Genomic DNA, 144,179 nt, shown 5'->3' with positions numbered 1-144,179 from the left:
TTTACATTTGTTATGATTTCCAACATATAATGTAGATTTAAATAAAATGTGATTTCTTAAAGAATGAGGTTAATTCTAACAACAGAAAAAGCTTTACATTTGAACTAACTGTTGAGGAATGAGAAAAGAAGAGATGTGAGAATTTTTTTAAGATAGAAGATAAATCATAAAAAAAAGACACCAAGGTAGATAATCCCATGGCAGAACTGAGGACTAATGAGTAATCTAGTAGACTGTGGAAATTACCATAAGAAATGAGACTGGAAATCTGGGTTAAGTTGCACAGTGGATATCAGATATTAGAAGACTTTATGTAGTACAGATTTTGAAACAGAATAGTGATGTGATTAAGTCTGTATTGTAGAAAAAAAATCGATGTTAGAATAAAAGCTAGATGTTTGAAAAGGTAAAGAATAGAGTTGAAAGGAAAGATACTGAAGTCACAAAGACTGATTAAGAACTGCATATACCAGTAGGCCAGATTGTAGGAAGTAAGAGTAATTAGGAGAACAGGAGAAATATGTGGGAGAAATGTGGAACCCTATGTAACAATTTTAAGTATGAGATAGAGAGCAAATGAGAAGACAAGGCTAAATATGACTATAATTTGGAGGTAGCAGCTGTAGCTGTAAACCAGATGAACTCTGAAAGAATATAGTAAACATATTTAAGGCTTTAAGCTTGTAGTCCTAAATTAAATGCTGGGAGGAGGGACACAGGAAGGGGAGAGGAAAGGATTTACTACAAGGGAGAAAGAAGAAGATCATTCTAAGAAGAGACAACAAATATTTGCTAAGCTTACCTGATTTTATCCCTTGTACTTTTTAGCTGAGAACCTCAATGAATGCTTTATCGTCCTTGCCCCCAAGGAGCCTGTGCCTCCACTGTGAAAATTATATTAAAATTAAAATAAACGTGACATATGTTAAAACTGAAAAATTAATCAAGTTTTCATGGAATAAAGAAGTTGTTTATACCTGCACAAAAGTGGAAAAGTTAAAAAAAAATTAGAAAGTAGTTAGTATTTAAATAAATCTGCATGAAAGTTTTCAAGCTTTATTACTCAGACTTTGCAATCATTAAACCATCATTTACATAAATTCTAATTATACAAATTTCTAGAGCTCTCGATAATGCAGTGACAACACACACATTTGTATGTGAAAAGTAGTAGTTTGGCTTATAGTCTATATTAATTGAAGATAATTAGAAGAAAAGAACTATATATATTATAGAAGCAATTCTATCTTAGGAATTTATAGACCAAATTCTGCCTCAGCTTATTTATACACACTCATTAAAGCATTAGTGTATTAACTGTGGCATGTAGATGAACTTGAATGAAAACTAATGAACCAAACAAGAACCACAGGACCAAATGAGATAAAATATTTCTTGCTTCTGTCTTGCTGACAGAAAGAGCAAATCGCTTAATGCCTTGGAAATCCCTCTCCATCCAAAAATCAATTTGCCATAGCTTCTGATTACATATTTTTATGCAATCAAACTAAAATGATTAAATTCATTTCATAAAATAATTTCTTGACTTTCATATGCAGCATAATATTCAACTTCAAATGCATGAAAAAATAAGTATGCATGATACCTGAATTCTAAAAGCCACTTTTATGAATTCCATTGAGCAAAAAAAAATTATTTGGCTTCTCATTATATCTCCTTATTCTAATTTTAATTTCTTTGGCTTGTCAGGAAAAATATAAGTATCTGAGAAGTAGCCTTGAACAAAATAAGCAGTTGTGCTATATTCAGGCTTTAGAATGCAGGCTTTGATCTTACTCTGAGTATCAGGAATGCATATAAATGATGCCAGATCTTCTATTTAGCTCTAGGAAATATAAAGTGGCATGGAATAAAGAAGGGATGAACTAACTTACTTCTAAGCATATTTTCCCCCCAGTATCTACATTCTATAATAGGAAAAAAAAAAAAGAGTTTCAGATGTAACATGCAGAGTCTGTTCAAGTCCAGGATTTCTGTGCCCTGTATGTGTTCCCCATTCTGAAGCATTGGAATCAGAGAGAGAGCTACACAGGGAATCCTAAGGAAGCACAGTCTCTGGGTCTCCTCACCTTTAGCCATACCAGATTTAGAGAACAGTTAAAGAGGTTCACAAACAATTATAAGGGCTTATATTTGTGAACCCAAACAGATCATGAAGTCCTACTCCCGGTTCCCAAGGCTCGAAATGTTATTAAAGAATACATGGAGGCTTCTACCACTTTAGGATCTAATCTTTAGCACATTGTGACCTAAAACATTCATTCACATGCTTGATAGTATTCTGGGCCCTGAAGAGCACTTTTTTCTCCTCAACTCCTGGCACCTTAAAGAAAACATTGCCTGCATCCAGATGCTGTGAAAGTTTGTGGTTTCTGAATCTACTGCCATTGAAGACTGACTCAGATAATCTGAACTGCATGGTGGATTTGAGTAATTAAACAGTAGAAAAGACAAGGTAACTGACAAATTCTTCCTCTCAGGGTGAATACAGTAGAATATTGCAAAGAAATGTATTGCTTCTTAGAGGGACCATATGTCATTTTTTTTTTCCTATTCTTTTTTTTTTCTTTGTAACCTAATTTGTGGCTCATCCTTAATAATGTGACAAAATTTAGTCCCATATTTTTTCTATTTTATTGTTATGAAGGTGTTTTGTCAAGCTGGATGTGTAAAGATTATTTAAGAATCTACTGCTATGATGTATAAGTTGTAATAGACATAGGATGTGGGCCTCTACTGTCTCAGATACAGATATTCATTATAGTGCCAAACCCAGTGTCATTTCCAGCCTCCTCTTATCATAAGGCAGACACATTCAACACAGTTGCTCATTCATTCTTCCTTCCTGGACATCAGGATTGCCTTTTTGCAGTGTTCTGACTCTCTGATCTGCTGAGCTTAGTGTCCTTAGGTTGTCAAGACTTATTTCCTGACTCACTCCTTATCATTTCAGCTCTTGTCACTGGGCTGTAAATATCAGTCTCATCAGTGATGTCCATATTTATAGCTGCATCACTGATGCCTCCCTTGAACTTCAGACACATAGCCCTCATCTTCTGATGGTTGTGTAACACATGTCACAGATTAAAACATTCAAAAATACAGTCTCGTCTTCCCTCCCCTAAAAATGCCCCTCCAACAGTCTTCTTCATTTCACCATGCTACTCCAATTCAAAATCCATAAGTTGAAGTTTCTTTCTCTCTCTCATTTTTACATCAATAGATATAACTATAAGATATATTTCAAATCCAGACACTTTTCACCATATCCTCTATCAATTTTAATCAAGCTAGAATCATTCCTCAAATGAAATGTTCTCCTAATTGGTTTCCCAGCATCTATCTCTGCCATCCTGTGGTCAGTTTTTCACACAGCTAACACATTACCTTGAGAGTCTGATCAGGTTACTCTACTCAGAATTACACAGTGAATTTTATGCATTTTTACTGAAGTACTTTTCAGAATAAAAGCATACAATTCCCTAATCAATTTTAGAATGTTTCTAATTTTTTTCTTGACATATTTTATTTGACTTTGTAAATTATTTTATTGTTAATTTCCCCCAGTTTTACTGAATAGAATTGACATACAAGTAAATTTATGTGTCATATGATGATTTGATACATGCGTCAACTTAAAAAATAGTCAGAGCCTGGAAGTTGAGAGTTGTTTTATTCGAAGCCAAAGCCTTTGACTGTGTAGATCACAATAAACTGGAAAATTCTTAGAGATGGGAATACCAGACCACCTGACCTTCCTCCTGAGAAATCTGTATACAGGTCAAGAAGCAACAGTTAGAACTGGACATGGAACAACAGACTGGTTCCAAATTGGGAAGGGAGTATGTCAAGGCTGTACATTGTCACCCTGCTTATTTAACTTATATGCAGAGGACACCAGGTGAAATGCCGGGCTGGATGAATGATTTCAAGCTTGGGAGACAGTATCTCAAGTAGCCCTGAGAAGCTGCTTTGAGGATGTAGGGGAAGGAGTCAGTCTATATATTAATAGATGTTTGCAACAAAGAGGGTAGAGAGTCTGAATACTAAAGATTATTGTCAATTAAGGAAAATTAGACACCTTAAACTACAGAATTTAGTGCTTTTCTATGTGTAAAGAGAAAGTGAAATCTCTCAATCGTGTCTGACTCTTTGTGACCCCGTGGACTGTAGCCTACCAGGCTCCTTCATCCATGGAATTCTCCAGGCAAGAATACTGGAGTGGGTTGCCATTTCCTTCTCCAGGGCAACCTAAGGATTTGAACCCAGGTCTCCTGCATTGCAGGCAGACTCTTTACCCTCTGAGCCACGAGGGAAGCTTCTATGTGTGGGAAGATGTAAATGGCTGGGCTCACTGAATTAATTCCCTTCATATGCATCTCAGCTATCTGGCACCACATCCTGCTTCTTGATTAATTACATCCTTAATTCCTCATTCACCATTCACCGGAGGAAGTGGAGGATGTTGTGGATGGCTGCCACTTGTGATTCCTTGCATCCCTCCCAGCTCCTAAGTGCTTACTGGGGGAGCTCTCATCACTTACCAAGGAAGTGGCTGATGGCTGCTGGATAGCCTAATGTTCTTCCTGGGCTCAGAAATTTACATTTGGAAGACTGGAATCCCTGATGGTTGTGACATCCTTGTTTACCTATAAGGCAGGAAGTATTCCATTTCACACAAATTCATATTGCAAAATGGTTACCACAATAAGTCCCTTAACACCTCCATTCCCTTACATAGTTAGTATTGATAAATTTCCTCAGCAGATCCAGAGTTAACAAACTCCTTTAGGAAAGTTTTTATTTTTCCTTCATTCCTGAAAGACAATTTTCTGGGCAAAGCGTTCTTGGTAAGCAGATTTTTCTTTTTTTAGCACTTTGTATCATTCCACGCTCACCCGAGGCTACTGGGAGCCCACTGCAGGCCTAGTGTTACAGGAGCCTCCTTGGGCCCCTGGAGCCAGTAGCTGCCTGGGTGAAACAATGGGCTCCATTCCCAGGAGCAACCAGGAAATTTGGTGTCACAGGAGCCTCCTGGAGTCACTGAAGCCAGCAGCCATGGAGTGAGATGAGGGTCTGGGTCCCGGGAGTCCAACCACAAAATTCCTTGAGGGGCTTGTGGGAGTAGCAGACTCAGCTGTGTCTTGAGTTTGTGGGAGCCCACCTAGAACTTAAACAAGATGCCATTTGGAGCACAGCTAGATTTCCTGGTGACTCAGACAGTAAAGAGTCTGTCTACAATGCAGAAGACCTGGGTTCGATGCCTGGGTCAGGATCCCCTGGAGAGGGAAATGGCAACACATTCCAGTATTCTTGTCTGGAAAATATCATGGATGGAAGAGGTTGGCAGGCTACAGTCCATGGAGTCACAAAGACTCTGAAACGACTGAGTGACTTCACTTTCATTTTCAGGTTCTTGGGGCCACAGGTGCAAACAGGTGTCTGCATCAGAGCTAGAGCTATGGAAGTCAGCCTTGTGCTGGGACAGGCCAACTTGGACAGGCCAACTCTGGGGTCTACAGTGACATCTGGGGCTCAGTTTACTCTCCTTTTCCCATAGGGAAGTTTTCTCTCTCTGAGCTGGGCTGCCTGGACTTATGGAAGGAGTGTGGGGTCAATACCTTCAAAGACTGAGCCAAATAATCTAAACTGAAGGGTGGTTTTAAGTATTTAAGCAGTACAAATATATTTGATACATGAAAAGATATTTTATAGGTATATATAATGAACAAAGACCTATAAACCACTCAATTTTATGAATTAAAATTTTAATATCATTACATCTATATATTCTTCTCCCATCTTGTCCCCTTAATTTTGTGCATTGTTCATCATTCTGTTTACTTTTCTGGTTTATCTTGGTCATATGCATACTTTTTGCTATCAATAAACTGTTTATTTTTTTTATAATGACATAACAATGCTATTAAACATGTGATCATCTAGGACTTGCTATTTTTACTCCACACTGATTCTAAGATCCATCTTTGTTGCTGTATATAAACCTAGCTCATTCATTTTTACTTCTGTGTAATAATCTATATATCATAACTTATTTATTCATTTTCCTGTCAATGAACATTTCAATTTTTTCCAGGTTTTTGCCTTTATGAATAGTGATGATAAGAAAATGCGTGTGCATGTAGCCAGATACACATGTTCAAGAGTACTATTAGGGTATATATCCAGGATGAGACTTGATGACTTATATAAATGTCCAACTTCAAACTAGAGTGTTACATTTCCTTCCAAAATGATTGAGCCCAAATAAGTACAACATTTTGAAGTACATATTTTTATTTTAAACATTTTTGTTTTCATTACTCAGTATGTATTTTACTTGAAAAGCAAAAGTGTTAGTCGCTTAGTTATGTCTGACTCTTTGCGACCTCATGGACTGTAGCCTACCAGGCTCCTCTGTCCATGGCATTCCCAGGCAAAAATACTGGAGTGGGTTGCTATTCCCCTCTCCAGAGGATCTTCCTGACCCAGAGATCAAATCTTGGTCTCCTGCATTACAGAAAGACTCTGTACTGTCTGGTCTGAGCCATACTTAGGCATCTATTTTACCAAGGTGCAGTAAATAAACAAAACATAGCATTGGCTATTGCAGTAAATGAACCTAAATGGATTTTATAACTTTAAATCTTCTACATTTATATTTTTTAGCTTAACATTCTCTCTCAACTTAGTTAAAATCAAATCTCTAATGAGGGATTGGAGTGAAGCTCAGAAACACCTAAGTAACTCTGCCCTTCTCCAGGTATCTTCCTTTAGGGATCCATATGCAAGTATCATTGTAGGACTCTATTATTTTTCTGATTTTAAATTTGGGGTTAGATTTATTCTGCAAGGAACAACTTAGTATCACCATAGCAATGAAATATTATTGAGATACACAGTTAAAATAAATATAAAATTGGGTGCAATTGTGGAAGTGCAATACTTTTGCCCTTTAATGTTTTTTTTTTTAACTCATATATATGTATATATATATTTATAACTAAGTAAGTGTTAGTCACTCAGTTATGTCTGACTCTTTGGGACCTCATGAACTGTAGCTGGCCTGGCTCTTCTGTCTGTGGAATTCTGCAGGCAAGAATACTGTAGTGGGTTGTCATTCCCTTCTCTAGCAGCCCTTCCCAAACCAGGGATAGAAGCCAGATCTCCTGTGTTAAGATGGATTCTTTACCACCTGAGTCACCAGGGAAGCCCATATATATTTATACATACACTCATAAACTGTTCATGGGGTTCTCAAGACAAGAAAACAAGTAGTTTGCAGTTCCCTTCTCCAGTGGACCACATTTGTCAGCCAAGAAATTAAAAGACACTTGCTCCTTAGAAAAAGGCTGTGACAAACCTGGACAGTGTATTATAAAAGCAGAGACATCACCTCATTGACCAAGGTCCATATAGTCAAAGCTATGGTTCTTCTAGTAGTCATGTACAGATTTGCAAATTGGACCATGAAGAAGGCTGAGTGCTGAAGAATTGATGATTTCAAATTGTGGTTCTGGAGAAGACTCTTGAGAGTCCCTGGGACAGCAAGGAGATCAAGCCAGTCTATCTTAAAGGAAATCAACCCTGAATATTCACTGGAAAGACTGATGCTTAAGCTCTAATAATTTGGCCACCTGATGTGAAGACTGAGTCTGAGTGAACTCCGGGAGTTGGTGATGGACAGGGAGGTCTGGCGTGCTATGATTCACGGGGTCAAAGAGTCGGACACGACTGAGCGACTGAACTGAACTGAACTCAACTGATGTGAAGACTCATTGGAAAAGACCCTGATGCTATGAAAGAATGAGGGCAGGAGAAGAAAGAGGCCAACAGGGGATGAGATAGTTGGATGGCATCATTGACTCAATGGACATGAGTTTGAGCAGACTCCGGGAGATGGTGAAGGACTGGGAAGCCTGGCTGTTGCAGTCCGTGAGGTCATAAAGAGCTGGACACAACTTAGCAACTACAAAACAACAACAACATAAACTTGGTTATAATCTTCAAATAACATGGAAAAACATTTTTTCTTTAAATCTAAAAAAAGATTGTCCCTTCTCTCTCTGTTAAAATATTTGTATAGACATTTGGTTAAATGTTTTATAGAATGTTAATGCTTTCAGTGAAAATCCATCACACATCAGATTAGTAACACTAATTGGCCATCCTGTAGTCAGACTCAGCAAAATGATCAGTTATTAAATAAACATAGTAATTTAGCCTACTGCTAAGTCTCAGAGGAAGCTGTTTATAGTTGAGTCACTGTCCATTTATGGATACAGTGAATACATTTATACGAATTGTGTACACTATTCTACTATAATAGAACTATCCTGAGCTCACAATTTAAAATCTTTTATGATGATGTGATTTCATGTGATCAAATGTTATTATGTCTAACAAAGTACTGTATTCCTATTATTTTATATTTATAGTACTTATTATAAGAATCTGTGTGTGACTTAATACATCTAAAATAAAATTAAGGAACAAACTAACATTTAATATAAACATTACTAATATGTATAAAACCCACATACATTTTCTCTCCAGATATAAAAGTTCATTAAAATAGAAAAATTATAGAGGCAATGGTACAAAGGAATATACGACACAAAAAGATTATCATGCATTTTTTTGTTAGAATTATGATTGCATGTTTACTTTCTTTATTTTCAAACCATAAGGACCTTTTAAACTGGCAATTCATTTTTTTCTTTTAATTCTGGAAGTAGGATATTTAACTTAAATAATTTTATTTATATTTTATTGTTACAAAAAGACAGGCAATAAAGAGCCAAGTATTTCTTTGGGATAAAAGACAGAAAATGTTGAGAATATATCCAATCCCAGTAAAATTTTTGCAAGTTATTTTTGCTTTGAGAATAGTTCTTTACTTGATTAGCATAAAATATAATACTTAAGAAAACCATCAGGATTTTTTCCAACACAAGGAAGAAGCATTATTGAAACTGAAAAGAAATTAAAATTTGAAATGTCTTAAAAACAGAAACACTAAAGAAGAACTTTTGAAACCCTAATCACAGCATTATGTAATATTTTTTCCCAATAGACCAAATGGAATTATCCTCTTTAAAAGTGTTTTATTAGTACTACTGTTAGAAGCAAAAAAGCATGTTGTAAAGTTTGACCTTAACATAAAGCAAAAAGAAAATATTTCAATGGTTATCTCAAAAAATTCAGCAGTATGTTTCTAATACATATAATGATGGCATATTTAGAGAACATAGACTTTAAATCACTAAAAATCATCAAGAATAGAAAAGTAATTTCCATTGAAATTGTTAAATTGAAATTAAGGGACACGGGTAAGGTGCAAGGAAATCAAGTTGTTTTATTTTATTACATCTTTGTTTTTATTTTTATTGATATCAATAGCATTTGAAATAGAAATGATTCTGACACTTCATGAATTTGGTGTCTCTGCTGATTATTGTATTCAGGAGATACAGGCTTCACTGAATATAAAAAGAAACACTAACAATTTATTTGAGCACTCTGTATTTCTGTGTTGACACAATAATATTTCATTAAACAGAACAATTATCTTCTGCTGCCTTTTCCCTGACCCTCAAGTTTATCTTAATTTGTTTTAGATTTTGAAATGAAAGGAATGCAAATACAAAGATGTTAAAATGTGGGGTTGACTAGAGTGCATTACAATTTGCTTTCAGCTCCTCTATAAAGCTTTCCTTGGCCAGGCTAGGCTGGAGATTTGTCACTCCTCTGAACTCCTAAAGCACCTGATGTCTTTTTGTATTATTCATTCAGTTAATGTGTATATGTCTTACAATATTTTAATAATAGAGTCATACTAGTTCACACAAATGTTTCACAAATTAACCTGGGGTCTGCAAAATAACCGCTAGAGTCTAGAAAAGATAGGTATTATTTATCCCCACTGTGAGGATGAGAAAAGAGAAGTTTACATATTTTCTCAAGGTCAACTGACTATTTAGGTGGCTGAGGCTGGCCTGAAATCCAGAATTATTGTCCATGGTATTATAAAACATTGTAATATTATTTAATTATTATATTTAGGTAGAACTTTAGAATCTCCAACTGGGATTTTTAAGATCTACCACCTTCTTAATTTTTCCTACTTATTATTTTTTCTCATTTTTATTAATTATTAATACTACAAAAGACCTTGCATTAAAAGTGTCATTTATATGTAATACATGCAAAACTAGTTCTTAGAGAGATTGCATGACTAGCCCCAAGGTTATGGCACCAAGAGCACAGAGTCACTATTAAAATTTAGTTATTCTGACCATTTCCCTTTACTCTATATATCACCTTTTGGTGGGGAATGCATAGCACTATCAGTAAATCCCTCCTTGGACATCAACAATGGCTCAGCAGTAAAGAATCCACCTGCCAGTGCAGGAGACATGAGTTTGATCCCTGAGTCTGGAAGATCCCCTGGAGAAGGAAATGGCAACCCTCTCCAGTATTCTTGCCTGGGAAATCCCATGGGCTACAGTCCATAGTGTCGCAAAGAGTTGGACACGACTAAACAACAACAAAATCCTTCCTTATACTTTACAGAATATATGCATGAAGCAAGTATTCTGTAAGCTATGAGTAATTTTATTTAATTAACTTTCCCTATATACTTGTAAATACATAAATGTAAGTATATATATATGTTTATACATATATGCCTATTTAAATACATAGATATTTAAATAAATGGAAAGAGAAGCTGACCCATGCTATTTCAGAAAGATTCCTCTTTATTTCTAAAAAATAAATAAATAAGTAAATAGAAGCACCTAAGATGTGAATCATAAGAAAGTGAATCACAAGAAAGAAAGAACATGCGTAGAAGAGCATGTGGCACACATAAAAATAAATTTACTGAATTGAATTGAATGTCTGAATTTAAAGTACAGATTGTGCTGTGTGCATGCATATCTTAAGTCACTTCAGGTGTGTTTGACTTTTTGCAACCCTATAGACTGTAGCCCATCAGGCTCCTCTGTCCACGGGATTCACCAGGCAAGAATACTGGCAAGGGTTGCCATGCCCTCCTCCAGGGGATCTTCCCAACTCAGGGATCAAACCCCAGTCTCTTATATCTCCAGCATTGGCAGTCAGGTTCTTTACCACTAGCACCACCTGGGAAATACAGATACCAAAGTGTATAACTGCAAAAGTAATATGGTTTAACAGACAGAAAAGTATAAATTTTATTCACCATATAAGATATCCAAACACAGAAAAGGAAACTCATCTTGGGTAATCTGATAATATATTTGACTGAAAATTGACATCAGCTACTAAACTGATATGCAGATATGCAGATGACACCACCCTTATGGCAGAAAGTGAAGAGGAACTAAAAAGCCTCTTGATGAAGGTGAAAGAGGAGAGTGAAAAAGTTGGCTCAAAGCTCAACATTCAGAAAATGAAGATTATGGCATCTGGTTCCATCACTTCATGGGAAATAGATGGGGAAACAGCGGAAACAGTGGCTGACTTTCTTTTTTGGGGCTCCAAAATCACTGCAGATGGTGATTGCAGCCATGAAATTAAAAGACACTTACTCCTTGGAAAGAAAGTTATGATCAACCTAGATAGCATATTCAAAAGCAGAGACATTACTTTGCCAACAAAGGTCCGTCTAGTCAAGGCTATGGTTTTTCCGGTGGTCATGTATGGATGTGAGAGTTGGACTGTGAAGAAGGCTGAGCGCCAGAGAATTGAAGCTTTTGAACTGTGGTGTTGGAGAAGACTCTTGAGAGTCCCTTGGACTGCAAGGAGATTCAACCAGTCCATTCTGAAGGAGATCAGTCTTGGGTGTTCTTTGGAAGGAATGATGCTAAAGCTGAAACTCCAGTACTTTGGCCACCTCATGCGAAGAGCTGACTTATTGGAAAAGACTCTGATGCTGGGAGGAACTGGGGGAAGGAGGAGAAGGGGACGACAGAGGATGAGATGGCTGGAGGGCATCGCCGACTCAATGGACATGAGTTTGAGTGAACTCTGGGAGTTCATTATGGACAGGGAGGCCTGGTGTGCTGCAGTTCATGGAGTCGCAAAGAGTCGGACATAACTGAGCGACTGAAATAAACTGAACTGAACTAAACTGATATTCTCAGTAGATGTTCCTGTAAGTCTTAGTGTGTATACTGACAAATTAACCCTGGATAATTTCACAAGTATTCATGAAGTGCTTACTATATGCTGAGTATTTTAATATGCTACCCTTACATTGTTCTGTAGGGTAGATATGAACTCAATTTATGAATGATGAGCTGACATCAAGTTTTTTTGTTTTTTGTTTTTGTTTTTTTTTTGACATCAAGTTTTTAGATCTGGGCTCTACAACAAAGTGAACCCTAGCTGAATGTGGCTATATGAATTTAAATTTTTATTAACTAAATTAGAAACAATTAGAATTTCAGTTTATTCAGTCACATTAACAACATTGCAACATTACCATTGCTACATGTGGCTGGTGGCTGACATGCTGGACACTGCTGCTGCTGCTGCTAAGTGACTTCAGTCGTGTCCGACTCTGTGCAACCCTATAGAAGGCAGCCCACCAGGCTCCCCCGTGCCTGGGATTCTCCAGGCAAGAACACTGGAGTGGGTTGCCATTTCCTTCTCCAATGCATGAAAGTGAAAAGTGAAAGCAAAGTCGTTCAGTCGTGTCCAACTTTTAGCGACCCCATGGACTGTAGCCTACCAGGCTCCTCTCTCCATAGGATTTTCCAGGCAAGAGTACTGGAGTGGGTTGCCATTGCCTTTTCTAATGCTGGACACTATAGATAAAATAACTTCCAAGAATCACAGAAAATTTTATTGTACAGAACTGATCTAGATATCATAGTTCTTCAAGCATCAGGGACTCAGGAATGTAATTTTCTGTTAATGTACTGGTCTGCATCCTCACGTGAAATAACCCTATTAAACATTTCTTTCAGTTCAGTTCAGTTCAGTCGCTCAGTCGTTTCAGACTACTTGCGACCCCATGAATTGCAGCACGCCAGGCCTCCCTGTCCATCACCAAATCCCGGAGTTCACTCAAACTCATGTCCATCGAGTCAGTGATGTCATCCAGCCATCTCATCCTCCGTCATCCCCTTCTCCTCCTGCCCCCAATCCCTCCCAGCATCAGAGTCTTTTCCAATGAGTCAACTCTTCGCATGAAGTGGCCAAAGTACTGGAGTTTCAGCTTTAGCATCATTCCTTCCAAAGAACATCCAGGACCAACATTTCTTTAGGAAAGTGTTTTCTCTAGCACTCTCTGGTGGAAAGAATCAAGGATCATGTCAGGGGTGTAAGCACTCAAATTTTGGTCAAGAATAATCCTATAATAGGTATGAAAGCCTCAGGCTATCATAGCAGGAAGGCCCAGTAATTGATATATAATCTAATAACTCCCCTTGCACTAATGACATAATCATTAAGCAACTAGCTTTCCAACAGAGAGAGGATTTTGCTCAGTCATCAGGATCATTCAGATCTGCATAATAGTTACATAGACTATAATTCTGTAATTTAAATTTTTTAAAAAATTCTTTCAAGGCTAAGATGTTGTGGTACCCATAGATATAAAACAACTGCATAGAGTAAGTCTATGGTATCTGCTAATTCTGACATACAGAGAACAGAGTCTGATAGTCAGTTCAATACTGATTTCTTTCTGTTCCTCATAAAAGAAAGCATGGCTTCATGTACCTATAATTATGCTCTCAATCAGTTTTCCTATTAACACACAAGGTTTAGAACAAAACAATATTTACACAACTGTAAAGGAAACCCAGTTAACTCTCTAAAAATATGAATGAATAACCAAGATATTCAACATCTGAGGAATTACAGTCACTTGAAAGACAAAGGTCAAGATGAACTAAAAGAAAATGTGATGAGAGAGATTAGAAATGGAATAAAAAATAACTTTAAAAACTCTCTAATGTAATTAGATATAATTGAGAGGATATGATATCTACAAATAAGAAAGATGTGAACATACAGAAATTCTAAGATATTAAAATATTTTGTATATTTATTGCATATTATCCCTGCATTGAGTTTTTTGTTTTGTTTTTATGAACTACAGTTTATTACCCTTAAAATCATGTCAGTCTCCTCTGTTCATGGGATTCTCTAGGCAATAACACTGGAGTGGGTTCCCATTACCTTCTCCAAGGGATTTTCCCTACCCAAGGATTGAACCCTGGTCTCCTGCATTGCAGGCAGATTCTTTGCCATTTGAGCCACTAGAGAAGCCCACCCTTAAAGTCCTGAAATTTCAAAATAATTTGTTTATGATTTCTCTCTCTCCTCTTTCACTATTAAAACTGAACAATAAGCTGAAGAGTAGGAAATTTGAAGTGCATATATAATTAGGCAAAGCAATTATATCCAAAAAATAAAAAGAACTCTAAATCAATGAGTCTAAAACTGGATCTAATAATCCAAATAACCATTCATAAAAAAATGGATAAATAATGTACTATGAATTATATAAGGGAATAATACACAGCAATAAAATTTTCATATATTTTCAATAACATTGATGAATCTTTAAAACATTATATTCAGTGAAAGAGCCAAATAAGTATATTTTATGATATTTTACAAATTTTAAAGCAAAACTAATCAATGATGATATAAGTTAAAATTATAATAGAGAAATACTGATTAGAAAAGGACAAAAAGTTTAAATTCTGATGTAACTGAAATATGTGTGCTGTGTGTGTAGTAGCTGGGTACACAAATATTTGAAAATTGATCACACTGTAAGGTAAAGATTTTTTCATATACTACATGTAAATTATGCCTTATTAATGAAAAATGACACTTATGCTAAATACATTATTAATAATAAGACACCAGAGATTTTCTTTTTTATATATTTCTTTAATTTTTAATTTCTTTCTGTTCATATTTAATATTAGGAAAATGAAAAACTATAATTTTTTATTTTAACATTTTTATGAATGTTATCCACAAGAGACTCTCACATTTGTATTTTTCTATTTCACATTTAAAATTAATTTAGTACCTTCATAATCTAACTTAAGTAGATAGGTAATATTCTATTGAAGAGTTGAATTAGAAATTCACCTACTAATAATGGATATTTTGGTTATTAGTAATATTCAATACAATGAATGACAAGTGTACATTTTCCTGCCTTTAGCTTTCATAGTTTTCCTTTATTTCCTATTGTTAAATTCTAACATTACATTAAACAAATACAGATTATAAACATACTTTTGGCCCTCTACATCAATTACAGCAGGTATAGGAAACATATCATAAAGTTTGTTATATCCTTAGGATAGTATATGCCATATGGTGAACATATTTTTGGTGTGGTGTTCAGTTGTGTCAGACTCTTTGCAACCCTACAGACTGTAACCCACTGAATTCCAGACTCCTCTGTCCATGGAATTCTCCAGAAAGGAATACTGGAGTGGGTCACCATTTCCTTCTTCAGGGGAAACTTTCTGACCCAGGGATTGAACCCACATCTCCTTGTCTCCTGCATTGCAGGTGGATTCTTTACTGCCGAGCCACCATTAAAGAGAGAATGCTATCAAAATGTTTTCCACAGATGTGTGCTAATGAATATTGCATATTAATATCAGTTGATATTCATGACTTTCTATGCACAAATATCTGATTGATTGACTGTTTATATTTTGTTAGATAATATTCATACATGGACATTAGGACCCTGCCCTGAAACCTGTACTTCTGTGGGTATCATGTTTTTCAGTGACTTCAAATTTTTCCAGTTCAATTCTAGTTCCTGGGCCTGGAAGAGGCCAGTAGCGCCACTCATGCAGGATGCTTCAAGAGATCTCTGCACTTCACACCCCACATCTAATCTGTCAGCAAATCTTGTATTCTCTACCTTCAAAACAAATTCAAGTTGCTGAGACCAACCGTTCCTTCATCAACCTTCTTCTCACATTCTGCTTCACTAATTTTAAAAGTATGAATAAGATTATCAGGAACTACCAAGGCATGCTGAAGCATTCAGAGGCTACAAAATTACTGGAATCAATTATTAACATAGATATAAATGAGACAGGGTTTTTGTAAAAGCTGGCTGAGGAAAGCTGAAGCTTTAGGAGAGGGCTGTTGGAATAGATCTGTGCTCTTCATTAGGGAAACATAACCACTGGCAACCTATGGCATGAACGAAAAAAAGAAAAATACTCCAATATCGTTCTCTTCCAATTTGCTGACTTCCTGAAGGTGTTTCCCATTTTAGAAACTATTATTGTTGCTGTTCAATCACGCAGTTGTGTGTGATTCTTTGCTACTCCATGGACTGCATCATGCCAGGCTTCCCTGTCCCTCACCATCTTCTGGAGTGCCCAAGTTCATGTCCATCGAATTGGTGATTCCGTCCAACCATCTCATCCTCTATTGCCCCCTTGTCTTTCTGCCCTCAGTCTTTCCCAGCAGCAGGATCTTTTCCAACGAGTTGCCCCTTTGCATCAGGTGGCCGAAGTACTGAAGCTTCAGGTTCAGCATCAGTCCTTGCAAAGAGTATTCAGGATTGATGTCCTTTAAGATTGATTGGTTGATCTCCTTGCCTTCCAGGAGACTCTCAAGAGTCTTCTCCAGTACCACAGTTCAAAAGCATCAATTCTTTGACACTTCACCTTTGTTGTCTAGCTCTTAAAGCTGGACAATAGAAACTATAACAGCTCAAAAGGCAAAGAGGCTCATTTTAAATAACTTTCTAAGGAACAGATCAGGGCAGAAGATTAAGTCTGGAAGGCAACAAAAACTAACCACTCAATATACCTAATTTTATGTTACAACCATACATGAATCACAGAGTAGATAATTCTTTCATTCAACAGTTACATACTGGATGGCAACAATTGGGCACTCTGTTCACATTGGGGCATAGTGGTAAACAGGACAAACCATGTACCTTCTCTCACTGAAACTACATTCTGTTGTGGATAAAGCCATTCAGCAAATTATCAACAAACATATAGTATCATGTTTTATGTAATACTGATAAGAAGACAAGTGTTGAAACTCAAGAATATTTGAATGAAATGTGGCAAAGGAGTTGAACTTTGAAAATAGAGGGGAGAAATGTTCTAGGCATAGGCAACTGCAAGAGCTAAAGGCTCTTGAAATTTTGTAGAATCAATGACTAAATATTATTTTTATATTATACTGAGCTACTCTTTCACAAGTATTATTTCATAAAATCTTCACATTGGTAAAAGAAAATTATTATATTTACCTAATCCATAAAGAGTATGAGTGATGTTTAGTATGATGCCTGTTACAGTAAGAATTCAAGAAATATTACAGATATCTCTATTATTTATGCTTTTATTATTATTACTATTATATTTAATATTATTATTATATCTCAAGGTAAAGGCTAATTTTTGTTGGCATATAATTATCTCTGAAGGATTTAAACAGAAAAAAAAGGAGGGTAATAATATGAATTATTTTTGACTAAATATGTACATATAGTGAAACTATATTCTAAATAGCATTTCCTTTTAGGATTAAATTGAGTAGCTTTCATAAAAGTAAGTCAGATCACATATATTTAATAAAATTGTATGGCTTGAGTTGGTCACTAGTAGCTTTGTTACAAAACACAAACAATTCTAAGCAATTTAATCAATTCCAGGTGTCATCAAGCATTAAGTTAGCTGCCGACAGTTTAGACTATACAAATATTCTTGGAGTACAAAGACTACAAAGTCCAAAATTGTCTTTTCTAATAAAAACAATTACATTTTATATGATAAGACCACAAACAAGCTTCTGATTACCACTGAGTCATGCATTATTGAAAAGCAATTATTCTTAGTATTTTCCACGACATACACCCATAGCCTTCCTGACGCTTCGTATTTCCTCTCTTTTCTCTTAATGTCCTGACATTATTTTCATTCTTTTCTGTAACTGTCAAACTCTGTTGTATTCTCTCACAGTACTTTTAACAATTACTTTTAAGTCAAGTCTATTAATGCTTAGAGATTATGGACTAAATTTACTGTTATGACTTCCCAGGTGGCACAGTAGTAAAGAAAATTCACCTGCCAGTGCAGGAGATGCAAAAGACTTGTGTTGGATCCCTGGGTTGGGAAGATCTCTGGAGTAGGAAAGGGCATCCCACTCCACTATTCTTGCATGGAAAATCCCACGGACAGAAGAGACTGACAGGCTACAGTCCATGGGGTCACACAAAGTCTGACATGACTGAGCATACACACACACATATATGCACACACACACACACACACACATATATGCACACACACACACACACACACTACTATCTATTCATGGATATAAATTTATATGTGGCCTCTTACCCAATTGGCTTATGATCCATTGAAATAAACTGTGAAATATTTTTTCTGATTGCCAAATAATCATTTCTCTCATTCTATTTTTGCAGTATTTCAATTTGGAAAGACTCCTTTGAGTTGGTAAGAAATAGATATGGTGAAATAGCATGAACAATAACAATAACCTCTAAGGTCGATTTTCTATTTTATTGGCCACTAAGGCAATGGCACCCCACTCCAGTACTCTTGCCTGGAAAATCCTATGGACGGAGGAGCCCGGAAGGCTGCAGTCCATGGGGTGGCTGAGGGTTGGACACGACTGTACGGCTTCACTTTCACTTTTCACTTTCATGCATTGAAGAAGGAAATGGCAATCCACTCCAGTGTTCTTTCCTGGAGAATCCCAGGGACGACGGAGCCTGGTGGGCTGCCATTTATGGGGTCGCACAGAGTCGGACACAACTGAAGCAACTTAGCAGTAGCAGTAGCAAGCACTCCATTATGGCACCCCACTCCAGATTTTCTTGCCTGGAAAATCCCATGGACGGCGGAGCCTGGTGGGCTGCAGTCCATGGGGTCGCTAAGAGTCAGAAACGACTGAGCAACTTCCCTTTCATTTTTCACTTTCATGCATGGGAAAAGGAAATGGCAACCCACTCCAGTGTTCTTGCCTGGAGAATCCCAGGAACGATGGAGCCTGGTGGGCTGCTGTCTAGGGGGTCGAGTAGAGTCGGACAGGACTGAAGCAACTTAGCAGTAGCAAGCACTCCATTGGAGGAAGACATGCAACTTTCCCCAGTGTTCTTGCCTGGAGAACCCCATGGACAGAGGAGCCAGGTGGATTATAGTCCAAAGGGTTGCAAAGAGTTAGACATGCCTCAAGTGACTTAGCATGCACACACAAGCACTCCATAGTTATAATCATTTATAAATTAACCCTTTTGATAGCATCATGAAATAAATAATTTTGTCTACTTTAGAGATGAAAATACTGAGGGCCTGAAATATTAAGTGCCTTTACTGAATCACAATCCTAAATAGTAGAGGACGATAGATTTGTACTAGTGGTTTATCTGACACCAGAGCCCACGCATTTAAACAGAGGTGAACTAAGTAGAAATATCAAGAACAGAAATGGCAGCATATGCACACACTCATCCAACAGTTCAACAAATGTTTTATCTTTATTTTGATTTCTGAAGCATTAATTTCTTAAGTGCACTTTAGTGATGTAATTGATGCAATCTAAAATATTAATTACAGAGAGAAATCTCCAAAGTAATTACTCCATAATTTTTACTCTAGTGAAATGAAAGTAACCATGTGCTTAGTGCTTAGTTCCTCAGTCGTGTTCAAGTCTTTGAGATTCCATGAACTGTAGCCTGCCAGGCTTCTCTGTCCATGGGGATTCCCCAGGCAAGAATACTGGAGTAGGTTGCCATTCCCTCCTCCAGGGGATCTTCCCAACCCAGAGGTCAAACCCAGGTCTCCCATATTGCAGGCAGAGTCTTTATATATGAGCCACCATGAAGTCCAAAAGTAACCATATCTTTGTCTTAATGTTTTGTCTTATTTTTTTAATGGGCTAAAATAAAAACTGCTGCTATTTCTCAAGCCTGGAAAAGATGATAAAACCGTTTTGAAATTAATCACTTGCATACATTATATGTAAAATGGTCTTTCATTGTTCATTTTGACTTTTTCCTAAAGTACAAATTTTCTGTACATTGCCTTTGCGATTAGACTTCTTGTTTCCAGAAAGAAGTTTGTAAACATTATTTACATGCTTATTATTTCTGAATTTTCTCAGATTGTGTATATTATTTTTTATACTTAAGTGTATTTTTCAGTGCTTTTCAAGTATTTCTAATTTGAGGGTGAGAGGGATAAAATATGGATTTAAACAATGACAAGAAGTTGCTACTCATTTTGAGAATCTGTTAAAAATTAAAGAAATATGTCTTTTGGAGTGTATGGAAGAAAGAAAATTCAGAAAGAAAAAGAACAGCATTTAAGAGACCAATCTGGAAAATAACTTAGTTCTTCAGGATAGGCAAATTAGATACATTTTATTGAATATTAGTTTATGTCAGTCCTCTTTGAAGAGGGAGAAGCTATCCCACGTTGAGGTCAGGAAGGGCAGCGGTGAGGAGATACCCCTCATCCAAGGTAAGGAGCAGCGGCTGCACTTTGCAGCCATGAAAAGATACCCCAAGCCCAAGGTAAGAGAAACCCAAGTAAGATGGTAGGTGTTGCAAGAGGGCATCAGAGGGCAGACACACTGAAACCATACTCACAGAAAACTAACCAATCTAATCACACTAGGACCACAGCCTTGTCTAACTCAATGAAACTAAGCCATGCCCGTGGGGCAACCCAAGACAGGTGGGCCATGGTGGAGAGATCTGACAGAATGTGGTCCACTAGAGAAGGGAATGGCAAACCACTTCAGTATTCTTGCCTTGAGAACCCCATGAACAGTATGAAAAGGCAAAATTATAGGATACTGAAAGAGGAACTCCCCAGGTCAGTAGGTACCCAATATGCTACTGGAGATCAGTGGAGAAATAACTCCAGAAAGAATGAAGGAATGGAGCCAAAGCAAAAACAATACCCAGCTGTGGATGTGACTGGTGATAGAAGCAAGGTCCGATGCTGTAAAGAGCAATATTGCATAGGAACCTGGAATGTCAGGTCCATGAATCAAGGCAAATTGGAAGTGGTCAAGCAAGAGATGGCAAGAGTGAATGTCAACATTCTAGGAATCAGTGAACTCAAATGGACTGGAATGGGTGAATTTAACTCAGATGACCATTATATCTACTACTGCAGGCAGGAATCCCTCAAAAGAAATGGAGTAGCCATCATGGTCAACAAAAGAGTCTGAAATCCAGTATTTGGATGCAATCTCAAAAACGACAGAATGATCTCTGTTCGTTTCCAAGGCAAACCATTCAATATCAGAGTAATCCAAGTCTATGCCCCAACCAGTAACACTGAAGAAGCTGAAGTTGAATGGTTCTATGAAGACCTACACGACCTTTTAGAACTAACACCCGAAAAAGATGTCCTTTTCATTACAGGGGACTGGAATGCAAAAGTAGGAAGTCAAGAAACACCTGGAGTAACAGGCAAATTTGGCCTTGGAATATGGAATGAAGCAGGGCAAAGACTAACAGAGTTTTGCCAAGAAAATGCACTGATCATAACAAACACCCTCTTCCAACAAAACAAGAGAAGACTCTACACATGGACATCACCAAATGGTCAACACTGAAATCAGATTGATTACATTCTTTGCAACCAAAGATGGAGAAGCTCTAAACAGCCAGCAAAAACAAGACCGGGAGCTGACTGTGGCTCAGATCATGAACTCCTTATTACCAAATTCAGACTGAAAATGAAGAAAGTAGGGAAAACCACTACACCATTCAGGTAATACCTAAATCAAATCCCTTATAATTATACAGTGGAAGTGAGAAATAGATTTAAGGGCCTAGATCTGATAGAGTGAGTGCCTGATGATTTACAGAATGAGGTTCGTGACATTGTACAGGAGACAGGGATCAAGACCATCCCCATGGAAAAGAAATGCAAAAAAGCAAAATGGCTGTCCGGGGAGGCCTTACAAATAGCTGTGAAAAGAAGAGAAGTGAAAAGCAAAGGAGAAAAGGAAAGATATAAGCATCTGAATGCAGAGTTCCAAAGAATAGCAAGAAGAGATAAGAAAGCCTTCCCCAGCGATCAATGCAAAGAATTAGAGGAAAACAATAGAATGGGAAAGACTAGAGATCTCTTCAAGAAAATTAGAGATACCAAGGGAACATTTCATGCAAAGATGGGCTTGATAAAGGACAGAAATGGTATGGACCTAACAGAAGCAGAAGATATTCAGAAGAGGTGGTAAGAATACACAGAAGAACTGTACAAAAAAGATCTTCATGACCCAGATAATCACGATGGTGTGATCACTAACCTAGAGCCACACATCCTGGAATGTGAAGTCAAGTGGGCCTTAGAAAGCATCACTACGAACAAAGCTAGTGGAGGTGATGGAATTCCAGTGGAGCTATTCCAAATCCTGAAAGATGACGCTGTGAAAGTGCTGCGCTCAATATGCCAGCAAATTGGGAAAACTCAGCAGTGGCCACAGGACTGGAAAAGGTCAGTTTTCATTCCAATACCAAAGAAAGGCAATGCCAAAGAATGCTCAAACTACCACACAATTGCACTTATCTCACACGGTAGTAAAGTAATGCTCAAAATTCTCCAAGCCAGGCTTCAGCAATATGTGAACCGTGAACTTCCTGATGTTCAAGATGGTTTTAGAAATGGCAGAGGAACCAGAGATCAAAGTGCCAACATCCACTGGATCATGGAAAAAGCAAAAGAATTCCAGAAAAACATCTATTTCTGCTTTATTGACTATGCCAAAGCCTTTGACTGTGTGGATCACAATAAATTGTGGAAAATTCTGAAAGATACGGGAATACCAGACCACCTGACCTGCCTCTTGAGAAATCTGTATGCAGGTCAGGAAGCAACAGTTAGAACTGGACATAGAACAACAGACTGGTTCCAAATAGGAAAAGGAGTTCGTCAAGGCTGTATATTATCACCCTGCTTATTTAACTTATATGCAGAGTACATCATGAGAAACACTGGACTGGAAGAAACACAAGCTGGAATCAAGATTGCCGGGAGAAATGTCAATAACCTCAGATATGAAGATGACACCACCCTTATGGCAGAAAGTGAAGAGGAACTCAAAAGCCTCTTGATGAAAGTGAAAGAGGAGAGTGAAAAAGTTTGCTTAAACTCAACATGCAGTAAACAAAGATCATGGCATCTGGTCCCATCACTTCTTTGGAAATAGATGGGGAAACAGTGTCAGACTTTATTTTGGGGGGCTCCAAAATCACTGCAGATGCTGACTGCAGCCATGAAATTAAAAGACGCTTACTCCTTGGAAGGAAAGTTATGACCAACCTAGATAGCATATTCAAAAGCAGAGACATTACTTTGCCAACAAAGGTCCGGCTAGTCAAGGCTATGGTTTTTCTAGTGGTCATGTATGGATGTGAGAGTTGGACTGTGAAGAAAGCTGAGTGCCAAAGAATTGATGCTTTTGAACTGTGGTGTTGGAGAAGACTCTTGAGAGTCCCTTGGATTGCAAGGAGAACCAACCAGTCCATTCTGAAGGAGATCAGCCCTGGGATCTCTTAGGAAGGAAGGATGCTAAAGCTGAAACTCCAGTACTTTGGCCACCTCATGCGAAGAGTTGACTCATTGGAAAAGACTCTGATGCTGGGAGGGATTGGGGGCAGGAGGAGAAGGCGACGATAGAGGATGAGATGGCTGGATGGCATCACTGACTCGATGGATGTGAGTCTGAGTGAACTCCGGGAGTTGGTGATGGACAGGGAGGCCTGGCGTGCTGCGATTCATGGAGTCGCAAAGAGTCGGACATACTGAGCGACTGAACTGGACTGAACTAATGTGTCAGATATGGAAAGCATGGCTTGGTTGCAAAATAAGGAAATTTCCCATATAATAATTTGTAGACTTGAAGATATTGTTTACTATAGGATAAAGACAATTTTCCATAATTTTCGTGATAATGCAGGAATTCATAGGGCCTGGACTCCCATCTTAGGCTAGTTCATGCTGATCATGCTCCGCCACCTTTCCAATGGACTCTGAACTCTGTGTTTAGTGCCTATGAAAACAACAGGAGGATAAGACCCCCTCCAGATAGGGGAACCTTGAAGATCGTATCTAGGTTACTCATTGCCTAAGAGAAAACATACACCAATCACCCCTTCCTCCACACAGGCCATAAATTTTTCTGTATCTATCGGAGTGTAACCTCATGTTTATTGATTTTTGGCTAATTGTTTGACTGTTTTAGCACATAGCACATGAATGATGGGGTTATTGGGATTGTATTTTCCTTGGTTTATGTAAGTCTCAAGGAATTTGGAGTGGTAGATTCAGAAATGTACACGGAGATTTTCACAAAGGCCGGGGTCCTTGGCTAAGAGGAGACTGCCTTGGGCCCGCCGGTGTAATAAACTGCACTCCACTATCTGCATTGTCCTTCTGAGTGAGTTTGTTTCCCAAAACACATGGCTACAACAATAATAGCTTTTCAAAATTTCATTTATCAAGCTAGATTGTTTTTCAACTTCTCACCAGTCCTCTAACGTTTATTCCAATAGGCAATTTCATTTGTTTACCCAGAGAATGAGCAATATGCTTAGTCTCTATCACCTACTCCTGAACTTGGATACAGTTATAGCTATTCAGTTCAAGCACAATTATAATCATAATAATTCCAACATTGTTCTTACATGGATTTTATCATTGTAGGTAAAGCCTTGGTCACAGCAGGATTGAAATTAAGCCAAGCTATTCAAAAGTTCAAGATAAAAGTATAGGTACTTATGTGAATGGTATTTCTACTCCCCATAAAACTAATAAAGCTGTCAAGGAAAACTACTAATGTCCCCAAACACTGTAATCCCAGAAATACTATGAGGTCAGTAAGATACTAAAAGAAATATCTCTCCTAATCTTTTTGAATATTATTGGCATGGACAGTAATAGCCACGGCAGTTTTCTACCACGCAGGGCCCACCAGTCTCTCATTAACTCCACCCCTGCACAATTATTATATCTGGCTAGTTCTCAGCACCCATTAGCTACATCCATTTAGATATTTCCTAGCTATTTCTGCAAATCTACTGATCCAGAAATAGGAATGATAGGAGATAATATGTCATACTGGTACTGTAATGCTCAAAATCAAGCTTATGCAAGTTGCAGTATACACAAAAAGGATGCTGATAATAGTATATACTCCACTAATAAATTTTTATATATAAGGTGGTTCTGAGACTTAAAAAAAAATAATCAGGTTGCAGTTGTAGAGACTACACAAAGATCTCAACAGTGAAATATATGAGAATCTGTGCCCACTGACCTTCAATATAAAAGATTTACCAAGACCTTAGTTGACAGGTGTGAGGGATAAGGGCAATCCCTTATGATGCAAATATATGTCTGTTTACTTTCAGGTTAGTTGTAATTACCTTTTTTGTTCCTGCTGCCCAGGTCAAATTCTTGAGGCAGAACCTTCCTGAAATTGGAAGGAGATTGTTCACATTTAAATTTCTTGATAATAATGCAGTCCACATGACATCCTGATTGCTACCTGATCAGATTGAGCAGAGGACCTGGTTAAATCATGCTCTGAGTCCTAAGCAACAAATTATGAGATACTAAATGCTGTGTGTTTTAAGCCCCTACAGTTGAGGTAAACAATTATGCAGCAAAAAAATAACTAATTCAAGGGCCATCTTTATAAAAAATGATGCAGAATTTAGAACACAAAATTAGATTAAAAGGATTTCCACTTAGAATGAAGACAAAAATTGCAAAAATTACTAATTTTATTTTTATATATTTATTTATTTAATTTTACAATATGATATTGGTTTTGCCATACTTTGACATGAATCTGCCATGGGTGTACATGTGTTCCCATCCTGAAGCCCCCTCCCACTTCCCTCCACATCCCATCACTCAGGGTCATCCCAGTGCACCAGCTCCAAGCACCCTGTATCATGCATCAAACCTGGACTGGTGATTCATTTCACATATGATAATTTATATGTTTCAGTGCCATTCTCCCATATCATCCCACCCTCGCCCTCTCCCACAGAGTCCAAAAGACTGTTCTATAAACCTGTGTCTCTTTTGCTGTCTCACATACAGAGTTATCATTACCATCTTCTAAATTCCATATATATGCATTAGTATACTATATTGATGTTTTTCTTTCTGGCTTACTTCACTCTGCATAATAGGCTCCAGTTTCATCCACCTCATTAGAACTGATTCAAATGTATTCTTTTTAATGGCCGAGTAATACTCCATTGTGTATATGTACCACTGCTTTCTTATCCATTCATCTGCTGATGGACATCTAGGTTGCTTCCATGTCCTGGCTATTATAAACAGTGCTGTGATGAACATTGGGATACACGTTTCTCTTTCAATTCTGGTTTCCTTGGTGTGTATGCCCAGCAGTGGTTTTGCTGGGTCATATGGCAGTTCTATTTCCAGTTTTTTAAGGAATCTCCACACTGTTCTCCATAGTGGCTGTACTAGTTTGCATTCCCACCAACAGTGTAAGAGGGTTCCCTTTTCTCCACACCCTCTCCAGCATTTATTGCTTGTAGACTTTTGAATAGCAGCCATTCTGACTGGCGTGAAATGGTACCTCATTGTGGTTTTGATTTGCATTTCTCTGATAATGAGTGATGTTGAGCATCTTTTCATGTGTTTGTTAGCCATCTGTATGTCTTCTTTGGAGAAATGTCTGTTTAGTTCTTTGGCCCTCTTTTTGATTGGGTCGTTTTATTTTTCTGGAATTGAGCTGCAGGGGTTGCTTGTATATTTTTGAGATTAGTTGTTTGTCAGTTGCTTCACTTGCTATTATTTTCTCCCATTCTGAAGGCTGTCTTTTCACCTTGCTTATAATTTCCTTTGTTGTGCAGAAGCTTTTAATTTTAATTAGGCCCCATTTGTTTATTTTTGCTTTTATTTCCAATATTCTGGGAGGTGGGTCATAGAGGATCCTGCTGTGGTTTATGTCGGAGAGTGTTTTGCCTGTTTTCCTCTAGGAGTTTAATAGTTTCTGGTCTTACATTTAGATCTTTAATACATTTTGAGTTTTTCTTTTGTGTATGGTGTTAGAAAATGTTCTAGTTTTATTCTTTTACAAGTGGTTCACCAGTTTTCCCAGCACCACTTGTTAAAGAGATTGTCTTTACTCCATTGTATTTCTTGCTTTCTTTGTCAAAGATAAGGTGTCCATAAGTGTGTGGGTTTATCTCTGGGCTTTCTATTTTGTTCCATTGATCTATGTTTCTGTCTTCATACCAGTACCATACTGTCTCAATGACTGTTGCTTTGCAGTATGGCCTGAAGTCAGGCAGGTTGAGTCCTCTGGATCCATACTTCTTTCTCAAGATTGCTTTGGCTATTCGAGGTTTTTTCTATTTCTATACAAATTGTAAAATTATTTATTCTAGTACTCTGAAAAATACCATTGGTAGCTTGTTAGGGATTGCATTGAATCTATAGATTGCTTTGGGTAGTATACTCATTTTCACCATATGATTCTTCCGATCCATGAACACGGTATATTTCTTCATCTATTTGTGTCCTCTTTGATTTCTTTCACCAGTGTTTTATAGTTTTCTGTATATAGGTCTTTTGTTTATTTAGGTAGATATATTCTTAAGTATTTTATTATTTTTGTTGCAATGGGGAATGGAATTGTTTCCTTAATTTCTCTTTCTGTTTTCTCATTGTTAGTGTATAGGAATGCAAGGGACTTTTGTGTGTTAATTTTATATCCTGCAACTTTACTATATTCATTGATTAGCTCTAGTAATTTTCTGGTGGAGTCTTTAGGGTTTTCTATGTAGAGGATCATGTCATCTGCAAACAGTGAGAGTTTTACTTCTTCTTTTCCAATCTGGATTCATTTTATTTCTTTTTCTGCTTTGATTGCTGTGGCCAAAACTTCCAAAATTACGTTGAATAGTAGTGGTGAAAGTGGGCACCCTTGTCTTGTTCCTGACTTTAGGGGAAATGCTTTCAATTTTTAAAATGCTGAAAAGTAGCACAAATACCTCATTAGTTAGAAAGGTAACATAATTATTTTTATTAACTATTGGCCAAGTTATTACGACTCTTACATCTATACTTTTGGCCACAACCTCTTTTACAAATTCATGTCAGGATAGCTTGATAATATTTGTTCTCTGTACACTGAAAAGAAAAGTAATTCAAGTTTTTACTATGATTGATCAAAAAATTTTCCAACGTTACTTATATAAAAAGTTCATGCCAGCTTAATAACTTTTAATAGGTGATGTTGGCTTTCCCTGGTGGCTCAGATGATTAAGAATCTGCCTGCAATGCAGAAGACCTGGGTTCAATCCCTGGGTCAGGAAGGTCCCCTGGAGAAGGAAATGGCCACCCACTCCACTATTTTTGCCTGGAGAATCCCATGGACAGAGGAACCTGGCAGGCTATAAGTCCATGGGGTAGCAAAGAGGTGAACATGACTCAGTGGCCAACAACAACAAAATAGGTGATGTTATGTACAGGACTTACTTTTCATGCTAAAATCAGCATATGCTTTCGGAATTCTCTGGCTGTTTGGTGGTTAGGACTCTGTGCTTTCACTGCCCTGGGCTCAGGTTCAATGTCTGGTGTGGGAGCTAAGATGCCACAAGTGGTGGCTGCCCAACCAAAAAATGAAACAAAACAAAAAATCACCAATAGGTAACAATGAAAAAGAGCTCCTTTAATTACCATTAGAAGAAATGTTTATTTGTCAACTGTGTGAAAAATGATGAGTTACTTAAAAGATATAAAATATATTTAAGCTTATCTTCAGAGGAAAGCTCAATAGCTCACTATTTTTTTTTTTTTTTTAGTTTTAACAAAAAGTTTAAATTGTTTTCCAGTTTAAGACTTAGGCAAAAAGAAAAGTCAAACAAGGCATTATTTAATTTATGTTAAGTTTAGAAAAAAGATATGTGTCAAGGTTTTTCAAGAGGTTTTTAATGTTTCAAAGTTCATTAAATATGCTGTTTACTTGAAACATCTTTTTAAATAGAGAATCACTAGTATAGTTCATTACTAAAAAAGAAAAAATATTTTAAGATTAGAGATATGAAAGAGAATATAAAATCAAAATAAATGAGATCATTTTTTAGAAAATTTATTCTAAATCTATGTTAAAGTTTGAAAATAACTCTAATATTGGCAAGATGAATTTTTTCAAAGAATGAGGAGTTATATATCAACACATTTCTTAGAATATTTTTTTGCATTGATGGATTATAAATAAAAATAATAAAAGTTTTAGCAATTTTTAATATTCATTCTTCCCCCTTTCCTCAATTGAAAGAAACCCTTCATTTGGGAAAATATGCAAGTTTGACCTCTGTTCTTCCTCACAAAATACTTCTATATTTTCTGATGTATTTGGACATTTCACGCCCCCCACTCAGAAAAAAGTATGGAAGGGAAGAGAGACTGGGTGCAGAAAATTTCTAAAACAGCTGGAGTCCTTGCATGGTGGCATAATACCTTGGGACTGGTAGGCTCTGTGTACTTTTACAGGATCTTCAGACAGGGTCAATATGATTCTCTGATATTTTGTCCAGAAGGAGAGATGTTTTCATTAGTCTGTGCTTACGTTTTCTTCCTCAGTTGGGCAGAGAACAGCAGGGACACCCTTTGTAGACTCCAGTCAGTATCACCTTGGGCAACTCACTGGGGCTGCAGGATCTCCTTCAAGATTTTGTTTTGTTTTGTTTTGTTTTCCCCACAGCAGAAACACTGAACTGATTCTGAGTTAGGAACTCAGCTTGTTCTTTCAGAGATTTTGAGACCTTTTAGTGTGGATCATTCCATGGAGTTGTTTGGGCTTTCTCACAACATGGAAGCTGTGTTTTAAGAATAAGTTTGGCAAAAAAATTAATAATAGTTCTTCCTGTCCCATAGCCCTAGATCTGGTAATATACACACAATCACTTCCATCACATAGTGTTTGATCAGTCACAGAGCCTTCCCAGATACAAGTAAAGAGAAGATAAATCCTGTCTTTCAATGAGAGAAATTTCAAAGTACTAAAATGACCTTTAGTCTTTCCTAACAGATTTATTCGGAGAAGGCAATGGCAGCCCACTCCAGTACTCTTGCCTGGAAAATCCCATGGACAGAGGAACCTGGTAGGCTGCAGTCCATGCGGTCGCTAAGAGTCGGACACACTGAGCGACTTCACTTTCACTTTTCACTTTCATGCATTGGAGAAGGAAATGGCAACCCACTCCAAGATGCCTGGAGAATCCCAGGGATGGGGGAGCCTGGTGGGCTGCCGTCTATGGGGTCGCACAGAGTCAGACACGACTGAAGCAACTTAGCAGCAGCAGCAGCAACAGGTTTATTTCTCTTCAACATGTGGGATATCTATAAGGAAGAATTCATTGTCATTAAGGCAAACTTACAGTCATAAGTGACCAAGATTCCTTCCATTTTCTTACTCTTTCATCCTTTCCTTCTTGTTGTCCAAAAATGCTAGCAGGAAGGAAGAGGAATAAAGAGGAATGTATTTCTGCTCTTTAATCATAGTTACTAAAAATTCATAATGAGTCTTCTACTTATGTACATATAGCTATTCCTAATTACAAGGGAAATTGGAAGATTTTATTCTAGAAAGATTTCTACTTAGTTAAAATCAGGGGCTTCTGTTACATAAGAAAACAGAATAAGTAGGAGAAAATCAGTAGCTTCTACAAGATACATATTTACATCTATTCTGAGAAAAGAATAACATTTTATGAGATTTTGGGGTATTAATTGAAATGTATTTGCAGTCAGATTTAATTTAGATAATTAAAGTAGAAATGGATTTAGTCAAAATATTAGTTAGCTAATATAATTCTTTTTAGTGCTTAGTGAGCCATGTAATCAATCAGAAGAGATGTAGCTAGGAGAAATGTCCAATCCCCTCACAAGACAATTCTGGTAGAAATCCCACTTAGCCCCACTGTCAGACACTAGAGTCTTTGCCAAGCTATTGCAGAGAAAATCAAGTGACTACATGACTATCTTTGCCAGAAGACTCAGCCTTCACGTCCTCTTTCTTAATTCTGAGAAGGTGTAATGACTTAAAATTCTCTATACAACCTAGTTGCAAAAGCTGATGGGAAATGAAGTTTTTAGTCTCAGTTTGGAAAAAAGAGGATTCCAAATGAAGAGAGATACTAAAATGGGAAGGCTATATTCAAAATACCTTGTGTATACAAGCGACATCTCTCATTTTATAAGGTATCCATGACCCACTAAAATTGAAAAAAAAATAATAAAACTCTTTGCACTATTTCTTTGAAGACATAAAAGCTTGAGTAATCATACCAATAAACTAAAATAAATTAAAATCATCCCAAATAAACTAAAATAAATTAAGAGAAGATATATTTGCAATAAGTTAGACACTGAGAGTTTGTATTTTAAATTGTATATCTTTTTACAAATGAATAAAAATACAATACTTTAACAAAATAGATAAAAATGTATTAATTGCACACATCTAAGCATGAACAACAAATGTGAAAAAAATCCCATGAAAGCAAATTAAAATTGATTAAAACTGTCTTTGTACTCTCCAGTAACTAAAAAAATGCAAATTACAGAAAAAAAAAAAAAAACTAGGCATGATTTTATTTTTAATATTAAAATCTCTACTTCCTACAAAAATCAGAAATACTATGCTTGGTTTGGTGATTTATTTCATTATAATATAAAAACAGCTGAATTACATTGAGAAAAAACTATTGGGCTTAAAGCTAAAATATCTGAGTTCAAGTATCCTTAGTCAAAGTAAGTCAAATTAGTAAAAACTAATTTGTAAAAACTAATTTCTTACTTTGAGTTTTGTGATGTTCAATTACATGTCTAAGAAAATGTGGATAACAAAAACTTCCTTATAAATTTATTAAACTCAAAGAACAGACAGAACAGTTTATGAAGTTACTGATATATATTAAATGCTTCATTTTTTTTCCTTTTATTCTTTGTAACAAATGCACACTGCTTTCAGTTCACCTTCATTCCCACAACCAACCTCTTACAAAATCCTACTGACCCCAGATTTATTCATTCTTTCATTTCAGTTTCTTCTTCCATTATCCTAGCTTAGTTCCTTTCACTTCGTTGGTGATCTCCATTCCCAGAAGCTCTCTCCCCTTTAATATACATTGCATTTCATCTCAAGATCAATTTTATACAACATAGCCATGGCAACAAACTTTATTACTTAGAAGGTGAAGCTTGAAATATGTTGGCTGGCATGTCAAATCCACCCTTATTTGGTCCTGATTGAATAAATTATCTTCTGTCCCACTACGGTTCAAGATAAAACTCCCTTCCATTCCAATGAAGTTAGATCTTTCAACACTTCCCAAGTGCAACATGCTCATACCTATGCTTTATTTTATACACTCTTGAAGTAAATTAGCACTTGCACCTTCAACGAGTGTCATTTGCATTGAATTTGGCAAGCAATTAATAGTTTCCTACAAAAATTCAATGAATTTTTTCCTTGGAAGAAAAGCTATGACTGACCTAGATAGCATATTAAAAAGCAGAGACATTACTTTGCCGAAAAAGGTCCATCTAGTCAAAGTGATGGTTTTTCCAGTAGTCATGTATGGATGTGAGAGTTAGACTATAAAGTTGAATGTCAAAGTATTGATGCTTTTGAACTGTGGTGTTGGAGAAAACTCTTGAGAGTCCTTTGGACTGCAAGGAGATCAAACCAATCAATCCTAAAGGAAATCAGTCCTGAATCTTCATTGGAAGGCCTGATGCTGAAGCAGAAGCTTCAATACTTTGGCCACCTGATGTGAAGAACTGACTCCTTAGAAATGACCCTGATGTTGGGAAAGATTGAAGGCAGGAGGAGAAGAGGACGACAGAAGAGGATATGGTTGGACGGCATCATCAACAACTTGATAAGCATGAATTTGAGCAAGCACCAGGAGTTGGTGATGGACAGGGAAGCATGGCATGCTGCAGTCCATGGGATAGCAAAGAGTCATACACGACAGAGCAACTGAACTGAACTGAATGGAATAGTTTCCCAAATTGCATATTTGCATACTGGATAGAAGGGAGAGCACAATAATTATTCTGGAGGGGGTAATTGTTTTATGTGTGTAAATGTCTTATAATCTCCATATTAGAAACGTTCAAGACACATATGATTAAAAGTTAAAATAATATGCTACTAAAAATTAAGTGAAACATATTCAAAGATCAAGGGATAGCTGACAGTTCTATTTTGAGTCATAATTGATATCTTTGTGTTTTCATCGATTGTTTTCTATGGATAAATTTATTTGGTATCTAAAGCCTAGACAGATTTTGTTTAGACCTATTTAGGCAAATAGCCAGTACCTCCATTATCTATTAGCTCTAATATTTTTTAAAGAATTGGAGGAATTTGATAAAGATATTGGACTTCCCAGGTGTCACTAGTGGTAAAGAACCACCTGCCAATGCAGTGGATATAAGAGATGCACATTCATGTCCTGGATCAGGAAGATCTCCTGGAAGAGGGCATGGCAACTCACTCCAGTATTCTTGCCTGGAGAATCCCCATGGACAGAGGAGCCTGGCAGGCTACAGTCCATGGAATCACAAACAGTCTGACACTACTGAAACAACTGAGCACACTCACACAATAAAGATATTAGAAGGCAGAAGCCCCACCTCAGACTTTGCCAGTTAACTGGGAATTTCCTTAATGTTGAATATGAGGCCAAAAAGACTAAGTACTAAAATAGAACTAGTACCTTAGCAACTGCTATCAGATGAGATGATGGAAATGGGCATATTTAGCCAAGTGTGAAGAATGGCAAATTGTAACAAAGCAGAAAGAAAACAAAGATTTACATCACTGACATATGATCCCCAGTTTTCTAGTAAACAATGAGAAACTCTCTTAGGCATGAGAAATAGTGTCTCTTGAATCAAAACAGACTCTAAATATTGATTTTAAAATGATTATCTTCAATAAGCTGTCTTTCAAAAAATGAAGAACTGGGTTTAAATGGCATTACATATAATGACAAAGCCAAACAAATGAAAAAATATACATATTGTTTTCCATCTTTGAGGAGCTGACATGTTATTCTTGTTTGTTTCTTTATTTCTATTATTTTATTTTGTTTGGGTTCATGAGGGTATTTAGGCAATTTCCTCTGGTTCTCCATAGTATAGTTAGCAAATAAAACCTTTCTCTTCATTGGTCTCCCAGCAACAACCGTAATCATCTTACTTTGGACTGACACTATCTAGGAGAAAATATCGAGGGAAAAAAAGTAAATGAGATAACATAGCATCATGCATTTGACCATAATAATAAATGGAGAAAAAGACTTACTCTAAGGTACGCAGACTTGGGAAAATACACAGTTTCACTGATATTCCTATTTGTCCAACACTGGTATTAGTTTCCTGGAGATGAGCTAATAAAGTAGCACAAGCTGAGTGGTTTAAAAAAAAACACAGAAATTTATTATATGACAGTTCTGGTGGCTACAAATCCCAGGCTATAAAGTCATGCTACAATCAAGGCCACGCTCCCTTGGAGACTCCAGTTAAAATCCTTCCTTTCCTCACTAGATACTGTTGGTGGGCCATTGATGCGCTCTAATCTCTGACTCTGTCATCACATGGTATGATCCCTATGTGTCTTTAGTCTTTCTTTTTAAGCTCGTTAGTCATATTGGATTAGGGGCCACCCTAAAAATCTTATCTTAATTTGATTGCATCTACAAAGACCATGTTTCCATATTAGGTCATATTCTTGGGTACTGAGTTTAGGATTTCAACGTATCTTTTGTGAGGACACAGTTCAATCCATCCACAATAAGTACAATTTTGCCCCAGAAAAAATGATAAACTGATATAATGTTGATTTTTAAATGTCCCTTACTCTTTTAAGTTTTTTTTTTCCCAGTTAATTCTGGCTGATAGAATGAATCATTTATAAAATCTCCATATTACTGATGGTAAATGGGAAAATGAACATTACAAGAGTCAGAATATTCATGTTCTAGTCTCAGTTTCATTACACAAAAACTGTCTAAGGGGCTAATGTGAGGATATATGATGTGAGGGAAAATAAGATAATGCACTGTACTACAGTTAAGAATTCATGATTCCTTTTTGGAAAGTAACCCTCCCCTATATGGTAATAGGGCGATAGACGGCAAGGGTTACTTGTTCGTTTCATGCACCATAAAATAAAACTGAGCTGATGGGAAACATAAAAAAGAGATAAAGTTACTCTAACAAGATAATGACTTCACCAAAGACCAGAAGAAACAGGAAAGTTGAATTTATAAGTCAACTTATAAGATGTACATGTTTTTTTAACCAACAAAGTAATGAAATCAATGGATAAGACCTATAACTAGAAATTAGATACAGAAATTTGATAAATGCTGTGCCTGAGAGTTGTATGATAACTAAGATAATAGTATTATTTTAGATCAAAGATATTTTCAGTATAACAAAGAGGAAAAATATAACCCAGACCACTGCACACCATTGGAAGGGCTAAAATGCAAAATACTGATAATATCAAATGTAGAAGAGAATTAAGAGCTACAAAAATTCTCATTTGTTGCTCATGGGAAGGCATAATGGTATAGCCACTTTGGAAGACAGTCTGGAAGTTTCTTAATTTTTGCCATATGCTTACATAAGCTTACTATGTGATCCAACAATTTGACTCCTAAATATTTACCAAAATGAGGTGAAAACTATATCACACTAAAACCGTTATATGAATTTTGTAGCACCTTTATTCATAATCACCAAAATTTGGATAGAACCAAGATGACCTTAAATAGGTAAATGAATAAAACAACTGTGGTATATCCATTAATGAAATATTCCACAATAAAAAAGTGATCTATGAAGGCACATACAAAATAAAACCCAAAGCAAAGAAACAAAATACAGAGGAACTGTAAAAGTATGGTCAGTGAAAGACTCTACCAAGGCTACAGATTGTGTGATTCAATCTATATGATATTCTGGAAAAGGCAAAACTATTAGAAACAGTAGAAAGATCGATGGTTGCCAAAGGTACAGGGGAATATAAAGAAGAGGGATGACTGGGTAAATCATATAACAATTTTAAAGCAGCAAACCTATATCCTACATTCCTATAGTGATGGACACATGACATTACAGATTTGTCAAAGCTCATAGAACTGTACAACATGAAGAGTGAACTGTAATGTAAACTATGGACTTTAGTTAATAATAATGCTTTGTTATTGATTCATGAGTTATAACAAATGTTCCACAATTAGGCAAGATGTTAATAATAGGGGAAACTGTGTGCTTGGAGAGGGGTGGTATATAATAATTCTCTATGCTTTATGTAAACCTAAATAAATACTGTAAAAATTCTGTAAATACAGGCTATTAAAACACATATCTAACCAGGAAACCAACACATGCTCCTAAAGTTTGCAAACTAGCATAAGAAGATTAAAAAGCAGTAAACTTCTCTGAAGTCATTTTAACACATTTTTATTTCATCAGAGTATGTGTGGATCTAGAAAGGAAGATGAGATGCTATAAGTCTATCCTTAGAAAACGTCTTCTAAAAGCCTTGCTATGGTTTATAAATAAAATGTGTTCTTTGGTAATGTGGACTTATTAGCATGCAATATTTCCTATGAAGGAACAAATATCAACAGTATTTGCAGCATTACATCAACACAAGTACACTGAGAAAAACAAAACTGAATTATAGGCAAAGCACTTTATTATAATTGAACTCAAGTAATAATAATTCCATAACACTGTGACTTCTCTCCTAAACTTCAGAGATGGTCCTGAGTAAGGAGGTCTCACAAGAGGACTGAGCTTAATAACTAGCAAAATAGGGCCCTCTGATATACCAATGTTATTAAATTATAGTTTAAAAAAACAGTTATAAAGTCTCAATTATATCTACCAGGAAGTATCTGGCAACATTAATAGGGTAAGTTTTTGAGGGTTATTGAGTACAGTTTGTCTGTATTTCTGAGGAGTATTTAATCCTCATAGGAGATCTCAAGTAATACAATGATGACAGTCTTCTCTTACTGTGGGCTAGGATCTTGTCAGATAGCAGAAAATATGATAGAGCTTGCCATATCTGTTTAACTTCATCCACATCACTCTGAAACTCTAGTATAATTGCTTTATTAGATTAAAAGAACTGCCTAACAAGCCCTGCACCTGATCCTAATATCTGGGTTCTTGTTTTTCTTGCCATCATTTTTATTAACACTATAACACACTACCTCTATTAAGTCCCACAACTTCCTCAGCCTTGGATCTCTACTGATCTCTCTCCTGAATAACTGGGCTAGCTGGAACATATATCACACAGACAAATTTATTGGTGCCATTTCACATGACCTGCAAGCTGCATTAAATTCTCAGCAGACCTTATCCTTGGTCTTCTCTCTGTGCTCAAAAATATGTTCTCCAAACCTTCACCATAATAAGCCCAGTTGAAGGTGTGAAATCACTAACTCTTACAAATTGTGTCTAAAAAAAGATAATTTTTTTCTGAGTTATTCACACATTGTATAAGAATGTAACTGACAGACTTTGTCAAGACAGTATACCTCAGTCTATCTCCTCCATTTTGCAAATGGCAGTCAGTGGGTAGGAATCCACGCACTAGTGCATCCCCATGACCTCAAGAGTGGTCCTTACTGACATCGTCTTTGGCCCTATCAAATCAGCCTCATCCTCAGGTGCAGCGCATGTTTCCCTTGAACCCACTCTCTAACTTCTGCTTTCCCATGGATTCTACCCTGTCTTTCTGCAAGTGCCATTCCTCTTGTTGTTTCAGTAGCGATGGTTTGGCCAAAGAGTTCGTTTGAGTTCTTACCAGAATGATCATTTTGGCCAACCTAACAACTTTATGTTAATTTTAAAAAATTCTCTAAGTATAGAAAACTTGGAAGTACACAGCAGTATAGATAGCATTAAATCATCAAAATTTAACAACCTAAGAGGTATTAAGTCAATATTATGGAGGAAATTTTTGCTAATTTTTCTACTTAAATTATTTTCTTGTTACTCACAGAATTTATAGAAAATTTTCAAAGTCATTTTTTTTCCAAAATCATGTTTTAATGCCTAAAATTTCTTTAATTATATAATTGTAGCATAATTCACTATCTCCTAATATTGGATGTTTTCCCATTAGCTTTTCTCAGTAATGTTTCCTTAGAATAAAGAAACTCCAAATTCAAAGAGTTGTCTTGTTAGGTTAGACTAAGTGATTATACTCAATTCTAACTCAGAATATTCTGAGCATGGTTTGCTTTCTGGCTTTGAGCCATTGGAGGATATAGCAGAGCAGATATATTTTTAAAATTTATTCTGGGAAAATCAGGTAGAAGAATCCAGGAATCTTAGTCTTTGCAGTAGACACAAATTTGACATCTTTAATCACGGTCCCAGTGATTAAAAAAAAAAAAAAAAACACCCGAGTTTTTTAGTTCTATGTATATGCATACTAAGTCACTTCCATTGTGCACGACTCTGCAACACCATGGACTGTAGCCCACCAGGCTCCTCTGTCTGTGAGATTCTCTAGGAAAGAATACTGGAGCAGATTGCTGTGCTTTCCTCCAGGGGAATCTTCAGACCCATAGACTGAACCCGTGTATCTTACATCTCCTGAATTGGCAGGTGGGTTCTTTACCACTAGCACAGACCACCTGGAATGGCAATTTAAAAGTAAATAAATCAAGTAACATCCCTGCTGTCTGAAAACTCTGAGAACATAAATACATATCTCTGTCTCTATCTCTAACACTATCTCTATATTTACCATTTTTAATCAAAGAAAATACTCATATTACTGATTTAAAATTTTTTGAAAGACAAGGAAGGTCTTAAAATGTACTTAATTTTAAGAAATCAGTCGTAGCATTTTTTACTCCAAATTTCAGCAATAGTTTTAGAGAGGACCATTACTGTTGTCATTAGCAAAAAGCTCTCCTCCCTTTCTGTCAGGCAGTGGATTTTATCTAGTACCTAAGACACTGTTGTGGCTCATCTATCATGCTAATCTTCTATAATGTCGTAATGGCTTAATGGTCTACACACACAAGGGCAATGAAAACATTTTTGGAAGCAAATGAAAATGTATTCTATATGTCCCTAAATATTGATAACATATAATTTAATAATTATCTCCTGAGAACACAAAGTAAGTTTTTGAGCCTGGCAAATATTATATTCTAATATATTAATATTAGATATTAAATAATATTATATTCTAATATTCTAAATAGTCCTTAGAAATAAGTAATCAAACATCTCACGTAGATTATTACAGTATTTAGATAATGCATTCCCAAATCCACTGATTAGATTTACAAAAGTTTAAAATAGAGCAATAAATATAGCCTTGAGATTTGTTTTGCTAAATGGCTACTCCATTTCTTCTAAGGGATTCTTGCCCACAGTAGCAGATATAAGGTTCATCTGAATTAAATTCGCCCATTGCCACCCATTTTACTTCACTGATTCCAAAAAGGTCACTGTTCATTCTTGCTATCTGTTGTTTGACCACTTCCAATTTACTTGATTCATGGACCTAACATTCCAGGTTCCTATGCAATATTGTTCTTTACAACATCGGACTTTACTTCTACCACCAGTCTCATCCAAAACTGGGCATTGTTTTTTTTTCTTTAGCTCCATCTCTTCATTCTTTATGGAGTTATTTCTCCAATCTCCAGTAGCATATATTGCATTTATCCACCTGGGGAGTTCATCTTTCAGTGTCTTTTTTGCCTTTTCATACTGTTCATGGGGTTCTCAAGGCAAGAATACTGAACTGGTTTGCCATTCCCTTCTCCAGTGGACCACGTTTTGTCAGAACTCTCCACCATGACCCATCCATCTTCAGTTGCCCTACATGACATAGCTCATAGTGTCACTGAGTTCAACAAGGCTGTGATCCTTGTGATCAGTCTGACTAGTTTTCTGTCATTGAAGTTTTCATTCTTCCTGCCCTCTGATGGATAAGGATAAGAGGCTTGTGGAAGCTTCCTGATGGGAGAAACTGGCTATGGGGGAATACGGGTTTTGTTTTGATGGGCAGGGCCATGCTCAGTAAATCTTTAATCCAATTTTCTGTTGATGTGTTCCCTCTCTGTTGTTCCCTATGGCCAAGCTATGAATGGTAGGGGTAATGATGGTAATGGCAACCTCCTTCTAAAGGGCTTATGTCAGGACTGTTGTATTCAGTGCCCCTGACCCTGCAGCAGGCCACCGTCAACCCATGCTTCTGCCGGGGACTCTTGGACACTCACAGGAAAGTCTGGCTCAGTCACTTGTGGGGTCACAACTCCTTTCTCCTGGGCCTGGATGTGCACAAAGTTTTGTTTGTGCCCTCCAAGAGTCTGTTTCTCCAGTTCCATGGAAGTTCTGTAATCAAATCCCACTGTCTTCCAAAGTCAAATTTTCTAGGGGTTTTCAGTCCCTTTGCCAGATCCCCAGGTTGAGAAATCTGTTGTGGGTCCTTGAACTTTCATAACAGTAAGAGAACTTCTTTGGTATAATCTCAAGTTTGTGGGTTGTCTGCTTGGTGGCTGTATGGAACATTTCATTCAAAGATGGGCACAATAAAGGATAGAAATCATATGGACCTAACAGAAGAAGATATTATGAAGGGGTGGCAAAACTACACAAAAGAACTATACAAAAAAGATCTTTATGACCCAGATAACAATGATGGTGTGATCACTCATCTAGAGCCAGATGTCCTGGAATGTGAAGTCAAGTAGGCCTTAGGAACCATCACTACAAACAAAGTTAGTGGAGGTGATGGAATCCCAGTTGATCAATTTCAAATTCTAAATGATGAATCTGTGAAAGTGCTGCACTCATTATGCCAGCAAATTTGAAACACTCAGCAGTGGCCACAGGACTGGAAAAGGTCAGTTTTCATTCCAATCCCAAAGAAAGGCAATGCCAAAGAATGTTCAAACTACTGCACAATTGCACTCATCTCACACACTAGCAAAGTAAAGCTCAAAATCCTCAAAGCCAAGCTTCAACAGTATGTGAAAGGTGAATTTCCAGATGTTCAAGTTGGATTTAGAAAAGGCAGAAGAACCAGAGATCAAATTGCCAACATCTGTTGGATCATAAAAAAAGCAACAGAATTCCAGAAAAACATCTACTTCTGCTATATTGACTACGCCAAATCCTTTGACTGTGTGGATCACAACAAACTGTAGAAAATTCTGAAAGAGATGGGAACACCAGACCACCTTACCTGCCTCCTGAGAAATCTGTATGCACATCAACAAGCAACAGTTAGAACAGAACATGGAACAACTGGCTGGTTCTAAATAGGGAAAGGAGTAAGTCAAGGCTGTCTATTGTCATCCTGCTTATTTAACTTATATGCAGAGTACATCATGTGAATGCCACACAGGATGAAGCACAGGCTGCAATCAAGATTACCAGGAGATACATCAATGACCTCAGATATGCAGATGACATGACCCTCATGGCAGAAAGTGAAGAAGAACTAAAGAGCCTCTTGATGAAGGTGAAAGAGGAGAGTGAACAAGTTGACTTAAAACTCAACATTCAGAAAACTAAGATCATGGCATCTGGTCCCATTACTTTATTGCAAATAGATGGGGAACCAATGAAAACAGTGAGAGACTCTATTTTCTTGGGGTCCAGAATCACTGCAGATGGTGACTGCAGCCATGAAATTAAAAGATGCTTGCTCCTTGGAAGAAAAGCTATGACCAACCTAGACAGCATATTGAAAGGCAGAGACATTACTTTATCAACAAAGGTCCATCTAGTCAAAGCTGTGGTTTTTTTCAGTATCACATATGAATTTGAGAGTTGGACCATAAAGAGAGCTGAGTGCTGGAGTATTGATGCTTTTGAACTGTGGTGTTGAAGACTCTTGAGAGTCCCTTGGACTGCAAAGAGATCCAACAAGTCAATCCTAGAGGAAATCGGTCCTGAATTTTCAATGGAAGGACTGATGCTGAAGCTGAAACTCCAATACTTTTGCCATTTGATGTGAAGAACTGACTCATTGGAAAAGACCCTGATGCTGGAAAAAATTGAAGGCAGGAGGTGAAGGGGACAACAGAGAATGAGGTGGTTGGATGGCATCACTGTCTCGATGGACATGAGTTTGAGTAAGCTCTGGAGGTTGGTGATGGAAAGGGAAGCCTGGCATGCCACAGTCCATGGGGTCGTAAAGAGTCAGACATGACTGAGTGGCTGAACTGAACTGAACTGATCTATATTTTAATTGCATATACAAAAATTTATACAGTTTATTGTATACATTATATTATATATAAATTGTATACATGCCAGTATGTATGAAAAGCAATTATACTTTTATTTTCACCTCTTTCACTCTTTGAAAGTAAAGAGCAATCTTTTATTTCCAGACAGTATCTGTGGAAAATTATATATGTGGCTAAAAGTTTTAGTCCTCTCACATTTCCTTTTAATTTTCAGCCTGTCAAATTAGCGTCAGTTAAAAATCACCAATTGACAGTTTGCCACAACAAAATCTTTTATAGAGTTTCTATCACTAAAATCTTATTTAACCTCTATATGACCCTTTTAACAGAATTCCTAGCACTGAGATCTTCATGAGAAAATATAATCTAGAGTGAATAGAAAGGAGAAAATGGTACAGATGTCATTGGAAACAGATTTGAAATGACATAATGTCTGTTGTGAAACTATGATTTTCCTTGTCAAGTCTTTACTTTCTGAAGAAATATGGAGTTTACATGATGAGTCCAGAACTCATTCATAATTCTTGTTTTGACTTAGAAACACTAACAATTAATTAAATTGAAACTTCATATTTTGATTCAACCTTTACTGGTGCATTTCACAAAATAACATAAAATAAATATTTAGAGTGCTGTGACCTTCACTTTTCTTAGATTCAGTGCATGCTATGGTCAGATCAACTGAAAAAGAAGTTATTATTCATTACATAGTTCTTATATTTGGATATATTAAGCACTAAGAAATTCAGAGATATTTCAAGAAATAAAGTAATAAAGAGACTTCATAAATTCCTGCAGCCTGTCAACACAGCGTTGAACTAAATAGATAAATAGGTACAAATTATGTCACCAGAGTCAGCAGGTAAGAGTTTTAGAGTGTTATAGTTGGTCCTGTTACTTCTCCAGTGGAAGATGCATGAGAGTGGTGTAATAGATGTTTATTAACATCTAGGCACATGCCCACCATATCTGACCTCGTATTTCTTCAGCATCCTCTCTTGAAAGATAGTCTCAGGAGCTCAGGACAGGAAAAGATGGAAACATCTTCTGCTGTATTAGTTGGGTTTTCCTGGATTGGAGAAATTGTTTCAGACAAGTATTTAGCTTGATCTTCCCTTTACCACAACCATTGTTTGTGCCAATTGTTTGGTGGTCCAACAGTCAGTTATTCAAGATAAAATTAAATCATTAAAATATAATTTATAGACATTCATTATAAGGTATCGATTAAATTTTCCAAACCCATATCTACCTACTGCCCTGCTGCTGCTGCTAAGTCACTTCAGTCGTGTCCGACTCTATGTGAGCTTCATAGACGGCAGCCCACCAGGCTGCCCCGTCCCTGGGATTCTCCAGGCAAGAACACTAGAGTGGGTTGCCATTTCCTTCTACAATGCATGAAAGTGAAAAATGAAAGGAAAGTTGCTCAGTCATGTCCGACTCTTAGCATCCCCATGGACTGCAGCCTACCAGGCTCTTCGTCCATGGGATTTTCCAGGCAACAGTACTGGAGTGGGGTGCCATTGCCTTCTCCTGCCCTACAGAAGCCTTAAACATGAGCCATTCTAATGTGTCTCTTCTTCAAAGATCTTGTTTTCTCTTACTTCTGTAGCTTTCTTCATCTTCCTAGAAAACATTTTCTATCTTCTACATCTGGCTAATTCCTAGTCATTGTTGAAACTTACCTTAGACATCACTGTTTCTGAAATACCTTTCTTTTAAAAGTGACAGTTTCAATTTCCATGCTTGTGATGGGTCTGTTACGATTTTCTATTTCTTCCAGGTTCAGTTTTGGAAAGTTGTACTTTTCTAAGAATTTGTCCATTTCTTCCACGTTGTCCATTTTATTGGCATATAATTGTTGATAGTAGTCTCTTATGATCCTTTGTATTTCTGTGTTGTCTGTTGTGATCTCTCCATTTTCGTTTCTAATTTTGTTGATTTGATTTTTCTCCCTTTGTTTCTTGATGAGTCTGGCTAATGGTTTGTCAATTTTATTTATCCTTTCAAAGAACCAGCTTTTGGTTTTGTTGATTTTTGCTATGGTCTCTTTTGTTTCTTTTGCATTTATTTCTGCTCTAATTTTTAAGATTTCTTTCCTTCTACTAACCCTGGGGTTCTTCATTTCTTCCTTTTCTAGTTGCTTTAGGTGTAGAGTTAGGTTATTTATTTGACCTTTTTCTTGTTTCTTGAGGTGTGCCTGTATTGCTATGAACTTTCCCCTTAGGACTGCTTTTACCGTGTCCCACAGGTTTTGGGTTGTTGTGTTTTCATTTTCATTAGTTTCTATGCAAATTTTGATTTCTTTTTTGATTTCTTCTGTGATTTGTTGGTTATTCAGCAGTGTGTTGTTCAGCCTCCATATGTTGGAATTTTTAATAGTTTTTCTCCTGTAATTGAGATCTAATCTTACTGCATTGTGGTCAGAAAAAATGCTTGGAATGATTTCTATTTTTTTGAATGGAGTATTACTCAGCCATTAAAAAGAATACATTTGAATCGGTTCTAATGAGGTGGATGAAACTGGAGCCTATTATACAGAGTGAAGTAAGCCAGAAGGAAAAACATAAATACAGTATACTAATGCATATATATGGAATTTAGAAAGATGGTAACAATAACCCGGTGTACGAGACAGCAAAAGAGACACTGATGTATAGAACAGTCTTATGGACTCTGTGGGAGAGGGAGAGGGTGGGAAGATTTGGGAGAATGGCAATGAAACATGTAAAATATCATGTAGGAAACGAGTTGCCAGTCCAGGTTCGATGCACGATGCTGGATGCTTGGGGCTGGTGCACTGGGACGGCCCAGAGGGATGGTATGGGGAGGGAGGAGGGAGGAGGGTTCAGGATGGGGAACACATGTATACCTGTGGCGGATTCATTTTGATATTTGGCAAAACTAATACAATTATGTAAAGTTTAAAAATAAAATAAAATTAGAAAAAAAAAAAGAAAGATAAAAAATAAATAAATAAATAAAAGTGACAATGTGGGTTAGTGTGTAGTTCTCTTTTGATACATCTATACTGTGGCACTATATCATCTCCTCCATATTCACCATTGCATTCAGTGGTAGTTGAAAATGCAGAACTGATAGATCATAGAGAATATATATTGAAAAAGCATGATGTATAGGTCCAGGTTGAAGTAACTGTGTTCTGTTGAGTAAACTTTATATATTTTCTGTATGCCTAGTCACTCAGTCATGTCCAACTCTTTGTGACTTCATGAATTGCAGCCTGCCTGGCTCCTCTGTCCATGGGGGATTCTCCAGGCAAGAATACTGGAGTGGGTTGCCATGCCCGCCTCCTCCAGGGAAATTTCATATACATATATATAAAGAACCCTGGAGAAGGAAATAGCAGTCCATTCCAGAATTCTTGCCTGGAAAATCCATCCCATGAACAGAGGAGCCTGGTGAACTATAGTCCAAGGGGTCACAAATAGTTGGACACAACTGAGCAAGCACACACGTATGTAATGAAAAATATGTAAGTAGTGAAATATATATATGAAATGAAATATTTATATGTAATGAAATATATATCTGTAATGAAAAATATATGTATGCATTTGTATATGTATGTAAATATATATAGAGAGAGGGGGGTGCATAAAAAGATAAAGGGACTATTTTAAGATCTGGAAACAGAAAATGGTTTGATTTAAACAGTATGGAATTTTATCACCTAACCATTAAAGGAGAGTGAGACAAGAAAGTTATATCCTAAATTTGGAATGTTAAGATTTAAGAAATAAAAAGAATGGATGAAGATGCTATGTTTAAATTGTTGGAGTAAATCATCAAGGGACATGATGAGTAAACTGCTATTTTCAAAGAAATTTCTGAATTCCTTACATTTTCAGTCAATTCAGTTCAGTCGCTCAGTTGTGTCCAACTCTTTGCGACCCCATGAATTGCAGCACACCAGGCCTCCCTGTCCATCACCAGCTCCTGGAGTTCACTCAGACTCACATCCATCAAGTCAGTGATGCCATCCAGCCATCTCATCCTCTGTCGTCCCCTTCTCCTCCTGCCCCCAATCCCTCCCAGCATCAGGGTCTCTTCCAATGGGTCAACTCTTCGCACGAGGTGGCCAAAGTACTGGAGTTTCAGCTTTAGCATCATTCCTTCCAAAGAAATCCCAGGGCTGATCTCCTTCAGAATGGACTGGTTGGATCTCCTTGCAGTCCAAGGGACTCTCAAGAGTCTTCTCCAACACCACAGTTCTAAAGCGTTAATTCTTCGGTGCTCAGCCTTCTTCACAGTCCAACTCTCACATCCATACATGACCACAAGAAAAACCATAGCCTTGACTAGACAGACCTCTGTTGGCAAAGTAATGTCTCTGCTTTTCAATATGTTATCTAGGTTGGTCATAACTTTCCTTTCAAGGAGTAAGCGTCCTTTAATTTCATGGCTGCAATCACCATCTGCAGTGATTTTGGAGCCCAAAAAATAAAGTCTGACACTGTTTCCACTGTTTTCCCATCTATTTGCCATGAACTGGTGGGACCAGATGTCATGATCTTCGTTTTCTGAATGTTGAGCTTTAAGCCAACTTTTCCACTCTCCACTTTCACTTTCATCAAGAGGCTTTTGAGTTCCTCTTAACTTTCTGCCATAAGGGCGGTGTCATCTGCATATCTGAGGTTATTGATATTTCTCCTGGCAATTTTGATTCCAGCTTGTGTTTCTTCCAGTCCAGCATTTCTCATGATGTACTCTGCATATAAGTTAAATAAGCAGGGTGACAATATACAGCCTTGACGTACTCCTTTTCCTGTTTGGAACCAGTCTGCTGTTCCATGTCTGGTACTAACTGCTGCTTCCTGGGAATGGGAAAGACTAGAGATCTCTTGAAGAAAATTAGAGATACCAAGGGAACATTTCATGCAAAGATGGGCTCGATAAAGGACAGAAATGGTATGGACCTAACAGAAGCAGAAGATATCAAGAAGAGGTGGCAAGAACACAGAAGAACTGTACAAAAAAGATCTTCATGACCCAGATAATCACGATGATGTGATCACTGACCTAGAGCCAGACATCCTGGAATGTGAAGTCAAGTGGGCCTTAGGAAGCATCACTACGAACAAAGCTAGTGGAGGTAATGGCATTCCAGATGAGCTATTTCAAATCCTGAAAAATGATGCTGTGAAAGTGCTGCACTCAATATGCCAGCAAATTTGGAAAACTCAGCAGTGGCCACAGGACTAGAAAAGGTCAGTTTTCATTCCAATCCCAAAGAAAGGCAATGTCAAAGAATGCTCAAACTACCGCACAATTGCACTCATCTCACACACTAGTAAAGTAATGCTCAAATTTCTCCAAGCCAGGCTTCAGCAATATGTGAACTGTGAACTTCCTGATGATCAAGCTGGTTTTAGAAAAGGCAGAGGAACCAGAGATCAAATTGCCAACATCTGCTGGATCATCGAAAAAGCAAGAGAGTTCCAGAAAAACATCTATTTCTGCTTTATTGACTATGCCAAAGCCTTTGACTGTGTGGATCACATAAACTGTGGGAAATTCTTCAAGAGACAGGAATACCAGACCACCTGACCTGCCTCTTGAGAAACCTGTATGCAGGTCAGGAAGCAACATTTAGAACTGGACATGGAACAACAGACTGGTTCCAAATAGGAAAAGGAGTATGTCAAGGCTGTATATTGTCACCCTGCTTATTTAACTTATATGCAGAATACATCATGAGAAATGCTGGGCTGGAAGAAACACAAGCTGGAATCAGATTGCTGGGAGAAATATCAATCACCTCAGATATGCAGATGACACCGCCCTTATGGCAGAAAGTGAAGAGGAACTAAAAAGCCTCTTGATGAAAGTGAAAGAGAAGAGAGAAAAAGTTGGCTTAAAGCTCATTCAGAAAACGAAGATCATGGCATCTGGTCCCATCACTTCATGGGAAATACATGGAGAAACAGGGGAAACAGTGTCAGACTTTATTTTTTTGGGCTCCAAAATCACTGCAGATGGTGACTGCAGCCGTGAAATTAAAAGACGCTTACTCCTTGGAAAGAAAGTTATGACCAACCTAGATACCATATTGAAAAGCAGAGACATTACTTTGCCAACAGAGGTCCGTCTAATCAAGGCTATGGTTTTCCCTGTGGTCATGTATGGATGTGAGAGTTGGACTGTGAAGAAAGCTGAGCATTGACGAATTGATGCTTTAGAACTGTGGTGTTGGAGAAGACTCTTGAGAGTCCCTTGGACTGCAAGGAGATCCAACCAGTCCATTCTGAAGGAGATCAGCCCTGGGATTTCTTAGGAAGGAATGATGCTAAAGCTGAAACTCCAGTACTTTGGCCACCTCATGTGAAGAGTTGACTCATTGGAAAAGACCCTGATGCTGGGAGGGATTGGGGGCAGGAGGAGAAGGGGACGACAGAGGATGAGATGGCTGGATGGCATCACTGACTCGATGGATGTGAGTCTGAGTGAACTCCGGGAGCTGGTGATGGACAGGGAGGCCTGGCGTGCTGCAATTCATGGGGTCGCAGAGTCGGACACGACTGAGCGACTGAACTGTATAATGAAATTAATAGTGTTCTCTGAAAATTCACATGGTGACACTGTCACTCCCAGTGTGAACTATATTTGAAGACAGAGTTTGTAAGGGGGTAATTATGGGTAAGTCTTCACAGATAGCTCAGTGGTCTACAATCTGCCTGCCAAACAGTTTCAATCGTTACGTTGGGAAGATCCCAGGGAGAAGGAAATGATAAGCCAGTCCAGTATTTCCTGGGAAATCCCATGGACAAATGAGCCTGATGGAATACAGTCCATGGGGTCACCAAAGAGTCTGAAATGACTTAGGAACTAAAGAACAGCAATCTTTGTTTTATTTGAGTATAAATTAAATCTAACCTGTGGGCATGCCTTTCTGATGCTTTTGGGGTTTTTTTGTTTTTGTTTTTAAGGATATCATCCAGCTTCTTATTCTCTTTATCTCTTAAAATAGCTCTGAATGGAACTCTTGGTCATGATCATTTTCTATTGCTCATCGTTAGGTTAGATTTGTCTTTCTGAATGTTTTCACTTCTCTGGAAACCCCTCTCCTATTGTTTCTGTGAAGTGATCAAAAAGCTGTCTTGTTTCTTTCTGGTATCTCCTGGCTCTCTCCCGTGACTTTCTTTCTTTGCCATTATTGTACTTGTCCTGTTTAATTAGGGTAATATTCCTGGCAGTTTTTCCTTAATGTGAGGCTCTTTCCTGAATCATCTGTTGAGTTTTCAGTGTTCATGAAGCCCCATTGATCCCAAATCTTCAGGCATTATTTAGGATACCTTCTCAATAGAATTTTCTGTTCTTAAATTGTCCCATTGTGCTTCTCAGTGAAATGCCTGTATGGTGTTTGAGCCATTCGTCTCCTCTTGCATTCTTTACAATTTGCTTTAGTCTGTGTGTGCTTTTCTGTATTCTCCCAAGTCAGATTGTGGTATCTTTTCTTGTCTTTGATATTCTTTCTTGACTTTGTGCAGCTCTATATCATGGAACTGTTTCTCAGCCACAATCATCATTATTTTATTTTAGTTTCTGGAAAAGTATTTTGGCCTTTGTTTCCATTTTTCCCCTTGGCAAAACCTTTCCAGTGAATTTTCTTTGTATATGATTTGGTTTCCCTTTTCTCTAATGTGTGTAGATCCAGTCACATTTCTTCTGGAAAGTAGCTTTTCAAGTAGTTAAGACTCTGACTCCTTTTAAAAGTAATGTCATCTTAGTAGAGCATAGCCTAACTGGTAATTGGCTGCCTCTATTTCTATGCCTTAGGTCAACAGTGGAAAAGGATAGAACTCACATTTTCTGGGTGTACTTTTGAAAACAGCTTATTAAATTTTTAACTTTGCAAAAAGTTTATTTTCAAGGTCTTTAGGTATATTGCAAATGTTTATGTTTTCTCTCTTCAGAAGGATAGAAGATAACTTCTCTGGTTCTGTATTAAAAGAAATGGTTTTAGTAATTTTTTGTAAATTATATATTTGGGACAATTTTGTATCAGCTGAAAAAACATTTGTTGAGTACTCACTGTGTGCCTAGAGAGGACAGCAGAATAATATTGGATAAAATAAGTAACAGTACAAAAAATACCTGCACTCAAGGAGTTTATATAATATAGAGAAGAGATATATAGAGTCTGTTAAACAGAATGATAAAAGTCATAAAGCAAAAAATAAATATCATATATTAACACATATATATGAAATCTAGAAAACTAGTACTGAAGAACCTATTTTCAGGGAAAGAATAGAGACACAGACATAGAGAATGGACTTGTGGACACAGAGGGGGATGGGGTGAGTGGGACAAATTGAGTAGCATTGACATATATACACTATCATGTGTGAAATAGATAGTTAGAAGCTGCTGTATAGCACAGGGAATTTAACTGGGTGATCTGCGATGACCTAGAGGAGTGGGATGGTGGGGAAGGAGGCTCCATAGGGAGGGGATATACATATACACACATATAGCTGATTCACTTTATTGTACAGTAGAAATTAACACAACATTGTAAGGTAATTGTACTGCAATTAAAAAAAAAAGAAATAAGCAGATAATTAAGTTGTACTTCAGAGGGAAATGAAGCATAATAAGCATGGCATGAAAATTTTGAAAGTGGAGGAAGGAATTAGTCTTGTATAGGGTGAGGCAGGAAAAACCTCAGTAGTAATTGAAATTTGAGCAGAGACTAAGAAGAAATGAGGATGTGAACTACGAAATAACTGATGAGAGCCTACAGCCTAGGAGTCCAGCTGCATGTGCAGCTCTGTATCTTTACTGTCCTCTACTTGAAGGTATGTTTACTGGTATCCTCACCATAAATTTTATAAACTTGGTATTTTAGAGTTTGACTCTTTGCTTAATTGATCCTCTCAATAGCTTTTATTTTTCCACCTGTATGTTATTTTAAATTAATATCATATTGATCCTTTTTCAGTTACAAAATCATATAATTGATTATGGAAAGTCTTGATAAGCTATAAGTTCCTAAAATGCCATTAAGGCAAACTTGTGATAAATATTTATCACTTTACCTGTTTCACAGCTTTGAAAATATGTCTTCTTCCTCAGAGTCCTTTTTCTACAGATGCAAGGAGAAGACGTTGTAGGAGTTGGCCCATGGCCTTCACCTACAATTGAAGAATTTCCTGGCCAAATACATGAAAAATATTCTCTAATAATAAAACTCTGAAGCATTATTCAATCTGTACTCTAAAAGATGCTTCCCAGTTCATTATATTTAAATCTCCTGCTTATCTTTTTAAAGTGCAGATTATAATTGAGTATTCAGATTAAAACTTCTACATTTCTAATAAGCTCCCTGTCAGTGCTTATCCCTTCATTCTGAGGAACATGCTTTGAGAAGCAAAGCTCTAGAACTTGACCCAGTGACTCAAGTCATATACTCAACTTCTTCACTAATGACTATTTCTACCTAAGCAGCATTTTTCTGCACTTTAGAAAAAAAGGACTATCTGTAGAAGTTGGAACTTGAAAAAGGAAACCCATGGGTGGATGAATTGGAATAGATGACCCACTTAGACAGTTATTTTAAGAGATAACACACCCGTTGTAGTAATATATAGTTCTAACAAGACAAAGACTGGCAAGTTGAAGAAGAGCTGCATTTATGCCCTCACTTTCTCTGTGACCAGATCCCATTAGATGCCACAAACTGCATAAAAAGCAACTAGAATTTCTCCACCTTCCTGCTTACCATCAGCTAGCAAGTCATGTTGATTCTAATTCAGATATTATTAATCCATTTTCTCTCTCCAGTTGCATGCATTCAGACATTATTCACCTGTAATCTAATCAGTCACCTGTAATCTACCTCAGCCACTTTCCCAGAAAGTATTTTCTTTAATGCAGTCATATTCACCTTTCTGAAATAACAGCTCTGCTTACACTCCTTTTCCTTTTAAAATGTTCAAGAACCCACACTGTGTAGATTAACTGCAAATCCCTTAGCATGGCATGGAAAAGGTTTCAAAGTACTAATCCAAAGTGTGACTTCAGGCTGACTGCACTCTCTGGTTTCTATTTCAACCGTAGATTGCAGATAGTGTCACTAGTGTCGGTTTTGGTACCTTATATCTCACTGGTTTATTTACCTAGAATTTTGGCCCACTACCAAGGTGTACCTGGTGCATCTGGGGTGGAAAGCTATGAAGCTTAAAACTGGGCTGACAAACACAGTATAGTCCCTAAGACAAAATGATATTAGCATATTTTGTTACAGCTGAAAGCTTGAATGCAATGATAGAAATTCATGATAACCTTCAACACCATTTATCAGCTTTCCAACTTCCACTGAAGACTTAACACAGTTCACAAGGTGGAAAAAAAAAAAAAAGAACTACCTAGTGTGGCAGAGAATGTCTAATCTCCTTCTGGGTCATTAAAATGAATGAATTTTTGTCTTCCTGGCCCCAGAATTAGGCTTCATTTTTCCAATTTCACTTCTATAAAGATGTAGCCATGTATCAAAGTTATAACTGACATGCTGTAGATTGTTATATTAATAGCAATGCCCTAGCTCAACATTCAGAAAACTAAGATCATGGCATCCAGTCCCATCACTTCATGGCAAATAGATGGGGAAACACTGGAAACAGTGGCTGACTTTATTTTTCTAGGCTCCAAAATCACGGCAGATGGTGATTGCAGCCATGAAATTAAAAGACGCCTGCTCCTTGGAAGGAAAGTTATGACCAACCTAGACAACATATTAAAAAGCAGAGACATTACTTTGCCAACAAAGGTCCATCTAGTCAAGGCTATGGTTTTTCCAGTAGTCATGTATGGATGTGAGAGTTAGACTATAAAGAAAGCTGAGCCTTGAAGAATTGATACTTTTGAACTGTGGTGTTGGAGAAGACTCTTGAGAGTCCCTTGGACTGCAAGGAGATTGAACCAGTCCATCCTAAAGGAGATCAGTCCTGGGTGTTCATTGGAAGGACTGATGTTGAAGCTGAAACTCCAATACTTTGGCCACCTGATGCAAAGAGCTAACTCATTGGAAAAGACCCTGATGCTGGGAAAGATTGAGGGCAGGAGGAGAAGGGGACAACAGAGGATGAAATGTTTGGATGGCATCACCGACTCAATGGACATGGGTTTGGGTGGACTCTGGGAGTCGGTGATGGACAGGGAGGCCTGGCGTGCTATGGTTCATGGTGTTGCAAAGAGTCGGACATGACTGAGCGACTGAACTGAACTGAGTGAACCATGCCTCCCTATATCCCCATTCTTTTGCAGTATGACTTTGCTATTCCTCCAACCAAGCTCATTTCTGATCTCTTTGAATTCATGCTGACCTTGTGACTTGTTTTGACCAACAGAATGTAGCAAAAGCAATGTCATGTGACTGATAAAGTAGGTTTTAGGGATCTCACAACTTTTGTGTTCAACTTCTTGAAACACTGCCTGAAGTATCCATGCTTTGAAGAAAATATAAGACTGAAATGTGAGATTACCTGGGGTTAGAAGCCCATTTGACCCACCTGAGCTCAGCCCTCAACTGACCCATCAGCCGAATGTAGCCACATCTGAAAGCCAAAATAAGACCAGCTGAAAAAGCTGCTCAAGCAATCCTTAGAATTGTGGGGGGGAAATTAATTATTGTTGTTTGAGGGTATGGAGTTGGTGTTATTTTTTAGACCGAAATAAATAACAGACACAGTAAGTAATGCTCATAAAAGTGATTGTACCCTCTTTGAGCCCTGACCCATAAAACCCTCTGATGAGCAGAGGGAAGATGACTCAAGCAAAATCTTAGAAGGCATTTCATGAAAATGGCAAAGCCCTCTAAGCCTGGCTTCTAAATGACTGATTCTTGACATATCCCTCAGGTAAGTGCTGATACTTGAGCAAGAAATAAACTTCACATGTATTTTAGCTTTATATATTTTGAGTTCTATTTATTGCAAAGTTGCTGCTGCTGCTGCTAAGTCACTTCAGTCGTGTCCGACTCTGTGCGACCCCATAGACGGCAGCCCACCAGGCTCCCTTGTCATTGGGATTCTCCAGGCAAGAACACTGGAGTGGGTTGGCATTTCCTTCTCCAATGCATGAAAGTGAAAGTGAAGTCGCTCAGTCTGCCCGACCCTCAGCGACCCCATGGACTGTAGCCTTCCAGGCTCCTCCACCCGTGGGATTTTCTAGGCAAGAGTACTGGAGTGAGGTGCCATTGCCACAGTTAGTGTATACTAATTAATAGGTCAACAATCCTACCTTTTGACATTTCTTCAGATATTGGCTAGTTTCAGAAACATTTTATTTATAAGCAAAGAATTTTTTGTGAAACAATAAATTGGACTTCAGTTGTATGTAATTATGTTTGCAATATGTTTTTTCACACTGAAACACTGGAAAAATAGAGAAAATTTATGGGATTAAAGCATTTATACATAATGTCAACACTAGAATTTGGGCACATTTCATTATTTGCATATGTGTATTTTAACCTAAATTTACACATTTATTTCACCTAATATTATATAATAAACAATTTCTGTTTGTATTCATAACCACTTTCTAAAGTGATTGCATCATGCTCCATCTAGTGGACACAGTATAAGTTATCCCTTATGCCCTTTTATTGACAATTGAATTTGACCCAAATAGTCTGTGTTATAATGCTATAATAAGCATTATTTTTAAGTATTATTATTAAAATATCTTTTTCTATTTTCATGTCATTTGCTGAACTGTCATTCTTAATTATTTAAATTCAATATATTATTTGTGTTTTTATTAAAATTATTTAATTTTAGTTTGTTATTAATTCTGTAATAAGTTATTACAGAAATTGTTATTTGCTATATTTTTGCTTTGTTTATTTAAAGATAACAGCATTAATGCAATATTGGATTCTTTATCAAGTGTGACAATCTCCCCCAATCATCATGTTTAATTACTGAGTATTGTGTGAGATCTAGATGGTTATTACTTACTCCCCAAAATCTTTATGCTTTTTCTCATGGTTCACAACTTTTCTCAGTATCTTCTTTTTCCTGCATCTTCAACCAGTTACCTCACAAACACCAAGAATGTTTTTAATTTACTGAACCATCTTCTCTAGATTCTAACCCCTCAGAAAACAATTATTTAATGTAATACAAGTGAAAGACAACCACACCTACCACTCTGACATTGACTTCCCACATTCTCTTTTGTTGTCTAAAATAGCTCCACTTGAATATCTTGCTGACATCTGGGATATAAAATAAAAACCATGTAAGTTACATTCCCTTACAGCATATATTCTGCCCAAGCTTCTCATTACTTTAAAGATGTCATTCTCAGCAGTCCTCTTTTTCCCAAGCTTACACAGAACTTTCTCCTGTTATTCAGACTTCTATATTTTTCCTTTGCTGCCTTATAATTTTCTTTAAGTTATATACAGCTGAGTTAAACAGGAGGCTTCCATGGATGCTCAGTGGTAAAGAATCTGCCTGCCAGTGCAAGAGACGTGGGTTCAATCCCTGAGTTGGGAAGGCTGGAGAAGGAAATGGCAACCCACTCCAGTATTCTTACCTGGGAAATCCCATGGACTGAAACTATAGTCCATGGAGTCACAAAAGAATTAGACATGACTGAGCGACTAAACAACCACCACAAAATTAAACAAGCCAGCTTTTCCTTTAGATTTGCTGCAATTTCTGATTTGTCTGTCATGGTGAATTGTGGTATCAGTCACTCAAACAGTTTAATCAGAAGCCTGGGGGTCATTCGTGTCTCCTTATCCATTATACCAGTATCTTTTAATCTGTCACCAAGTCTCTTTATCACTTTTTTGATTTGGTGTTCTATTTTTCTTATTTTATGTTAACATTTTTATTTAAGTATATGTTAGCATTTTTATTGAAGTGTATACTGAAGATTGCCCAAATCTTAAATAGTTTTACAAATGTTCATGTGCTTAATTGTGTCTACATCTTTGTGATCCCATGGACTGAAGCCCACCAGGCTCCTGTGTCCATGGCAAGAATACTGGAGTGAATTGTCATTTCCTCCTCCAAAGGATCTTCAAATCCCAGGGATTGAACCTGCATCTCCTGCATTGCAGGCGGATTCTTTACCACTGAGCCACCAGGGGACCCTGAGGATGAGAATGGCAGGACAATTAAGAGAGGAGGCTACATCCTGCCCAGATCACATATTTCTCACTCTGGATGTCAGGAGAGCTCCCCAACCTCACATGAGCAAAACGGCTCCTTGAAGGTCAAAGTGGGCTGATGCTAAACTATGCTCCACCCATAGACCTCTTCAGTAGACTCCATCTTGGCTAAGGGATGCATGTGCACACATGGTGGGGATCCTAAGATATACCAAGTATGGACTCTGAACCAGGCAAATCAAAATGATTGGCCAAAGGAAACCAAGAAGAAATGCCCCATATAAGTAATTTAAACTGCTACAAAGGTGTGACTCAAGGATTCTCCCACTGAGTCTGTTCCTGTCTATCCACATGTACTTACTCATTTTTTCCTCTTAATAAATATTTTACTTGCTTCACTACTTTACCTCTTTGTGGAAACTCTTCTCTGAAAAGTTGAAGGGCCAGAGTCCTTTTCACTGACCACTGGTCTAGTGGCTAGGATTTGATGCTTTCACTACCATGACATGACCTCAATCTCTGGCTGGGAACCCAAGCCCCACTTCAAGCCATTGCATCCTGAGACTCCCTGAGATTAGGCCCATTTTAAGAAACATGATATTGCCAGCACCTGAGAAATCTCTGCTATGATCCGTTTCAGTTACTAAATTGTATCTAAATTTAACCATTATACTAATTTCCAACACCATAGACTTGTTTCTCCTGTTTTTGAAGTTTATAGAAGTCAAATAATATATTGTGTATCCTTTTGCATTTGGCTTTCTTCACTAAACAGCATGTTCTGGCCATCCATATTGATCACAGTCATTGTTCTTTCACTCTTGCTGCCATATAACATTGTATTCAGAGAATGCTACTGATTATATTTATCCATGTTGTGGATGACTAATCTTTGTGCCATTTGGGGAGTTTATTTTGAATAGTCTCGGTATAAATGTTTCTATACATGATTTATGGTGCACATACATAGGCATATGCTGGATATACACTTAAGAGAAGAATTACAGAGTCATAGAATACAAACTTAACTTTTTTATGGATACTTTTGTATTTTGGTATATAGGCCATCTAGGAGCTCCACATTAAGTGCCTTAGGAGCATTAACTTTTGTGATTAAAAGGGGCTCTTTATTAGTAACATAAAACACTCTCATCACTCAAGAAATTCCAAACATTTTAGCTCTATGTCAGGAATAGGGAAAAAGATCAAATATTTCTTATTATACAACAGCATGTATCAAAATTTCACTCTTTCTTAGGATGAATGATATTCTTTTATGGCTGAATAATATTTTGCTATGTATATGTAACAATAAATATATTTATTTTTCTTTTGATGGACATTGGACTACAACCATGAATATCTACTTACATGTACTTCTTTGAGTACTTGTTTTCAATTTTTTTAGATAGGCATGAAGAGTAGAATTCCAGCATCATATGGCAGTTCTAAGTTTAACTTTGTGAGGAAACACCAAACTGTTTTCCATCCTACTGAAACATTTTACATTTTCATTAGCAATGTATGAGAGTTTGAGTTTCTCTCCATACTCAGCAACACTAACACTTGTTTTCTATTTTTTTAAAATAATAACCATCCTGGTAGAAATAAAATGGTATCTCATTGTGTTTTTGATTTACATTTCTCTAATGAATAATAATGTTGAGAATCTTTTCATGTGCTTCTTAGCCCATTTGCATGTATTCTTTGTAAAAATTTCTAACTTTATTTTTATGTTATTATATATTATCTATAAATAGATCTCATTTGTAATTGTATGTAACATGTAATATATGCACATATAGATATGTTATATTAATTTTTGAATAGCAAAACTCTAACAATCTTGTGTGTATGCAATGTATTCAGAAAGATCAGACCTCTATAATTTATCTTACTGTCTAGCCACTTTTACACAGTTGTAGTAATTATAGAATAAGCTCCTCGAATTTGATAACACTTTGTTTTATCTTTAATTAAAGAACTCCAACTTTGTTTGTCTTTCTTATATAAGAAAATAATAACTGTATAGTTAAGAAAAAAATGCTGCTTCTTATTCAAAATTTTTTCAAGGCACCTTTAAGAATTTTGCCAGATATTGAAGGTAAGAGGTTGTTACCTCAACTGCTTATTTGGAAATCATCTAAGTGAAATAGTCACCTTTTAGCACAAAAGAAAATGCTAATGCTTTATGGAAATTGTCTTCTATATAACAAAGCAAACCCATCAGTTATTTCCTACTAGAAATCTTAAACTATATACTTGGGTATATAGGCGTTCACTTAGACTTTATTTTAAAGACATTGAAGTTTTTGGTATGTATAAAGTTACATAGCACACTTTTTCTATTGTATGGTGACTGTGATGTCAAGGCTACATTTAATACAAATTTGTCTTTCAGCATGAGTTTTGTATTTGGCAAATGTTCAACACGTTTTCTTTATAATATTTACCAGCGCATTTTGCAGTATGGGAATACATGTTCATTTATTCCATATTACCCTCAGAATTAACTCTTGTATTCTAATATAACTCTTACTGTGGATAAAATATGTGATTTAATTTAATTTTATAATGTATAATAATGGCATAATGTTTCAAATATATGACTTCATTCATTAAAGTAAGGATGTGTCCTGGAAGTCCCTCCCCTGGCTTCCCTCTTAACACCCATCATCCTGAAACATATTCAGCCCCAGAACTCTTAAGCACCAATCATTTCTAAACCTCAATATGTTCTTTCATTCTTTTTTTTATTTGCATTATAGAGTTTTATTTTTTAATATAAATTTATTTATTTTATTGGAGGCTAATTACTTTACAATATTGTATTGGTTTTGCCATACATTGACATGAAATTGGGTGTACATGTGTTCCCCATCCTGAACCCCCCTCCTACCTCCCTCCCCGTGCACACCGAGGAAACCAGAATTGAAAGAGACATGTGTACTCCAATGTTCTTTCATTCTTAAGTGCCTTTTCCTAGGCTTTTTACCAAGCCTGAACCTTTCCCCTGTAAACCTTCCCCGCCATGTGAGTCTGCCTGGGAAAGAACTACCCCATATCCAAAGTTCAAGATCCTGATGAACTGTCATTTCCATTCTGATTGAGTCCCCTGCCACTGTCAACACTACCTGTGCAGTTAGCTCTTTCTTCTTCTAAAATTCAGGACTTTGCATGGTCTTATTCACCTTTTCCAGCAAGCTGGTAGCATAAGAACTTAAACTTTGGAGACCAAAATACTGTTAGGAATATATTTTTTTTTCCTGAGGCAGGAAATGCAAAATCCATGTCTATCTCTAAATCAAGGTAGCAAAGAACATCCAGATTGAAAAAGATATGTGCAGTGAATTAATACAACCACCCACTATTCTAGGTTTCTCTCTACCTATCAAATGTTTTCTTAGCTCCTGCTCTAACATCTCTTGTTACTAGCTAGTTAATCTAATTTATTTGATGCAACAGACAAGTGCATTTCTTAACTTAATTTCACACTGGTACTAGATATTTTCTGCATATCATTTTAAAAAAGGCCCCATCTTCATTAGGGAAAGAAGTTCTTAATGTAAGAGTAGTTTAGGCTATCCAAATATACTTTCCATGTTACCAAAGAAATTTAATCAAAGGAGCAGCTCCAGTGGAGGAAAAATTCACTTTATTTTATATTCTTTTATTAGGAAATATTCCCATTAGCCATCATTATCAGCTGAGCTCTATTCTCTACTGCTGAAAAAATGTCTACAGTAGTCATCATCAATATGCAGAGCTTTCTAAAATAAATTGCTGTTAGATGTATTTGCCAGATAAACTCCCACAAGCTGTGACCGATTGTGAACTGTGTAGTATACCTTTCCTCCTTAATAATAAATCAAATAATAATACAAATTGGCAATACTTCTGTGGATTGATCTCACAATATTTCATGTGAACAAAGATTAACATGAAGAACACCTCTTGTTAGGGCTTAAAATACCAATACGTTCTAAGTCAAAATAAAACTTTTATTTTAGAGCCACAGTTATGCGTCTGGCTAAAATGTTTTAAAGAAGCTTATTATTAGGCATCATTCTAAAATGTAAACAATATGGGATGAAGAATCAAAATAAAGTTTGAATTTTTGTTCCTCACTTAGATACCCAAATAATAAAATTAGATATATATTTTGAAGCTGTTATTTCACTTATGAAAAGGAAACACCAGTATTTATCTGCACCAAATGTTGTGGGCACCAAGTAAAATAACAGATTTGTAAATCTTCCCATGAGTTTTTTTTTTAATCTTGCATAATAGTGCAAGCTCCCGAGCCCCAAAAATGTCATACCTCTCTCTCTCATGTGAAAACGTCTCTGCCTAAAACTTACAGTAAAGATATATTGTACTAATTCACACTTTGCCATTAACTGTGAAAAATATGTAGAGGTCTTCAAGTTTCTTTTTCCGTTCATGCCATTGGTTAGTCAGTTAAAATTATACAGAAGTTAACATATAAGAAAGTGTAAGTAAATTCTTAACATTAAATGTATCTTCCAGGTGGCAGTAGTGGTAAGAATTGGCCTGACAATACAGGAGACTCAAGAGATGGGGCTTTGATCCCTGAGTCGGGAAGATCCCCTGGAGAAGGAAATGGCAACACTCCAGTATTCTTGTCTGGAAAATTCCATGGACAGAGGAGCATGGCAGGTTATAGTCCATGGGTCACAAAGAATCGGACATGACAGCACACATAGACACATACACACACATACATGAAGATATATTATTTTTTTCTTTGTATTATCATTCATCCAATAACTGAGACTACTGAACATTTATGCTACTTTAAATATCTTCTGTCTTCTTCTTGTCTATTGCATAGTCCTTGATGCTTATGAGACTACCCCAATAGTATCTTAAACAATGTTTTGTTTTGCTTTTTTCCCAAGATTATGCGGGTTGCTGCAGAAGTTCCCTTTAAGAGTTCAACTGGGTTCACTCAGCACTGTAACTAAAAGTAATGTGTTGGAGCTGGTTCCCAGCAGCTATGAGAACTGATGCTTGTAAGAATTCTGTGAATCAGATGGCATCATATGGTTGGCTTGAAATTGACCATGGTGGGTGTCATCCCACAGAAAGTGCCAAATGCTAAAAATAAAACTTTTTAATTCCCTTAGAGCTGGGAAGATTCAAGATGGCTTCACTTAATGCCTGCGAGTTGGTGATGGCTATTGGCTGAGGTATTGGGTTTGGTCCAAATGATCTCTCATGCTCTAGAGGTTAAACAGACTTCATTATCTGGCAGTTTCAGCACAACATTCCAAAAACAGGGAAGCAGAAGTTAAAATCTGCCTTTAAAAATCACATAACATCACTTCCATCACATTCCATTTTTACTTCTATAGCCTAACATACAGTTCCCCTTACTTATAAAATTAATATAGCTTTTACAATCAGAATTAAGTAGTAAAGTCCATGTGAAATAATTATGACAATAACTGGTACATTAAAGATATTCAATAAATGTCAGTTACTATTACTACTATGTATTAATACTTTATATCCTTTAAAATCTCTCATATCAGTCATCTCTTTATCCTCACTGCCACCACCTTGGTGAAAGGAGCCTTGTTTAATTCCTCCCGCTTTACTTGGTCTGCAATAATTCTGTTTTAGCATCTGTTGCTGCTGCTAAGTCACTTTAGTCGTGTCCAACTCTGTGCGACCCCATAGACAGCAGCCCACCAGGCTCCCCTGTCCCTGGGATTCTCCAGGCAAGAACACTGGAGTGGGTTGCCATTTCCTTCTCCAATGCATGAAAGTGAAAGTGAAAGTGAAGTCACTCAGTCGTGTCCGACTCTTTGCAACCCCACGGATTGCAGCCCACCAGGCTCCTCCGCCCATGGGATTTTCCAGGCAAGAGTACTGGAGTGGGGTGCCATTGCCTTCTCCATTAGCATCTGTAATTATAAACAAATATTTGTTCATTGTCAGATTCCAACTTTCAGACAGTAAACTTTAAGGGCTTAAAATTCCTATTTTTCTTTTATAATTTTATCACAAATATTCAGCATAGCATCTGGAATAATCATCCAATAAATATTTGCTGAATCATTTTTTCTGCTAATAGCAATTAGAGTAATTAACCTGTTAAATATTATATTTTATTCGGAAGTACATAACCACATTATGAAATAACTCATGTATCTGGAGTGATAACTCTAGAGTATAGGTAAATTAAGAAATTATGTTTAATAAACTAATGTCCAAAATGTGAGATGTAGCCCTGTACAGTAGCTGAGTACACAGGCTCTTGACTGAAGGTTACCAGTAACCAAATCCAAACCCAACAGTTCTTGCTGTTTCTTTAGTCAAGTAGCTTAGTCTTTCTCTGTGTTAGTTTTTTGTAAAAAGGAAGATAAGACTTCTATTAGAGCATTATTATAAGCATTCAACAACTTTAGCAAAAGTAAATAGCAAAGTAATAGTAGACAAATTGACACATAACAAGTTCCATTTAAATATTCTCTTATTGTTGTAATATATTTTCTGATACTTTATCTTCAAAGATATACTTGCCCTAAAAAATAAACACTACAGATTCAAGTAAGTTTGTGTTGTTTCAGGCCATACTTTAGGAAAGGTTAATGTAACACAACTGTTGTATTTTTTATGTTTTCTTTTTAAAAATATAAAATAATGCTGAAAGTTTGTTATAATACATTTTAATAATATTTTAACTATAAACTGGATCCTGTAATGTAGTTTTGATATTCTTGAGTACCTATAAAATGTTAACATACGTGGTTTGCTTTATGTAAACATGAAAGGAAGACAGATGATAAGTCATTTTATCTCCTGACCCTTTTCATTGGTTATATTTTTTAAGAATTATTTCACATAATAATTCTTACATAATTGCAAATTATTACTTTCATTTAATCCTGCTATCTTAACTATGTATCACTTACATTTTCTACTTTAATCCAATTCTCTGTTCTTTTCCTGTGTCTTTTAAATTTTTAAAACCTGTCCACCCAAAATTAATTTAGCATTCAACTGGATAGCTTCTGTTATTCACTCTTATTCAAACACAAAAAGTTGCCTTATCACCTATGTTGTATCTAAACATTTTCTAATAATCCCCTCAAGCTTCACTTTTGTTTTGAATTGCCTTGTAGTCTACTACCTTTTGATCACCTTCTCATGTCTTTCATCTTATCTCTGATATGTTATTTTGCTTTATACTGGAGCCACGTTTCCTTGACTTTTATAGATAATATTTAAAATTTACCCTTCTTTCTTTGACTTGCTTAAAAATAATTTTTGTTGAAGTATATTTGATTCACAGTGTTATGTTAGTTTCTGCTGTACAGCAAAGTGAGTCATTAATACATATACATACATCTACTCTTTTCTAGACTATTTTCCCATATAAGCCATTGCAGAGTATTGGGTAGAGTTCCCTGTGCTATACATTAGGTCCTTATTTGTTATCTATTTTATATATAGTAGTGTATATATATCGATTCCAATCTCCCAATTTACTCCTTCCTTAACAAACCATAAGTTCGTTCTCCGTATTTGTGACTATTCCTGTTTTGTAAATAAGTTTATTTGTGCCACTTTTTTTTGGATTCCACTTCTCTACTAAAAACAATATTGGGTCTATTCATTGGATATGTTTATCCTTTTGTAAAATGCCTCCAAATAAAATTGGCCATGGCTACTTTGACAATATTTCTTGAGTAATATTCAAATTTAACTAGAATTCTCAAAATTGTGCTACTATTTTTCTGTAAGTAATTCAAATCCTGAATTCAGTGCACATAACGCTTATGTGGGAGTGGCAGTTGGGGCTCGAGAGACACTGAGCCACAGGAGATTGTTTCACACACGACTTAACTGTCAAGGTCAGTGAATCACCAAAAGGAAATAAATGTAGGATTTTTTTGTAAACTATCAAACATTGGCTTAGCCAAAATTTCACTCAGGTTTTTCCATAAGATGTTATAGAAAACAAACTATTTGGCCAACTCGTACTAACATTGCCATTCTTTTTCAGTCCTAACCAAACTACAATCAATTAAAGACACAATATCTTAATTTTTGTTTTATCTGTTTATATTATACTTCATTCTGTAGTGAGAAGAACACTCACTGACTTTGATTTCTAGATCCAGATTTGAAACTCAGCTTTAAAAATAAAATAAAATTAAAAAAAAAAAAGAAAATAAAATAAATCTCTTTCCTAAATGACTTTAGACAAATTTCTTAACCGCTCTGTTATCCAATTTCCAACCTGAGAAATAGAAGTTAATGTATCTATTTCTTGGAAATACTAGTGTCTAAAAAATAAAGAATATATAGAATGTTAGACATTGCCTGGCAATGTAAATTTACTTATTTAAAAAAAAAAAACACATCACTGGACATCTCATGATTTATATCTCTAATGTGAAAATTTACACAGATATTTCTTTGGAGGATTTTAAGTCATTTTTATATTGGTTGACATACATTTCATTTCACACTTAGTAATTAATTATGTTACCAATTTAAACTACAAAGCAAATGCTGTAATAGACTACAGTTTGCATAGGGCTATACCATCACAAAATTACACACATTTAGGATTAATCATTTCCTTTTTAGGTTAGCCTTTGTCAAGATTCCTGCCAATGAATTATTTTACAATTCTGTCACTAGAAAGAATAAACAGGGAAAGGACACAAAACAGAGTGGCAAGAACTCTCATTTGGATTTGTATGCTTACTTTAGGATGATTTTTCTGCTATTTATTAAATTGATGATACAGAGAAATCATTCTCTTTATGAACTCTTCGAGGGGTCCTTCAACAGTCTTTTGAGGGAGGCCATGGGAATCCTGTCTATTTATCATGTATTGATGTCTCTTTCATCTGTTAACATATGAACTTGGCTACTCTCATTAGGAAGTAAAATGGCAAGGCTTAAACTATTCCCTTCCCACGAGATGACTTATTACAAAGAAATAAACACAAAATATCTTATAGTCTTTATATATTGAACTATATTACAAGAATTTTTTTTGGTCCATTGTTCTATAAAATGCATGTTAGAGAAGTTCTACTTTTCAATGCTCCAGATGGAAAAGGAAAAATTATAATATTTTTTTTTTCACTGACAATCCTTTTGGAGGTAAAAAGGGAAGGCAGCTTCAATTTAAGATCAAGAAATACCGACAAGCTTTTATCCATGAAACTATGGGTGGACAGTATTATTATTATCCATGAAACTCTTAAAGTGGACAGTCTGCCACTGTTTCCAGACAAAGAGTCTCACGATTTGCCACAATCTTTGAAACAGTTCATGGATGGAACTTTCACCATCAAATAATTAAGAAACAAGGGTAGGGGATATTTATTGGAAAGTATTGTGTTAAATTTTAAAATTTTGGCCTCTATTCTCTTTGACTGATGCCCATCCATTAAAATTCCTCATGTGGTGGTGCCCAGTATTATCCAAGGTCTCTTCCCTAGAGTTTATGTGCTCAGTCACTCAGTGATGTCCAACTCTTTGAGACTCCATGGACTGTAGCCCACAAAGCTCCTCTTTCGATGGGATTCTCCAGTCAAGAATAATGGAGTGAGTCACCATTCCCTGCTATAGGAAATCTTCCAGACCCAAGGATAAAAATCTCATCTCTTGTGTCTCCTGCATTGACACTGTATTTTGCCACTGTATTGGGAGGTAGATTTTAAACCACTGTGTAAATTAAAATTCCATATGTTTTATTTATTGACCAAAAGTTTGTCTATTAAATACTTTATGGCCTGGAATGAAGACAGACATTTTCCCTTATTTTGGGAAGCATTTCCCTAAAATGTGAAAACTATAAAGATAAACCTACAAGACTTTCTAGAACTAACACCCAAAAAAGATATCCTTTTCATAATAGGGGACTGGAATGCAGAAGTAGGAAGTCAAGAGACACCTGGGGTAAAGGAAAATTCGGCCTTGGAGTACAAAGTGAAGCAGGGCAAAGACTAACAGAGTTTTGCCAAGAGAACCCAATAGGCATAGCAAATGCCCTCTTCCAACAACACAAGAGAAGACTCTACATATGGACATCACAAGATGTCAATACTGAAACCAGACTGATTATATTCTTTGCAGCCAAAGATGGAGAAGCTCTAAACAGTCAACAAAAACAAGACTAGGAGCTGACTGTGGCTCATATCATGAACTCCTTATTGCCAAATCCAGACTTAAATTGAAGAAAGCATGGAAAACCACTAGACCATTCAGATATAATCTAAATCAAGTCCCTTATGATTATACAGCATAAGTGACAAATAGATTCAAGGGATTAGATCTGATAGACAGAGTGCCTGAAGAACTATGGATGGAGGTTTGTGATATTGTACAGGAGGCAGGGATCAAGACCATCCCAAGAAAAAGAAATTCAAAAAGGCAAAATGGTTGTCTGAAGTCCTTATAAATAGCTGAAAAAAGAAAAGAAGCTAAAGGCAAAGGATAAAAGGAAAGATATATCTATTTGAATGCAGAGTTCCAAAGACTATCATGGAGAGATAAGAAAGCCTTCCTCAGTGATGAATGCAAAGAAAGAGGGAAACAATAGAATGGGAAAGACTAGAGATCTCTTCAGGACATTTAGAGATACCAAGGGAACATTTCATGCAAAGATGGGCTCCATAAAGGACAGAAATGGTATAGGCCTAACAGAAGCAGAAGATATTAAGAATAGGTGGCAAGAATAAACAGAAGAACTATACAGAAAAAGAACTTCATGACCCAGATATCCATAATGGTGTGATCAGTCATCTAGAGCCAGACATCCTGGAATATGAAGTCAAGTGGGCCTTAGAAAGCATCACTGTGAACAAAGCTAGTGGAGGTGATTGAATTCCAGTTGCGCTATTTTATTCCTAAAAGATGATGCTGTGAAAGTGCTGCACTTAATATGCCAGCAAATTTGGAAAACTCAGCAGTGGCCACAGGACTGGCAAAAGTCAGCTTTCACTCCAATCCAAAAGAAAAGCTATGCCAAAGAATGTTCAAACTACTGCACATTAGCACTCATCTCACATGCTAGCAAAGTAATGATCAAAATCCTCCAAGCCAGGCTTCAACAGTACATGAATGGTGAACTTTGAGATGTTCAGTTTGGTTTTAGAAAAGGCAGAAGAATCAGAGATCAAATCAAACTGAACACTGAAGAATTGATTCTTTTGAACTGTGGTGTTGGAGAAGATTTTGAGAGTCTCTTGGACTGCAAGGAGATCCAACCAGTCCCTCCTGAAGGAAATCAGTCCTGAATATTCATTGGAAGGACTGATGCTGAAGCTGAAACTCCAATTCTTTGGCCACCTGAAGTGAAGAAGTAACTCATTGGAAAAGACCCTGATGCTGGGAAAGATTGAAGGCAGGAGGAGAAGGGGATGACAGAGAATGAGATGATTGGATGGCATCACCAACTCTATGGACATGAGTCTGAGTAAACTTCAGGAGTTGGTGATGGACAGGGAAGCCTGGTATGCTACAGTCCATGGGGTCACAAAGAGTCAGACACAGTTGTGACTGCAATGAACTGACTGATAAAGATGATAAAAAATATTAACAGAAAAATACTTAACTAGAACCAAATCTTCCATAGGTTTTAATGCTATGCAAGAAAAAAGTTATCATTAATAATCCTGTAAATAGCCCCCAAATATACATGATTTTTTAATGTACAATTCTGAGTTAATTTTAAAATGTGTTATGTGTATGAGTTAATTTTATATGCTGTTTTCTATCTGTAACAGTCCATTGATATTATGTCCATTTTATCAACATGCCTCAGGTAGTTTAAGTAATCGGACAAAGTTCACCAAGTAGTAAGTTGCCTTTATTTTTCGCTCTGAGAAATTCTAAAATCTACAACCCTTCATGTATCAATATTGGTACATCAGTTTTAACAAATGTACCACACAAGCAATTGACTTTGTGGATCATAATAAACTGTGGAAAAATCTTAAAGCGATTAGAATACCAGGCCATCTTACCTATCTCTTGAGAAACCTTTATGCAGGTAAAGAAGCAACAGTTAGAATCCTGCATAAAACAACTGATTGGTTCAAGATTTTAAAAGAGTATGACAGGGCAGTCTGCTGTCACCCTGTTTATTTAATCTATAAGTGAGAACATCATGAAAAATACTGGGTTGGATGAGTTACTAACTGGAATCAAGATAGGCAGGAGAAACATCAACAACCTCACATATGTGGCTGATACCACTCTAATGGCGGAAAGCAAAGAGGAACTAAAGAGCCTCTTGATGAGGGTGGAGGAAGAGAGTGAAAGAACCAGCTTAAAACTAAATATTAAAGAAACTAAGATCGTGGCATCCAGCCCCATTACTTCATGGCAAGTAGAGGAGGAAAACGTGGAAGTAGTGACAGATTTCCTCTCCATGGGCTCTAAAATCACTGCAAATGATGACTGCAGCCATGAAATCAGAAGATCTTTGCTTCTTGGCAGGAAATCTATTACAAACCTAAACAGTGTGCTGAAAAACCGAGACATTACTCTGCCGACAAAGGTCAGTATAGTCAAGGCTATGGTCTTCCAGTGGTCAAGTACAGTTGTGAGAGCTGAATGGTAAAGAAGCACTGGCTAAAGCACTGGCTAAAGCACTTTAGCACTGGCTAAAGAATTGATGCCTTCAAACTATGGTGCTGCAGGAGGCTCCTGAGAGTCCCTTGGACAGCAAGGAGATCAAAACAGTCAATCTTAAGGGAAATCAATCCTGAATACTCGTTGGAAGGACTGATGCTGAAGTTGAAACAAGCATTTTGGTCATCTGATGTGAAAAGCTGGAAAAATATCTGTTGCTGGGAAAGATTGAGGGCAGGAGAAAGGGTATCAGAGGATGAGATGACTGGATCACATCACTGATGCAATGGACATGAACTTGGGCAAACCTCAGGAAATCGTGAGATAGAGAGGCCTTGTGTCCTGCAGCCCATGGGGTCACAAAGAGTTGGACACAACTGGGTGACTGAACAACAACCACACAAGATATTAGTAATAAGAGGAACTGCAGGGGAAGGTAGAGAAAATATATGACAACTCTGCTTTCTGCTTAATTTTTCTGTAAACATAAAACTTCTCTAAAAATTAGTCTATTAATTTTTTACTTCTTTAGAAAATCCACCTCTTTACACTCAATAAAGCAAATATAGCTGATTATACTCAAATACTCTGGGTCAGGATTCTAAGAGTCAATGAACCAGGTCATTTTCCTTCCCAAAAGACAAGAATACTGGGCTTGGGCTTGGGTTTTTGTGTAAAGGTTGTTAAGTGCCAAGTCATCTATTTGTGGTAATGCACTGAATTTTCCAAAGGACTATAGCAGATACATAAATTATGAGTTCTTTGAATCCTGGTTTCAAATTTGAAAGAAAAAGCTCTCTTTGCAACATAATTTTTAAATTAATATGGTTGATTTGTTTCATTATTTTGAACCAGTGTTTGTGTATTAGAGCTCGCAAATAAACAGAAAAGCCATCATTACATTAACTTTCACATGAAAAAACTGGCTCTAGAGATTTGGGTATGTGCTCCAAGGTATATGTAATGTAATTAGTTCTAACTTCAAGTGATGTTCTCATAAATAGGGAACAAATATTAGCAAAGTTATTAATTAGGCATACTTACACTTCTGTCATTTGTAATAATGTGTTTGTTTGAACCAAGATATCATATTTGTTAGAGTCATTAATGACTGTCAGTAAGAGATGGTGCTCCAGCATTTCACCAATACTTGAGAAATACACAGGGATTACATTTCTTAGAAAGGGACTTATCTCATTCTTTGTTTTTATAGAATGAAAACCAAACCAAAAAGTATGAAGTTGTCAAGTTTTTTCAACCACTTTCCTGTGTTTTACTCACCAGACTATGCTCCCTATGCCTTTTCAAACACTCTAATAACCCTTATTTCATAGTATTATAATGTTTGTTCACCTTTTTTCTCTCCCTTTATGCTTCTTATAAGCACCATGATTTGCTGCTTAATGAATTTGAAGACTCACTTATACAAAAATATTTTAAGAAAGTTTAAATTATTTTAACAAATGTTTTAATTAATTTAACAAATTAGATTATTTTGGCATTTTTTTATATATATATATATATATATGCAATCATTATTTTACATTTATTCATATGGTACATGTATTATTTTTCATATATATCTAAACACGTATAAACATAAAGATTATGACCATAAATGACAATGTTTCCGAAAGCTAATACAAATCTAAAAAGCCTTAAAGTTTTAAGAATGAAAAATAAAGCACATACTCTTTTTCATGTCAAGTTATCTGTAAGGTAATGTCTTATATATATGATGCTATTTCAACTTATTGATTCCAAGCACAGTATTTTTTAAGGATTTGCTACAAAAACATCAACAAATTAAAAGGGATTATATAATAATTTGCCACTGAATTTTTTTATTTTCTATATTCTTTGTAACAATTATTTGAAGGATTAAATGGTCTTCCACTCTAGTAACAAGGTATACCAAGAATATTTCTAAATTTTCATGATGAAGTAGGACAGCATTTTCCAAATAGAGTTCCAGAAAATATGTCTCTAAAAATGTTCATTCAAAAATAGGTTCATGATATATAGATTAAAAATAAGCACAGGAAAAGATGTTCAATATCCTATGTCATTATGGACTTGCAAATTAAATTAACAACTAGATATTACTGTACACTTATTAGAATAGATACTACCCAGAAAACTGACAGTTCCAATTGGTGGTAAATTGTTTGCAGAATAACTGGAATTCTGTTAAAGTCTGAGAAATATAGCTAATTTACAACCACTTCTTAGAGAATCAAAAGGCACGTTGGCATCTTAAGTGAAAGTGAAGTCGCTCAGTCGTGTCCGACTCTTTGCGACCCCATGGACTGTAGCCTACCAGCCTCCTCTGTCCATGGGATTTTCCAAGAAATAGTACTGGAGTGGATTGCCATTTCCTTCTCCAGGGGATCTTCCCAACCCAGGAATCAAACTCGGGTCTCCCACATTGTAGACAGACGCTTTACCATCTGAGCCACCAGGGAAGTCATCTTAAAGTCCCTGAGAATTACTACAGATAGATAATGTTCTAATTATTAAACTCAACAAATTTATTCCCTTATAATAATTTTAAATTTTTCTGTGGATCTAATATTCTAAAGTAAACATTTTATAAAATGATAGATTAGGGCCCTGATTAAGTCCATAACTAAGATTTGAACATAAAATATATCAGTTAATGTACACTGTCTTCCTCACCCTAAATATCAAACATAATAAAGATCTGATTTTATTGGGTTAGAAATTATGTGAGTAGAGTATACATCATAATATATCAATGCCAAGATTTCAGGAATGCACAGAATGCTTAGAAACTTTAGCTGGGTGGTGATGATGAGGACAAAAACAGAAATAAAATTGCAAAGTGAAATGAGTTGTTTGGACTCTATGCCCAAGAAAGAAGCTATTATAAAACTGGTGTCAGACATACATGATGAGTCAGATGAAGCAATCAGACTGAAGGCTGGAGGGGAATAGAGAAGTTTCCATTTATAGTGTGGTGGTTTTCTGTGAACTCCAGGGAGGAAAATAGCATCTACAAGTTAAAAGAGTGGTCCCTGCCATAACTCAGAATCCAAATGGCGTCACTAGGGGTTCTTTAAGAGACCACAGACAAGGGCATTTTGTTTCTTTACCTACCTGTGAGAAGAAAGATGAGCAGCAGTGTTCTGGGGAAGAGGGAAAGCAATGGGAAGTAAGGACCCAGCGATGCATGGTGTGGTAATAAGAAGAGTGCAGGAACCATGGCTGAAATAAAGCATTGAGTTGAGCTGTGATCTATGGAAGAGGGGCCATGAGGTGAGAAACATGCTAGGATGAGCACTTTTTAAGTGGCCCATTGTCGAACTACTGGAACCACAGAGGAGCACCAAATGTGGGCCTGGAGGAGACCTGAGCTTCAGGTGAGTGGTGGACTGAGAGATTCAAACCAGATGAGTCCCCTCACTTGAAATTCCCAGGAATGTCCTAAGTGAAAGAAATCATGAAAAGTCCATCAGAGGGGTATCGTCTATGCATGAGTGTGTAAAGGTGAGTGGATATCAAAACCGTAAAATCCAGTTAGATATTTATGATTTACATTTATAATGTCAGGATAGAGAGGTCTAGAGACATTTGTTTTATAATGCAATATTGATTTCCAATTAAAAATTAAATTATTATCTATATTAGAAAATGTCAAATAGCCAAACATTTAATGTTTTCTCAACTTCTTTATATAGCTCTTCTGCCTCTTTCATTTAGGAGCATTGTCTTACGTTCCAAATTTTTAAATAAGCTTATTAATTAGTATATTCTTCTACACATAATTGTTACTTATCAAACGCTACTTGAGTCTCTACAGATATTTCCAGACTTTCTACAGAGTAAAATATGCCAACTCTTAATACTACCAGGAGCTATTAATATTTACCCTTGCTTCTGACTTTGTGAATATGTTCTAGATGATTACAGTTCTAAAAGTAAGAGGTCTGTCATTACCATTAGTTAGCTGTAAGCCATTTTGATCAAGATAGTTACATGTACAAGTGTATAATCAAATAATTAAATTTCCCCAAAATTAAATTTTAATCATGTGCTTTCAGCTAGCCTGAGGGCAAGATATGTATCAAGTCCAGGGTTATATGCTGAAGAATTTGTGATGGAAAGGATACATTCCTATATTCTTGGGGAAAATATTTTAACAAAAATGACAGTTGTATAATATAGTCACACCTAAAATTACATTCAACAGACCTGGAATAATTTAAAATATGTAAAAATACTCTTTTATTTGATCTAGAGTGTTTGTGTCATCTATTAAATGAACAACTTTAAATTATTTAATTAAATCACACTACTAACTACTTATAGTTATACAAAATAATAATAGTAATTTCTTTTTTTATGTGGCATTCTTGTGGAAATTTGTTTACATTTTGCAATATTTGATTAGGCAATAATGTCTCCTTGTAAATTATGAGTCTGTTTTAAATGAGAACATTATTTTAATTATAGAAACTCTTAAATGGAATATAAAAGCTAGCAATGTAATTTTATTTTAATGATCTCAATTTAAAGAAATACAGCTATCATCTTAATGCTGGTAAAAATGCACAAGCCTCTTACTGTGCCTCCCAACACAAAAACATCCAAACCTAGAATGCCTGCTTCTTTCCCTGTAGACAAAACAAATTACTGAAGCAATGGTAAGAGAAACCAAACCCAACAACCCTTATGGAGAATGAACAATCTGCAGTCTCATTTCATCAGCCTCTCAAATTTAGACTTGCACATGATCACAAGATTAAGCATCTACGTGTGGCTTCAGTGAGAGACCCAACCTCTCTCCCCACCAGTGTAAGGTCCTAAGGTCCTATCCCTTATGTCACAATACCTAAAGTTACATAATTAGACATGTATTTCTTTGAGAAAACCAAAATCATCTCATTTACAAAGGACAGAGTCTCCTGAAATGTACACTGTGCTGTCACCAGCATTTTGATATTAATTACTCTGGTCTCTTAAACAAGTGCCGTGGAACAATATCAAGTTGCCTAGAACCCAGACAGAAAGGTAGAAATTTGAGAAGATATGCATCAGATAAGGTTTTTAAATTGCATGTGACAAAAATAAAAACAGAAAGTAGCCTAAAAAAAAAATAATTTATAAAGGCCATGGAGTGTCTCTAGACCATTAGGACAACAGTATAACTAAGCCTTGAGTGGGGGAAAAGGAATTCAGCAAAAATACTTGTTTGCCACCTTCCACCTCTGCTATTCTCTAACATTCCCTTTATTATTTTTTCTTGGAAGACTCATCATGCAGTTCACATGGCAGAAAGGTTGAGAGCAGAAAGCACCAAGTTTAACGTCTTATACAAACAGCTTATACAACATCAGCCTCCAGAATGACTACACCACCCTGCCTGTTTCAAGATCCAACATTGTTAGGGGAGAATTATGCTCTCCTCTTAAATGTGGTTATTGTTCAGTAGCCCAGTCGTGTCTGACTCTTGGTGATCCCATGAACTGCAGCATGCCTGGCCTCCCTGTCCCTCACCATCTCCTGAAGTCTGCCCAAGTTCAGGTCCATTGCATGTGGAGTCCCTCCAACTTTAATCAGCTAGTTGTACATATACTTAATTCTAGTACAAAATCAGTCCTTTTTCCAGTAGTGATAATTACAGAATCCTAGAAAATTAAAGCTAGAAGATTTATGTAAGATCCTTTAATCCAATCTCAGCACTAAAAAGAAATGTTATCAAGCCATGAAAAGATGGAATGATCTTAATTCATTCTACTAAGTGAAAAAAAAGCTGATCTGAAAGGCTGTATATTGTATAATTCCAATTATATGAAATTCTAGAAAAAGCAAAACTTTGGAGACAACAAAGAGATCAGTGGTTGCCGGTGGTTTGAAGAGAGGAATGGTAGCAGGTAGAGCACAGAGGTTTTTTGTTTTTTTTTTTTTTTAGGACAATGAAAACACCCTCTGCGTTTCTATAATGATGGATAACATGTCTGAATGATAAAATATCTAAAACCATAGAATGTCCAATGCTAAAAGTGAATTATAATATAAGCTATAAGCTATAGGTAATCAAGAAGTGTCAATGCAGATTCATGAGTTGTACCAAGTATATTCCCTGGTGGGGGATGTTGATAATGGAGGAAGCTATGCAATATGTAAGTGCAGAGAGTATATATGAACTCAATACCTTCCACTCAAACTTTCTGTGAACTTAAAACTGATGTAAAAATTTCAGTAAAGCTAAAATTGATATAAAATATAAAAATCTTAAAATACGAAATAAAATATATTTTGAAAAGGGAAAATGTAGTAACATTTCCACCAAAAATTATCAGACTATATTTTTCCACATACATACTCAGCAACACTGAATACAATCATTATTTCTACTTTGTGCCAAGTAAACATGTAGTTTTATTTATTTGAATTTGTGTTTATTCAAATACAAGGTAAATGGAAAATTTCTTGTTCCTGGATCTGTGGTCACCAAGATCAACCTCAGGTTCAATGACTCCCGTTAAGGACTCCCAGACCTCAGGAAAATTGTTATACTCATGGTTATGGTTTACCACAGAAAAAGCACATAGATTAGAACCAGCTAATGTAAAAGATGTACGGGAGAGTCCAGGAGAAAGTAGGCACAATCTCCAATTGTCCTCTCGTAGTAGAGTTGTATGGACAGCTCTCAACTCTTCCAGAAATTAAATGTAACAATAACTAAAAATTACTACCAGCCAGGGGAGCTCATCCTGGCATTGATCTTTAGCTTTTTTTTTTTTTTTTCCCCTGGGAGAAGCGTGGCCATGTAGGCATGGAGGACTCACTTTTCTGACTTTAGTTACTCTTTCTTCAGCCTCTCGCAAGGCCAAACTGGTCAAGCATGATACCAGGATCCCCTCAGAAATCACATTTTTATCATAAATTATCTGAAAGGGCCTAAGGCCCCAGGATTACAAATACATTCTTAACAAGCAAGGTATTCCAAAGGTTTAGAGATTATCTCCAAGGTACTAAGTGCCAGGGTTTGAACATCCCTCCCAATTTACTGAGTGAACTCTTTACTGCCCAAGCCACCCCTTGGGTCTTTGACCTCCACAGATAGCAAACTTTCATGTAATTCAATCTTAATATTGAAATATTTACATAGAATCAATTTAGATCTTTCACAATCTATTTTGTGCAAATTGTCAGCATTAACCAGCAAATTAACACTAAATGTGTTAAATAAATGTCAATGTGTAAAATAAAATATTGAATGACTTAAAACTAGTAAAAGTTATGTTTGGGAGAAAATTGAACCTAAAATCTCTAGTCATAAAACCTATATTCTTTCACCTGCCTAAAAGTTGCCTGTATTAATGAGCTTCGGACAATTTCGTCCTTGAAAAATGGCTGCCCAGCCATGACTTCAGAGCTTTGATTTCCCAACACAGTCCAGTTCAGTTTAGTCGCTCAGTCGTGTCCGACTCTTCACGACCCCATGAATTGCAGCACGCCAGGCCTCCCTGTCCATCACCAACTCCCAGGGTTCACTCAGACTCACGTCCATCAAGTCAGTGATGCCATCCAGCCATCTCACCCTCTGTCGTCCCCTTCTCCTCCTGCCCCCAATCCCTCCCAGCATCAGAGTCTTTTCCAAAGAGTCAACTCTTCCCATGAGGTGGCCAAAGTACTGGAATTTCAGCTTCAGCATCATTCCCTTCAAAGAAATCCCAGGGCTGATCTCCTTCAGAATGGACTGGTTGGATCTCCTTGCAGTCCAAGGGACTCTCAAGAGTCTTCTCCAACACCACAGTTCAAAAGCATCAATTCTTCGGCGCTCAACCTTCTTCACAGTCCAACTCTCACATCCATACATGACCACTGGAAAAACCATAGCCTTGACTAGACGGACCTTTGTTGGCAAAGTAATGTCTCTGCTTTTCAATATGCTATCTAGGTTGGTCATAACTTTCCTTCCAAGGAGTAGTATGCCAAATGAACAGTCAGGGCAGTTATGGGCACCAGCAGGTGAGTGGTTGGAAGCTTGTGCAAAGTCAGATCTGACAGTGATCTTGCCTTTCCCAGAATGCACCTAGGTTATTGTAAACCATGAGGAAATACCAATGCCCAAACCCATTCAGGTCACTTAGGAGCCAGAGAACCAGGTCAGAAACACTCTCTTCAGGGGATATCAGGCCCTGCAGGTCCAGACTGTTCTCCCTGAAGGGTACCCCACCAAAGAGAAAAGATGAGAATGAGTTCTAGCCTATACCTTATTTGTTAATCTTGTGGTGGCATATGAAGTACTATGTGGAAAAAGGGCCATCTTTTTTTTCTAATCCTCATAAGGGCACCATTTAAACTGGTGGAAAAGGGCATCCTCTTAGTCTCTTCAAGCTGGCCAGATGAGATGAAGCCAATCACCGTGTTCTTCTTAAAAATTCTTGTCAAAATTTTTTTAAATTTTAGTTTATTTAACTTTACGATATTGTATTGGTTTTGCCATGTATCAAAATGAATCTGCCACAGGTATACATGTGTTCCCCACCCTGAACCCTCCTCCCTCCTCCCTCCCCATACCATCCCTCTGGGTCGTCCCAGGGCACCAGCCCCAAGCATCCAGTATCGTACATCGAACCTGGACTGGCACTTGTCAAAATTTTTGACAAAAATTCTTTGTCAAAATTCTTGTCACATGACAGAGTAAAGCTCAACTTTGCTTGGATGTTAAAAGTAAACTAATATTAAAATTGTGCTAAAGTTAATAACACAATTAACTTCCTTGGAGAAGGAAATGGCAACCCACTCCAGCATTCTTGCCTGGAGAATCCCATGGATGGAGAAGCCTGGTAGGCTACAGTCCATGGGGTCACAAAGAGTTGGACACGACTGAGCGACTTCACTTCACTTCACTAAAGTTAATAGCAAAATCCTAAGACTTTGCCCCAATCAAATTTTCCATTGTGTGCAAAAAGAATTCTTAGTTTATGCTAACATTCTAATGCCCATAGGTACATTAATAAAGAGTGAAGAAAGTCAGGATTTTTCATAAAGTGTCACATAATGTCAGATTAGCAAAACAATGTTACCTGGGGCTTCTCTGGTGGCTGAGATGGTAAAGAATCCATCTGCAATGCAAGAGACCCAGGTTTGATCCCTGGGTTGAGAAGATCACTGGGAGAAGGGAATGGCTACCCACTCAGTATTCTTGCCTGGGAAATCCCATGGACAGTGGAGCCAGGTGGACTATGATCCATGGGGTTACAAATGTTACTTTAAAGAAATCACCTTTTGTAGCAAAATGTCTGAAATCTAATCTATTATACATGAATTTCTTGGTGGGTTCCTGTCAATGTGGGTTGAAGTATTAATATATTCAAATAAAGCAGCATCTTTATGTGTTCCTTTTGCTGTTTTTCAAAGTGGTAATTATACTGGCATTAGAGAGTGATTTTCACAAATATGCTACAAATTCATAGTCATGCACCTGCACCATAGTCTGTCTATGCACCATAGTCTGTCTATGCACCATAATTTTATTTTTCCCTTTAATGGCTTATCTCCACCAGAACCATGTTTTGCATTTCATTTTGTTTTCTTCCAGGAAAATCCAACTGTTTTAAAACCCTTATGCTTCCAGGAATATTTTCCAAGTCAAATTATTTTAATTTTAATTGATTTTGTAATATACAATTTATAGTAGATAATATAAAGCTTTTTTGCATTATCTTATGTTTTGAATATCTACTGCATCACAGATTTTGTTAATCTTTAAAATCAAATTTGCCCATGTTTTCACTGAATAATAATCAAAAGAAAAAAGTTGCATAATTCTCTGGCATAATTCTAGTAACTTGTAACCTACTTAAAATATTTAAAGTAATTTACAAGTTAGATACAATGCCAAATAGAGTGATACAAATATAATGATACAGAATAAAATAATAGTAATAATATGCCAAGGACTGTACTTAGTGTTTTCCATTTCTTTTCTCCTTTAATTCTCACAACTCTATTATATATCAAACATTAGTCTCCCCATTTTATGAAATGAAAACTAGGGCTCAAGAAGTGTAAGTGATGCACTCAGACTTATATGACCAGAGTATTCCACAAAGAAGCCCCACATATAGGTTCCTTTAGTTCTAACCCTTGCTTCCTAAAACACAGCATTATGCTGCCTCCGAAATCAACTATTAGTAAAAGGGTGTTTCTAGTCTCTTTACATCAATGAAGTATTTGTACTTCCTTGAGTATCATTTAAAATTTTAAAATGCATCTATGTTCCTGACTAACTTCACATGAAATTTATCATTTCTCAAACAATAGTCTGTGAGCAATCCAAACCAGAGTGATCTGAGTGTGGTATTTAAAGTGCAGGTACGGGGCTCTCCTCCAGAGGTACTACATCTCTTTCTCTTCTTTTTTTTTTTTTTTTAATATAAATGTATTTATTTTAATTGGATGTTAATTACTTTACAATATTCTATTGGTTTTACCATACATCAACATGCATCCGCCACAGGTGTGGGGTGAGGAAGAGGAGTGGAGGAGACATGTCCTTCTAAAAACATCTCTCCAGATGACTCTTCTGGTGTCAAAGTTTGAGACACACTGTCTATAAATGATACCTTAACAGAGAGCCTCAGAGGGATGCCATTACCATGTGTCTTTTACACAAAATTCAGCAAGTCCTCTGTACTGTAATTACACTTCTAGTTTTTTCGGGCTCTATTCCAATTCCATATCATTAGAAGTTATCATGTTAACATGTTGGCTTTGACTTTTACCATGATATGTCTACTTATTTCTCGCTGTTATAAAAACTGTCTATTCTTTATTTTTTCCTTTACATTGTCCCTTCTTTCCTTCTTCTTCTTTTCTCTTTTTCAAGGTTTGTGGACAAATAGTTCAGCTGAAATTCCTCACCCCAATATATTTATGCTAAACTCCAAAAATGTTCACATTTATTATTTTTTTTCTTTTACTCAGAAATGAATGCAAGTCACAGTTTTTTTCTTTACAACTGACTTCACCTAAAATTGATTTTATATACAAAGCCATAAAAATCATTATTGTTGTGATTATCTGTCCTACTTAAGTAAACACTAAGTCATTCTAGCACTAATATAACAATATTTCATTACTATTGCCATTAACATAATTATTAATACCTAAATATCACAGGGTAAAGTTAGAGAATATTTTAACTACTAAGTTTTAAACACACACACACACACACACACACACACATGTGTTGTGCTTAGTTGCTCAGTTATGTCTGACTTTTTGCGACCCCATGGACTTTGGCCCACCAGACTCCTCTGTATATGGGGATTCTCCAGGCAAGAATACTGGAGTGAGTTGCCAAGACCCTTCTCCAGAGACCCGTCCCTACCCAGGGATGGAAGCCAGGTCTTCTGCATCGCAGGCAGATTCTTTACAATCTGAGCCACCAGGGAAGCCCCAAAACACTGGAGTGGATAGCCTGTCCCTCCTCCAGGAGAACTTCACAACCCAGGAATTGAACCTGGGTCTCCTGAATTGCAGGAGGATTCTTTATCAGCTGAGCTACCAGGGGAGCCCCCCTCCACACACACATGCACATACACAAAACTGAAATTCCCAATATTTATAGAACCCAGATGAGATTTCTGTTGCATGCCTGGGTATGCAAAAAAAAAAAAAAAAAAAACCAAGCACCTAGCCTCAGCACTTTTCCTCCAAGAGAACAAACCTCACCTCCCACCTGCTATTTTAATCCCTATGGGGGAGCACAGTCTAATCAGTCTGAGACAGCTTTAGTCAAGTTATCTGAGCTAAGGGCATAACATTAAATCATAACTCAGCAAAGGCCTATATGTGGGGGGCAGAGATAACACAGTTCATTTACTTTGCTTTGTAATCATCTAACTTAATATAATGATACAATTTGAATCTAGGAAAGTATAATGTAGTGTGTCTTTTCTCTAGTCTCTCAAATATCAGCCTCTTCAAGTAATCCATTGATAAATGTAGGTCACCTCAAACTCTGATTTAAATTGTTCAAGTCTCTAAAGTGCAGCATTTATATCTTTTGAAACAGCATGCATAGATATTAAATAATAGTGTAGATTCATGGATATATGAAGATAACTCAGTAGTCATTCTGTCTGAGAGTAAATATGCTCAGAAAATGATATATTAAGATCAATTAAACTTGGCGAGGTTAATGACATTTTAATTATAGAATTACAAACTCACAAATTCCAAAAGGTAAATTTGTTAGTAACTATATCTGAATCTTCACACTTGGTTTCTTTCCTTGCTACATTCCCTTATATTTACTCCATCCTGTGACCAAGAATATTCTCAGCACTCAAGAAAATACTCCCATTTGTCACTTTGGACTTTTGATTTTGTAATTATATGTCACTAATACATGGTTGACTTTCTGCCTGGAGGAATATCCCCCCCTCCCCAGAAAGAAACAACCTGAATAGCAAAGGATTTCAGAATTAGAAATCAGTACACTGGAGAGTGCAAAGCCTCTATTTTCTGGACAATACAGATTCCACATCAGCTATATCTGGGATTCAGGAACATGATTGCTTGAACTTGTCCCTCCTTCCTGAAATTGTCCTTCCTTTAGCATGGGTACATCCTCAGTGCTGTAACAGCTGCCCATGTCTTAAATCTGGGATGCCACCTCAACTGTTATCTAACAGCATTTACCTCTCCTGTACTATCCTCTGTTGGTTTCCTCTTCAGTATCTTTGTCTGGTCCCTTTAAATGTGGTTGTTCTGAAACAGGTCTTGTAACTACATTTTTGTTTACTGTGTCTGGTCAATTTTACAAAGCTAAAGCTCATATCAATCAGCAAAAAAACTGTAGACTAAGTGAAGTTAATGTAGAATACTCCAATATATGAAAGCCTGTGATTCCTGTAGATTACTATAAAACCAGCAGATTTGAACCAAACACCACACACACACACACACACACACACACACACAACTAATTAAAAAAAAAGCAAATTGGAGATACCTGTTTTTGTAGTAATGGATATTAGAGAGAACTGATAGACAAGCTATTAACATCCCTCCATAACTTAAATAATGGGAAGTGAGATATTGGTAAAGAAAGCCTAAAGATCTAGGTCATATGTGTCAGTTATTTGCTTGTTATAAGTTCCATCATACTCACGGAAATCAGTTTAATTTTAAGTGAAAGTTTTATTAAAAAATTCTTTTTGACTAGGCACTAGTATATTAAGAAAATTTTCACACAAAAAAATAGAAAGAATCTTCATTAGTCCATTGTATTTTGCTTCTATTTTTTGTATAATTCACACATAACCCTTAGTTTTATAAGTGCAAAAGTAGATTTCAGCTTTTCAATTGATAAGTGGAAATAATCCTCCAGAAAATATCTTCTGCCCTAAAATTTATCTTGAAATAAGCTAGACACCAACTCAATGCATGGTATAAAAACGTATTCACAAAACTGCTTGGTCTTGGTTTCTAAATAGCTAGGATCAAGTTTTTCCCCTCCGACTGGTAAACTATGTATTCTTGAGTTGAATATTAATAAATTCATAATAATAAATATAAAAATAAATAAAAAAATAAGCTGTACAGCAGTTTCTATATCTTTGCCTGTAAAAAAGGAATGATGGTCATTTGTTCTAATTTTATTGGAAGGCATAATATTGGTTCAAAATCAGAAACTCAGTAAATGGCTTTAGAACTGAATGGATATAAAATCCATCAAGGCATCCCTACAAATCCTCAGCTTGATTTTAAATGAAATATTATGAGTGACTTTTTAAAATTTAAATAACAATGCCTTATTATTCTTCATCTTGAGTAAGCTCCAAGAGGGATATGAGAACCACTGCTGATGCTATTTGACAAAAAATTACATTATGGGTTATTCTGTGGTTATGGTGCAGTGGTTTTTAATTTACAGAAATAGTGTAAATTAAATAATAATGTCTTTTGTTTCTTTAAAGAATTCCAATGGGATTGCACAGATCTGAATATAAGGATGTTATCTCAGTTGTCATGATTATTGTGAAGAATTTAATGATTATTTGTTTTTTGCCTCCTCAAATTAGAGAAACTACAAATATAGTGCTCAGGAGTACAGATGCTTAAGACAGATGGCCATGTTCAAACCCTGGCCCTGCTGTATATTTGCTGAGGGACAATATGTCATTCCTTAACATCTCTATTTCTCCATGTATTATCTGTAACATGGTTAATGGGGCATTACTGGTGGCTCAGTGGTAAAGACTCTGTGCTTGCCAATGCAGGGGATGCAGGTTTGATCCCTGGGTCAGGAAGATGCCCTGGAGAAGGAAATGGCAACCCACTTTAGTATTCTTGCCTGGGAAATCCCATGGACAGAGGAGCCTGGCGGGCTACAGTCCATAGGGTCATAATGAAGTCAGACAGGACTTAACAACAACGATAGCAATGTCAATAATAATAGTACATTCCTTGAAAGACTGATGGTATGATTCCATTTTACTGATAGTTATAAAGTGCTCAAAAAATGTCTGCATATCACCAAGTAGTCTGTAAATTTAGTGGCATTGTTATTGCATTTTATAATCAGTGTTTGTTTCAGTTAACCATTTAAAAAAACATCTTTCACACTTTAACTCTTACACATTTTATCTTCAACTTGGGATAATTTCCCTTAAAACTTTTACATCTTTAAGTGAATACCTTAGGGGTAAATGCTCTCCATTTGCTAAAATTGTCATTTCACCATTCCTTCTTATATGTCATGCTTCTTCATATACAATTATAGTTTCTATGATCTGAAAACATGAATGATAATATTGTAAGGTGTTGGAGCTTCAATTTTTACTGTTAAAAATTTATTGTTAGTGTAATTGCTCTTCCTTTGAGATCTTCCCTCTCTCTATCCTATATACACATATATTTTTTGCTTCCTTTAGTGCTTTTTGTTTGGTTTATCTCGCATGTTGAGGGTTCAGTATCATCTATCTAGGTGTGAATTACTTTTCCTTGGGATCTGTTGAGTTCCCAAGGTCTAAGATTGATGACTTTCTCCAATTCTGAAAAATTGACAGCCATTATTTCTTAAAGTCCTAAATCCTTCTCTTTTCATTGTCTCCTCCTAGAAAGTTTATAGATCTCTCCTAACTTATTTTTCATATTTTCCCCTTTTTTCCTAGTCCTGTGCCTTTTTAAAATAATTTTAATTATTTAATAGTTCTTTAATATTCTTTAATCATTTGAATATTCTTATATATTTAGACATAGATATATAGATATTCCAGATAACTATGTTTCTGTTTCACTATATATAATCTTCTACTTAATCTATTTTAGTTTTAAATTTTAATTAGCTTATTTTATTCTTATTCAATTATTTCTTAAATCTATTTAATCATCACTTATGGTCTTTTGTTTCTTCATTACATTTCAAACTGCCCTTTCTATTTTTTAAAGCTTAATGTCTTGTTATACCCTTAAACTAGTTTATATCCTGTGCATAATAATTCCAAAATGTTAATTCCAATTTCTGTTGTTTCTTTGGGCTTGCTTTCTGTTTCCTTTGATATAATTTGTTTTTGACTATTTCCTTGGAGTTTTAGCTACGGAAATTATAGGAGACCTCTATTCAAGATTCATTCCTCAAAAAAAGATTTTCATTTGCTTTTGTGGATCACCTAGAGGTATTTCAACCCTCCTTATTCACAAATATAAACAGAATTCACTTTAAAATGTTTTTCTCAATAGTGTTTTTTAGACCTGATAAGGCAGTATGAGTTCAAAGCCAAAATTTCTAGTTGGGTTGGTTTGTGGTTTTAAATTACCATGAGTGATATAAAGCACAGTGCCTTCTGCCTTATATCAAATATATATATATATATATATATATATATATATATATATATATATAAGTGATGAGGACCACAGCCTTTTGCAGGGATCTTATGTTATCCTTTCTGACTGTTGGGTCCTAGGCTGTATCTTCTGTTCCCCATGTAGCCATCAACATGGATCTCAGGAACAGAAGTGGATTTCCAAGTACAGAAATATGAACTTGACCTCAGGAAATGAAAGAAGACTTCAGGACAGAGACAGGTTTCAAGGCCCATTTTATTTATTTTCTTTTACTTAGCTACTCTCCCACTCGTTGAGTCTCTGCAGATACCTCACTACCATACTAGTTCAGCAAAGCCTTTTCATTTTTTATTCAATATTTATTTCTTTTAACTAGCAGGATCATTCAACATATTGAAAAAAGATATCAACAAACATTTCTTCATAAGAAAAAATGTGACTTGAAACTTTTCTTCGTTCTCAGGATTTTGAGCTGAAAATTTTTTCTGTCACACTTCAGAATGTAGTCTTGAAGACTAAAAGTATTTAATTCTGGAGTAGCCATTTAAACTGGGATAGCCAAATAGGGCCCTGAAGAATTAAGAATGGGCAAAAACATTTAGCTCTTTATTTTAGTGGAGGCATGTATAGGCTATTCTGCCGGTTATTTTTGTCCATATTTCTACCTCCTAGTGCCCATAAAGTAAAAATTATAAAACTAAACTACAAAATTTAAATGCAATTGAAAAAATTTGTTAAGATGCAATGGATTCAATTGAGATTACCATGGATTGAGGTAAAAGGCTAGTGGGTATAAGGATAAATTAAAACAAATAAAACATACTTTGGTATTAAAAAGGGATTTGGGGCCAGATTGTGCCCTATTCACAGCTCAGGATTTAACCTGCTTCCACTTGATTCCATCTGATGAGAGGATATACCTGGGCTGCTGTAAATTGTTAAAAAGTATTTTTGATTCACCTGATAAGGTAGATCTGGGGAGTGAGGTATGAGGTGGTTAGACTAAGCCTATGTGAAATTTATTATCTCACACTATGCTCCACAGTGTAAAAGGACACCCTGAGAAAAAGACTCAAGTTTTCTTTTCTTCACCAGTCTGATGCCTATTATCCTTCAAATAGGGGCTTCCCAGATGGCTCAGCAGTAAAGAATCTACCTGCAAAGCAGGTAACATGGGTTCAATCCTTGGGTCAAGAAGACCCATTGGAGAAGACAATGAGAACCCACTCCAGTACTCTTGCCTAGAAAATTCCATGAGCAGAGCAGCCTGGTGGGCTACAGTCCATGAGGTCACCAAGAATTGGACATAACTGAGCAACTAAAGAACAACATCTTGCATAAACAATCAAAACTCACCTTATTCAACTAACATTTATTTGTTCTATTTTTAACCCCAGAGCCTTTATACAAAAATAAAGCATTATTAATTTTTAATCATGCCTTCTCAGTCTCTACATATCTATGTCTCTCATCTAGTTTTATTTTTAACTTTTTTTTTAAGTTCAGTTCAGTCTCTCAGTCATGTCCAATTCTTTGTGACCCCATGGACTGCAACATGCCAGGCTTCCCTGTCCATCACCAACTCCCAGAATCTACTCAAACTCTTGTCCATTGAGTTGGTGATGCCATCCAACCATCTCATCCTCGGTCGTCCCTTTCTCCTCCCACCTTCAATTTTTCCCAGCATCAGGGTCTTTTCCAATGAGTCAGTTCTTCCTATCAGGTGGCCAAAATATTGGAGTTTCAGTTTCAACATCAGTCCTTCCAGTGAATATTCAGGACTGATTTCCTTTAAGATGGACTGGTTGGATCTCCTTACAGTCCAAGGGACTCTCAAGAGTCTTCTCTAACACCACGGTTCAAAAGCATCAATTATTCGATGCTCAGCTTTCTTTATACTCCAACTCTCACATCCATACATGACTACTGGAAAAACCATATCTTTGACTAGACAGACTTTTGTTGGCAAAGTAATGGATCTCCTTTTCAATATGCTGTCTAGGTTGGTCATAACTTTTCTCCCAAGGAGTAAGCGTCTTTTAATTTCATGGCAGCAGTCACCATCTGTAGTGATTTTGGAGCCCAAGAAAATAGTCTGTCAATGTTTCCATTGTTTCCCCATCTATTTGCCATGAAGTGTTGGGACCAGATGCCACGATCTTAATTTTCTGAATGTTGAGCTTTAAGTAAACTTTTTCACTCTCCTCTTTCACTTTCATCAAGAGGTTCTTTAGTACTTCTTTGCTTTCTGCCATAAGGGTGGTGTCATCTGCATTTTTGAGGTAATTGATATTTCTCCTGGAAATCTTGATTCCAGCTTGTGCTTCATCCAGCCCAGCATTCTGCATGATGTACTCTGCATATAGGTTAAATAAGCAGGGTGACAATAGGCAGCCTTGACTTACTCCTTTGTCGATTTGGAAACAGTCTTTTGTTCCATGTCCAGTTCTAACTGTTGCTTCTTGACCTGCATACAGATTTCTCAGGAGGTAGGTCAGGTGGTCTGGTATTCCCATCTCTTTAAGAATTTTCCACGGTTTGTTGTGATCCACACGGTGAATACCTTCTTTCTAGGTAGAGAAAAAAAAAGATGGTGTGTCTATTAACTTATTATGCCTAATATTGTGCATTTAATAGACAGTAAATCTGGTTGACCAATAATATAAATGTGGATCAAATCCATATAGTGTCTTCTTTATCTCAATGTCAAAATATCTATGAGAAAACTTTGAACAATGACAAGAATGCAGTTAATTAAGGTTTGAAAATCCATTACCTGAATACATTTTATTCTATATAGTCCATGGGGTCGTAAAGAGTCATACAGAGTGACTTTCACTCACTCGCTCAATCTTAAACATTGGCATTCTTATTAAAGTTTCTCTGGTAGCTCAGATGGTAAAGAACCTACTTGGCAATGCAAGAGACCCAGGTTAGGTTAAAATTTCAAAGCTTAGGAATTTTTAATTAATCTGTTTATTGAAAAGATATTAATAATCAACTAATGCAATTATTTCATTTTAACAGAATGTTTAGCTAGGTAAGTGAAATGATTTCATGCACCAATTTAAATTGTATTTAATATAAGTGATATAAGATACATTTACAACAGTGACATTATTATTATTTATAGTGATAAAACTAATAAGAAGAAATATTCCTAAAAGTGATTGTATTATGTGTGGAAAATTATAGGTATTCCTGGATCAAAGGGCATAGGACACGAGAGGGATTGTAAGGCTAGAAAGTTGGGGCATTAAAGAAAAGACATCCATATATGCATTACGTGAGTGCTAAGGTGTTTCTGCTGCTTACATTTACCGACAGCTTATTATGGCTTAGGAAAGTGACTAGTGTAAATATGCAAGAAATTTAGGCCTTGAGGAGCTAAAAAGAGCAATGACCTAATTAATTTAACTTTTAAAAAGATTTATGTGGAAACCATTTGAAGATTATTTTAAAAGCAGTTGTACATTTTGGAGGATAAGTTTAACATCAGAGGAAACTAATGTGATGAACGTAATCTTTTTATTTAAAAGGTAAGTTAAGTCAATAGCAGATGGAATTGAATAAGAGCTTCAAATTTGAGAAGCATTCCAAAAGAAGAATGGACAGTGGTCCAAGAGGGTGAAGAACATTGATTTCTTGGTGCTCATAACAGGGGTTATCACACAGTAACAATATTACTAAGGCTATGGAAAAGGGGATATAAATGCCTCCAAAATATCAGTGGGATAAATTCTTGATGGGTTGATATAGATGTGCAGTTTGCTACCATGTTTTTTCTTTTGAAGAAAAGAATCCTATTTTTCAAATAAACAATGAATAAAATGGATGATACAAGTATTTTATCAGTGTGAGTTTTTATGTACATTAAAAGTTGTTTAAAATAAAATCAATTAATTTTTTGTTAAAACAAATTGTCAAATTGGGGGTTATGCAAAATGTTTGATATGCAACATTATCTGTGTGATCAAATGTATTCTTATATCTTATTTTGGTTTCACAATATTTAGAAATATTAATTCACTTAGTTTTGTGTCATAATGATATTATTGAAATCTTACCCTGCCTAATTCAACTAAGCTCTGATAATCAGATAATCTTTATTCTGAATTCTCAAGAAAAACATATTTATGAGAAGGATTTAATGTGGTTTTGGTCTCCATGTGTTAAAATTTGATATATAATGTATGTGTGTTATAATTATTACCATTTTAAAAAGAGGTAATACATTTCAAATGGCTTTGATTGAATAGATTTGGAGCTCCTGTATTGCATATAAAAAATCAATGATTCTGTGGAACAAGACTTAGACACGTTAAGCCTCTTGCTTGTCAGAGATGTGAAAGGGGGTTCATTCCCTGTACCTCTCTATGCCACCCATGATTATTTGAGCAACAAGCCACCGAGCAATGGCTCAGCAGTGATCAGAACCATAGCACAGGAGGCAAACAAGAAGTGTTTGCTGGTCCTTGTTTTTGGCAAAAAGAGCTATAATTTCTTCTATAAGTGAAACTCTAAGAACCCAGTAAATAATATTACTTATTTTAAAATGTAGGCACTACTTTTTAAGGGCATGAAGAAGTAGAGGAATATTTAATTACCAAAAATGCCACTCTGGAAATTCCAACTTCTGATAATAAGAGAATAGCCTGTATTGAATTAAGTGTCTTGCCATAACTAATTCTAACATTGGGAAAATATAGCTCTTTAACTGTTTTAAAGCACTGGAATATCACCAAAAGCTAGAAGAAACTAAAGGGCTTTAACCTTTAAAACATAGAAAACATACTGGATGAGATTCACATGTATGTGGAATTTTTCCCCCCTGGGGAATATCCCAGCTGGTTGTAAAAGGAAAAGCTGAATCAGGCAGCCAAAAATTACTGGATTAAGAAGTCAGAGCCTAGAGTTGAGTTGCCAGAACAGGGAGAAATAGGGAAAGGAGTTCTGTAAAAAAGGAGTCAGAGAGGAGACAACACTTAAACAAGAGGATAATAAAAATTATATAATCCAGTCTATTCCAATATATATCTTGATCTCTTAATGTTTAAAATAGTCATTAATATCTGTATTGTAGCAGGCAAACTTCTAAGATGACCCCCACCAAATCCTCATGCTGATGTAGACAGTATCTATATGATGGATTTTATTGTCATGATCAGGTTATGGTTCATGCAGAGTTGAATTTAATCATAAGAGTTCTTTAAGTCTGGGTGCAGAAGTCAGAGTCTTTTACTCAAAATGTAAAAGGGATTTGATGCAATAGAAATTCTGTGTTGTTTGCTTTGAAGTGGAGACGCATATCAAGGAATACTACAATGAAGTAGCCCCAGGTTTGATCCCTGGGTGGAGAAGATTCCCTGGAGAACTAAATGGCAACCCACTCCAGTATTCTTGCCTAGAAAATCCCATGGACAGAGGCTACAGTCCATGGGGTCGCCAAGAGTCAGACTCAACTTAGCAACTAAACCACCAGCAAGGAATGCAGGCAATCTCCAGCAGCAGAATGTAACTCTGACCCACAGTCACAAGGAACTGAAATACTACAACACCGAAGCTTGGCAAAAGACCCCAAAATACTGATGAGAACACATCTGACTGATAGCTTTGATACCAGCTTTGTGAGACTGTGAGTTGAAAACTAGCCGTACCATGTCAAAACTTATGACCCATAGAACTATGAGATAACAAATATATTTTTTAAGCCATAAAGTATGTAGTAATTCGTTGCATAGCAACAGAAAACTAATAAACCCATATTCAATTAGAAAAATGTCAAGAATGAATTGTCAAAATTGAGGGTCTGCAGTGAAATGACTTTACCATTATTGTGGGACCACCATAGCACTATATTGAAATTAGGTGTAACTCATTTGTTTTCTCAGTTGGGGCTATTGACAAATTGTAGACAGTAAAAACAGAGAAGGCAATGGCACCCCACTCCAGTACTCTTGCCTGGAAAATCCCATGGACGGAGGAGCCTAGCAGGCGGCAGTCCATGGGGTCGCTAAGAGTCAGACACGACTAAGTGACTTCACTTTCACTTTTCACTTTCATGCATTGGAGCAGGAAATGGCAACCCACTCCAGTGTTCTTGCCTGGAGAATTCCAGGGACAGGGGAGCCTGGTGGGCTGCCATCTATGGGGTTGCACAGAGCCGGACATGACTGAAGTGACTTAGCAGCAGCAGCAGACAGTAAAAATTGACTTTTGAGAATCAAATTTAGGAATTAAATATATTCAGGTCATAAGCAGAAGTGGAGAATTTATAAAATCCATGTAAAGTCTAAGTTTCCACTATAGCTACTTATTTAAAATTTTAGATTCTTCAGAAGGAATAATAAAATCATGTTGTGAAGAATTTGGAAGTAGAGGGAAGAGGGGAAGAAGCATGGAGCTTAAGTAATATTTGTCCCACAATAGTTAGTAGTGATAGAATGTTGGACATTTCCACCAGAGATATTTTTCTGTTACAAGGTTTATATATTGTATCAACAGGCACTTTATAGTTTTTTTTTTTTTTTTTTTATTGTAGGCACTTTATAGTTGAGTCATCATGCACTCATATGCATGCCTGTCCTCACACATACAACTTAGTAATCCTTTTTATTTTTAACATAATGATGTTTTAATGTTATTTCACGGGCTTCAAAACAATTATTTAAATGCCTACCTAGTATTTTGTTGAGTGTATAGACAATAAGTTACTTTATGTTTATATTGTTGGGGATTTAGTTTGTTTAATCTCTACATTGTTAATAATGCTAATTTATATCACCAGAATACTGTGGCAGGCAGAATACTGTTTTTCCATTGGTGGTGAGGGGGTGGTTTACTTAAAACTGCTAAAGTTGGTAAAGATGGTAAAGAAGTGCCTGCAATGCAGGAGACCCTCAGTTTGATTCCTGGGTCAGGAAGATCCGCTGGAGAAGGGACAGGCTACCACTCCAGTATTCTTGGGCTTCCCTTGTGGCTCTGGTAAGCAATCCTCCTGCAATGCGGGAGACCTAAGGTTTGATATCTGGGTTGGGAAGATCCCCTGGGGAAGGGACAGGCTACCCACTCCAGTATTCTGGCCTGGAGAATTCCATGGACTATACAGTCCAAGGGGCTGCAAAGAGTTGGACACGACTGAGCAACTTTCACTTTCACTTTTTTTCACTTAAAATAGGTGGCCAGAAATGGAATACTACATTAAATTATCTGAAGACTAGCTTTTTCTTAAGAGAAATTCACCAGAAATAATTTGTATTATCATTTTTACTAGAATAACAGAGGGCACTAATCTTTTGAAAGAAAGAGTGGTAATTTCAAGAAACACATGGTAACTATAAAATAACAATAATCCTAGAACTGAAGTGATCTATTGTTAGAATTAAAATTCATTAAGTTATAACTGAGAGAGGATTGGATAAAATAAACAAAGAATCAGTAAATTTTAATGTTAGTTAGCAGATATCATCCAAACAGAAGTAAAAAGGAGGAAAAATACAGAAAAGCAGACTCTAAATGACCTCTGGGACAACGTCAAGCAGTCTGATTTCCTTATACTTGGAGTCCTAGAAGGATATAAGAATAAGAAAGGATCAGATTAAAAAATAGAAGATAAGTTAGTCAAAATTTTTCCAAACTGTAAACAAATTTTGCAAGCAAGATAAATATGGAAGAAATAGTGGAGGGGAGGGGAAGACATATCACACATTAAAACAATGATAAGAAGTAAAACTGGAAAACATGGAGCATCTTTTTTTTTCTTTAAACTTTACATAATTGTATTAGTTTTGCCAAATATCAAAATGACTCTGCCACAGGTATACATGCGTTCCCCATCCTGAACCTTCCTCCCTCCTCCCTCCCCATACCATCCCTCTGGGTCATCCCAGTGCTCTAGCCCCAAGCATCCAGTATCGTGCATCGAACCTGGACTGGCAACTTGTTTCTTACATGATATTTTACATGTTTCAATGTCATTCTCCCAAGTCTTCCCACCCTCTCCCTCTCCCACAGAGTCCATAAGACTGTTCTATACATCAGTGTCTCTTTTGCTGTCTCATACACGGGGTTATTGTTACCATCTTTCTAAATTCCATATACATGTGTTAGTATACTGTATTGATGTTTTTCTTTCTGGCTTACTTCACTCTGTATAATAGGCTCCAGTTTCATCCACCTCATTAGAACTGGAGCATCTTTAAAGTACAAAAATAAAAAAGAAATTGAGAAAATTAAGAATCTAGACTTCTTGGAGGAAATATCTTTTTCAAATAATGAAGGAATACTGAAGAGATTTTTCTGAGAAGACATGTCACTCACAGAAAAATGCTTGGGGATATTGTTTAGGCTGAAGCAAAAAGATATCTCACAGGAACCCAAATATGAAGGAGAGATACCATGCAAATGCCAAGTCTAAGAAAGCTGATGTGACTATTAATATCAACAAAGTAGAGCTCAAGATGAGTTGTAGAATGGTAATTAAAAAAGGGTCATTACAGTTAGGGGCAGTTCATCAAGAAGACTTCAGAGGCCTAAATTTTTACAAACATAATAATAGAACTTTATAATGTATGAAACAAATACATAATCATATTTGAAAATCTTAACACCCCTCTCTCATTAGTTGATAGAACAAGCACCTTTAATTCAGTCAATATTTAGAAGATTTGAAAACACAGTGGACCAACTTTAATAAATAATCCTACAACTGCAAAATACACAACTTTTTCTAGTTCACATGGAATGTTCACAAAGACAGACCATAATCTGGGGCATATAACAATAAATTTCACTGATTGAAATTATATACAGCATATTGCTAACCACAAAAATAGTATACTAGAAATAAAAAGAAACAATATAAGGCCCAAATATGTAAATATTTATAATAGCATACTTTAAAAAATAATACTCATAAATCAAAGAAGAAATCACAAGGGAAATTTTAAAAGTTCTTTAAAGGTGGTAATCCATTTACAGTTATTGTAAAATATTGTACACAATTGTACTGTATATAAAATAAATAAGCTGCAAGAATATATTGTACAACACAGGGAATATGGAAAATTCTTTTCTTAATCTTTATTTATCCATTTATTTTATAATATTTATTTCTTTTCTTGACTGTGCTAGGTCTTAGTTGCGGATGCAGGTTCTTTGATCTTGGTTTCAGCATTCAGGATCTTTAATTGCACCATGTGGGATCCATTGATAGTTCCCTGACCAGTGATCGAACCCAGGCCCCCTGCAGAGTCCTGGGGGACCTAGGGATGCAGAGTCCCAGGACCACTAGAGAAGTCCCCAAAATTCTTTAATAGACATGTTAAAATGATGACAATTGCTGATGAACACTGAAAATATGTTCCACATTTTTAGCCATCAAAAACTGCAGACTGACGCACAATGAGATGCATTCAAAACCCCCAATATGGTCGAAAGATGAAAATAGGAAGAGCTGTTGAAGATGTGAAACAACAAAAACTCTTAATATGTTGTTTGGCAGGGTCACATAGAGTCAAGCAAACATCAGTGAGCAACCCAGAAATTCCCCTCCTAGGTATTTACCCAAGAGGAATGGAAACATATCAATGTACAGAGCAAGTTTATTCATAATAGTAAATAAACACCAGAATGGCTATCAACAGGTGAATGGACCAAAAAAAAAAGTGAGTTATGTCCATAAAATGGGAACAATGTTCAGCAACTAAAAGGAATACACTACCGAAGCATTATTTTAAGTAAAAGAACCCAGGGGAGAAGAAGGTGTGCAAAAAGTATTATCCCATTTATGTGGATTTTGACTAAGCTAAGGAAGGAAGAGGAAAATAGTTGTCTTTGAGAAAGAAAAGGGATTGATCATAAAGAGACAGGAGGGTGCTTTCTGGGGCTATGTTAATGTTTTATGTCCTGGCAGGCATGGAGATATGACAAGTATAATCATTATAACTACATAAAAATATGTATCCATTTGTCAAATTTTTAAAACCATAAAGATCTGTGAATTTCATTGTATATAAACAATATCAAAATTAACATATTGAAGTTAATTTTAAGCTACTCTTAAAGAAGAGTACTCTTGTTTTAAAATTTTATTTTATTTTTTAACTTTACAATATTGTATTGGTTTTGCCATATATCAACATGTATCCACCACAGGTATACATGTGTTCCCTAACCTGAACCCTCCACCGTCCTCCCTCCCCATACCATCCCTCTGGGTCGTCCCAGTGCACCAGCCCCAAGCATCCAGTATCATGCATCGAACCTGGACTGGTGACTCGTTTTATATATGATATTATACATGTTTCAATGCCATTCTCCCAAATCATCCCACCCTCTCCCTCTCCCACAGAGTCCAAAAGACTGTTCTATACATCAGTGTCTCTTTTGCTGTCTCGTATACAGGGTTACTGTTACCATCTTTCTAAATTCCATATATGCGTTAGTATACTGTATTGGTGTTTTTCTTTCTGGCTTACTTCACTCTGTATAATAGGTTCCAGTTTCATCCACCTCATTAGAACTGATTCAAATGTATTCTTTTTAATGGCTGAGTAATACTCCATTGTGTATATGTACCACTGCTTCCTTATCCGTTCATCTGCTGATGGACATCTAGGTGGCTTCCATGTCCTGGCTGTTATAAACAATGCTGCAATGAACACTGGGGTACACGTGTCTCTTTCCCTTCTGGTTTCCTCAGTGTGTATGCCCAGCAGTGGGATTGCTGGGTCATAAGGCAATTCTATTTCCAGTTTTTTAAGGAATCTCCACACTGTTCTCCATAGTGGCTGTATTAGTTTGCATTCCCACCAACAGTGTAAGAGGGTTCCCTTTTCTCCACACCCTCTCCAGCATTTATTGCTTGTAGACTTTTGGATCGCAGCCATTCTGACTGGCGTGAAATGGTACCTCATAGTGGTTTTGATTTGCATTTCTCTGATAATGAGTGATGTTGAGCATCTTTTCATGTGTTTGTTAGCCATCTGTATGTCTTCTTTGGAGAAATGTCTATTTAGACAGAAATATAGATCAATGGAACAAAATAGAAAGCCCAGAGATAAATCCACGCACATATGGACACCTTATCTTTGACAAAGGAGGCAAGAATATACAATGGATTAAAGACAATCTCTTTAACAAGTGGTGCTGGGAAAACTGGTCAACCACTTGTAAAAGAATGAAACTAGAACACTTTCTAACACCATACACAAAAATAAACTCAAAATGGATTAAAGATCTAAACATAAGACCAGAAACTATAAAACTCCTAGAGGAGAACATAGGCAAAACACTCTCCAACATACATCACAGCAGGATCCTCTATGACCCACCTCCCAAAATATTGGAAATAAAAGCAAAAATAAACAAATGGGACCTAATTAAACTTAAAAGCTTCTGCACAACAAAGGAAATTATAAGCAAGGTGAAAAGACAGCCTTCAGAATGGGAGAAAATAATAGCAAATGAAGCAAGTGACAAACAACTAATCTCAAAAATATACAAGCAACTCCTACAGCTCAATTCCAGAAAAATAAATGACCCAATCAAAAAATGGGCAAAAGAAGAAAAGTACTCTTAAAGAAGTTTTACTTGCAGTTATGTAATTAGGTCATGTCAAATATTTTAACTGTATTTGTGTCCTAATTTATTTGTCAATATTATATTCTTATTATTTATGCCTATATCTATTTTATTATTTATTTCTATTTCTTAATATATACAATGCATTTATTGTTTATTTAACTTATTATTACACATAATGTCCAAGCCTGTTTATGTTATTTTATTAATGAAATTTTAAATCTTTATATTCATTTCCTTATGATTTCTTTTGCTTATATACATAAAAAGTCTTTTCCTACTAGAGATTTGGTAAATATTCTCCTCTAATACCTTCTTGTTATCAAGCATTTTTTATGTTAAATTTGTTAATTCCTCTGGAATGTATTTCTCTTGTATGTTGAATAAAGAATATCAGGTTATTTTGTCAAATTTCTAGCGAATTGTGGCTTTTATCTATTGATGAATAGAGTGTATTAAGTAAAATTAAGTTTATTTCTGGGATATTTCAATGAATTTTTCAGTGAAAATATCTATATTTCTGCAGTTATAATTATATAAAGTATTTGAGAAAGAATAATTCTCTCATTACTCATCTTTGATTAGAATTCACTTCTATAATCACATCTTTTTTTCTCTGAGAATAATGTTAAAATCTTTTGTATCAAGGTAAATACCTGCCACTGGACATTTCTTTAAAAAAAATTTTTGAAATCTATTCATTAATTTGTAAACTTCTGACATCTTAACAGTAATTTTTTGTGCCAGTTAAGGAACATAAGATCTTTTTCCACTAATTGTTCCCCTTCATGTAACTTAAAAAGCATTTTCATTTTCCATTTATGTCTCTGAATTACAGATTATAATTATATTTTCACATTTGAGATGGAAACAATTTCCATTTTAATTTCATTAACTTTCAGTGTAACATAGGAAATTAGCTTTGTCCAAATACTTTAACAAGATTGCCTTGCATTAAAAAAGGATAACACTGATTTCTTGATATATATTCAAAGTTATTAATTTGTGATCCCATTCCACTGTGTACTGTTCTGTACAATACTTGTACAATATTTGCTTTCAAAGGATATTTAATTGAAGTTTCTTTGGAGGTTAGTATACAACATTGTTACAGTAGATTCCTGTATTCCATGGAACACTTAAAATTATACTTGTAGGACTTATAGTTCTAATATATTTTATGAAAGTGGAGAGAACTCAACAGTTTAGTTTTTATTTCTCAGCAAATTACGTTCAAATGACTAGGAAAGCACAACTCTGTGCAGTTAGTTAAGAACAGGAAAAATATACCATAAGAGCGTCAAAGATTTTAGAGTTTCTGAAAGATGGCATACAGATAGAAACTAATTGACTGAAATATTAGAAGAGTAAACCATACCTCAGAGCCCTGAAACGATAAGGTGATAATCAAGGCAGGAATATTTTCACAGGTGGAGCCTCCCTAAGATTGTCTGCGAGTATAACCATCAGAAGCAGGAAAAAATGAGGGGAGAAAACTTAATGACTTGTTTTAAACAAAGTGGTCCTAAAGTCTCCCAAAGTTCTTTCTGACAACCTAAACTGTGTGGTGATATTTTATCCTAGGATGAAGCCAGAGAAATGAGAAATAGCAAGAGAAATATTTACTAACAAATTTGAGCAATTTTCCTAGAAATCCCTGGATCTGCAGACATGGGGTTCTCCTAATTTTGGCAAGTGGGAGAAGAAGGAACTGAGTGACTGCATGCCTAAAGTAAAGTGTGACTTGTGATGGGATTCACCGAAAGACACACATAGAGAAAAATGCCAGCAAAGGCTGATACTATGAAGCTGCCTATGTTAATCACAGTGATTATTCATTACAAATAGGAAATTGAGGAGAACTAAAAGTTTTCAAAATATGAACTGATATGAAACTGAAGAAAATAAAACATTCTGGAGGGCAAAAGTTACGGTACTTGAAAAAACACTAATTAGTAGCATCAAAGAAAATATTTAAAAAGACAATGCACCTATAAAAACAGAAACTCGCTGATTTTAAAAAGGAAAAACAATGGAAACAAGAGGAATTCTTAGCAATCAGAAATACAATGGCCAAAATTTTAAAAGTGAAATAGAAGAACTGTGATAAAAATGAAAAACTCCCTTAGAACCTAAAGAAAATAGAAAAAAAGAGAAGAAACAAAAAGGAAAACTAAGATATTCAGGATAAATTCAGAATGGTTGATATCAATCAAAAATAACTTCCAGTGGTGAAATCTTTTTTGATCCATCTCCTAGAATAATGAAAATAAAAACAAAAATAAACAAATGGGACCTAATTAAACTTCAGAACTTCTGCACGGTAAAGGAAACCATCAACAAAATGAAAAGACTACCTACAGGATGGGAAAAAATATTTTGGGTCACAAACTAAGTGATTGAAAAGGGATTAAATCAAAAATATACAAACAGTCCATGAAAAAAAAAATGACTTCTAAAATGAAAAGACATTGAAAATAAATGAAAGAAATCAATAAAAATGTATTCGAACTTTTTCCAAAGTTGAGAGAAAAAACAAATCTTCACTTTAAAAAGACTTGTTGACTGCTAAGAGTTGCATAGCTAGACATATTTCATTGTATTTCAAACTGTCAAAAATAAAGAAGAAATTCTAAAAATACTCACAAAAAAACTCACCACTTCCAACACCTAAGTTTGTCAGTAATATTGAATACTAAAAGTCCCCAAGGAAGGAGAATAATGTACCCCTTGAAATTCATATCATACCAGACATAAGCACAAGAAAGAAATAAAAAATTTCTAGTCTTAATATTCAGGAAATTCCCCTGTGCCTCTTTTTTGAATATGAAGAAACTTCTTTGTGGATATACTTTGGTTAAAGGAAAAAAAAAAAAAAAACAGTATAAACCCCAGAGGAAGCTATTGGATCCCCGAGACACACTAACTAGACTAACATACAAAATAAAAAAGCAATATTTCTGAGGAATATCATTGCACAGCTGACCCGAAAATTAACTATTTACCTAAAACATATTTAAAAAGTTGAATTACCTTAATGAAATGATAAAAACACATTTATTTTTTCCTTCACATATAAAGTTAATCAAAAACTCAAGAAAATAAAAAAAAAATAAAAGTCACAGTTCAAATATAAAGCAATTAACAAAATAGGATTTTGAATATCTGAAGGAAAAGAAAGAGGGAATTATTGATAATAGGAATATGAATGTGTTCATGTTACATCTGCAGTCATACCTTTGATGACAAATTGAAATTATAAAGGAGTGAAAAAGTCAGGTGGTCACTGAGAATCTGGTCTCAGAAACACCTCTGTATCACTGAGAACTTGAACTTTCTGTAAATTATGCATCAGCAAGGACACCAGCCATATTAAAATAGTATTTACCAGATGCAACCCTCTGTCTCGTGGTCTCCCCTTGTAACTATGTGACCATTTCAGATTCTAACCAATCCTTACTGAACAAGCACGCTTATTTCTTTCCAGCTCCAACTACAATTCTTGATCAAAAAATGTAACTAAATGTGGCCTTGCTGTTTTGCCTTTACCAACCCTTCCCATTTTGTAGTCTGGTGCAACACAACCCCAAATAAACACCTTGTTTTAGTCAGGTCTTTGGTTAATGAAGTTTTGGTTAACATAACTGGTGTAGCAGACAGAACCTAAAGGGACTCCCAGTGGCGATGCAGTACTTCTTCAGATTGGGCTTCTGGACCTACAAGGATCACTGTGTCCAGTCTTCTCTTCAGCTATGTCAAGGCTACTGGATAAGACCTTTCTGGATTCCAATCTCCAAGTTGCTTGAGGTTCAGGCCTTTATTTGGATGTTTCGAGGTGTCAACACTAGTCTCCTCCATTTGGGGGAGTGGGGGTTGTTTGTTCTTTCTGTCCCAAGATTCAGGTTCAATGTTTTTCTGTCTCTCCAACTTGGTAAGGGATTCTGGTTTCAGGTTTTAGTGAGTATTCAGAAAATTCCCCCCTGTGCATCTTTTATTGAAAAAAAATTCTTTGTGGCTATACTTCGGAGAAGGCAATGGCACCCCACTCCAGTACTCTTGCCTGGAAAATCCCATAGATGGAGGAGCCTGGTAGGCTGCAGTCCATGGGGTTGCTAAGAGTCAGATATGACTGAGTGACTTCACTTTCACTTTTCACTTTCATGCATTGGAGAAGGAAATGGCAACCCACTCCAGTGTTCTCGCCTGGAGAATCCCAGGGACAGTGGAACCTAGTGGGCTGCAGTCTATGGGGTCTCGAAGAGTCGGACACGACTGAAGTGACTTAGTATTAGCATACTTTGGTTAAAATAGAATAAACCCCAGAGGAACCTATTGGATCCCTGACACAGATTAACTACTATAGAATACAATTTTAAAAGAATTGAAAGAGGCACGTGTACCCCAATGTTCATCGCAGCACTGTCTATAATAGCTAGGACATGGAAGCAACCTAGATGTCCATCAGCAGATTGAATGGGTAAGAAAGCTGTGGTACATATACACAATGGAGTGTTACTCAGCCATTAAAAAGAATACATTTGAATCAGTTCTAATTAGATGGATGAAACTAGAGCCTATTATACAGAGTGAAGTAAGCCAGAAAGAAAAACACCAATACAGTATACTAACACATATATATGGAATTTAGAAAGATGGTAACGATAACCCTGTATGCGAGACAGCAAAAGAGACACAGATCTATACAACAGTCTTTTGGACTCTGTGGAAGAGGGAGAGGGTGGGATGATTTGGGAGAATGGCATTGAAACATGTATAATATCATGTATGAAACGAATCACCAGTCCAGGTTCGATGCATGATACTGGATGCTTGGGGCTGGTGCACTGAGACGACCCAGAGGGATGGTACGGGGAGGGAGGTGGGAGGGGAGTTCGGGATGGGGAACACAAGTATACCTGTGGCGGATTCAGTTGATATATGGCAAAACCAATAAAATATTGTAAAGTAATTAACCTCCAACTAAAATAAATACATTTATATTAAAAAAATAAAAAAATAATAAATAAAAGGCAATAATTCTGAGGGGTATCATAATAATGAGAAGTTCTTAAAGCAAAAATCAAAAACAAAAATGATGAATTCACCTCTCCCTGACCTCTAAGAACCCCTGAGAAATTTATGTTTAACACCTGCAGACCCCAATCCTGTAACTACCTATCTAAATGGGTCCATTTAGCTCAGGATGATTTAAAATATTAATAATATTTCATTCCAAACCCAAGAAGGGCAATGCCAAAGAATGTTCAAATTACCACACAACTGCACTCATCTCACACACTAGTAAAGTGATGCTCAAAGTTCTCCTAGCTAGGCTTCAACAGTACATGAACTGAGAACTTCCAGGTATTCAAGGTGAATTTAGAAAAGACAGAGGAACCAGAGATCAACATCTGCTGGATCACAGAAAAAGAAAGAGAATTCCAGAAAAACATCTACTTCTGCTTTATTGACTATGCTAAAGTCTTTGACAGTGTGGATCACAACAAACTGGAAAATTCTTAAGGAGATGGGTATACCAGACCACCTTACCTGCCTCCTGAAAAATCTGTATGCAGGTAAAGAAGCAACATGTTTCATACATGAAACAAAAGACTGGTTCCAAATTTGGAAAGGAATATATCAAGGCTGTATATTGTCACCTTGCTTATTTAACTTATAGGCAGAAGACACCATGCAAAATGCCCGGCTGGATGAAGCACATGCTGGAATCAAGATTGCATGGAGAAATATCAATAACCTCAGATACACAGATGACACCACCCTTATAGCAGAAACTGAAGAGGAACTAAAGAGCCTCTTGGTGAAAGTAAAAGAGGAGAGTGAAAAAGTTGGCTAATACTCTACATTCAAAAACCTAAGATATCACTTCTGGTCCCATCACTTCATGATAAATAGATGAGGAAACACTGGAAACAGTGATAGACTTTATTTTCTTGGGCTCTAAAATCACTGCAGATGGTGACTGCCGCCATGGAATTAAAAGACACTTATCTCTTGTAAAGAAAGCTCTAACAAACCTAGACAGCATATTAAAAAGCAGAGACATTACTTTGCCGACAAAGGCCCATCTAATCAAAGCTATCGTTTTTCCAGTAGTCACGTATGGATGTGAGAGGTGGACCATAAAGAAAGCTGAGCTGGAAGCGCTGATGCTTTTAACTGTGGTGTTGGAGAAGACTCCTGAGGGTCCCTTGGACAGCAAAAAGATCAACAGTCAATCCTAAAGGAAATCAGTCCGGAATATTCATTAGAAGGACTGATTGCTGAAGCTGAAGCTCCCACACTTCGGCCACCTGATGGGAACTGACTCATTGGAAAAGCCCCTGATGCTGGGAATGATTAAAGGCAGCAGGAGAAGGGGACAACAGAGGATTAGATGGCTGGATGGCATCCCTGACTTGATGGACATGAGTTTGAGCAAGGGAGTTGGTGATGGACAGGGAAGCCTGGCATGCTGCAGTCCATGGGGTTACAAAGAGTCCGACATGACTGAGCGACTAAGCTGAATTGAGTATTGGCCAAAATAGGGAACTTTCAAAATTCCCAAATTAGTCTGTCTTCATGCATGACTAGAAATGTTTCAGAAACAAACCAATAGTGGGGTGCACATTTTAACTGGTATCAGAATCTTCTAAAAGTAACATTGAGAAAAGTATCTTCTCTTTCTAAGTTGTAAATACAAAGTTGATTCAGACTATCTTTATACTATAAAAAATCTGCTAAACCTTCTCATCCTTCTCCAACCCCCATCTCAAATTCTTCTGCTTCTCCTCCATCCCTTTACCTGCCTCTGTCCAAACTCCTTTTTTAAAGAATCTGACTTTCTCCCTCTCTCCTCCTGCTATCCTGAAGCACTTCTCAACCTCCCTGTGCTGGCTGCTCCTTTTAAAACTAAGCCCACTAGACCAAACAAAACCAAAAAATGGCTGCTCCATCACCCCAGCTGTTCCCTAGATAGACCTAGCTACAAATAATCAGAAAGAAAATCGGCTGGAAGTCAATATTCAAGGGTTTATGGAAGCAGCCATCTTTGCCTTACAAATCTCTACAAAAACAAAAGTACAACTACTAAAAACAAGTCAAGACCCACCTATTTTTACCAGTTCCATGGCCTCATCTATTCTTCTAATAAAATATTATAGATATTATAAAACGTTGGGATGTTAGAGCAAAATTATCCTGTACTTGAAAAAATTAATAATAAATACCCTAAGACTTATGTAATAGATACATTTTCTTCCTCTGTCCCTTAAAGTTATAAATTTTGTCATGTCTTTGAAATGTAAACACAGCCCACATTGCCTAAAACTGCAGGCTTGGCTCAGTCTAAAACTTTTTTTTTTTTTTTTTAAAGGAAGGAGGCCTTTTTAAAGACAAACTGATAAAAGAACTCTCTTACCCAAACAATCTCCTTAGAATTTCTTGTCAAGGGCAAACCCAAATCTTAAAAGTCTTCTCCACAAATAATAAAAGACTTTGGCTATCTGAACAAATGATCTAATTTATTGCAACTGCTATTTATAAAGCAGTGAGTTTTGTATTGCACCTGATTCATGACTAAAGTTTTAAAATGAAAACTATGAGATCTCTGATTGCCTCTATCTATATGTCCATATGTGTATGTTTCCTCCTGATAATACTGCCAAAATATATTGATAAAAGAACTCTATTTAATTGGCTTAAAAATGCATGCTTACATAAAAATTCTCAAAAATATAATAAAAGCTAATGCAAATGTTTTTCAAGGTCACATGGTCTAGGATAATCTTTAGTAAACAAAAGCTAATTTTAAGCTTACTGGTTTATTTAATACTGGTATGCCTTCTTAGTTAGCATTAAATACAATGGATATAGACAACTTTTGTTTTACCTGTGTTTACTAATCAAACAGGTTATTGTCTCTCTGGTGAAATTTGTCAGCAAAACAGAAAAAAATGAAAATGACTAACTGCTTTAATAGCTCATGAAATTTTCATAAGTAATCTAAGTATGACTGTTAAGAACAAATGAATTAAATAGATGTAAATGGGACAAGAGTTCTCAGGTGAAATTTAACAATAATTGTTTTATATGTCTACTTAAATAGTCTTTAAAGCTCTCTGATAATTTACACTCAGATTTTTGCTAAGTTAAATTAAATGATAAAAATTCATTAAACCTCTAATTTCTAAATATGATAAAATACTGAAATATTAACTGCTAAATAATTTTAATAAGAAGAGGAATAATGTATGTTATATCCACAGGTTAAAAGCATATATAAGAAAATCATGAAAACAAGTAACACACAATAGCAATTTCAGATACTGAAAATATCACAGAATAAGAACTAAATTATTCCAAATGCTTAATAAAATAAAACTTTTTTCAGTTTTCTTTCATTTAATATTTATTTATTTTTAGTTTATTTCTTATTAGTTTACAATATTGGTTTGATTTATATCATACATCAACATGAATTAGCCATAGGTGTCCATTTATCCCCACCCTTTTGAATCTACCCCCCAGCTCTGCCCATTCCTACCCCTCTAGGTAATTACAGAGCCAAAGATTGAGTTCTCTGAGTCATACAGAAAATTCCAAATTGGCTATCTATTTACATATGTTAGTACATATGCATCCATGCTACTCTCTCCGTTTATCTCACCCTTTCCCTCTTCTCCCCGACCCTTGAATGTAAGTCTGTTCTCTATGTCTGTATCTCCATTGTTGTCCTGTGAACAAATTCATCAGTACCTTCTACATTCCATATATATGCATTAATATACGATATTTGTTTTTCTCTTTCTTACTTATTTCACTCTGTATAATAGGTTCCAGGTTCATCTACCTCATTAGAACTGATTCAAATGCATTCCTTTTTATGGTTGAGTACTATTCCACTGTATGTATGTACCATAAGTTCTTTATCCATACATCTGTCAATGGACATCTAAGTTGATTCCATGCCTTAGCTATTGTAAATAGTGGTGAAATCAACATTGGAGTACATGTGTCTTTTTCAGTTTTGGCTTCCTCAGGGTATATGCCTAATGAAATAAAACTTTTTAAAATAAAATAAAGCACAAGAGACCCAAAGTAGGTCATGGTGGAGAATCCTAACAAAACATGGTACACTGGAGAAGGGAATGGCAAACCACTTCAGCATTCTTGCCTTGAGAACCCCATAGTAAAAAAAAAAAAAAAAAAGGCAAAAAGATATGACACTGAGAGATGAAATTGACAGGTCAGTAGGTGCCTTATATGCTAATGGAGAAGACTAGAGAAATAGCTCCAAAAGGAATGAAGAAGCTAGGCCAAAGCAGAAATAAGACCCAGTTGTGGGTGTTTCTGGTGGTGAAAGTAAAGTCCAATGCTGTAAAGAATTATATTGCATAGGAACCTGGAATGTTAGGTCCACGAATCAAGGTAAATTGAAAGTGGTCAAACAGGAGATGGCAAGACTGAACATCGACATTATAAGAATCAGTGAACTAAAATGGACCAATTTGGGCAAATTTAATTCAGAGGACCATTATACCTACTACTGTGGGCAAGAATCCCTTAGAAGAAATGGGGTAGCACTCATAGTCAACAAAATGGTCTGAAAGGCAGTGCTTGGGTGCCATCTCGAAAATGACAGCATGATCTCTGTTCATTTCCAGTGTAAACCATTCAGTATCACAGTAATCCAAGTCTATGCACCAACCACTAATGCTGAAGAAGCTGAAACTGAAAGGTTCTATGAAGACCTGCAAGACCGTCTAGAACTAACACTCAATAAAAAAGATGTCTTTCTCATCATAGGGGACAGGAATAAAAATGTAGGAAGTCAAGAGATACCTGGAGTAACAGGCAAATTCGGCCTTGGAGCACAACATGAAGCAGGGTGAAAGCTAATAGAGTTTTGCCAAGAGAATGCACTGATCATAGCAAACACCCTGTTCCAACAATACAAGAGAAGACTCTACACTTGGGCATCACTAGATGGTCAATGCTAAAATCAGATTGATTGTATTCTTTGCTGCTGAAGATGGAGGTGCTCTATACAGTCAGCAAAAACAAGGCCAGGAGCTGACTGTGGCTGCAGTCAGGAAGATCTATTGCAAAATCAAGACTTAAATTAAAGAAAGTAGGGAAAACTGTTAGGTCATTCAGGTATGACCTAAATAAAATCCCTTATGATTATACAGTGGAAGTGACAAATAGATTCAAAGGATTAGATCTGATAGACAGAGTGTCTGAAGAACTATGGGTGGAGGTTTGTAACTTTGTACTAGAGGTGGTGATCAAAGCCATCCCCAAGAAAAAGAAATGCAAAAAGGCAAAATGGCTGTCTGAGGAGGCCTTACAAATAGCTGAGAAAAGAAGAGAAGCAAAAGGCAAAGGAGAAAAGGAAAGATATACCCATTTAAATGCAGAGTTCCAAAGACTAGTAAGGAGAGATTAAAAGAAGAAAAAAAAAAAAAAAGCTTTTTTAAGTGAACAATGTGAAGAAATAAAGGAAAAAGATAGAATGGGAAAAACTAGAGATCTCTTCAAGAAAATTAGAGATACCAAGGGAGCATTTCATGCAAAGATGGGCTCGATAAAGGACAGAAATGTTATGGACCTAACAGAAACAAGAGATATAAGAAGAAGTGGAAAGAATACATGGATGAGCTATAAAAAAAGACCTTGATGATCCAGATAACCATGAAGGTGTGGTCACTCACCTAGAATCAGACATCCTGGAGTGTGCAGTTAAGTGGGCTTAGGAAGCATCACTATGAACAAAGTTAGTGGAGGTGATGGAATTCCAGGTGAGTTATTTCAAATCCTAAAAGATGATGCTGTGAAAGTGCTGCACTCAATATGCCAGCACATTTGGAAAACTCAGCAGTGGCCACAGGAATGGAAAATGTCAGTTTTCATTCCAGTCTCAAAGAAGGGCAATGCCAAAGTGTTCAAACTACCACATAGTTGTACTCATTTCAAATGCTAGCAAGATAATGCTCAAAATCCTTCAAGCAAGGCTCCAATATTATATGAACTGAGAATTTCCAGATTTCAAGCTGGACTTAGAAAAGGCAGAGGAACCAGAGGTCAAATTGTAAACATCTGTTGGATGATAGAAAAAGCAAGAAAATTCCAGAAAACCATCGACTTCTGCTTCATTGACTATGCTAAAACATTTGATCTTGTGGATAACAACAAACAATGGAAAATATTTAAAGGGATGGGAATACCAAACCACCTTACCTGCTTCATAAGAAACCTGTATGCAGTTCAAGAAGCAACAGTTAGAACCGGACATGAAACAATAGACTGGTTCCCAATTGGGAAAGGAGTACGTCAAGGCTGTATATTACTAACCTGCTTATTTAACTTATATGCAGAGTACATCATGGGAAATGATGGATGGATGAATCACAACCTGGAACAAAGATTGCCAGAAGAAATATCAATAACCTCAGATATGCAGACGATATCCCCCTAATAGCAGAAAGCAACAAGGAACTAAAAAGCCTCTTGATGAAATTGAAAGAGAAAACTGAAAGAACTGGCTTAAAACTCGGCATTCAAAACACTAATATCATGGCATCCGGCCCCATCACTCCATGGCAAATATGACCCAGACACAATGGCAATGGTGACACACTTTATTTTCTTGGGCTCCAAAATTACTGTAGACCATGAGTGCAGCCAAGAGATTAAAAGATGCTTTCTCCATAGAACAAAAGCCATGACCACCTAGACAGTGTGTTAAAAAGCAGAGACACTGCCAACAAAGGTCCATGTAGTCAAAGTTCTGTTTTTTTCCAGTAGTCATGTATGGATGTAAGAGTTGGACCATGAAGAAAGCTGAGCACTGAAGAACTGATGCTTTTGAACTGTGGTGTTGGAGAAGACTCTTGACAGTCCCTTGGACTTCAAGGAGATCCAACCAGTCCATCCTAAAGGAAATGAGTCCTCATTATTCTTTGGAAGGTTTGATGCTGAAGCTGAAGCCCCCCTACTTTGGCCACCTGATGGGAAGAGCTAACTCATAGGAAAAGACCCTGATGCTGCGAATGATTGAAGGCAGGAGAAGGGGATGGCAGCAGACAAGATGAATGGATGCATTGACTCGGTGAACATGAGTTTGAGCAAATTCAGGAAATGATGAAGGACAGAGAAGTCTGCCGTGCTTGGGTTGCAAAGAGTTGGACACAAATAAGTGACTGAACAACAACAGCAACACGAGACTACCAAAAATGCATGGCAGTTTTGAAAAAAGACATCAGAGTATTACCGAAGTTCATGGTGAAAGTTCATACGGTTCTGTTAAGAGTAAAGTCTGGTATAACCATTTTGGAAAATAAGCCTTATCTGGTAATGTCAAAACTGTGATTGCACTATGACCCTACTTTAGATACAAATCTTAAAGAATCTTTGCATCCAATAGCATGAGCAGAAAATCCCCCCTAAGAGATGATAACAGAGTGGAGACTTGAAAGATGAGAACATAATTCTGTAAAAGTGTAGGGAAAGTGTTGTTGGAAAGAGGGGACAAGTGTAAAACCCTCAAAACTTGAGACTTGGGAGAGTGAGACTGTGGTCCAGTAAGTAAAAAAAAGTGTGGGAGATGTTGAAATCTAGAGTTTGTGCTGTCTGGGTATGTAGGCTGATAGCTATAAGTAGCTTTGGTGTAAAATTAAGCTCATTGGGAAGCCATCAGAGTGTTGCAGGCAGGAGTGATGACATCTTTTAAGAATAAAAAAGATTAGGTTCTGTCCTAAGATGACAGAGTAATGGGACAGGGAGACCACTATCTCCCCCACAAATTCATCAAAAGATCATTTGAACGCTGAGCAAATACCACAAAACAACTTCTGAACGCTGGCAAAGGACACCAGGCACCCAGAAAGGCAGCCCATTGTTTTCGAAAGGAGGTAGGACAAAATATAAAATATAAAAAAAGAGACAAAAGAGTTAGGGATGGAGACCCTTCCTGGGCAGGGAGTCTTAAAAGAGGAGAAGTTTCCAAACACCAGGAAACACTCTCACCGGCAGGTGTGTGGAGAGTTTTGCAATCTCAGAGGGCAACATAACCAGGAGGAAAAAATAAATAAATACAACTCACAGATTATGTGCCTAACTGCAACTCCCAGTGGAGAAGTAGCCCAGATGTTTGTGTCTGCCATCAGCAAGCGGGGGCTGAACACGGAGGTGCGGGCTGCATTGCTTAGGATAAGGACTGGGCCTGAATGCCCTGAGGGCAATGTGAGGGAGTTAACATGAGATAGCAACCCAAACCATGGGATAGCCAGAGAGCAAAAAAAAAAAAAAAAAAGGAGGAGAGAGAGAGAAGTTTCCCGAAAAACTAACCTAAGGCACCGCCAGGCGGCTCACAGAATGAAGGACTGAGCCAATACCAGAGGAGAGTTAGCAGGCTGTGGACTGGCCACCGGAGGCAAGGAGGCAGGCAGGAGACAGCCAGAGCAGGAAGGTAAGGGGCAAACTTGGCTCCAGAGACGGCATCCCCTACCAACCTGCGAGCAGGCTCCCAATTGCTAACCAAGTCTTCCTGGGATCCCTGATGGTGACATCCATCAGGAGGGTCACAGCCAGAGATCACACCCAAGAATAGCCACACAGCATGCCTGAGACAACGCTCCCACTGTACACCCAAAAAAATTAGCGGCTGGAACCAGGGAGGTGATAAGACGCATTGCCCAGCTGGGAAGAGTGTGCTTGCCAAGTACCTAGTCACCTGAGCTGCTCGGACCTGGGAAGGGCACAAAACACAGGCCCAACTGAGTCTGTGCCTTTGTGGAGTACCTGAGAACCTGAACCTGAGCAGTGTAGATCTGGGAAGTGCATGCAACCCAGGACCCACCTTAGATAGTTCTGCTGCAGAGCAACCTGGAACTTGAGCAGTGCAGACCAGGAAAGCACACATGCCATGTGCAGGGGCAAACCCAGTGTGGCCCAGACACTGTGAGTACTCTCCACACACACCAGTGATATTTGTTTGCAGTGTTCCTCCCTCCCTGCAGCACAATTGAACAAGTGAACCTAAATAAATGACCACCTTCACCCCCTGTGTCAGGGCAGAAGTTAGATACTAAAGAGACTTGCAAACAGAGGAAGCCAAAATAAACAAAGAAGAGGAAACAGCATTGGAAGTGACAGGTGCAACAGATTAAAACCCTGAAGTTAGCACTGGCTACATTGGAAGGGACTTATAGACCTCAAGAAGAAGTATAAGGTGGAACAAGGAACTGTCTGCAGCTGAACTGGCCACACACCGCCCTCAACAGCTCCAGAGAAATTCCTAGATATATTTTACTATTATCATTTTTTTAAAGTTCTTTATTACTCCTTTAATTTTCATTTTTAAAACCTACTATTACCTTGAAAAAAATGACGCTATTTTAAAAGCAAATTTCATATTTTTAATATAACTTTTGCATTTTTTTAATATTGCATTTTTGAGAATCTAACTCTACTTTAGATTTTTAATCTTTGCTTTTTGGCATTTGTTATCAATTCTCTACCTTTAAGAATACAATCTTCAATACCCATTTTACTTAGGAGTGTGATTACTGGCTTGATTGCTCTCTCACCTTTTGACTTTCCTTTTTCTCCCCCAGGTAACCTCTATCTCCTCCCTCCCACTTCTCTTCTCTACTTAACTCTGTGAATCTCTTTGGGTATTCTGGGCTGTAGAGAAAACAGGGAACTGATCACAGGCTAGATTGGTATCTCTCCTTTTGACTCCCTCTCCTGGACTCCTGGTCATCTCTATCTCCTTCCTCCCTCTTCTCTTCTTTATGGAACTCCATGAACCTCTCTGAGTGTTCCAGAATGTGGAGAGCAAATAGGGAATTGATTACTGGCTAGACTGCTCTCTGCCCTTTTGATTCCCCCTCTTCTTCTCCTGGTCACTTCTATCTCCCTCCTCCCTCTTCTCTTCTTCATGTAACTCTGCAAACCTCTCTGGGTGTCCCTCACTGTGGAGAATCTTTTCACCATTAATCTAGATGTTCTATCATCAGAGCTGTATGGATGGAGAAGTCTTGAGGCTACTATAATACTGAAAGCCAGAGGAAGGAGACCTAAATCGAAAACTTGAGAACACCAGAAAACTCCTCACTCCAGGGACAATTAATCAACAAGTTTCAGAGCAAGACATACCAAGTTAATTCTCCAACAATGAAGGAACATAACCCTGAGCACAAAAAAACAGGCGACCAAAAGTCACACCAAACCCATAGACACCTCAAAACACACTGCTGGACACTTCATTGCACTCCAGAGAGAAGAGATCCAGCTCCACCCACCAGAACACCGACACAAGCTTCCCTAACCAGGAAACCTTGATAAGCCATTTGCCAACCCCACCCACAGGGAGGAACCTCCACAATAAAGAAGAACCACAAACTTCCAGCATACAGAAAGGCCACCCCAAACCTAAACAAGATGAAAAGGTAGAGAAATATTCAACAGGTTAAGTAACATGATAAAAGCCCACCAAACCAAACAAAAGAGGCAGAGATAGCGAGTCTAACAGAAAAAGAATTCAGAATAATGATAGTAAAAATGATCCAAAAGTTTGAAAACAAAATGGAGTTACAGATAAATGGCCTGAGGACTAGGATTAAGAGGATGCAAGAAAAGTTTAACAAGGACCTAGAAGAAATAAAAAACAGTCAATCAATAATGAATAATGCCATAACTGAGATCAAAAGCACTCTGGAGGGAACCAACAGTAGAATAACTGAGGCAGAATATAGGATAATTGAGGTGGAAGACATAATGTTAGAAATAAATGAAGCATCGAACCTGGACTGGTGACGTTTCATATATGATATTATACATATTTCAGTGCCATTCTCCCAAATCCAGGTTCAATGCACAATACTGGATACTTGGGGCTGGTGCACTGAGACGACATAGAGAGATGGTACGGCGAGGGAGGAGGGAAGAGGGTTCAGGATGGGGAACACGTGTATACCTGTGGAGGATTCATGTTGATATATGGCAAAACCAATACAATATTGTAAAGTTAATAAAATAAAATAAGAAATAAATGAAGCAGAGAGGAAAAAGAAAAAAGAATTAAAAGAAATGAGGACAACCTCAGAGACCTCTAGGACAATGTTAAATGACCCAACATTAAGATCATAGGAGTCCCAGAAGAAGACAAAAAGAAAAGCCATGAGAAAATACTTTAGGAGATAATAGTTGAAAACTTCCCTAAAATGGGGAAGGAAATAGCCACCCAAGTCCAAGAAACCCAGAGAGTCCCAAACAGGATAAACCCAAGGTGAAACACCCCAAGACACATATTAATCAAATTAATGAAGATCAACCACAAAGAACAAATATTAAAAGCAGCAAAGGAAAAACAACAAATAACTCACAAGTGGATCCCCATAAGGATAACAGCTGATCTTTCAGATGGAACACTTCAAGCCAGAAGGGAATGGCAGGACATACTTAAAGTGAGGATAGAGAAAAACCTACACCCAGATTACGGTACCCAGCAAGGATCTCATTCAAATATGAAGGAGACATCAAAAGCTTTACAGACAAACAAAAGATGAGAGAATTCAGCACCACAAAATCAGCTCTTCAACAAATGCTAAAGCATCTTCTCTAGACAGGAAACACAGAAAATGTTTATAATCTCAAACCAAAAACTACAAAGTAAATGGCAACGGGATCATAAGTTCAGTTCAGGTTAGCCATTCAGTTGTGTCTGACTCTTTGCGAACCCATGAATCTCCGCAGGACAGGCCTCCCTGCCCATCACCAACGCCCAGAGTTCACTCAAACTCATGTCCATCCAGTCGGTGATGCCATCCAGCCATCTCATCCTCTGTCGCCCCCTTCTCCTCCTGCCCCCTATCCCTCCCAGCATCAGCGTCTTTTCAGCTGATGAGTCAATGAGTCAACTCGTGGCATGAGGTGGCCAAAGTATTGGAGTTTTAGCTTTAGCATCATTCATTACAAAGACCACCCAGGACTGATATCCTTTAGAATGGACTGGTTGGATCTCCTTGCAGTCCAAGGGACTCTCAAGAGTCTTCTCCAACACCACAGTTCAAAAGCATCAATTCTTTGGTGCTCAGCTTTCTTCACAGTCCAACTCTCACATCCATACATGACCACTGGAAAAACCATAGCCTTGACTAGACGAACCTTTGTTGGCAAAGTAATGTCTCTGCTTTTGAATATGCTATCTAGGTTGGTCATAACTTTCCTTCCAAGGAGTAAGCGTCTTTTAACTTCATGGCAGCAATCACCATCTGCAGTGATCTCGGAGACCCCAAAACTAAAGTCTGACACTGTTTCCACTGTTTCCCCATCTATTTCCCATGAAGTGATTGGACCAGATGCCATGATCTTACTGTTCTGAATGTTGAGCTTTAAGCCAACTTTTTCACTCTCCTCTTTCACTTTCATCTAGAGGTTTTTAGTTCCTGTTAACTTTCTGCCATAAGGGTGGTGTCATCTGTATATCTGAGATTACTGATATTTCTCCAGGCAATCTTGATTCCAGCCTGTGCTTCTTCCAGACAGCATTTCTCATGATGTACTCTGCATGTAAGTTAAATAAGCAGGGTGACAATATAGAGCCTTGATGTACTCCTTTTTCTATTTGGAACCAGTCTGCTATTCCATGTCCAGTTCTAACTGTTGCTTCCTTACCTGCATATAGGTTTCTCCAGAGGCAGGTCAGGTGGTCTGGTATGCCCATCTCTTTCAGAATTTTCCACAGTTTATTGGGATCCACACAGTCAAAGGCTTTGGCTAGTCAATAAAGCAGAAATAGATGTTTTTCTGGAACTTTCTTGCTTTTTCCATGATCCAGCAGATGTTAGCAATTTGATCTCTGGTTCCTCTGCCTTTTCTAAAGCCAGCTTGAACATCTGGAAGTTCACAATTCACGTATTACTGAAGCTTGGCTTGGGGAATTTTGAGCATTACCTACTAGCGTGTGAGATGAGTGCAATTGTGCAGTAGTTTGAGCATTCTTTGACATTGCTTTTCTTTGGGATTGGAATGAAAACTGACCTTTTCCAGTCCTGTGGCCACTGCTGAGTTCTCCAAATTTGCTGGCATATTGAGTGCAGCACTTTCACAGCATCATCTTTCAGGATTTGAAAGAGCTCCACTGGAATTCCATCACCTCCACTAGCTTTGTTTGTAGTGATGCTTTCTAAGGCACACTTGACTTCACATACAGGATGTCTGGCTCTAGGTGAATGATCACACCATCGTGATTATCTGGGTCGTGAAGATCTTTTTTGTACAGTTCGTCTGTGTATTTTTGCCACCTCTTCTTAATATCTTCTGCTTCTGTTAGGTCCATACCATTTCTGTCTTTTTTCGAGCCCATCTTTGCATGAAATGTTCCCTTGGTATCTCTAATTTTATTGAAGAGATCTCTAATCTTTCCCATTCTGTTGTTTTCCTCTATTCTTTGCATTGATCGCTGGGGAAGGCTTTCTTATCTCTCCTTGCTATTCTCTGGAACTCTGCATTCAGATGCTTATATCTTTGTTTTTCGCCTTTGCTTTTCGCTTCTCTTCTTTTCACAGCTATTTGTAAGGCCTCCTCAGACAGCCATTTTGCTTTTTTGCATTTCTTTTCCATGGATGGTCTTGATCCCTGTCTCCTGTACAATGTCACGAACCTCATTCCATAGTTCATCAGGCACTCTATCTATCAGATCTAATCCCTTAAATCTATTTCTCACTTCCACTGTATAATCATAAGGGATTTGATTTAGGTCATACCTGAATGGTCTAGTGGTTTTTCCTACTTTCTTCAATTTCAGTCTGAATTTGGCAATAAGGAGTTCATGATCTGAGCCACAGTCAGCTCCTGGTCTTGTTTTTGCTGACTATATAGAGCTTCTCCATTTTTGGCTGCAAAGAATATAATCAATCTGATTTCAGTGTTGAGCATCTGGTAATGTCCACGTGTAGAGTCTTCTCTTGTGTTGTTGGAAGAGGGTGTTTGCTATGACCAATGCATTCTTGGCAAAACTCTATTAGCATTTGCCCTGCTTCATTCCGTATTCCGAGGCCAAATTTGCCTGTTACTCCAGGTGTTTCTTGACTTCCTACTTTTGCATCCAGTCCCCTATAATGAAAATGACATCTTTTTTGGGTGTTAGGTCTAAAAGGTCTTGGAGGTCTTCATGGAACCATTCAACTTCAGCTTCTTCAGTGTTACTAGTTGGGGCATAGACTTAGATTACTGTGATATTGAATGGTTTGCCATGGAAATGAACAGAGATCATTCTGTCATTTTTGAGATTGCATCCAAGTGCTGCATTTCAATCTCTTTTGTTGACCATGATGGCTACTCCATTCTTCTAAGGGATTGCTGCCCACAGTAGAAGATATAATGGTCATCTTAGTTAAATTCACCCATTCCAGTCCATTTTAGTTCACTGATACCTAGAATGTTGACATTCACTCTTGCCATCTCCTGTTTGTTCACTTCCAATTTTCCTTGATTCATGGACCTAACATTCCAGGTTCCTATGCAATATTGCTCTTTACAGCATCGGACCTTGCTTCTATCACCAGTCACATCCACAGCTGGGTATTGTTTTTGCTTTGGCTCCATCACTTCATTCTTTATGGAGTTATTTCTCCACTGATTTCTAGTAGCATATTGGGCAACTACCAACCTGGGGAGTTCCTCTTTCAGTATCCTATCATTTTGCCTTTTCATCCTGTTCATGGAATTCTCAAGGCAAGAATATTGAAGTGGTTTGTCATTCCCTTCTCCAGTGGACCACATTCTGTCAGACCTCTCCACCATGACCCGCCCATCTTGGGTGGCCCCACACAGCATGGCTAATTACCTTAAATGTAAATAAGTTGAATGCCCCAACCAAAAGACAAAGACTGGCTGAATGGATACAAAAACAAGACCCCTATATATGCTGTCTACAAGAGACCCACCTCAAACCTAGGACACATACAGACTGAAAGTGAAGGGCTGGAAAAAGATATTTCATGCAAATGGAGACCAAAAGAAAGCAGGAATAGCAACACCCATATCAGACAAAATATACTTTGAAATAAAGGCCATGAAAAGAGACAAAGAAGGACACTACATAATGATCAAAGGATCAATCCAAGAAGATATAACAATTATAAATACATACGCACCCAACATAGGAGCACCGCAATATGTAAGGCAAATGCTAACAAGTATGAAAGGGGAAGTTAACAGTAACACAATAATAGTGGGAGACATTAATACCCCACTCTCACCTATCTATAGATCAACTAAACAGAAAATTAACAAGGAAATACAAACTTTAAATGATACAATGGACCGGTTAGATCTAATTGATATCTATAGGACATTTCACCCTAAAACAATGATTTTCACCTTTTTCTCAAGTGCACACGGAACTTTCTCCAGGATAGATCATATCCTGGGCCATAAATCTAGCCTTGGTAAATTCAAAAAAATTGAAATCGTTCCAAGCATAATTTCTGATCACAGTGTGGTGAGATTAGATGTCATCTACAGGAAAATAAAATAAAATAAAACTGTTAAAAATACAAACATATGGAGGCTAAACAACACACTTTTGAATAGCCAACAAATTACAGAAGAAATCAAAAAAGAAATAAAAATATGCATATAAATGAATGAAAATGAAAACACAACAACCCAAAACCTAAGGGACTCAGTAAAAGCAGTGCTAAGGGGAAGGTTCATAGCAATACAAGCCTATCTCAAGAAACAGGAGAGAAATCAATAAATAACCTAACTCTACACCTAAAGCAACTAGAAAAGGAAGAAATGAAGAATCCCAGGGTTAGTAGAAGGAAATAAATCACAAAAATAAGGGCAGAAATAAACACAAAGGAAACCACAGCAAAAATCAACAAAGCTAAAAGCTGGTTCTTCAAGAAGATAAATAAAATAGACAAACCATTAGCCAGACTCATCAAGAAACAAAGGGAGAAGGGTCAAATCAGCAAAATTAGAAATGAAAATGGAGAAATCAAAACAGACAACACAGAAATACAAAGGATCATTAGAGACTACTATCAGCAACTATATGCCAATAAAATGGGCAACTTGGAAGAAATGGACAAATGCTTAGAAAGCATAATTTTCCAAAACTGAACCAGGAAGAAATAGAAAATCTTAACAGACCCATCACAAGCACTGAAATCAAAACCATAATCAGAAATCTTCCAACAACAACAAAAAAAGCCCAGGACCAGATGGCTTCACAGCTGCATTCTACCAAAAATTTAGAGAAGAACTAACACCTATCCTACACAAACTCTTCCAGAAAATTGCAGAGGAAGGTAAACTTCCAAACTCATTCTATGAGGCTGCTGCTTCTGCTAAGTCTCTTCAGTCGTGTCCGACTCTGTGCAACCCCATAGATGGCAGCCCACCAGGCTCCCCCGTCCCTGGGATTCTCCAGGCAAGAACACTGGAGTGGGTTGCCATTTCCTTCTCCAAAGCATGAAAGTGAAAAGTGAAAGTGAAGTCACTCAGTAGTGTCTGACTCCTAGTGACCCCATGGACTGCAGCCCACCAGGCTCCTCTGTCCATGGGATTTTCCAGGCAAGAGTACTGGAGTGGGTTGCCATTGCCTTCTCTGTTCTATGAGGCTATCATCACCATAATACCAAAACCACACAAAGATGCCACAAAAAAAGAACTACAGGCCAATATCACTGATGAACATGGATGCAAAAATCCCTAACAAAATTCTAACAAACAGAACCAAACAACATATTAAAAAGATCATACATAATGACAAAGTGGGCTTTATCCCAGGGATGCAAGGATTCTTCAATATTCGCAAATCAATGTGATACACCACATTAACAAATTGAATGAAAAAAACCATATGATTATCTCAATAGATGCAGAGAAAGCCTTTGACAAAATTCAACACCCATTTATGATAAAACCCTCCAGAAAGCAGGCATAGAAGGAACATACCTCAACATAATAAAGCCATATATGATAAACCACAGCAAACATTATCCTCAATGGGAAAAAAATTGAAAGCATTTCCCCTAAAGCCAGGAATAAGACAAGGATGCCCACTCTTGCCACTACTATTCAACATAGTTTTGGAAGTTTTGGCCACAGCAATCAGAGCATAAAAAGAAATAAAAAGGAATCCAGATTGGAAAAGAAGAAGTAAAACTCTCACTGTCTGCAGATGACATGACCCTCTACATAGAAAACCCTAAAGACTCCATGAGAAAATTACCAGAGCTAATCAATGAATACATTAAAGTTGCAGGATATAAAATTAACACACAGAAATCCCTTGCATTCCTATACACTAACAAGGAGAAAACAGAAAAAGAAATTAAAGAAACAATTCAATTCACCATTTCAAGGAAAAGAATAAAATACTTAGGAATAAATCTACATAAAGAAACAAAAGACCTATATATAGAAAACTATAAAACACTGGTGAAAGAAATCAAAGAGGACACAAATAAATGGAGAAATACACTATGTGGAGAAGGCGATGGCACCCCACTCCAGTACTCTTGCCTGGAAAATCCCATGGACGGAGGAGCCTAGCAGGCGGCAGTCCATGGGGTCTCGAAGAGTCGGACACGACTGCGTGACTTCACTTTCAATTTTCACTTTCATGCATTAGAGAAGGAAATGGCAACCCACTCCAGTGTTCTTGCCTGGAGAATCCCAGGGACGGGGGAGCCTGGTGGGCTGCCGTCTCTGGGGTCACACAGAGTCGGACATGACTGAAGCGACTTAGCAGTAGCAGCAGCATGGATCAGAAGAAATATAGATTCAGTGCAATCCCTATCAAGCTATCAATGGTGCTTTTCAGAGAATTTGAACAAATAATTTCAAAATTTGTATGGAAACACAAAAAAGCTCGAATAGCCAAAGCAATCTTGAGAAAGAAGAATGGAACCGGAGGAATCAACCTGCCCGACTTCAGGCTATACTACAAAGCAATAGTCATAGAGACAGTATGGTACCGGCATGAAGACATAAACATAGATCAATGGAACAAAATAGAAAGCCCAGAGATAAATCCACACACCTATGGACACCTTATCTTTGACAAAGGAAGCAAGAATACAAAATGGAGAAAAGACAATCTCTTTAACAAGTAGTGCTGGGAAAACTGGTGAAAGAATTGTAAAAAATTGTGAAAAACTTGTAAAAGAATTAAACTAGAACACTTTCTAACACCATACACAAAAATAAACTCAAAATGGATTAAAGATCTAAATGTAAGACCAGAAACTATAAAACTCCTAGAGAAAAACATAGGCAAAACACACTCTGGCATAAATCATAGCAGGATTCTCTATGACCCACCTCCCAGACTAATGGAAATAAAAGCAAAAATAAACAAATGGGATCTAATTAAACTTAAAAGCTTTTGCAAAGCGAAAGAAACTATAAGCAAGGTGAAAAGACAGCCTTCAGAATGGGAGAAAATAATAGCAAATGAAGCAACTGACAAAGCATTAATCTCAAAAATATACAAGCAACTCCTGCAGCTCAATTCCAGAAAAATAAGCAACCCAATCAAAAAATGGGCCAAAGAACTAAACAGACACTTCTCCAAAGAAGACACACAGATGGCTAACCAACACATGAAAAGATGCTCAACATCACTCATTATCAGAGAAATGCAAATTAAAACCACAGTGAGGTACCATCTCACACCAGTCAGAATGGCTGCTATCAAAAAGTCTACAAACAATAAATGCTGGAGAGGGTGCAGAGAAAAGGGAACCCTTTTACACTGTTGGCAGGAATGCAAACTAGTACAACCACTATGGAGAACAATGTGGAGATTCCTTAAAAAACTGAAAATAGAATTGCCATATGACCCAGCAATCCCACTGCTGGGCATTCACACTGAGAAAACCAGAATTGAAAGAGACATGTATACCCCAACGTTCATTGCAGCACTGTTTACAATAGCCAAGACATGGAAGCAACCTAGATGTCCATCAGCAGATGAATGGATAAGAAAGCTGTGGTACACATACACAATGGAATATTGCTTAACTATTAAAAAGAATGCATTTGAATCAGTTCTAATGAGATGGATGAAACTGGAGCCCCTTATACAGAGTGAAGTAAGTCAGAAAGAAAAACATCAGTACAGTATATTAACACATATATATGAAATTTAGAAAGATGGTAATGATGACTCTATATGTGATACAGCAAAAGAGACACAGATGTAAAGAACAGACTGTTGGACTCTGAGGGAGAAGGTGAGGGTTTGGTGATTTGAGAGAATAGCATTGAAACATGTATATCATCATATGTGAAATAGATCGCCAGTCCAGGTTTGATGCATGAGGCAGGGTGCTCAGGGCTGGTGCACTGGGATGACCCTGAGGGATGGAATGGGGAGGGAGGTGGGAAGGAGGGTTAGGATGGGGAACACATGTACACCCATGGCTGATTCATGTGAATGTATGGCAAAAACCACCACAATATTGTAAAGTAATTAGCCTCCAGTTAAAATAAATAAATGAAAAAAAAAAAAAGATTATTCAGAGTGAAATATAAAATGGAATACAAATTTGCTTATTCTATATTTTGGCATAGAATAAGCACTGAGTAATCAATAAATATTATTACTGTTGGTTAGGTTTAACAACTTATGAAGCAGAAGCTGATCTATAAACAATTTATTTCTTAATTGTCTTATCTTCACTTGTTATGTCCTTTCACAGTTTTATTATGGATTCTGCCTAGTCTCTCTTCACTTCAAATTCATTCTGTGTCTTAAGGCTGAAAGCATAGTTGCTCTGAAAGTCTTCAGTATTCAATAGGGAGAATTGGGATATAAGAAACTAAGGCACTAGCTAGTCTCCAGAGAGTCTGAGGGAAGAAAAGATTATATATTGCTCAGACTGAGAGATTAGTGATCATAGGGATGAATTGCTACATTACCTTAAAGACAACATCCATTAAAGCCACTGTGCCCACTAAAATCAGATTAATGGCATGAGACTAGCAGAAAGTAGGGGAGAGAAGAAAGGAACTAGATCTATTGATTTTTTGGTAAGATTTCAAATTGAATAAAATGATAGAGGTGAACAGTTGTAAATCGCCCATGTTTACTTATGCAGCATTGCTTCACATTCAGTAGAATAGCACTTTGCTTACCTTAACCAATGCAAGAATTAATGTCAAGGGCTGGGGGTTTTAAGTTTCTCCCTTCATATTTAGTAAAATGTGTTTCATTTAAAAGAAAATCTGGTTACTTATGGTAGGAGCCATTACTAAAGCTCCCTTCTTGATAGTTTGTGAAAGGGAGTTTGACCCAAGAAAAATAAGTATGCTTTTTATTTGTTGATTTCTTTGTCTTTTTGTTTACCATTCACCCTCCTTGTCTTTTTATCACCTGAAATCATGTTTTTTCCAAACATGGTTATTTTAAGAATTTACTACAGTACAGGAAGTTTTGTGAGCTGATTTTCGGGAAATCTGCTATTGCCATGATTTTATGAGTAAGCCATCACATTAAGGACATGGTTTAAAACCAGTATAACATAGAAGATTCTTTTCATTTCCAATTTGAAAAATGAATCATTAGTCATGATTTTGAAACTATCACCATCATTTAAGCATATTTAGTGAGGACGTACTAGCATATAATTCTAGCAGAAGCCCATATGTAAAATTTAATTTTGTCCTAAGTTTGCAACTGGAATCCCAGTTATAAATCCCTGCTTTGCAAGGGCTTTCATAGGGAACTCTAGGATTTCATGGAACCCTGGTAGGGCTGCTTGGAATGAGGAAAAATGAGGCTCTAAGAAGTAAAATTCTATTCCATTTCCTGTGCCGATGCTTAAGACAATATAGATTTCCTTTGTTTGAAGACAGAAGTTTTGGGATTCAGGTAAGATTCTTCATGAACAAATGATTCAATGGCATAAAAGGACAGAATTCAAATATTATTATTATTTACTGTTTAGCAGATACTACATAAGATGATTATTAAGAAATATTCTTTGATAGAATGCAGGTCTAATGATGGAGAAGGGAATGGCAAGCCACTCCAGTATTCTTTCCTGGAGAATCCCATGGACAGAGGAGCCTGTTGGGCTACAGTCCATGGGGTCACAAAGAGTCAGACATAACTAACTAACTAACACAGTAACTAACACAGGTCTAATGAAGTGCCTCAGGTAATAAAACTATCACAGACCTCAAAAATGGCCTCATTAATTTTAGCTTTGTCTGGAGTTGAGTCACATTTCAACCGTCTGTGCTTTTATCCCCTTTTCCTGTCGCTTAAGCAAGTGCACACTTGCATACATACATACAATTTCATGTTTAAAATCTATACAGTTTTATTAATGTAGCATTAGCAGTGTAGATGACAACAAAATGTGGAAAATTCTTGAAGAGATGGGCATACCTGACCACCTTACCTGCCTCCTAATAAATCTGTATGCATGTTAAGAAGCAAAAACTAGAACCGGACATGGAGCAACAGACTGGTTGCAAATCAGGAAAGGAGTACGTCAAGGCTGTATATTGTCACCCTGATTATTTAACCTATATGCAGAGTGCATCCTGTGAAATGCTGGGCTGGATGAAGCACAAGCTGAAATCAAGATTGCCGGGAGAAATATCAATAACCTCAGATGTGCAGATGACACCACCCTTATGGCAGAAAGTGAAGAAGAACTAAAGAGCCTCTCAAGGAAAGTGAAAGAGGAGAGTGAAAAAGTTGGCTTAAAATTCAACATTCAGAAAACAAAGATTTCCGAATCTTTGGCATCCAGTCCCATCCCCTTTGTGGCAAATAGATAGGGAAACACTGGAAACAGTGACAGACTTTATTTCTTTGGGCTCCACAATCACTGCAGATGGTGCCTGCGGCCATGAAATTAAAAGATGCTTGTTCCTTGTAAGAAAGCTCTGACCAACTTAGACATCATATTAAAAAGCAGAGATGTTACTTTTCCGACAAAGGTCCATCTAGTCAAAGCTATGATTTTTCCAATAGTCATGTATGAATGTAAGAGTCAGACTATAAAGAAAGCTGAGCACTGAAGAATTGATGCTTTTGAACTGTAATGTTGGAGAAGACTTTTGAGATTCCCTTGGACTCTCAAACCAAAAGATCAAACCAGTCAATCCTAAAGGAAATCAGTCCTGAATACTTATTGGAAGGACTGATGCTGAAGCTGAAACTCCAATACTTTGGCCACCTAGTGGGAAGAACTGACTCATTGGAAAAGACCCTGATTCTGGGCAAGATTGAAGGCAGGAGAAGGGGATGACAGAGAATGAGACGGTGGGATGTCATCACTGATTTGATGAACATGAGTTTGAGAAAGGTCCGGGAGTTGGTAATGGACAGGAAAGCCTGGCATGTTGCAGTTCATGGAGTCACAAAGAGTTGGACATGACTGAGTGACTGAACTGAACTGAGCATCAGCAATAAGGAAACTAATATCCCCCAAAGCACTATGCCTGTATAATTAGCCTTCAGTTCAGTTCAGTCGCTCAGTCATGTCTGACCCTTGGCAACCCCATGAATCACAGCATGCCAGGCCTCCCTGTCCACCACCAACTCCCGGAGTTCACTCAGACTCACATCCATCAAGTCAGTGATGCCATCCAGCCATCTCATCCTCTGTCGTCCCCTTCTCCTCCTGTCCCCAATCCCTCCCACCATCAGCATCTTTTCCAATGAGTCAACTCTTTGCATGAGGTGGCCAAAGTACTGGAGTTTCAGCTTTAGCATCATTCCTTCCTAAGAAATCCCAGGGCTGATCTCCTTCAGAATGGACTGGTTGGATCTCCTTGCAGTCCAAGAGACTCTCAAGAGTCTTCTCCAACACCACAGTTCAAAAGCATCAATTTTTCGGCACTCAGCTTTCTTCACAGTCCAACTCTCACATCCATACATGACCACAGGAAAAACCATAGCCTTGACTAAACGAACCTTTGTTGGCAAAGTAATGTCTCTGCTTTTGAATATGCTATCTAGGTTGGTCATAACTTTCCTTTCAAGGAGTAAGCGTCTATTAATTTCATGGCTGCAGTCACCATCTGCAGTGATTTTGGAGCCCCCAAAAATAAAGTCTGACACTGTTTCCACTGTTTCCCCAACTATTTCCCGTGAAGTGATGGGACCAGATGCCATGATCTTCGTTTTCTGAATGTTGAGCTTTAAGCCAACTTTTTCACTCTCCTCTTTCACTTTCATCAAGAGGCTTTTGAGTTCCTCTTCACTTTCTGCCATAAGGGTGGTGCCATCTGCATATCTGAGGTTATTGATATTTCTCCCGGCATTGATTCCAGCTTGTGCTTCTTCCAGCCCAGCATTTCTCATGATGTACTCTGCATAGAAGTTAAATAAGCAGGGTGACAATATACAGCCTTGATGTACTCCTTTTCCTATTTGGAACCAGTCTGTTGTTCCATATCCAGTTCTAACTGTTGCTTCCTTACTTGCATACAAATTTCTCAAGAGGCAGATCAGGTGGCCTGGTATTCCCATCTCTTTCAGAATTTTCCACAGTTTATTGTGATCCACCCAGTCAAAGGCTTTGGCATAGTCAATAAAGCAGAAATATATGCTTTTCTGGAACTCTTTTGCTTTTTCTATGATCCAGCGGATGTTAGCAATTTCATCTCTGGTTCCTCTGCCTTTTCTAAAACCAGCTTGAACAACTGGAAGTTTACAGTTCACATATTGCTGAAGCCTGGCTTGGAGAATTTTGAGCATTACTTTACCAGTGTGTGAGATGAGTGCAATTGTGCAGTAGTTTGAGCATTCTTTGGCATTGCTTTTCTTTGGGATTGGAAGGAAAACTGACCTTTTCCAGTCCTGTGGCCACTGCTGAGTTTTCCAAATTTGCTGGCATATTGAGTGCAGCACTTTCACAGCATCATCTTTCAGGATTTGGAATAGCTCATCTGGAATTCCATCACCTCCACTAGCTTTGTTCATAGTGATGCTTTCTAAGGCCCACTTGACTTCACATTCCAGGATGTCTGGCTCTAGGTCAGTGATCACACCATTGTATTATCTTGGTCGTGAAGATCTTTTTTTGTACAGTTCTTCTGTGTATTCTTGCCACCTCTTCTTAATATCTTCTGCTTCTGTTAGGTCCATACAATTTCTATCCTTTATTGAGCCCATCTTTGCATGAAATATTCCCTTGGTATCTCTGATTTTCTTGAAAAGATCTCTAGTCTTTCCCATTCTGTTGTTTTCCTCTATTTCTTCGCATTGATCGCTGAGGAAGGCTTTATTATCTCTCCTTGCTATTCTTTGGAACTCTGCATTCAGATGCTTATATCTTTCCTTTTCTCCTTTGCTTTTCACTTCTCTTCTATTCACAGCTATTTGTAAGGCCTCCCCAGGCAGCTATTTTACTTTTTTGCATTTCTTTTCCATGGGGATGGTCTTGATTCCTGTCTCCTGTACAGTGAGACAGAAATAAACATAAATAAGCATGTGCTTTTGTTAATTTTAGTTGCATTTATTTAAAAAGCCTCTTGATGAAAGTGAAAGTGGAGAGTGAAAAAGTTGGCTTAAAGCTCAACACTCAGAAAACGAAGATCATGGCATTCGGTCCCATCACTTCATGGAAAATAGATGGGGAAACAGTGGAAACAGTGTCAGATTTTATTTTTCTGGGCTCCAAAATGACTACAGATGGTGACTGCAGCCATGAAATTAAAAGACTCTTACTCCATGGAAGGAAAGTTATGACCAACCTGGATAGCATATTGAAAAGCAGAAACATTACTTTGCCAACAAAGGTTCGTCTAGTCAAGGCTATGGTTTTTCCTGTGGTCATGTATGGATGTGAGAGTTGGACTGTGAAGAAGGCTGAGCGCCGAAGAATTGATACTTTTGAACTGTAGTGTTGGAGAAGACTCTTGAGAGTCCCTTGGACTGCAAGGAGATCCAACCAGTCCATTCTGAAGGAGATCAGCCCTGGGATTTCTTAGGAAGGAATGATGCTAAAGCTGAAACTCCAGTACTTTGGCCACCTCATGCGAAGAATTGACTCATTGGAAAAGACTCTGATGCTGGGAGGGATTAGGGGCAAAAGGAGAAGGGGACAACAGAGGATGAGATTGCTGGATGGCATCACTGACTCGATGGACTTGAGTCTGAGTGAACTCCGGGAGTTGGTGATGGACAGGGAGGCCTGGCGTGCTGCGATCATGGGGTCGCAAAGAGTCGGACACGACTGAGCAACTGATCTGATCTGATCTGATCTGATTTCTTTTTTAATCTTTTCTATTTACTTCACTTACTTATTTATTTATTTTTGTTTGCCTCGCTGGGTCTTCTTTGCTGCACATGGGCTTTCTCTAGTTGTGGCTAGTTTTGGCAAGTGGGGCTACTCTCTAGTTGCAGTGGACAGGCTTATTCTTACGGTAGTTTCTTTTGTTGCAGACCAGAAGCTCTAGACATGTGGGCTTCAGAAGTTGCAGCTCACAAACTCTAGAGCACAGGCTTAGTAGTTGTGGCACACTGATTTAAGTTGCCCCACATGCATGTGGAATCTTCCATAACAGGGATCAAGCCCATGTCCCTTGCACTGTAGGCAGGTTGTTTACCACTGGATCACCAGGGAAGTCCTGCATTTGATTTCTTAAAACAAATCTTCACTGAAATCTTCAGAACCTTCTTCATTTCCTTACACATGTTGTTAAGAATTGTGAAGTCTTGATTCTAACCTATTGTAACCTAAGAAGATAACCTGTCAAAATTTCATAGAAGAAACTGGCAGAAGAAATAAGAGTCCAGAGTCAGAGACAAAGACTTTATTTTTTATGGAGCCACAAACACCATGTGTTACAACATACTTTCATCCTTTCCCAAAGTTTCTCAGGAAAAGCCCAGATGGATGCAGATAGATGCATGTGCACTCAGTGAGCTGCATTACAGGAGAGAAACCCTGAACATAGGACACTCCATGTTTTTATAGTAGGCAGCAACATGCCTGCTCTGTGCTCCAGAGGGAGACATTGTTATTATACTGGAAAATAGGCCTTCCTAATATTGCCTAGGGAGAAAGATTTTACCTTTATTTCCTCAAACTGTAAGCAAACCTGTCATTTGCTCTGGAAAGTGGTACAATCTTTATCATCCAAGACTCTTCAGTATACAAATATCCTTGGAAAAAAAATAATCCACAAGAAATGGAACTTAATATCTCACTTACAAAGCATGCAGGGACCTGTGGGGAGTTTCATCCAAAATTATATCTTCATATTTGCTGATAAGTTTTAAAAATATCCATTTGAGAATTTGTGCTTGTTCTACTTCAGAGACCAAGGATCCTGGAAATCAAAAATAATTGAAACTATTGAGAGCTGTATATAAGAAGAGAGCTTTAGTATAAGTTTCAATGTTATTGAGCCAAAACTTTAGCAGATTTATAGCTTTATTTATTTACTTAGAAATATAAACTTTCCTTGTTTTTCTGGTAAAGTTTTTTATCTTCATAAAGGGTCTCGTGAGCAAGCCAAGATATGCTGGTCTTGCATTCTTGTAGTGATGATAATGTACAATAGAAAATAAGACTCCAATGTTCATTTATCATTTATGATGACAGATTGAGAGCAGCTGCAAGCATGAAGCTGACAATTCTGCCTAGGATGATGTACAGCACAAACCAGAATGATCCTAAGATGCATTAACTTTATATTAATGCACAGTGACCATTACTGATATGGAATGCAAGATGCTTATGATAATATATAGGGAAAGGGATGGTTCAAAAACAAGAGTATACAGTATACTGTTATACTAACTTAGGAACACAAATACTTTACTCACATAATACAAGATTACTAAATTTCTTGGATAAACAGAATTTTAGTTTCTTGTAAATATATACAAACATACCTGTTACTTGAAAAATATATTATATAGTTATTATATGGTAATAAAAGCCAGAAGTCAAAAGTAGGGTATATTATAGGGGGACAAAAAGACTTTTAAAGCAACCTACATTTTTTTTTTCTATTCATTAGCTCTCGTATGTTTGAACCTTGTAAAAATAGGGTGCAAATGATAAGGAGTCATGGCTAACCATGGTATCTAAAACCAGCAGATGGTACCTTAAACCAATAGATGTAGCATAGAACCCTTCTGCTTATGGAGTGAGATTATTTCACATTGTTCCTCTTATCTTCTGTATCTTCTTTTGCTCTTAAACATATCTTACATTAAAATCATGGCTGCTGACTTTGATCTTAGAGATAAACTATTTTTGTTTTTTAAGTGAGACTCACAGAATTAAGATGGGCCAAAGGAAAATACTTATTGAGTAGCTACTTCATGCCAAGCATTGTGCCAGGGACTTCATACACATTATCATACTTAGTCAGCCTGATTCCTGATTGAAAAATAGTCTCATCATATTGTTATGGGGGAAAGAGAGACATGTTGTTTCACTGCATGCTGCTGCTGCTGCTAAGTCACTTCAGTCGTGTCCGACTCTGTGCGACCCCATAGACGGCAGCCCACCAGGCTCCCCTGTCCCTGGGATTCTCCAGGCAAGAACGCTGGAGTGGGTTGCCATTTCCTTCTCCAAGCATGAAAGTGAAAAGTGAAAGTGAAGTCGCTCAGTCGTGCCCGACTCTTAGCGACCCCATGGACTGCAGCCTACCAGGCTCCTCCGTCCATGGGATTTGCCAGGCAAGAGTACTGGAGTGGGGTGCCATTGCCTTCTCCTGTTTCACTACATAGTTATATCAAAATTAAGATTTTAGCAACACTGACCTCAGAATTAATCACTCATTTATTAGTCTAAGTAATCCTTAAAATGGAATCTTACCAGGATGTGAAATAGTTTCCGAGAATTGACAAAACATATTTTTAGCTCCAATATAACATATTTTCTTTTTCTCATCCATTGTTTGAATTAATCATCCTACATTTGTGTATAATGATGGTACCTCTCCAATTACCACCTTCTTTTCTCCTTCCTTCAAAAGTCACAGCTTTTGAAAGAGGGACCTCAAACCACTGCTTCACCAATGCCAGCTAAAGATGTATTAATCAACACTTATACCAGGATATTACATTCTTAGCTTATCATAATACACTTCAAAATAGAACTTTATAACATTTACAAAGGTATAACAACTTTATAATAGGTAAACACTTCATCTATGCTTACTTCCAATAGAAATTCATTAAAGAAGAAAAAAATTATAATTTTTATAGGTTAAAAAAATCCCCTGAAGACAGCTGTAGTGGTGGAGAGTAACAGAGCTGCTGCTTACCAGGACAGCAGCCTACCAGGCTTCTCCATCCATGGGATTTTCCAGGCAAGAGTACTGGAGTGGGGTGCCATTGCCTTCTCTGGAGTAACAGAGCAGGAGAATATAATTTTATATTTATATGGATACACACTGTGAAAATAAAGCTGTCAATATTCCAATAAATGAAGCAAGATAATGGGGCAAGTCTTTTTAAATTAATACTTCTTTTAAAATTAATTAATGCAAGTAAATGTTTTAAATGAATTTTTATTTTAAGCACTCAATTATTTATATAAAATATCCCAGATGAAAAAAGTCCAAATGTAATTTAAATTGTAATTTAATTTAAATTAAAAATGATATATTAAAATCTCATATTATTTAGATTACAAACAATATGAGTAAATTGCAACTTTTCAATTTTATGAAATTTTGAACTTAGAATTTAAATCATATTAATATTGCAAATGGAATTATCAGATAGCAAAAAATGATAAGCTCTAATGATTATTTTAAAGAATGTAAAACAAAAATATAAGTATGCATTTAATTAAATTTCAACATGAGAATAATTAAATTAAATTATGAACCCTGGGGTTTGAAGGCACAGTTCAAATGCTGGCTCTATTGAAATTACAGAATCTTACTTTCTCTAAGGCCACTTTTCTTTATGAGACTATATTCCACAGTTTGATATTGTTAAAGATCTATTACATAACCAATGCTTGGCACACTATTAATATATTTAATATGTATTCAGTAAATGATGTATTCAGTCATAGCAGAAATAGTGTTAAAATTCTTAATAGACATACAGAAAAAAGGGATGTAATAAAAGTTTGGTTACAGCACATTGAAAGATGAGTCAATAAAGTGAAATCCTGCATCATAAATTTTCAACACTGCTGTTGTATTGTTTCTTTCTTCCCTTTTAGCATTGTGCTTTTATTCCTCTGATAGAGAAACTCCTGGTGTTTATACCAAGAGGGTTGCCATTATACTTAATTGGTTTCACAACTGCTAAATAATCCTATTGGGACATCACTTTGTTGATGAGATAAATAGCAATCTAACTGTGGACTTAATCACCTTCTTCTTTAAAAGACTTCAGATATTCTTTAGCCTTGTTGCTGTGACATGTGATAATTAGCTTGAAAGGAGATGGAGAGGTAGATATCAATGCCAATTAACTCTGGTTCTTTGTGAAATTGGTATATCCATAGAAAACCTAGAAAAGAATACCTCATCTAAGCAACAAAACTTTCTGAATGCCAGAATATTGATTTATTGAATTATTAATTCATCTTATAGATAGTTACAAAGTCTTTGGCTTCCTTCCATGAACTATGGTTTTCTAGATCCGTAGATTGATAGATATAGGTATAGATAGGCTTTATAGATATAAAACTTTTGTTATAAGTAAATAATACATAATATTTAATCAATAATAATATATAAATAGTATATGGTTATATATCATTGTGTGTGTGTGTTAGTCACTCAATCATGTCCGACTCTTCGTTATCTCATGGACTGTAGCCTACCAAGCTCTTCTGTCCATGAAATTCTCCAAGCAAGAATACTACAGTGGGTTGCCATTCCCTTCTCCAGGGAATCTTCCTGATCCAGGGATCAAACCTGGGTCTCCTGCATTGCAGGCAGATTCTTTACCATATGAGGCACTGGGAGGCACATATATCATTAAATATAAATAATATATAGTACATAATATATATCCTTGACATCAGGGCTTTAGTTAAATGAGAAGTGTTATATAATTAAACAAATGAATATATATAATTACAAATCATTTTCAGTACTGGAAAAAAATAGTGTGGTTCTATATGACAGTAAAACAGAAGAACCCATATTATTTTAGAAGAACTACTATTTGAGCTGATATGAATGAAGAATAGTGGGGAGAACATGCCAAATGAAAAACAAAGCACAAGCAAAGTCCCACAGTGGGAAAATCTTAGTTTTTTGGTTGGATAAGCTTTGAGAAGACTGTTGCCAGGAGTGTGGTGAGAAGAGAGGCTGAAGAAAGAGCCCCAGTAAAAGGCATCAAAGTTATTAAATAGTTCGTTGGTGTAATGGGAAGCCACAGAGGTTTGGATTAAAATAGTGATATCATCTAATTATATAAATTTTAAAAATAACACTCTGGCTGTCCTGTGGGTAAAAGATTATAAAATGGCAAGAGTGCAGGCAGGAAATTGTTTTTGGAGGCTATTGCAGTAATCCAAGCAAGAGATCATGTAGTTTTCCTCTCTTCAGGGATTTATTCATCTTTATATGAATGAATGCTCTTTCTTGGCCCACAGCACCAGAGAGTAAATGCAAAACTAAACCTAGAAAGACTTCTGAAAATCTTGCCTGCTCCTCCAACTGTGTCTTAAGTGATGAGGAGTTGAAGGATATTCTTCTATATCCCTGTCTTAGTTCAGAGAACTGTACTTTTCAGAATGAGAGCAATTATCTTGAGCCATATTTATAGGAAGGGATATAGATTTGAGGGATATATTAGCAGAAAGTCATTGACTTTCTTTTTTATGTAACCTCTGGTTGTCCATCTAGCTTAACATTAAAATACCCATCTCTTACTCTGTTCTCACTTCCTCCTATTGATTTTTTCCCACAAGACCTAGATTCTAGCTTTGGTTCTCACCCTGAATCATATCCTAATCAAAAAATGTCTTGAGGACTTCATTTCAGTTACTAACATAAAATCTAGAAATACAGAGTATAGATATGAACCCGGTTCAAACTTCAGCATTAGTGAATATTAGCTGTGTGATACTGGCATTGTCAATTAACTGCTCTAAGAATGCATTCCTCCTCTGTGATATTAAGATAATATTCAGCTTTCAGGGTTGCTATATATATCTTTACAAAAGCCACTCATAACATATTACATATTGTTATGAGTGGCTTTTATAAAGATATTATATTTATTTTTATATGTAATATTATAATTAACATTACATATTAGGAGCTCAAAAATTAGTAGCTGCTCTTATCATTTTAGATAAAAATAATACACTCCCTCCCTCTTGAAAGAATGTATATGAGAGCACTTGAGGTGTAGATATTTTATATAAAGACTTCATTCATTCATTCATTTAATCATCATACATTTAATCAGTCATCAGTCAATTAGGGTGTAATATGAAGCATCACCACCAGAAAGGCATTGTGTCAGGTTCTGGGAGAAAGGATGGATGGAACATTCATAACATAAGTCTTAATCTGCAAGACTGCAAAATCCAGGAAGTTTTCAGAAATGAGGATGTTAGTAGTTCAGGGGGAAAAAAAGTACTTTTCCTTTCTGGAGCAAGCAGAAGTAGCTAGTTAGAAGAAATGGAGACTAGAGAAAGGTGGTAAGAAACAGATATTTCAAGCCAAAGGAAAAGGTCTGACTGAAAGTGGAGGGGCTGTCACTAGAAGGTTATGCTTAGTAAAGCAATAGACAGACAAAAGCAGGAAAAGAATACACTCTTTTGTTTAAGTTATATTTGAATTTACCCAATTATATCTTTGTATCAGCTCTAGAAGTTATATATTTTTACACAAATTTATAGATGAGAAAATGAGGCTTTGAATCTCCTGAAACCATTTAGCACTCAGATGGCAAATTATAACTCAAATCCCATGTGTCTAGACCTAAAGAGTATTTTCTATTTTCTTTCAACTACACCATTTTTTAAAAATGTTTAGTTCTCACTTAACAACCACTTTATGTCTAATATATAACATGAGAAAAGGTCTATTCTGGGGGAAAAAAATCCTTATTTATCAAACCCACATATAATCTTTCACCTATTACAGAGGAGGCTGGTGGGCTACTATGTTCCATAGGGACCCAAAGAGTCAGACACGACTGAAGCGGCTTAGCATGCATGTATTTGTTATTAAACTAATTAAAAGACTTTCTCCTTATATGCTGATGTTCCTTGAAACCAACAAGGGTGGATATCTGGTAAAAGTGTCACTATTTAGATCACACTGTACATATGGAGTGAGATCGTCTCAATAGTATGTGTCTGTGCTATTTTGATGTTAAGGAGAAATCATTCATCACATCCTCAAGTCTGGTCTATTGAAAGACAATCTATCCAGTGCAGTGGATTTTTACATCCTAGATTAAATCTGAAGAGATGGAGTGGTTTTTTCCAAGACTCTTCTCATCACTTATCCTAAATGGACTATAATGGAATGTAAAGCAGCACAATGCCTCTTGATTCTCCTTAATAATATGACATGTAAATTCTCATGGCTTTGTGCCACAATATTAGAGGAAGAGAGCTTCCCTGGTAGCTCTGCTTGTAAAGAATGTGCCTGCAGTGCAGGAGACACCTGCTTGATTCCTAGGTCAGGAAGATCCCCTGGAGGAGGGAATGGCAACCCACTCCAGTATTCTTGCTTGGAGAATCCCCATGGACAGATGAGACTGGCAGGCTACAGTTCATGGGGTCACGATGAGTCAGACTCATGACTAAGCACAGCACAGCATTAGGGGAAGAATTTTGCCAATCTAGAGCTCTCAAGTCTAAGCTGTCTCTTTGTATTTTGCTGAATTGTGACAACTTCAGAAAGATAGTTTAAATTATGATTATGAGTTTAATTATCATCACCATTGCCACCCTATTTCTTTCAAGACATAAAAACCCCATAAGTCATCCTCTCTAGAAGTCAAGGGAGCACTAGGGGAAAATGCAGCTCACTGGAGCCATTTGAACAATGACTGTGAAAATAACATCTGTTCCTTGTTTTCATGTTAAATGTATTTTTTTAATTCACTGCAGGGAACACCACTGGCAGCAGTCAGTGTAATTTATCTAAATCTTTAATACTCACTGTTTTATTCAGGAACAGAAATATATTTGCTTTCTAAAGAACATCAAGAGTAAATGTTAAGGGATTCTCTTTAATATTGTAGGATTATGAGCAGGTATTGAAGCAATCAATTGTGAATGTGTAACTATCAATCACAGCCATGATTAAATAAAATTGCCTTCTGCCACATAAAAAAGGGCTGATGTAGGAATGGGTTTGTGAGTGTAGGGTGTGGGTATATATATAAGGATATCAGTTGGTTGCAACATTACAAGAAACATTAAAGACACTGCCAGATAGTAGAAGAATTATTTAAATTCCTGAGATTTAACAAAATAAACATGTGGAATAATATAAAGTTGAATGTGAGAAGGTGATTCATTTCCTGCTGAATTCCTTCAAAGGAAAGCTTCTCACATTGTTCTTAATTCCATGATATACACTGGTTGGAGGTTTTTCCAGATATGGTCAAATTTCTCTAGAATTTTAAGCTTTTTTTTTTTTTTTTTCCGTAGGTCTCTCCATATTCTCTGTCCAACTGTTTTCTTACAAGTTTTTCAACACCAAATCCCCTATAAGAATCTCCTTTTTTCTTTTTTTACTGACTTGAAAACAGTATTAATCCTGATTGACTCAAGTTATCTCATTGTCAAACGTCTTCCTACTTTTTTGTGTCAACTCAATTCTACCCATCTTGCCATATTCAATGCATGAACAGACTAGCTCATCCACTTCTCCACCGAAGCCAATAATATATCTATATTAAACATTTACTATATTCCACACATTGAGAATATTGAAGGTAGACATTTCCTTGGAGGTTAAGCTTGATAATCTTCCCTGGTAGCTCAGACAGTAAAGCGTCTGCCTACAATGTGGTAGACCCAGGTTCAATCCCTGGGTCGGGAAGATCCTCTGGAGAAGGAAATGGCAATCCACTCTAGCACTCTTGCCTGGAAAATCCCATGGATGGAGGAGCATGGTAGGCTACATTCCATGGGGTCGCAAAGAGTTGGACACGATTGAGTGACGTCACCTTCACTTAAACTTGATAAGGAGAAAGAACTACTGAATGCCAAATCATGAAAGCATGAAAGGACATGGCATGTTAGTGAGGGTCAAGCAGTTTGATAGAAAGGAGTGGATTAGAAAAGTACATTTGTTATTCTTAATTTACTACGATATTTTCTTTCTTAATCTCTCTCTCATGAATCCTTACATATATTAAAATTGTCATTGTTTTGGTTTCTGTCATATATATATTTTTTTCAGACCAAGAATGTATTGAAAAATACAAGGAAACAAAAGGAAAAAAGAAAGGAAAGCCACTGCTAACAATTTGTAGCATATATATTATTCTCTGTGTTTATATTTGTACACATGTACATATGTAGTTTTTCTACAAACAAGGTATCTGATTTTTTAAACTTTGTAAACCTGTATTTTTTAATATTGTATTGTGTATATTTCTCAATATGATAAATTGCTCTTATACATTTGACCATGTTACCCTTTGATAACTTGATTTTATAAATGATGTATCTGTGTTCCTCTTTTGGAAAAAAAAGGCATACATATTTATCCACAAAAATTTATAGTTTAAAAGGTCTCCATATATAATGACACTATTCATTAATACACAGAACCACCATTATACACCATTTTTAATGGTTGCTCTTCCCTGGTGGCTCAGATGGTAAAGACTCTGCCTTCAATGCTGGGAGACCTGAGTTAAATTCCTGGGTCAGGAAGATCCCATGGAGAAGGAAATGGCAACCCACTCCAGTATTCTTGCCTGAAAAATTCCATAGACAGAGAAGACTGACAGGTTACAGTCCATGGGGTTGCAAAGAGTTGGATACAAAAGAGCAACTAACACTTTCACTTTCATGTACATATATATGTGTGTATGTATATATGTGTGTATATACACACATATACATTATATACAGTATAATGTATATTATACATTATATATTATATATATAATGTATATTATACATTACATTATATACAGTAATGTATATGTCTATATTATATATGATAGATTATATGTATTGTTATATTATATATTATATTTATAATATATTATATGTTATATTTATGATATTTATAATATATTATATATAATGTATATTATACATTACATTATATACAGTAATGTATCTATCTTTAAACACACTCAATTTAATTTTTATCAGGCCACCTTAGAGGCATTTCATATTTATCCATTTTAACTATTATCAATTATTATACTATTATACAATTAGTATACTCTAATACTTAATATCTGTTCTCTCTATGATAGTCATTAAATAAATTCTCAGGAGGCAGTTTCTGAATCAAGAGTACACAATGGTTTTTAGTAAAATGTCCTCTCAAAAGTAGTATGCAACCACTAATTTTTTACTAAATTTTTACTTAGCTATATCAGCTATATAAAGTGGAGGGAATCAAGGCAAGGGTCTTTAATTCATTCTGATATTTAGAAAGCCTATCACAAAATTCAGAAAAATTAATGGCAATAACATAAGTGAGCAGAGACAAGGAAGACACTTTGCCTCCTCTTTCTCTGGGTAATATTTCATAGAAGGACTTTGTTCCCTTGAATTATTACAAGTCAAAAAGAATATTGAATTCAGTATCTTCTAAGTGGCATTAATTTCATTCCAATAAATTGAGAAATTGAAACATGCCAACTGTGAACATATATATGATATAGACTACTAGAATGTTTAAACATGTGCCATGGAGGAAGGCTTTGTCAAATTTAGTTTATTACTGAAAGCAATAAAGATGGCTTATTTACCTAAGGTTTTTCATTTACTAAGACTTTAAAGAATATTGGCATCCTCTTCCTCAATTAACTTGTTTAATCAAGTAATATTCATTGAGTACATACATGTCAGACCTTATATTAGGAACTCTGATAGCTGACATATTTTCAGGTGGGATAGCCTCTGCAGGGCATTACTTTGACTGCTGCCAGGCATTGTTTTTATATGAATTTCATCTTTAAAATATATTCCCTTATATTGAAAATCTATTTTCCTTCAATTTATATTTTTATAGAAATAGCAGTTTAATATATGTATATTACCTGTGATAGCTGTCACAAGCAATCAAGGATGATGATTTTATTTTTAAAGCAAACAGCTTTAAAGTGGTGCATATTCAAAAGCAGAGACATTACTTTGCCAACAAAGGTTCGTCTAGTCAAGGCCATGGTTTTTCCTGTGGTCATGTATGGATGTGACAGTTGGACTGTGAAGAAGGCTGAGCACCGAAGAATTGATGCTTTTGAACTGTGGTGTTGGAGAAGACGCTTGAGAGTCCCTTGGACTGCACAGAGATCCAACCAGTCCATTCTGAAGGAGATCAGCCCTGGGATTTCTTTGGAAGGAATGATGCTAAAGCTGAAACTCCAGTACTTTGGCCACCTCATGCGAAGAGTTGACTCATTGGAAGAGACTCTGATGCTGGGAGGGATTGGGGGCAAGAGGAGAAGGGGACAACAGAGGATGAGATGGCTGGATGGCATCACTGACTCAATGTACGTGAGTCTCAGTGAACTCCAGGAGTTGGTGATAGACAGGGAGGCCTGGCGTGCTGAGATTCATTGAGTCTCAAAGAGTCGGACATGACTGAGTGACTGATCTGATCTGAACTTAAAAATAAATTTTGTAAATACCTATTCATGCTAAATGTCCTCTACAGAAAGAATAAGGCACTGTATATATAATCTGTTTACATATATTTCTAAAAATGATTGGTCCATCCTTTCTTTTCAGAAACTCTGCTTAGCAGACAGATTCACAGATTGCATTGAAGGGCATCTGCTAATCGTCCAAGACCATAAACTACTTTTGTGCCGTGTAATATCACCTTAGGAGTTCCTCCTTCCTGCTTTCTTCTTGATCATCTTCTCCAGTAGTCATCAATCATTTTTTTCTCTTGCTCTTTCCCTAATTCTGCCTCAGTGCTATAAATTGTATAGTTCAGTTCTTCCTCTTTAATAGACAGTCTTAACTCCAAATATATACCTTGAGTCACTGACAGACAACTTCCAATATTTTCCTTATTGTGTCTTTCTGGTTCCATAAATGGATATTGTGCATTCCTATAATTTGTTCCAATTGCCAGTGTATTGTCTAGCCAATTCTATGCTCTGCCTAAGCTCTTCTTGTCTTCTGGTCCTTCCTATCCTCTGAAAATAGTTTTTCTTTTCTTGGAAAACATAGATTAAGTCCTTAATTAAATTTACATCCAGGAAATTTTGTCTTTACAAATACAAGTTCCATGATTCCACATTAGGCTAGCTTCCAAGCTGTAGCTTCTGTGTCTATAAAATAAAAATTATTTTCTCCAATATTGGTGTTTGAGGAAACTAACCCTGAGTTTTTGAGAACCAGCAAATGTTACAAAGCTTTTCTGATTATAGATAAGTTAGAATATCTCACTAAAACTCCTTTCCTCTGTCAGGATTAGAAATATTTCCTTTTTATTTAGGACTAAAATTTCATAAGACAGAGCATAAAGACTGTTATAATTGAGAACACTGAACAAATACAACAATTTATTCCAACAAAGAAAAATTCTTAATAGATTCCTAGCATTTCCAAAATCTATTTAAATAAATATCTCCTAATTCTGCCCCCCCCAAAAAAGAGACCTACCTACTGTAGTTATCGTATTAACCATCATACACAATAGGTTCCTATTACATAGTACAAGCTTAAAAACATTAGTTATCTCTGTACTGATTTGCTTAGATATTATTTTTATCAAATAATAAAGATGGTTTAACACAATACTGTGTTGATAAAAGATAGGCTGATGTTTCTCTGACCGTTTGCTGTTACAATTTAGCCCATTTGTGTAAGGAAATCTTCATCAATAAGAAAATAATGGCTGTAATAAGAAAATCTATCATCCATCAGAAAACTTTCCCTTAAGTGAGTTTTAGTCATTACTTGCTTCCTGGAATTATTGGTGCCTCCTTTGCTCACCAGAGACTTCTTCATCAATAGAAGCTCTCTTAGTGTTTATGTGTCTTGCTATTTCTAACAAAATTTCTGGATTTTTTGTGCTTTAATTCACAGTGCATGGCAGAAACTTTGTTTGTGATATTCACTTTTAATTGAGGCCACTGACAAAATCTCTACTTGGATAAAAGCAGAGGATTGATCCCAGTACCATGCCACTCAATGAATAAATACTAACATTTTAAAACTCAACTAGAGATTATGATTTTATTCTACCTAGACTGTGGAGCTATTATCCTTGGAGCCGTTACACTGGAAGTACTGCTCTGCATTATATTTATGCCTCAGATATCCTTGCACTCAATTGCTAACTAATTATTTAACTAAAACATGACTATAGGCAAGATATTAATTCAGCTTTGAGAGAATTACCAAGATCTGAAGAATAGTCTCTCATTGAACTGATGAAAGCAGTTCTGACCATAAATATTACTTTTTGTTCTTGTTGTAGTTATATGCTTAATTTGGGGCTTCCCAAGTGGTGCTAGTAGCAAAGAACCTGCCTGCCAATGCAGGATACATAACAGATGTGGGTTTGATCCTTGGGTTGGGAAGATCCCCTGGAGGAGAGCATGTCAATCCACCCCAGTGTTCTTGCCTGGAGAATCCTGTGGACAGAGGAGCCTGGCAGGCTACAGTCCATAGGGTCGCAGAGTCGGTCACGACTGAAGCAAATACACACACATGCTTAATTTTAGAGGATTGAATGGATGTCTTCAAGAAGCCCAAAAAGAGAGATATCAACCCTTACTCTTGAGGTAGGGGTTCAGGAAAAGAGCTTAGTCTCCTAAGAGGGAGTCCTAAGCCCCAAGTAAATAAAAAAGCCGACTAGTGTTTGGTCTCTCAACTTAGGCACTCAGTCTGATATCTGAGCCCTCATGTATCAACCAAGGACTGGTTTTTAAATGAGTGAGGAAGAAGAAAACACATGGATTCCTAGGGCTTATTCTGTTCCCTGTTCAGAAGGCATGGAAGTCACACTGTTTTCTGGCATATTTTCCAGGCAATGATGTGCAGAAAGAATCCAGAGAGCCCACAAGAAATTAAAAAATGGATGACTTGAGGCTGATAAGAAGTTATGCCAAAGGCCTGGAACTTTAGTTGTTGTCATTTCAAGTGGGAATTATGTGTAAGATGAAGAAGGGAAAAAGCCTAGATCATCTGGCATATGATCAATTCAGTTCAGTTTAGTCGCTCAGCCATTCTGACTGTGATCCCATGGACTGCAGCACAGCCAGCTTCCCTGTCTGTCACCAACTCCTGGAGCTGGCTCAAACTCATGTCCATCGAGTCGGTGACGCCATCCAACCATCTCATCTTCTGATTTCCCTTACTCTTCCAGCCTTCAATCTTTCCCAGCATAGATCAGCTAAATTAATCTTTATGCTGTTAATAAGAATCTTCAAATAGCACTGACACTGGATTAAATGCATTCCCTTTTTTAATTCAGTATTTAAAAACCTCAGAGTCAACTTTAATGGTCTCAAATAGCAAATTTATGGAGTTAGAAACTCACAAATACTTTCTTTTGCTACCTTTAAAAAGCAGTTATTATTTTGGCTATACATGATTGGGCTTCAGAATGTCAGTGAAATCTCTGAGGTTGTATTTGCACATTTTTACAAAACAGGGTCCAAAACTTATCAGATTCTCAAAAGGATACATGTCTACCAAAATTAAGAGAAAAAGCCTTAGCTGATCTCTGTTTCGGTTGCATCATTAAGAGCTTTATTCTACTTTACATTTAATTGTGTTACCCAACATAAATATACTGGAGCACAAAGAAAGTTTCATTTTAAATAAGTTAAACAAATATTTAGAGAAAATTAAGTGTCATAACAGAAAACTAGGCTTTTTCCCTTCTTCATCTTACACATAATTCCCACTTGAAATGACAACAACTAAAGTTCCAGGCCTTTGGCATAACTTCTTATCAGCCTCAAGTCATCCATTTTTTAATTTCTTGTGGGCTCTCTGGATTCTTTCTGCACATCATTGCCTGGAAAATCCTGTGGTGTTTATTACAGTATTCTTGGAAGAAAGAAGCTGCTAAAATAACTGCAATGTTCATCCTTTGCTTAATTACAGCAAATATCTCTAGAGTTAGACTTAATTGGGTAGAGTCTGGTAACATTTATTAAAGGTGTGGATTGTGCTTATGCTTGTATTGTATTTTATATTTATTTGTTTCATTTAACTGCTAACATGATTTTATCAGGGGTGTGGTCTCAACTTGATAGCTTTCTGGGATAACAAAGTGAGGTTATAATGCTCGTCTGCAATCTCTTCTTCATGATCTCTTGTCTTCCATCATCTCAAACTGCTCTTTATTAATTGCCTCCATTGTCTACTCTGGTCACCAATGCCTTTAATACCAGTATTTCTGTCTGCAGTGTTATTTTCCCTCTATGCTTTGATAAATACTTTTATTTTTAGACATAAAACAGCCTCAGAAGCTTTCCCTGCACCTTCTATTTAAATTTAAACCAATATATATTCTATTGAACCATAATAATCTTCCACTGGGATTCCAGGTGGCCCAGTGGTACAGAATCTGCCCTACCAATGCAGGAAATGCAAGAGATAAGTGTTGAATCCTTGGGTCGGAAAGGTTCCCTAGAGAAGAAAATGGCAACAAACTCCAGTATTCTTACCTGGAAAATTCCATGGCAGATGTGTCTCCACCTCTCCATTGAGTTTATATCTTTTGACATTGAGAGAGGAAGGGCTTTAGAATACTAATGGGATAAAGAGCATCTTTCCTGATGAAGTCTAAATTCTAAGGTGAGACTTCCAGACGATAAATTCCATTCTTTGCCTTCCCATTCTTCATTATACATTAAAAAATTCCTAGAAATACATCAAGGGGAATAACACATGTCAGTTATTTGGAATGCTTTTACCAACTCACCACATTGAAAATACAGAATTAAGCAAATGTGAATGTTCAAACTAATCTCCCCTCAACATACACTATTTAGCCTCAGTGAGAAGTCTTAGTTAAATTTACTGATAGTTCAGCTCTAATTTAAGGGAAATTCAAGACATGTAGCCAGCAAAGCAAATTGAACTGACTACAGAGATGGAGAGAGGGCAGAGAAGGATAAAGATGGGCCAGAATGAGTGAGGTAGAGTAGAGATGCCACAGTGGATGAAAAGCAACAAGAAAGATTAGAAACAGGGACAGGACAGAGAAACACTTGGGACGCACAAATATGCATTAAAAGGAACATATTTTTGATGGCAGAAAGAACATCTTAGAACAGGGACTCTAATGCGTTCTTTAGTCATTGTGTACAGGTGGTGTAAAACTCCAATGGTTGCATGAATCACCCTTAGTTCTGCTGATTTTTTCATATTTCCTAAATTAGCACCCTAGGAGATTTTTATTCTCCAAATATTCTACCTAATGGGAATCAGGAAGAGTGAGAAATGCTAAATACAAGAATCTAACTCGCAGCTCCATATCATTAAAAATAAAAAGAAGAAGAACCTATTAACATTGCAGTTCACTAAGGTAGCTGACAATAATATGTTGCTTCCTATCTTAATATCAAGTTCTTTGGTCAAAATTAAGAACATATTTTTCTGTTTTAGTTTGTTTTGTTTTGTTTAATCAACATAATGCCCAAAGGGAAAAATGTGACAAACAACAAGATTAAAGACAAAATGATGACAACTGAAATAAACCATTTCTTTGTAATGGAAAATTTTAAAAAACATTGTTCCATATGGCACTAAGATAAAATTTTCAATAAAATGGATAGTTCCTGTGAACTAGAAATTACCAAAGTTGCCTCAAAAAAAGCAGAAAATTTGAATAAGTCCAAATAACAATGAAAGAAATTGAGAAAATTGTCAAGGGAGTATCTTACAAAACTTGCTCTGTGTTCAGATGGTTTTATCTATAAAAACTCTCAAATAACTAGTTACAGATACAGTATAAGATTTTCAAGAATATAGAAATAGCTCAGTATCTATTCAATTCTGTGCATATAGCGAGCATATTCAATTCTAGGAGCTAACAAGGGTAGCACTAAAAAGGAATTTACAGACAGATATTTTTAGGCACAAAATGTTAAAGTTAAACAAAAAATAGAAAGCAACATTCAGTAGTATATTTAAAAGTCACCAGTGCCATGTCCCTTTTATGTGATGAATAAAAGCTTAAAGAAAATGTTAAAATATTTAATAAATAGATCATCACATCAAGTAGCTTAATAAAATTATTCATAATATGAAGATCTGTTGAAAGACATAAGGTATCATTTAACCCAATTGAATACTTACTGCTGAGAAAAATAATTGTTTAATTAGAATCTGAAGAGTATATCTGTGATTACTTAAGGAATATGACAAAATATCAACAACCATTATACTTAATGTTCAAGTTATTTGGGAGATATTTTGGCTCAAAAGGGCTTCCTTGGTGACTCAGATATTAAAGAATCCTCCTGTAATGCAGGAGACCAGGGTT

Source organism: Bos mutus, chromosome 1, assembly GCF_027580195.1.
Source record: "Bos mutus isolate GX-2022 chromosome 1, NWIPB_WYAK_1.1, whole genome shotgun sequence".
Lineage (NCBI taxonomy): Eukaryota > Metazoa > Chordata > Mammalia > Artiodactyla > Bovidae > Bos > Bos mutus.
The sequence above is the reverse complement of the archived record's forward strand: the minus strand, read 5'-3'. Positions refer to the sequence as shown.